The sequence below is a fragment of the Pongo abelii genome, chromosome 10 (assembly GCF_028885655.2).
Source record: "Pongo abelii isolate AG06213 chromosome 10, NHGRI_mPonAbe1-v2.0_pri, whole genome shotgun sequence".
NCBI lineage: Eukaryota > Metazoa > Chordata > Mammalia > Primates > Hominidae > Pongo > Pongo abelii.
This window is the reverse complement of record NC_071995.2, coordinates 13348166-13492344: the sequence shown is the minus strand read 5'-3', so window position 1 is coordinate 13492344 and position 144179 is coordinate 13348166. Positions and strand designations below refer to the sequence as shown.

The 144179-nt window shown below is 43.4% G+C and overlaps 3 protein-coding genes and 1 pseudogene across 4 annotated transcripts; 1 reads left to right on the top strand and 3 right to left on the bottom strand.

The window, feature by feature from the left end:
* The first annotated feature begins 2276 nt into the window (after positions 1-2276).
* LOC112135775 (large ribosomal subunit protein eL43-like) lies at positions 2277-2582 on the top strand (annotated as a pseudogene).
* A 10791-nt stretch (positions 2583-13373) lies between these two features.
* Positions 13374-30257, bottom strand: DDX47 (DEAD-box helicase 47). The gene is made up of 12 exons (XM_009247489.4): positions 29922-30257; positions 29154-29247; positions 21972-22160; positions 21642-21713; positions 21287-21405; positions 20637-20708; positions 20034-20150; positions 19338-19484; positions 18682-18819; positions 17302-17372; positions 15993-16122; positions 13374-13928 (listed from the first exon to the last, which is right to left on the bottom strand). Exons 1-12 carry the CDS (start codon positions 30006-30008, stop codon positions 13797-13799), a joined length of 1368 nt encoding a protein of 455 aa, XP_009245764.1. The 5' UTR covers positions 30009-30257; the 3' UTR covers positions 13374-13796.
* A 21306-nt stretch (positions 30258-51563) lies between these two features.
* On the bottom strand, positions 51564-116936 carry APOLD1 (apolipoprotein L domain containing 1). Of its 2 annotated transcripts, none has more exons than XM_009247487.4 (2): positions 116676-116936; positions 51564-56125 (listed from the first exon to the last, which is right to left on the bottom strand). In XM_009247487.4, the coding sequence occupies exons 1-2, from the start codon at positions 116769-116771 to the stop codon at positions 55382-55384; spliced, it is 840 nt and encodes a 279-aa protein (XP_009245762.2). In that variant the 5' UTR covers positions 116772-116936; the 3' UTR covers positions 51564-55381. The 2 variants fall into 2 exon arrangements, 1 of the variants encoding a protein (XP_009245762.2); XR_002916991.2 differs by lacking the exon at positions 51564-56125 and adding an exon at positions 102895-103546 and having other exon boundaries at positions 116676-116833.
* A 3474-nt stretch (positions 116937-120410) lies between these two features.
* CDKN1B (cyclin dependent kinase inhibitor 1B) lies at positions 120411-128349 on the bottom strand. Its single transcript, XM_002822952.5, has 3 exons — positions 124483-128349; positions 123843-123972; positions 120411-121742 (listed from the first exon to the last, which is right to left on the bottom strand). The coding sequence occupies exons 1-2, from the start codon at positions 124955-124957 to the stop codon at positions 123851-123853; spliced, it is 597 nt and encodes a 198-aa protein (XP_002822998.1). The 5' UTR covers positions 124958-128349; the 3' UTR covers positions 120411-121742; positions 123843-123850.
* Positions 128350-144179: the final 15830 nt, after the last annotated feature.

Here is a 144179-nt window from a genome sequence, read left to right as displayed (position 1 = left end):
ACTATTGAAACATACAATATGGATGAAACTCAAAATAATTATCCCAAGTGAAAGAGGTCAGATTTTAAAAAGAATACACTGTATTTAGCCGGGTGCTGTGGCATGCATCTGTAGTCCCAGCTGCTTGGGAGGCTGAGGCAGGAAAATCGCTTAAGCCTGGGAGGCAGAGGTTGCAGTGAGCCGAGATCACACCATTGCACCTCAGCCTGGGTGTCAGGAGTAAAACTCTGTCTTAAAAAACAAAAAAGAAATGATTCCATTTATACAAAACTCTAAAAATGCAAACTACTTTGTATATCGACAGAAAGCATATCAGTGGTTTCCTGGTGTCAGGCAGGGAGGAGGAAGCAAGGAAAGGCAGGAGGGTGGGATGACAAGGAGCACAAGGAAACTTTGGGGATGATGGATGTGTTCGTTATCTTCATCGTGGTCCCAGCTTCATGGAGGTATACATATGTCAAAACCTATCAAATCCAGTATATGTATGGGTTTTTTTTTTTTTGAGACAGGGTCTTGCTATGTTGGCCAGGCTAGTCTCGAACCCCTGGCCTCAAGTGATCCGCCTGCCTCAGCTTCCCAAAGTGCTGGGATTACAGGTATGAGCCACCACACCCAGCCATGTTTTTGATACCTCAGCAAATGTGTTGTGGGGAGGAGACAAGGAGAGAGAGAGAGAGAAAGAAAGAGAGAGAAGGTCAGCAAGAGAGAAGGAAAGAAAGAGACAGAGAAGGGTGAGAGAGAGAGAGAGAGATTTCCCATGGGAAAAAATGTCCACAGTGAAGAATAGCTAAAATCAAAAAGCCTGACAACACCAAATATTGGAAAGGCTGGAAGCAACTGAAACTGTCTTACCTGCTGGCCCTGGCATGTCCCAAGCACAGAAGGGAAAGCTGGAACATTTTGAGAAACACACTCCAAGGTGCAGGGACTCCTGAGGAGCAGGCCCGGGGAAGGGTCTCACTTGCCCAGGTCTAAAGTCGGTGCTGTTCAGGGGCTATGGGAGGTGGTGTTCCCCACTTTTCCTCCTTCAGAACTCCCTCACGATAGAAGGGGGTTGGGACCCAAGTCAGGCCCCAAAGCAGCACTTGCCCACTCCACACTCAGGCCGTAACCGCACATTCTGATCAGCATGAGAGGACCACTCCAAGTTCCTAACATTTCTAACGAATGCAAAACACTTGACCTTAAAGTTGGCCTGTGCAGGCTTATTTGGGGTAAATAGAAGGTTTCTATTAGGCTCTGGAAACAGTGAAAATAGCTCATACACCTATAAACTCTCAAGGAACTGGAGAATCATCCTGGTTTGAAACCAGAATTTGAAGGCCCCACTCAGTTCGAATGTGGGAGATGGACACTCAGTTCGAATGTGGGAGATGGAGGTTGCAGTGAGCCAAGATTGAACCACTGCACTCCAGCCTGGGCAACACAGTGAGACTTCACCTCAAAAAAAAAAAAAAGGCTGGGCTTGGTGGCTCACACCTGTAATCCCAGCGTTTTGGGGGGCCAAGGTGGATGGATCATGAGGTCAAGAGATTGAGACCATCCTGGCCAACATGGTGAAACCCCGTCTCTACTAAAACTACTAAAATTAGCTGGGCGTGGTGGTGCACACCTGTAATCCCAGCTACTCAGGAGGCTGAGGCAGGAGAATCGCTTGAACCCAGGAAGTGGAGGTTACAGTGAGCCAAGATCACGCCACTGCACACCAACCTGGTGACAGAGTGAGACTCTGTCTCAAAACAAACAAACAAAAAAAAAGTTGGGCTGGGCACAGTCACTCACGCCTGTAATCCTAGCACTTTGGGAGGCCAAGGCGGGCGGATCACGAGATCAGGAGATCGAGATCATCCTGGCCAACACGATAAAACCCCATCTCTACTAAAATACAAAAAATTAGCCGGGCGTGGTGGTGCATTCCTGTAATTCCAGCTACTCAGGAGTTTGAGGCAGGGGAATCGCTTGAACCGGGGAGGCAGAGATTGCAGTGAGCTGAGATCACACCACTACACTCCAGCCTAGGGATAGAGCAAGACTACATCTCAAAAAAAAAAAAAAAAAAAGTTAATTTCATAATGAAACATAAAATAATGCTTTTAAAGACTATTGCAGGCTCAAACCTTTGCGCTGACATGGCTAAATGTACCAATAAAGTTGGAATTGTCAGTAAATACAGGATCCGCTACGGTTAGTTAATTTCATACTGAAAAGTTAATTTCATAATGAAACATAAAATAATGCTTTTAAAGACTATTGCGGGCTCAAAACTTTGCACTGACATGGCTAAATGCACCAATAAAGTTGGAATTGTCGGTAAATACAGGATCCGCTATGGTGCCTCCTTCCGGAAAATGGTGAAGAAAATTGAAACCGGCTAGCACGCCAAGTACACTTGCTCTTTCTGTGACAAAACCAAGATGAAAAGACGAGATATGGGGGTCTGGCACTGTGGTTCCTGCATGAAGACAGTAGCTGGTGGTGGCTGAACCTACAATACCACTTCTGCTGTCACAGCAAAGTCTACAGTCAGAAGACTGAAGGAATTGAAAGACCAGATGTTTCTCCACCATTGGAGACATCACTAGCCTTTAATAAATGGGTTAACTTATGTAATAATAAAAAAGGACTATTATCAGGGTAATTCCCTAGGGCTATTGTCCTAAACTTACTTTCTTTTTTTTCTTTGAGACTGAGTCTTGCTCTATTGCCCAGCCTGGACTGCAGTGGTGCCATCTCGGCTCACTGCAACCTCCACCTCCTGGGTTAAAGTGATTCTCGAGCCTCAGCCTCCAGAGTAGCTGGGAATACAGGTGACCACCACCATGCCCGGCTAATTTTTGTATTTTTAGTAGAGATGAGGTTTCACCATGTTGGCCAGGCTGGCCAAACCTTCTTGATATGCATCCTATTCAACATAATATCTTTAACATACTTGCACATATGTTAAACAATTACATACATAATAAATATATACAAATACGCCATATCCATATGTATTTATTATGAATTGTTTACAGCAAAACTTTACACTATAAAACATAAAAAATAGAAATTAGAAATGGATGGGTTAAATACAGATAAAGGTTCTAGTGTCTTCCACACCCCAACAGACCGCCTTGTAATATGTTGTCCCTGGATGCCTGTGCCCCACTTTGGAAACAACTTCTTTAGGCCATAGGGAAGAGAAATGAGCCCTGGCTGCAGGCCACTGGCCAAAGAGTGACTCAGGGACTCTGGAGAACACAGTAGGAGAAGGGACAGGAAATGACTACACAGCTGAGTACCATAAAACCATGAAGTTTATGGACAGGCTGTAAATCTGAACATGACACCCTTCTCCCCTTTCCTCTCTCTCCCAGCAACCCGCCCAGGTGGGCTGCTCTTCTGTCATTCCCACATAACCCTCTCAGCCAGAGACTTGTCCTTGTAGGGCCCTTTAGTCCCCTTCAAGGCTGTCCTTCGTGATCACACATAATTCTGAGTTCACCCAGACATAGATGCTGAAGAGGTGAGGTACAAAGTGTGACTTACCCACACGCCGCACTGGCAATAGACCCTAGTGCCTGGTTAAGGGCATCACTGGCATTTACTAGGAAAATGAGTTAGGCTAGCCAGCCTTCTCTAAAGCATACTTCTGTCGCCCAACTACTCTCACTACTCTTCTCTTTTTTTTGAGATGGAGTCTCACTCTGTTGCCCAGCCTGGAGTGCAGTGGCGTGATCTCGGTTCACTGCAACCTCCACCTCCTGGGTTCAAGTGATTCTTCTGCCTCAGTCTCCCGAGTAGTGGGATTAGCAGGCACGAGCCACCACACCCAGCTAATTTTTGTATTTTTAGTAGAGACGGGGTTTCACCATGTTGGCCATGCAGGTCTCGAACTCCTGACCTCAAATGATCTGCCCACCTTGGCCTCCCAAAGTGCTGGGATTATAGGCGTGAGCCACTGCACCCAGCCCCCACTACTCTATTCAAAAAGGAGCCTTCAGTCTTCAAGACTGAAAAGCAGGGCCTGTTTTTTCTCAGGCAGATATTATGAACAAAATTCCACTAGAACTTTTTTTTGAATTGACGGAGTCTTTAGTGTCTGTCTTAAATGGCTAAGAGCTTGTGGGCACACTCTAAAACATATACAAACCTGTAAACATACACGTACTTCCCTTAAGTATCTTCAAAGGAAAAATGAACAGATTCTGGGGATCACCAACATCCTCTCTGTCTTCACATGCTGATTTTATGTGAGGTTTCACGTGAATCTTCTGGCAGTCCAAAGGTCACATTTATTTTCTGGAGATTTAGTAAAAACACAAAACTATGGTGCTCAATTTCATTTTGTCAGCATAGGCTCACCCTGCAAAATTCCTGAATACCCTTGGATGAATTTAAGAAATCACAGAAGACAGAATAAAGAATAACTAGGCTGTGCCGGGCGTGGTGGCTCACCCCTGTAATCCCAGCACTTTGGGAGGCCAAGGCAGATGGATCGCCTGAGGTCAGGAGTTTGAGACCAGCCTGACCAACATGGAGAAACCCTGTCTCTACTAAAAATACAAAATTAGCCGGGCATGGTGGTGCATGCCTGTAATTCCAGCTACTCGGGAGGCTGAGGCAGGAGAATTGCTTGATCCTGGGAGGCAGAGGTTGCGGTGAACCAAGATCGCGTCATTGCACTCCAGCCTGGGCAACAAGAGCAAAACTCCGTCTCAAAAAAAAAAAAAAAAAAAAAAAGAATGACTAGGCTGTAGTTTTAAAATATGACAAACAAGGTTTTCTGATCCACAGTTTCCCCGAGAAATGACTCATGACCTCCAGTAAAAGAAATAATATATGCCAGTCACCTGGCAAACTCCTAACACACAGGAGGCTCTCCTCAGCCCTATTGTAAAGAATCACTTATTTACTATTTACCTTTTAGAGACAGGGTCTTGCCCTGTCACCCAGGCTAGAACGTAGCAGCACAATCATAACTTACTACAATCTCATCCTCCAAGACTCAAATGATTGTCTTGTCTCAGCCTCCCAAGTAGCTAGGACCATAGGCGGGGTCCGCCATGCCCAACTAATTTTTTATTATTTTTGTAGAGATGGGGTTCTGCTGTGTTACCCAGGCTGGTCTCAAACTCCTGGCCTCAAGCAATCCTCCCACCTTGGCCTCCCAAAGTGCTGGGATTATAGGCATGAGCCACCATGCCCTGTCCAAGAATCACTTATTTAAAACCAAACCAACAACCATTACAAATGTACGAATAGACGTATGTCAAATAAGAAACCTTTGGATAGTCCCCACTCTTGAACCACCCAGAAATCGCGACAGGGATGTTGGTTTTAAGTTGGCAATGGATTTAATAGCTTGGGTAAGAGAGTTTCTAAGATATCAGGAGTTACCAGTGGACTCCTCCCCCAAAAGAATGTCTGAGGACAAGGGCCAGCATCACATCAGTGAGAGTTGGCCCAGTATAAATGACCACCATGCTTGATTGCTGCTACTACTCTTTTGGACCCAGAAGGACAACTCCCCATCACTTTGGGCTGAAGGACATGTCTCTAGGATAAAATGAACAAACAAGCAGCTCACAGGTTACCCAGTACCAAGCTTATTTGATACAGGAGTGCGGGCTGCGGACCAAGCCTACTGGATGGATACGCAGTTAGGAGAGAGGGAAGCAGTGAGGGGGGCCGGTGGCTCACAAACAACGTGTATTGGGATAGGCGGGGGAAATAGTATTCCTGGCTTACAGACTGGGGTAGGGGGTGGGGAAAGGAGCAAACAAGGCAAGTGGCTTCATCAACATCCCAGAGGGAAAGGCAGGCTTTGGAAAGAACCAAGTGTTTGGAAGTTGATGAGGAGGGCCCACAGCCGGGGACCATGCAGTAGAGACAACAGAGGAACGCAACCTTTTTTTCTAACTGCGTCTGAACTTGCCTTTACTTCGGGGCTCCCAGTCTCCATCCTCTGGGTCAACCTAGCAGATCTTCTTGAAGGCTGACACCCTTCACATACCTGTAGGTAGTTCTCCTCCCCACCCTGACCCCTGACCCCTAGTTCCAGTGGGGCTGTCCTCCACTGTAGTCATACAAGGAGAATGCCTCATCCGCCCCTGTGCCTCAGCCACAGCCCACTGTGAATCACTCAGCTCCGAATTAAAACTCTTTCCCTCTCCAGAGTGGTCTTTTCTTCCTTCTGCCATCTACTGGTGAAAACAAGAATGTCATATTTTCTTACCTGCCTGTTGCCAATTTGAAAATAGCATGGAACCTGAAAGCTCATCTGCATAATACTTACTTGTTGTGTGGAATATATTGAATAAGTAATATGGAATTACACATATATACATACACACACACATAACAAACAGTGTATTTAGTGTAAAGGGCAGAGGCTTGGAATCCAATTTGGCTTCAAATTTTTACTTAGCCCTTTACCAGCTGTATGATCTGGGTACGCTGCCAGTCTTCATCTATGCTAATAGCCACAATTAATGATCATTATAATGACTAACACTTACTGATTGTTACCATGAGCCACAGTATAGTTCATTTAAACTTCACAATGCTGTACTATAACTGTGTGTCTTCAGATAAGAAGGTTGAAACACAGGAAGGTTGAACAACTTGTCCAAAGTCTCAGTTAGTCAGGGGCCGATTTGGCAAACTGGCTCCATAGCTCATATTGGGAACAATAATATCGACTGTTCGGAATTGTTCAAAGAACTAGAAACAATACAGGTCAAGCCACCTGACACATCTTAGGTTTCAGAAAATGACAGATATTGAACATTTACTGCGTATGGGCCCTGTATGATATTAGTTATATCCACGAATTAGGCGTGGTCCCTGCCTAGTAGGAAGCACAATCACAATACAATACTAAGGCTAAGTTCAGCAAAAATAGCATCTGACTCTTTTTTCAGTATTGGTTTCCTAGTATCTGGCACAGTAGCTAGGATATGGTGGACACCGGAAGGGAAGGAGGAAAGAAACAGAATTTTTAAAACTAGGTTCGAGATTCTGTGAGGCAGGCCAGGTGTGGTGGCTCACACCTGTAATCCCAGAACTTTGGGAGGCCGAGGCAGATGGATCACCTGAGGTCGGGAGTTCGAGACCAGCCTGACCAACATGGCACCCTGCCTCTATTAAAAATACAAAAACTAGCCCGGCATGGTGGCACGTGCCTGTAATTCCAGCTACTTGGGAGGCTGAGGTGGAAGAATCACTTGAATCTGGGAGGCAGAGGTTGCAGTGAGCCGAGATTGCATCATTGCACTTCAGCCTGGATGACAGAGACTCCATCTCGAAAAAAAAAAAAAAAAAAGATTCTGTGACAGAGATAGGCTTGACGGTCTTCTTTCCATATTAACAAATGAGAAAACTCGAGGTTCAGAGAGGTTTAATAACTCCCACAAGGTCACACAGCAACAGTGAACAGTCCGATGACTTACACTTTCCCCACCTGTTCCTTTCCCAATCCCTCCTGCTCCTTCCAGCCTCTTTGACGGCACTGGCAGATGATTGAAGGGTGATAGTGACAGGAGACATCCTTTGTGTTTGGATGGTATCAGGGGATGGATGGCTATGAGCAGACAAAAGCTCCAAGACTCTGAGCAGACTTTGGGGCCCACCTCCTAGAGACTGCATGACTCCAGAGGAGCCCATTTTCTTCCTGTCTCCTTTGCATTTGGCACCAATCAGCTCTTCACTTCAGGTGAGACTGTTCAGTGCTATTTCCCAGACTTCAAGTTTCTGCAGTTATTTTTAGCGGTAGTTTTAGTGCATACCTGGAATAGGTGAGGCATGAAAAGGAATGCAGGTGTGGGTAACCCTTCAATCTCTAGAGTTATGGTCTGAGTCTCTTGTCATTCCAGCTAAAGAGGGGTGACTCACACCCTGATTTCTTATCTGCCCAGAGGCTAGATTTCACCCTAAGAACCATGCGGATTAGAATGTCTTGTATATTCTCTTAGTTTTAAGGACATAGTTTCTTGATGTTGCTTTGTTACCCGCTTTTGATAACTTGGATCCTTTCATTTTCTGTAACCAACACCACAGCCTGTGGTTCTTTCTGGTCCTATTTCCCAGGGTTTTGAGGCACCCGGGGTAGATAAAGTCTCCAATTTAGGTTTGTGGATGCCTCTGCAGGCAGGAAGACACTTGGAAAACACTCTGTCTGTAAGCAAGATGTCCTTAAAGAGCCAGCCAAGTTCTGGGATATTCATTGCATTTTTTGAGAGACTGAGAAAGAATAATCATGATCTAGTTGGGTCTAGGCCCCTCTTAGCAACTACAATCCCCTCAGAGTGCCCTTAGATGACTGCTTCATGGTTCCCTGGAATTCTGGGCCTGCTTTAAGCCCGAAATAGCCTATCCAACTGAAACCCTCTCACTAGGATCCTAGGACCCCTTCATAAGATAGGTGTTTTCCTCATTCTCACTCTCACTCAGCTCTGTACAGAGGAAGTAAAACTAGGCTAGCTAGTACCATGAAGCCATTGTTACTGCAAATGCATACAATGAATACTATATAAATCAGTTTTATAATTCAGTTGAGAAATAAGGAAGACATTTTCTCTGGGCTGATATCACATGACTATTCCAAGATACTCCCTTTATTAAGTCATAAAAGTTAGATGTATCTGTTCACAATTAGGGTGGGAGAAGATTGTTTTGAAGTTCACCTTTTTTTTTTTTTTTTTTTTTTGAGATGGAGTCTTGCTCTGTCGCCCAGGCTGGAGTGCAGTGGCGTGATCTTGACTTACTGCAAGCTCCGCCTTCCGGGTTCACGCCATTCTCCTGCCTCAGCCTCCCCGGCAGCTGGGACTACAGGCGCCCGCCACCACGCCCAGCTAATTTTTTTGTATTTTTAGTAGAGGCGGGGTTTCACCGTGTTAGCCAGGATGGTCTCAATCTCCTGACCTTGTGATCCGCCCACCTCAGCCTCCCAAAGTGCTAGGATCACAGGCGTGAGCCACCACGCCCGGCCGGCGAAGCTCACAGTTTCCTAAATCAGGAATGCAGAACTAAGGAGTTGTACCAAGAAGGGAATAGCAGAGGGGTCAGGGATCTCGTTCCCCACTCCTAATCTAGAGCTTTTGGTATCTTGACTGCAAAGGCAATTTACATGTCATTTAAGAGAATGACATTTTAACGTTCTTCTATACTTCTATTAATACCTATCCAAATACTTCTGAAGACCCATCTCCTGTCTTCTCCACACTTTGTAACTAGTTCTCCCCACCATTTTATTCCATAATTGCAACTTTAAACCCCGCAGAATGTAGCAGAGTCCACAAAGATGCCTTGTACTGGGCTGAATAGTATCCCAGAAAACGTCATGTCTACCCATGTATTAGTCTGTTTTCATGCTGCTGATAAAGATATACCTGAGACTGGGTAATTTATAAAGAAAAAGAGGTTTAATGGACTCACAGTTCCACGTGGCTGGGGAGGCCTCACAATCATGGTGTAAGGTGAAAGACACGTCTTACACGGTGGCAGGGAAGAGAGAATGAGAGCCAAGCAAAAGGGGAAACCCCTTATAAAACCATCAGATCTTGTGAGACTAATTCACTACCATGAGAACAGTATGGGGGAAACCACCTCCATGATTCAATTACCTCCCACCGGGTCCCTCCCACAACACGTGGGAATTCTGGGAGTACAATCAAGATGAGATTGGGGTGGGGACACAGCCAAACCATATCAACCCAGAACCTCAGGTGACCTTATTTGGAAATAGGATCCTTGCAGATATAATTAGTTAAGATGAGGCCAGGGTGGATTAGGGTACAGCCTAAATCCAGTAACTAGTATCCTCATAAGAAGGCCTTGTGAAGACACAAAGATATATGGGGCAGAAGACCATGTGTGGATGGAGACAGGGATCGGAGTCATGTTGCTACAGCCAAGAAACACCAAGGACTGCAGGCAACCAAGGGGCAATGCTGGCTAAGAAGTCAGGAAGGACTCTTCTCTAAAGGTGTCAGATGGAACATGGCCCTGCCCACACCTTAATTTTGGACATCTTAAACTCCAGGACCATGAGAGAATAAAGTTGTTATTTTAAGTCACCCAGTTCCTGGTACTTTGTTTCAGTAGTCCTAGGACATTAAAACATACTTCCATAAGAGTATCAGCAGCATGACCTATCTCACCTTAGAGGACAGGAGAGCACAGGAATGGCTGACTAACAGAGCAAACCTACGTGTCTTGTTTTTACTTACTGGTGGATCACATTCATTTCTGTGCCTCCTGCCTTTTGCAATGGCATCTGTGCATTTTCTGCTTGGGACTCCGTGCTCTGGACCTGTTAATATACCTGAAGACACACCTGTCCACATTTCTTTCACTAGTGTCCTTTCTTCCCATCCTAGCAAAGCATAATTATGCACATACATTAGAGATGGCAGTTAAGCTTTAGAGTAGTGGTTTTTAAACTTTTTAGTCTCCCCAAAAATATGCATATTCCTCAGTGGTCCACAAACCCCAGGCCAGAGACCACTGCCTATTTGGAAAGTTCAGACATCCTTGAGGATGAGTCCAATCTCTCCTTCTTACCCCTTACTGGTACACCAATTCCATTTCAGCTTGCTTCTGAAGTCCTCCACTGAGCTGAAACAGCATCCATGGGCTGACTCGAAGAGAGCTGCTATCCTAAGTCACCCTGGAGAGTCCCATCAGGAAAACACAATGTTAATGGAGAATTAGCCCCAAGTGGGAGGCACAACTCATAACAAATAGGAACAGGTATGGCCCCGCTCAACCATTTGCCTCCCTATTCTGGTACCCCTTTCTCCTTTCCTTTCCCTTATGTCTCCTACCTCCTCTAAATTATCCTTCACACAAAGGTACCATAACAAGCAGCAATGAAATTCAGAGCAAACAAAACAAGTAAGTTATGCGCTGTATTTCAATTCATTGCTAATGCCTTGCCCACAGGCACCCATTTTAAAATGCATCTGTGGTAGAAAACACTCCGCCCCGATATTTGCAAAGATCTTCCTGCAGTGAACAGTCCACCCCGGACTACCACAGAGAATTTTATTGCCTTGTACTCTCTTTTTCTTTTTGAGACGGAGTCTCACTCTGTCGCCCGGGCTGGAGTGCAGTGGCGCGATCTCAGCTCACTGCAAGCCCCGCCTACCGGGTTCACCCCATTCTCCTGCCTCAGCCTCCCAAGTAGCTGGGGCTACAGGCGCCTGCCCACCACGCCCGGCTAATTTTTTGTATTTTTAGTAGAGACGGGGTTTCACCATGTTAGCCAGGATGGTCTCAATCTCCTGACCTCGTGATCCGCCTGCCTCGGCCTCCCAAAGTGCTGGGATTACAGGCGTGAGCCACCGCGCCTGGCCTGCCTTGTACTCTTTACTCCTCACCAGATACTTTGACTTAGATGGATAAGGAAAGTTTCTTTTCAGCCAAACTTCATTCCAATCTTAATCCATCAAAGTGATTCTTTAGACCCTCTTTACCTTGGTTCTGCCACTCCAGACACACTCTTCTAATAAAACTGTTATAGACAACAAAAAGTATTAGGCATCTTCTATGTGTAAACATCCTCAGAACATGAGACTGTTTGTGATTGGGAATTTCAAAGTTGTTTCTGAATTTCAGCAACCCTCCCCCAACATCCAGCCCCTAGAGTGCCAATGCCTAACTCCTCCCCTGGAACTGAGGCCCCAACTCTACATCTCCTGCATCGCCTAATAGATGGGGACAAAAAAGAAGAGTGGCCAGCGGGCACCAATGACAAGTGGATGAAATTAGGTCTTAGAATTATACATTTCTGAGGCATATTGATTTTATTCTTGTCACCTGGGGATAAGAATCTACATAAGAGGCAGAGTGGCCGGGTGCAGCAGCATACGCCTGTAATCCCAGCACTTTGGGAGGCTGAGATAGGTGGATCACCTGAGGTTGGGAGTTCAAGACCATCCTAGCCAACATGATGAAACCCTGTCTCTACTGAAAATACAAAAATTAGCTGGGCATGGTGGTGCATGCCTGTAATCCCAGCTACTCGGGAGGTTGAGGCAGGAGAATCGTTTGAACCAGGGAGTTGGAGGTTGCAGCGAGCTGAGGTGGCACCACTGCACTCCAGCCTGGCAACAGAGTAAGACTCTGTCTCAAAAAAAAAAGAGGCCAGGTACAGTGGCTTACACCTGTAATCCCAACACTTTGGGAGGCCGAGGTGGATGGATCTCTTGAGCTCAGGAGTTCAAGGCCAGTCTGGGTAACATGCTAAAACCCCATCTCTACAAAAATACAAAAATCAGCTGGGTATGATGGTGAGTGCCTGTAATCCCAGCTACTCGGGAGGCTGAGGCAGGAGAATCGCTTGAACCAGGGAGTCGGAAGTTGCAGTGAGCCAAGACTGCGCCACTGCACTCCAGCCTGGCAACAGAGCAAGACTCTGTCTAAAAAAAAAAAAGAGGCCGGGTGCAGTGGCTCACACCTGTATTCCCAACACTTTGGGAGGCTGAGGCAGGTGGATCTCTTGAGCTCAGGAGTTCAAGGCCAGTCTGGGTAACAAGCCAAGATCCCATCTCTACAAAAAATATAAAAATTAGCCAGGCATGATGGCGTGTGCCTGTAGTCCCAGCTATTCAGGAGGCTGAGGTGGGAGATCACTTGAGCCTGGAAGGTCAAGGCTGCACTGAGCTGAGGTCATACCACTGCACTCCACCCTGGGTGACAGAGCAAGATTATCTAAAAAAAAAAAAAAAAAAAAAGAGTCTACGTGAGAAACCAGTCTTCCTAACCACCTGCTTAATTGAGGGAATGAAGGAAATAAATCTATTTAGGGATTTTAAAGACCTCTGCTGTCTTACTGATAGACTTTGCTCCATCTGCAAGAAAAACACAACCTCCTTTTTCAAGTAGAACTTCTCTTTTTTTTTGAGACAGAGTCTTGCTCTGTTGCCCAGGCTGGAGTGTGCAATGGCGCGATCTAGGTTCACTGCAAGCTCCGCCTCCCGGGTTCACACCATTCCCCTGCCTCAGCCTCCCGAGTAGCTGGGACTACAGGCACCCGCCACCACGCCCGGCTAATTCTTTTTGTGTGTGTGTGTATTTTTAGTAGAGACGGGGTTTCACAGTGTTAGCAAGGATGGTCTCAATCTCCTGACCTCGTGATCCGCCTACCTTCGCCTCCCAAAGTGCTGGGATTTCAGGCGTGAGCCACCAAGCCCGGCCGGGACTTCCCTTTCAAAGCCATCCATCATCTTGTTGCCTTGTTGATTTTTTTAAGTAATGAATATTTATCTTAACTAGGACAACCAATGAATTTGCCATGTAATCAACACTGTCAGGTTCTTACCTATTAACAAGATCTTACTTAAATCTATAAGGCCCTTTAACACCAAGGTCTTTAAGGAGTTTGAACCTTTTAAAAATAATATTTAAATTTATTGTTTCACATTAGTTTGAATAAAGCACAAGCCAAGATGGCTTAAATATCATCTGCAGATGTCCAAGCTTCTTTACAATTACAGGTCATGGGCATCATCAACCTAGTCCTTGACTTGCAGCTAAAAAAGGCAAAAGGTCTGTGTGAAGTGACAGAAGAGCACATCCTACTCATGTCATGAGCAAGGAATCAGCTGAAGAACAGTAACAGTCTTGACATCAGCACTGTAAGAATTATTCTGCAGTAAACTCCAACCCAGAATGGGGAAGAGTACTGAATTCGCTGAGCACATTCTGGACACAATTCTGATCGACTGCAGTCTCATGATCTCTGTTGGAGCAGGTTTCATTCTCCAATTCTCTTTTACAGAACAGCAGAACTCGAGCCTTCATAAAAGTGATTAACGGCCTTTCCGCTTCTTCATTTTTCCTCCAGTCACCTTGTTCCTGACACCAATAGCACCCTCTGTGTCATCATTATCTCCAGCATCCTCTCGCGAGCGTTTCTTCTTTTCTCCATGCTCCCTTAACTCCTGCAAGAAAAAAAGAGAGGATGGGATTGAAAATGAATTGCTGGCACTGAAGGTTACCCATTCTAGTCCCCTCTCCTTAAGATCAAGTATCAAGTAACTTGCTGATGCCTGACATTAGCAAAGGAACGAGAGCCAACTCCAAATATACAAAGATGTTAACCTTATTAGTAATCAAAATGTGAACACTAAAATAAGGTTTTATTTTCACATGGCAGATTGGCAAAGACTTAAGAGAAGGGTAATCTCCAGTATTGGCCAAGGTGTAGAAAAATTCACATATACTGTCATTTATAGTGCAATCTGCTATAGCTTTTCTTGGGGCGGGGGGCAATTTGGCATTCTGTATGAATTCAAATTTTAACTGTGTATATCCCTTGGCCCAACATGTCTACTTCTAGGAATTTATTCTAAGGAAGTAAATATGCAAAGCTGTACAAAGTAGGGTGTTTAACACTGTACCAAAGTAGAAAGAAACTGGAAAAAAGCATAAGCATCCATGAATGTAAGTATTTCATACACATGATGGAATTCTTTGTAGCCATTAAGAAACGATCACATGAATCTGTATTTGCTGAAACAGAAAAATGTTAATCCTATATAATTAGATAAAGTCTAATTATGGCTAAAGAAAGAAAAATAGCCAAATGTTATCAATGGTTTTCTGTGGGGAATGGTTTACCTTTTCACTTACTACTTTAATCCTTTCTGTATTTTTTGAATTTTTTTCCCAAGGCACATGTAATACTTTTACAAACAAAAAAATCCCATGTGGACAGAATAAAAACCAAATGTGCACCTCAGCTACTCCAAAAACAAACTGTGGGCAAAGTCGCTCCATCCCTCAGACCAGAACTCCAGAAAGCAGGCAGCACTTCCAACGGTTTTCCTCTAGAATCTTCTCATCACCACTATTACTGTTACTACTACTACAGGGTGAGCATCCCTTATCTGAAATGCTTGGGACCAGCAGTGTTTCGGATTTCAGATTTTTTCTAATTCTAGAATATTTGCAGATACATAATGAGCTATCTTGGGGATGGGACTCAACTCTAAACACAAAATTTACTTGTTTCATATATATCTTATATATGAAGGTAATTTTACACAATATTTTTAATTGTCTGAAGGTAATTTTACACAATATTTTTAATATTTTTGTGCATTAAAAACATTTTGACTGTGTCTTGATAGCAACCTGTCACATGAGGTCAGGCATGGAATTTTCCACTTGCGGCAATCCTTTTGGCACTCAAAAAGTTTTGGATCGCTGGGCACAGTGGCTCAAGCCTGTAATCCCAGCACTTTGGGAGGCCAAGGTGGGGGGATTACCTGAGGTCAGAAGTTCGAGACCAGCCTGACCAAAATGGAGAAACCCCATCTCTACTAAAAATACAAAATTAGCTGGGCATGGTGGCACATGCCTGTAATCAGGAGGCTGAGGCAGGAGAATCGCTTGAACCCGGGAGGCGGAGGTTGTGGTGAGCCGAGATTGCACCATTCGCTCCAGCCTGGGCAACAAGAGCAAAACTCCATCTCAAAAAAAAAAAAAAAAAAAGAAAAGAAAAAAAAGAAAAGTTTTGGATCTTGGTTTTGGATTTCAAATTTTTGGATTAGGTATGATCAACCCCTACTAGTAACTATGTAGTTTATATTGGCTTCTCTGGTGCTCATAAAACCCCGTAAGGTATTCAGGCAAGTGTTATTCCCAATTTACAGGTGAGAAACTGATTCTGATTCTGAGAAATTAGGCAAATTTCCCAAGCTCACACAGTTCACAGCTGGATCTTCTGACCTCAAGTGTGATGAACTATCTCACCACATGCGACACATGGAACAGTTGCTGTGAATGTGTGAATGTCAGAATGAGGCCAAACCTTGATTCAACCATTTGGTTGTATGGTCTAATGCAAATTACCTACCATGTCTGCACCTTAGTTTGCTCATCTTAAATTTGGAATAAAATAATACCCAGCTTCTGCAGTCTAGTATGAGGGTTAATATAATAAAGTGGCACACAGTTAACATTGTTTGCACAGACACTGGTGAGAAAAAAAAGATGCATACCATTCGGGCAAACCTTTGGGCTTCAGCGACGCGTTCTGTCAGCATCATAACCTCATCATCCTGTGTTGGAAAACCTGGTAGTTTCTTCCCAATTAAGTGTTCTATGCGCTGGAAGAGTTCCACATCATACCTGAGGAAGGAAAACTGCACAGCTCTGGTTGCCTGGTAACGCAAATGCCTGTCCATTCCCAAACTATTATTATATGATACAACGCAATAGGAACCATAGGTTTAAACAATATCGAACATATTATTTCTTTTCTAAATATGGGTTAAGTGCAATCTCTGTGCGTAGCCCATTAGAAAATCACTCAAGTGAGGCCAGACGTGGTGGCTTGCACCTGTAATCCCAACGCTCTGGGAGGTCAAAGCAGGAGAATCACTTGAGACCAGGAGTTCCAGACCAGCCTGGACAACACAGTGAGATGCCATCTCTATAAAAAATTAAAAATTAGCCAACCGTGGTGGCACGTGCCTGTAATCCCAGCCATTCAGGAGACTGAGGCATGAGGACTACTTGAGCCCAGGAGTTTGAAGCTGCAGTGAGCTATGATCAAGTCACTGCACTCCAGCCTGGGCAACAGAGTGAAACCTTGCTGCTTAAAAAAAGAAAAAGAAACAAAAATCGGCCGGGCAGGTGGCTCGCGCCTGTAATCCCAGCACTATGAAAGGCTAAGGCAGGGGGATCGCTTGAGCTCAGGAGTTCAAGGCCAGCCTGGCCAACATGACAAAACCCTGTCTCTACTAAAAATACTTTTTAAAAAGCCAGGTGTGCTGGCATGCACCTGTGGTCCCAGCTACTTGGGAAGCTATGGTGAGGTAGGAGGATTGCTTGAGCCCAGCAGGTGGAAGGTGCACTTAGCCAAGACTGCACCACTGCACTCCAGCCTAGGCAACAGAGCGAGACAAATAAAAAAAAAAAAAAAAGGAAAGGAGGGAGGGAGAAAATCCCTCAAGGTATTTATTCACAGAACAGCCCTGGGTACATACAAATTTGTTTCTTTAAAAAAAAAAATTGGAAATAGTTATTCTAATACTTTCTGAATTGACACAAAGGCAATTGCTCTCCAGCTCTAGGTACCAATCTACATGCCAAATACTATACTAGATCTTTTACATAAATAATCTCCAGTTTTCACCAAAACCCTGCTAGATAGGTCTTATTATTCCCATCTTTCAACTCCTTCATCCTGGTTTTCAGTATGAAAGTGATTAGTGTAGTAAATGGTAGTGTCAGGTTCTCAGCCAGTGGCTCCAAAGTTCTGCTCTTTTCTCTACATTGCTCTGCCCCTAAAGCTGATTTACTTACTGTGTGACAAAAGTAATAGCCTTTCCAGAGCGCCCAGCTCTAGCTGTTCGACCTACTCGATGGATGTAATCCTAAAACAAAAAGGGTAAATAAATTCAAGTTATATAGATTATAAGTTTAAAAAAAACTACGTATGCAAAGTCCTGCTGTAAAACCTTTGAAAGAAAATAGATTCATGTCGTAACATGGAGAAAATAAATGGCCTGGGCAATTTGTTGAGACAAATCTACTTCATCTTTTTTACTCTCCTTGCAGCACAAAATTGATCCAATGCTTTCCCTTCTTTCACAGACAGATAAATCTACAAAGCATATCTACATGGTCGCAGGCTGCACGGTATTTTAAAAAACAGCACTGGATCTTGAGGCAGAGCTGGGTTACAGCTCTGGTCCTTCCCATCTGCCAGTTACACAATTACCTGCAAATCACATAACCTCTCTGAACTTTGGTTTCTATCTAGTGAACAGGAATAGAAATACATGCCCAAATTACAGAGTTGTCATGAAAATCAAATGAGACAGCATCTTGTCTACAGCAGTTAAATACAAAGACAAGACACACACCAGTTCTCATCCAGGGGTGATTCTGTCATCCTTAAGGGACACTGGTAATGTCTGGAAATATTTCTGATTATCACAAGTGGAAGAGTGTGTGATGCTGTTATCTACTGGGTAAAGGCCAGGAATGCTACTAGGAATCCTTCAACTCAAAGAACAACCCCCACAACAAAGAATTCGAAAGCTTAACATGTTAATAGTGCCAAGGCTGAGAAACCTTGAGATACACTAAGCACTACAAGCTATGGGCCGGGCGTGGTGGCTCACGCCTGTAATCCCAGCACTTTGGGAGGCCGAGGCGGGCATATCACAAGGTCAGTAGATCAAGACCATCCTGACTAACATGGTGAAACCCCATCTCTACTAAAAATACAAAAAATTAGCCGGGCATGGTGGTGGGCGCCTGTAGTCCCAGCTACTCGGGAGGCTGATGCAGGAGAATGGCGTGAACCCAGGAGGCAGAGCATGCAGTGAGCCAAGACTGCACCACTGCACTCCAGACTGGGTGACAGAGCGAGACTCCGCCTCAAAAAAACTACAAGCTGTCATTCTCAAGAAATGACAGTGACAAGATCAGTATGTGGTGCACCAGCCCCTTCTATGAGCATCTAATAACTCTCCTTGGCTACCTCTTTCATATGTACTAATGTTACATACACAGGCCTGTGCAAGATGATGTGAATGAACTAATCAAGGGCTTTCTTGTTTTTTGATACTTAATTAACCAGGAACAAAAAAACTGCTACAACTAAGGAAAGACAGAAGACACTCCATTAAGAAATACACTTTAGGACTAGAAAGGCAAGTTAGCAATAGGGCTTACCTTGGAATGGGTAGGAATGTCAAAGTTGACAACTACATCTACATGAGGTATGTCCAAACCTCGGCTGGCAACGTCAGTTGCTAGAAGAATGGAACGGGCTTTAGCCTTAAACTTATTAAGGGATCCTAGGCGCTTACTCTGAGGTAATGAAAAAGAAATGTTGGAAAACTTAACATACGTTTTGGAATACAAAACACAAAATAGACAAACACGAGAACAAACAGACATAAATTTTTTAAAGTTTTTTTCCCCCTAAGTTTTGAATGGGGCTCCACAGGTCAAAACAGAAATACGGAAGCAACAAAAAATTTAAAAATATATATGATAGAAAATAAGGGTAGTTTGACATGATAGAAAGGTAACTGGGAAATAATTTATTAACATTTTTAGAGACCAGAGTCATTATTAACACTAGGGCTGAATAAATCAACAACTTGCAAACCAGACAGCTACATATGAAATATTCTAATAGGAGCCTCTCGCTACCCTGAAAGGAGAAAGTAAGTATCTAGTGCAACACTGCAAAGCCCATAAAATTACAACAATTATGGAAACAGGCATCGGTGCCCTATGTCCTTATTGTACAAACCTACTGTTAGGAGGTTTATCTCGCTCACGCCACCAGTGCATGGCTGATGATGATGATGAATCCTTACCTGACTCATTTGTCCATGGAGGGGGATGGCAGTGAAGCCAAGATTTCGCAGTAGCAAAGCTGTTCTCTGGGTATTATTACAGGTGCTGCAGAATATCATAAAGGAGTTTCCAGCCAATTCATTTAGAATATAAACCAGGTAGGTATCCTAAGTGACAAACCCAAAACAATATATGTCATTGAACCTGGGAGACAGGATTGGAGACCTGGCATATACATGAGGTAAAGACTAAGCCTACAGTCGCTTTTCAATTATCCAGACCTCCAGCTGCCAGCTTTGCATTCCTTAACCAGCATTATCATCTCTGTGAACCACGTATTCCCCACTTAGCCTAAAGGCAGGCAGGAGATCTGTACTCAGCAAACAGGAGAAGTCCTTATATCAAAGCACAAAACCAGGGCTTCATCCTAAGTAAAAGCCAAATAATAAGCAGACAAAGGAAAAATTACCTCAAGGATGGGGATGGGAAGGAATTATATGATTACATCATGACCTCATTATTGTGGTTTAATGTGTTGTGAATTCCTGGCATGTCTGGCTTATCGGTGATAATATAAGCACGATACGCACTCTAAAGCAAACAGACAGGATGCCAATCTGCATTACAGCTCTTACCTAATCAAGAGTTGACACATTTTCAGATGCTTTGGTGAAAAGAAGAGGGAGAGGCAGGAATGATCAAAGTAAACATTTTACCTTGAATTTAGAAGGAATAAAAATATAATATTGCTGTAATTTTTCAACTGTCTGGTATTTAGAGGAAACGGCACATTTCACAGGATTCTTTAGAGCTGCTCGCTGAAGTTTTTGCACCTGAAGAAAGAACATCCAGAATAGCACACTGACGCCTAAACACTCTTTATTTATGACATGGTTTGGCTCTGTGTCCCCACCCAAATCTCATGTCAAATTGTAATCCCCACATGTCACGGGAGGGACCTGGTGGGAGGTGATTGGATCATGGAGGTGGTTTTCCCCATTGCGGTTCTCATGATAGTGAGTTCTCACAATTTCTGACGGTTTTAAAGTGTGGCACTGCTCCCACCTCCTGCCGCCACGTAAGAGGTGCCTTGCTTCCCCTTCGCCTTCTGCCATAATTGTAAGTTTCCTGAGGCCTCCCCAGCCAGTGGAACTGTGAGTCAATTAAACCTCTTTTCTGTATAAATTACCGAGTCTTAGATAGTTCTTTATAGCAGTGTGAAAACGGACTAAAGCAATTTATTTTTACTTATTGTTATTACTATTTACTTTATGTATCAATTCTCATAAAGAAGAAACAAAAGTCCTAGCAAATTTCACCTTCTTGGTCATGGTGGCAGAGAAGAGGAATGTTTTCCGATCTCGAGGAATCACTTTGAGGATCTTGTCAACCTAAAGCACAAAGAGGAAAAGATGCCAATATGATATTCAAACTGGAAGAGCTGCAAATCCTCTAGGTAGTGAAGGAGGTAGACACTAACAAACTAAATATATCACTGTGAAGATTTGGGACTTGAAAATTCAATTCAGTTCAGCCAAAGTTTACTGAATATTTACTATCTGGATACCCTACCAAATACTATTAAAAAAAATACCTTTCTGAGAAAAGAACAGTTTAAATTAGTAGACCAGAGCTGATTTAAGAGAAAAGTCCAGAAAAAGTATTAATCAACTAAGTAAGCTGGGATTAGTGGGTCATCAAAGAAAATAAAGATATTTCAGGGTGTATGTCAAGGTCTAAATTAAATGAAATGGAAAAGAAAATCCAGTTTTGATATTTCCCATTTCTGGAGTCAGAGTCAGACTATATTCTAAAGATAAAAGGGTGATGAGAAACTGCAATTTGAAGAATATCAAGAATGAAACTGATACTGATGCAATGTTCTACATAAAACAAGTGGGCAATGAACCAAAGTTTGAAACAGGAACCTTGAGATGCTCTAAGAGGAGGAAAGAAATTGAGAGCTCACCTCTGTCTCAAAATCCATATTCAGTATTCGGTCGGCTTCATCCATGACCAAGTATTTGAGAGCTCTCAAGTTGAAACCTTTCGTATTTTCCAAGTGGTCAATCAGTCGACCAGGAGTTGCTACCAAGAAAGGTTGAGGAGAAACAGTGATATTTCAGAACAGGATGAAAAAAAAAAAAACAAAAAAACAAATAAAGTTATCTGCCCCACCCACAGCTCTCCACAAAATTTAACTTAAGAAATTAAAAAATTTAACAGGGTTACAAAATCTGTTTCTCAAAGTCTTTCTATGCAACACTGGTAGATTTTCTCCAATTCATCACTGCCAGTGTCTTTTACCTTTGTCAGTTACTCACCTATTATTATATGTGGTTTTTTTGCAAGGGCCAAAGATTGAGACATTGAATCAATTCCACCTACAATCACAGCTACAGAGAGAAAAAGAACATAGAGATGAGATCCTTAATTTTTCCCACAGTCCACTGAACATCTTTTAAAGCCAATGCCAGATTTCTACTTAGATTTGTTCTTCCCTTACAATTAATACTCTTCCCAAAGCTCAAACACAACACTAGCTCTTTAGGTCAATAAATTACGCTAGCAATACTTTCCTCCATTCTCCTTCCTCCACACTCATTCTTCACTTGTGATGGCAACCTAGGATCCCTTCCCTCTCAGACACTTACCACTCTGCACTCCAATAGAGGACCCCAGGGCTTCAAACTGCTCTGAGATCTGAAAGGCCAGCTCCCGAGTCGGGGTAAGAACTAGGGCAAACAAACGCTGTGGGGTCTCCAGCAGTGCATTTAGAATGGGCAAAGCAAAGGCGCCTGTCTTTCCAGAGCCAGTTTCTGCAAGCCCAATGATATCACGACCTAGAAGAAAAAGAAATTCAACAGCCAAGTAATCTCTTTGCACTATTTCTGTGTTTTCTACAATGACACAATGCTGGGCACAAAGTATACGCTTAATAAATATCTGATGAACTGGGGAGAGAGGAAAGTTGAATAAACAGAAAAGACATGGTCTCTCTCTTAGATAAGCTCAAAACCCAGTGGTGAGACAGACAAATATACAAATGCATTATAACGTGATAAGAGTTTTAATATACGCCCCTGCAAAATACAGCGAGAACACAAGGAAAAGTAACTACTGCCCCGAAGAGTCAGAAAAGGCTAACAGAGGTGATAAGTGAGTTAAACCTGGAAGTAAGCAAAGAAGGGAAGAAAGGATATTCCTGTAAGAGGAAAGAGAATTAAGGCTTTAGAGAACATAGCATGCTGGCTGGGCATGGTAGCTCACGCCTGTAACCCCAGTATTTTGGGAGGCCAAGCCAGGCAGATCACCTGAGGTTAGGAGTTCGAGACCAGTCTGACCAACAAGGAAAAACCCTGTCTCTACTAAAAATACAAAATTAGCCAGGCATGGTGGTTCATGCCTGTAATCCCAGCTACTCGGAAGGCTGAGGCAGGAGAATTGCTTGAACCCGGGAGGCGGAGGTTGCGGCGGCGGTGAGTGGAGATCGCGCCACTGCACTCCAGCCTAGGCAACAAGAGCGAAACTCCGTCTCAAAAAATAAAAAGAACATAGCATGCATAGTTAGGCTGAGAAGTACAATGTGGCTGGAACACAGAAGTGTTAAGGGAGAAAGAGAGAAGAATGAGGCTAGAGTTTTGATGTTTTCCTATAAGAGAGAATTGAAGGATTTTAAACAGGGAATATCATGATCAATATTACTGTTTAGGAAGATAAACTCTAGACCTGATGGCATAAGGAGGAGCCAAGGAACTTAACAGTGCATGCCAGTTACTGCTACTTCTGAGGGAAGAATGCTCTAAGTAATTCTTTAAGAACAGGTCACCACTGTTTGTTATCACCACTCAAGCCACAACTCATAAGACTTGGAAATTAACTCCTGAGTCGAGATCACTACCTCCGAGCTGGCTGTAGCCCGTGAGGTAGCTATGCACTACAACAGTGGCCAGTGAGAATGCTCCCTATTAAATCATGACCCCTACAGTTGCTGCCCCTGTTCTGACTGTGTAACTGCTGAGAAGTTTTCTTTACCTAGAAGATAATCCTACAATAAACAAATCCCTTTTCCCTGAAATAACCTGAACATGACTTACAATCGGAAATGACTTAAATGACCAGAACAGGGAAAAGAACGGCTTAACTGGGACACTGGATGGAATTCAGGGGAGATATGATGGTGGCCTGAACTGAGGCCAGGGATGAGCACAGGAACAAGATTCAGAAACTACCAAAAGGAAATGTGGGTGACTCACACATTTTTAGTACGGGACACTCAAAAGCCAAAAACTGCGATATAGGCAAGAGAAAAATTAGTCCTGGTGAGGAAAATAAGGACTTTGGTCTCCACACAGGGAACTTGGAACTTAAGATTCCTGTAGTAAACTCAAAAGAGATATGTCTAAAAACCAGTTGGACATACTTGTTTAGAGATATGTCTAAAAACCAGTTGGACATACTTGTTTGGAGATATGTCTAAAAACCAGTTGAACATATTTGTTTGGAGCTCAGGAAAAAAGTGGGGGTTAGAACAGACACGGGAGCCATGAGTATCCTACCATTGGTACTTCCTCAGGGGCAGATGCTTCAGAATAATCTATGAGACTGACTTATATATATATGCCCGGTCCCATGCCTGGAAATTCTGATTCAGTAGGTCTTGGCTGGGACCTAGAAATCTCCATTTAAAAAAAAAAAAAAAAAAAAGCTCCACAGATGATTCTGATGAACACAGACTCACTGATGCAGACAGGGTTTAAGCTTGAGGACTGAATGAGAAATGTTATGTAGTATTTCAGAGTAAGAAAAAAGGGTAAAGACAGAATCACTATTGTAAGGCAAAGGGAAAAGAACCAGAAGAAGAGACTGAGAAAGAACAGCTAGAAAGACAGAAGAAAATGCTGTCTTGAAATTAAGAAGGAAGGCAGCTTCAAGAAAGAAGAGTGATCGGTGGTGTTCAATGTCACTGATCAAGTAGAACAGACCTGTAAGATCCACCTCTTAAACATTAATCAGTTAAACCAGGATCTGCCATGCCAGATCACACAACAGTGTGTGATAAGGTTTGGCTGTGTCCCCACCCAATCTCATCTTGAATCGTACTCCCATAATTTCCACATGTTGTAGGAGGGACCCAGTGGGAGATAATTTGAATCATGGAGGTGGTTTCCCCAATACTGTTCTCATGGTAGTGAATAAATCTCATGAGATCTGATGGTTTTATCAGGGGTTTCTGCTTTTGCATGTCCCTCATTTTCTCTTGCTGCCACCATGTAATAAGTGCCTTTCGCCTCCTGCCATGATTCTGGGGCCTCCCCAGCCACACATAGAACTGTAAGTCCAATTAAACCTCTTTTTCTTCCCAGTCTCGGGTGTGTCTATATCAGCAATGTGAAAAAGGACTAATACACAGTGTATCCTAGTGAATTCTATTCTTTAGCCTTCTTTTCATTAACATCAGTGTTTTCCATTCAAAAGCATATGCACAGATGTGAAATACAAGTCAAACCAGACAATGGACTGATTTTTTTTTTTTTTTTTTTTTTAAGACAGAGTCTTGCTCTGTCACCCAGGCTGGAGTGTAGTGGCGCGATCTCGGCTCACTGCAAGCTCCGCCTCCCGGGTTCATGCCATTCTCCTGCCTTAGCCTCCCAAGTAGCTGGGACTACAGGCGCCCGTCACCACGCCCGGCTAATTTTTTGTATTTTTAGTAGAGACGGGGTTTCACCGTGTTAGCTGGGATGGTCTCGATCTCCTGATCTCGTGATCCACCCGCCTCGGCCTCCCAAAGTGCTAAGATTACAGGCGTGAGCCACCGCGCCCAGCCAATGGACTGATTTTTTAAAGATTACAGACAAATGACAATCCAGAGATAAAATGTCTCACTCATCTACTTATTTTAATGTTCCCAGTGGCAGGGTAGGTAACAATGAATTGCAACAGCATCTACCTATCTGAGAAATAAAGGTCAGTGCAAGCAAATGATTCCCAAAGCTTTTTATTCCTCAACTCCTTGGGGATACTGCCGTCCCAGCCTGTGTAACACAATACACCTTCGGGAACAGCAGGTAGGGGAACTAGGACTTGTCCTTTTTTTGTCAATGGAAATCTTAACATTTCAGAAGAAAGGAGTACATAAGAAAGATTTAGGGAAGTAAAGGAGCTGAAGTCGCTTAGTTCATGAAGCAATAAGCACTTCTCGCTGCCTGCAGCCGAGGCCTGCACTGCTTTCAGTTTTTTGGTAAGTCCCTCACAGCAACCTTCAGTTTGTGAAACTGGTATATTTTTCTATGTCATCTCCTTTCTTCATCTCTGAAGAAATCTCTAAGCCTTTTCTGTGTTTATACCTGTAGAGAATATACCAGAATGTATAAACTCCATAAGAGCAGAATAAATTTTGTCATACAGACCTGCCATGTTGCTAGCACTGAACATAAGTGCTTGCTATACGGCAGCCACTAATAAATTGTTTGAAATTCCTTGAGGACAACTCTAAGTGATCTCTGAAACAGACATAAATAGATGGTGTCTCAATGTGTTACCCACGCAGGTCTCAAACTCCTGGTCTCAAGCAATCCCCCACCTCAGCCTCCCAAAGTCCTGGGATTACAAGCATGAACCACCATGCCCATCAAACAACTTTTGATCTCTTGATAGTAACAAACTTTGATGCAGGTCCATTAACAGAGGTTTTTTGAGCTATAAGATTCTATGTTCAAATTCCAGCTCTAGCAATAATTAATTAGGTGACTCTAGCCAAAGGACTTAACTCCCTGAGTCTCAATTTCCTCACTAATAAAATAATTATCCCTAACTACCATTCAGCGTTGTTATAAGGTTTAAGAACAGCGGACAATCTGGGCTCAGTAACTTTGCAGAAACTGAAAATGTCATTTGTCCCAAATTCAAATTTAGAATTTATTTTAATCGAATAACAACAGCAACAAAAACAAACATTAAATTATTTGAATCATTTCTATAGATTCAAATGAAGCATTTATAAACTATTCATTAGAATGAGACAAACCCAAGAATAAGGATAAAGACATCATCCGTGGTGATCATTTCTGTCAGTTCCTAGTAATCTTCCACTGACCCCTCCCTATTCTTTTCTGCATCAAATTTAAACTTACGGCTGAAAACATCAGAATAATTTTAGGATTACTGCCAGCTATTTTGACTCCTTCTCACCTACGCTGTAGGGCAAGCTGGGAAAGTTAAAACGCATGAACGCTTCTTGCTATTTGAAAGTAACACTGGGCCGCTGATAGTTCTTTCCCACCACTGGCCTTTATACAGTCCTTATCCTCCAAACTTCTCTGCACAAGTTTGAAGTGTTTACTAATCCCTCCTTGAAACACTTTCCCTTCCCTAATTTGTGTGAAACTATACTCTCATGATTTTCAACGCTCTATTGAATCTTCCAATTTTCCTCTGTCATCTTTGCCAATCTAATCCATTTCCAATCTCAGCTATAACCGCTCTTTGGATACAGTGTCTATATCCGGCTCTGGCCTCTCAATCAAGTTCCAATCCCAGGATTCCAACTGGGTATTTTTTTCCTTTTTTATTGTCCCCCAGTTTTGTTAACTGACAAAAAATTATACTTATGGTATACAATGCAAAGTTTAGATATATGTATACTTTGTGAAGTGATTAAATCAAGCTCATTAACATATCTGTCACCTCACATACTTGTCATTTTTGTGGGGAGAACATTTAAGATCCACTCTCCTAGCAATTTTCAAATACACAAAACATTCACTGTAGTCACCATGCTATTCAATAGATCTTCAGAACTTATCCATCCTGGCTAACTGAAACTGTACCCTGAGCAACATTTCCCCATTCCCCTCCCACAAGGTCAACTCTATCTCATTGATATCCAAAATCAATTACTTCCAACTGAACTCATCTTTCCTGAATTTTTCCCCCTGTTCCCTTTTTGTATCAGTGGTACACCAATAATATGCCCTAAACATACAGCCTAGAAACTTAGATTTTCCCCACCCCTTCCTTGCCTTCCACTTGCTTAACTGGTTGTAAAATCATAATGATTCTTTTCCCAACATTTTCTTTTTCATTCTACCATCACCCTACCCATTATTGATTGCAAAAATCATTACAAAGACCTACTAATTGGTTCCCCAGACTCAGTCTCTTGTTTCTAATGATCTTTCACAGCTATGAGATTAATCTTCCAAGAGTACAACTCTAAATCCTTAATCTCCAAAAATGCCCCACTGCCTATGAAACGAAGACCAAATTCCTTGACCCAGCACTCAAATCCTTCATAATCTGGCCCCAATCACTTTACTAAACTTTTTCACCACTCTGCTAAGTACTTGCAAATCTCCATACATGCCCATGTTTTCCAGATGGCTTTTTTTCATGCTATTCCCTATGCCTAGAAAGTCCTCCCCTCCCATCATATCTGAATGTCTAAATCCTTCTAAATTCAGTCTTCAAGGTTCAGCTCACATGTCTTCCCAACCTCCCCAGCCAAAAACAAAATGAAATAAATCTTCTCTAATCCATCCTAATTAGAAGTAATCTCTTCTCCCTCAGTGCACTCTGAATGTAACTTTCTTAGGTCCCTGTTCAACTTGTAATAAATTCATAATTATCTCTTTAATAGATTATAGACTCTTGGAGAGGACAGACTGTTAACTTCCAGTGCCTTACATTTACAACAAATAGTAACTATTTATGGAAAGAGCAAATGGAATTTTGTAGAGTAAGTCTAACCCCTTTTCCACATGACAGCTCTTCAAATCATTAAATCGTTCAATTATTATCAATAATAATTGCTACATTAATTACTAATGAGTAATAATTATAGCTTACATTAATCACTAATAATATAATAATACAGTAATAGCTACATTAATACTAACAATAATTAGCCACATTACTCCTCTTATAATAATCGCTATGATTACATTCACTTTCTCTGAGGATCTTAATAGATTTCAGTTAACTAAGACCTCTGGGCCTCTTTTATCACCCACCCTAATCCTGTAAAGTTGGTACTTTAGGAATCTAAGAGCAGGACTTTACTTCTACTACTATTAAAGTTCATCCTGTTACAGCTAGATGTGGTGGCTCACACCTGTAATCCCAGCAGTTTGGGAGGCCAAGGCAGGTAGATCACTTGAGGTCAGGAGTTCAAGACCAGCCTGGCCAACATGCTGAAACCCCGTCTCTACTAAAAATACAAAATTAGCTGGGCATGGTGGTGCGCCTGTAATCCATTACTTGGGAGGCTGAGGCGGAAGAGTTGCTTGAACCTGGGAGGCAGATGTTGCAGTGAGCCAAGACCGCACCACTGCACTCCAGCCTGGGTGACAGAGCGAAACTCTATCTCAAAAAACACTCCATCTTAAAAAAAAGATCTCAAAAAGAAAAAAGTTCATCCCATTAGTTTCAGTTCCAGTAGCCATCAATCTGCTTTAACCACTCTTTTACAAATCTGATAAACATGCCTCACAGCAAGAATTCTCAACTCCTCAAGACACACATATGTGTTCCAAGCATCCTTCCTTAAGTGTGCGCCCATTGATGCATAAAGTCTACCAAGATTGTCGTTAATATACTTTAACCTAGGGCTTCCTTAAAGTCAGCATCTGTGGCAGAGAACAAACCCTTTCAGCTATTAAGACAGAAAGTAAGCTCAGTAAAACTGGAGAATGACATTTTCAAATACCATTACCCAAACTTTGTACCTTTAGTGACCATATCCTTATTTCACTTGAAGTATGCAAGCAACAGCTTTCAAAAGGGGTATCTAATTGAGATAACTTTATATTAAATCTGTACGAGGTCATACAACCTACCTTGTAAGGCCAAAGGAATAGCTTCAATCTGGATCTTGGTGGGTTTTGTCCATCCCAACTGGTCACAAGCTTCACACAACACATCTGTCACACCCTTAGAATTCAGAAAAATATACCTTAGCCAAGAACAGCACACCCCTACCTCCCTCCTACTTAACTGACTTTGTCAGAACCATCATGTACAACCATTGTACTTGATTTAAAAGGTATTTACTGTGCATCTCAGGGCCTACTCTTTATACCATGAGACAGTAGCTCAAGACTTAACGAACACTTTCTGCTCACCAAGGCCAAGGCCAAGTGCTTTACATGTATCATCTCATTTAATCGTCACAACAATTTTGCGAGGTAAGTACTTATTACTATCCCCAATTTACAGATGTGGAAAGAGAAACACAGAGAGGTAACAACTTGTCCTCAGTAAGAGACTGGGTCAAAATTCAAATCTGGTTGGTTCATCTGACTCCAAAGCTCCAGTTATAAAGAGACCAATTCCCCATATGTATAACCTCCTGGACACATACAAACGTTGCCACACTAAAGTGGCGAATAGGGCAAATTTGGGGGGGGAGGTCTCAGGGCCCAGCAGCCCTCCCACCACCCAAACTCAGAGCACGTCCGAAACCCAGCCCTCTGAAATTCCGGGGAAAACCGAAGCTAGGCCCCAAGATGCTTTTGTACACTATCAGAGCGGGATCTAAGGTAACTGGGGTCTCCCTGAGCCTAGCACCAGAGTACATAAAAGAAGCCAGAGTCATCTATTCTCACCAGGTCTTTAAATGTTTTAGTTTCCTCCTCTTCCACAATCGGCTGGGACGCTTCGGTCGGAGAATCGTGTTCCTCGGGTGCCGCCATCTTGTCTGAGGTCTCCGGAAGTGGGTCTGCGGCGCGCGGGATGCTGGGAAATGTAGTTTTAGTTCTCCCCGGACGACGCGCTCTGGGCGCCCCCTGCGGGCTTGCCGGGGATTGCACCCGTCCGCTAGGCGGGTGGGGCCCAGTGAATATGGACGCGTAGGCTTGCGGAATAGATCCGAGTGCAGAAGGGGCTGATCACCAGAGACTCCAGTTGACCTTTAGGTCCCTTTTAAAGAGCCTTCCCTACGTGTGTCGCCAGTTATGTTCCCCGCTTTTCTAACCATAGAGTTTGGAACGGATTGATATCACAATACTATTTTTTATTATGTCATTACTTTATTCAATGTTGAGAGCCTACCATTTGCTAAGGCTATCCTGGATGCCTAGTGAATAGGACAGCGACCCCTGCCCTCGTGAAGAAAAAGAAGACAGACCATAAATAAGCTATCACAGATCATTTCAAATTGTGAAAAGTAGCTGGGTGTGCTCACGCCTGTAACCCCAGCACTGTGGGAGGCCGAGGCGGGCGGATCACTTGAGCCCAGGAGTTCGAGACCAGCCTGGGCAACATGGCGAAACCTCGTGTCTGCAAAAAATACAAAAATCAGTCAGGCATGCATGGTGGCATGCGCCTGTAATCCCAGCTACTCAGGGGGCTGAGGTTGAGGGATCAGTTGACCCTGGAGGTTGAGGCTGCAGTGAGTGGAGATGGTGCTACTGTACTCCAGCCTGGGCAACAGAGTGAAACCCTGTTCACGTAAAAATTACAGAGTAACCTGGGGAGGGTGGGTTGTGGGGTAACTGTGAGATTGGGAAGGCCTCTCTGAGACAGTGATATTTGAGTTAAGACCTCACTGTTGAGCAGGAGAAAACGCTTTAAGATCGCAGGAGATAATTATTCCAGAGTGAGAGAATTCCAAGTACCAACACCGTGAAGCTACTAAGCCTATTCTGGAAAGCAGCAAATTCAGAGCTGTATGTTGCATGCCCCATGGCCAGCGAGTGCCCTCCTGTGTCCTGTCACTTGGGTCTCACACTGTGCAGGGTACTCATTGCAGTCTTATTCCTGAGGATGGGAAGTTGGGGGCAATCTGGTGTCCGTCATTGGGAAAATGCATAGTTAAAATGTGAACATGGTGTCTGTAAACATGCCCTTAACAATATGATCCGATCTCAAAAACCTAGTGCTGAGTGAGAAAAGCATAAAATATATCAAGTATATTAAAATATAGGCCCACAGATATTACATTCTGCTAAAACACATCCAACAGAAGATACACTTGAAATATTTTAGAATGGTTACCTGCAGAGGGAGAAGAATTAGAATAAAATTGGGAATTGGGAATAAAAGAATTAAGTGTATAAGATAATAGGCCAGCCGCAGTGGCTCACACTTGTATCTTAGCACTTTGGGAGGCCAAGGCAGATGGATCACTTGAAGTCAAGAGTTCGAGACCAGCCTGGCCAACATAGTGAAATCCAGTCTCTACTAAAAATACAAAAATTAGCCAGGCATGGTGGCGTGTGCCTGTAATCCCAGCTACCCAGGGGGCTGGGGCAGGAGAATTGCTTGAACCTGGGAGGCAGAGATTGCAGTGAGCCGAGATCATGCCATTACACTCCAGCCTGGGTGACAGCGCAAGACTCCGTCTCAAAAAAAAAGATAATAAATACACAAAGCAAGAGAGGGGACTTGTGATGCCAGTGTGCTTGACCTGAGAATTGTGACGAACTCAACTCAATGTGCCTGCCGACCTCCCCACCACCACAACTAAAAAAGGGCCCTGATTTAGGCATCACAGCGGTGTCTCAACAACAAAAAGGGTAGGATGCGGTTAGATAAGTGGGCTCAGCTCAGACTCTGCAGGGCCTTGTTGTAAAAGGTCTGGTGTTTTGGATGTTATCCTAAATGCAGAAGGAAGCCATTCGGGGTTTACAGCAGGGAAGAGACATGATCTACACATTTAAAATATTACTCTAACTCTATATGGAGATACATTGTAGAAAGAGTGGGAAAAGGAGACCATCTAAGACAGTGGTCCCCAACCTTTTTGGCACCAAGGACTGGTTTCGTGGAAGACATTTTTTGCACAGAATTGGGGCGGGGATGGTTTCAGGATGATTCAAGCACATTACATTTATTGTGCAGTTTATTTCTGTTATTATTACATTGTAATATATAATGAAATAATTATACAACTTGCCATAATGTGGAATCAGTGATAGCCCTGAGCTTGTTCTCCTGCAACTAGATGGTTCCATCTGGGGGTAATGGGAGACAGTGGCAGATCACCAGGCATTAGATTCTCATAAGAAACATGCAACCTAGATCCCTTGCAATAGGGTTTGTACTCCTAAACGAATCTAATGCCGCAGCTGATTTAACAGGAGGCGGAGCTCAGGTAGTAATGCTTGCTCACCTGCTACTCACCTCCTGCTGTGCAACTCGGTTCCTAACGGGCCACGGACCGGCACCAGTCCATGGCCCAGGGGTGGGGACCCCTGATCTATGTTGGGAAGAGGGCTTGTGGGGTGCCTGCATAAACTGGCCATAAAAATATGGGACAATAAGTTGTGGAAAGTCACAAAAGGCCTCTGAGGAGGAAAGCCTTCTTATCGCCATTATGTTCCCACGCTCTGAGCGCAACCTGCTCTCTTATCTATAAACACTGTGTTCAAGGAGAAAGACACTCCTTTGAAGCATTGAAATGTGGACAGATGTTCAGGCTCCTAGTTAAGCCCACTCCCACTAGCTACTCTTCAATAAGTTAAAGATACGCTGTTGGAGCACAAAGGAGATTCATTTAAACTGCTATTGCTATAGATTACGCCTATGACATACTGCCTCCCTTTCACTGTTTCGCCCTAAACATCTGCTTCTTAGATCTAAGTGATTGTACTCAATAAATAGTGTGGAGACCAGAACTCTGGGCCTTTTGCAGCCTCCATTTTGCAATTGGCCCCCTGACCCCCACTCTTTATGCACTCTTAACCTGTCTCTTCTCATTCCTTCATCGCCACCAGACTTTGGGTACCCTACGGGTAGTGTTGAGGCTGGTCCCCAACAATCTAAGAGACAAGGGATGATCTTCATACCCCTGGCTCTAAGCACAAGGCCTGGCAAAAAGTGGGTGCTCTGGAAATGCTGCCTGGCTGAAGTAAAACAGCAAAGCGTTGGGATCAGGAACCATAGCAGACCAGAGAGAACTTCACTGTTTGTTTTTTAGGGAGTGAGGTTTTTCCATATTTAAGATTACATTCCTGGCTGGGCACAGTGGCTCACACCTATAATCCCAGCACTTTGGGATGCCAAGGCAGGTGGATCATTTGAGGTCAGGAGTTGAAGACCAGCCTAGCCAACATGGTGAAATCCTGTCCCTACTAAAAATACAAAAATTAGCCGGGCATAATTATGGACGCCTGTAATCCCAGCTACCTTGGAGGCTGAGGTAGGAGAATAGCTTGAACCTGGGAGGCAGAGGTTGCAGTGAGCCGAGGTCATGCCACTGCACACCAGCCTGGGCAACAGAGCGAGACTCTGTCTAAATAAATATATATATATAAAATAAAAAAAGATTACACTTCTGCAGAATAGGCTGGGGCCCTTGGTCTTTTTACATTAGTTTACTCCAAGTTAAAGGAAAGGAGAGAAAATACACATTGCATAAGACAACAGGTCACCCTGAAATTGGTTCTATCGGGCAGTCACAGGCATACAATTATGCTAGCCCGGTCTAAGGCATTCCATCTCTCTATTTAGCCCTCCTCATGGCTACCGTCTCATTCTCCTATGACTTGGAATTGGGCCACTCTAGATGGTCTCCAAAGTGAATACATATGCTTTGGGATAAGGGGAAGTCAACTTTTCCCAAAGAGAGTCTACCCAGCTAAATTGGGCTCTTCCTCTTCCTCTTCTCTGTTACATAGACCAGCTGGGGAGTTTGTATTCCTCTTTTGACAGATGATGAACTCTAGTCCCAGAGAGTAAAGAGACACAAGAGTAAAGAAAGAGTAAAGATCACAAGAGACAAGACTAGAAGCCAAGCCTCTTAGACTGGGGGCAGTGGTTCACGCCTGTAATGCCAGCAATCTGGGAGGCTGAGGCGGGTGGATCACCTGAGGCCAGGAGTTCAAGACCAGCCTGGCCATCATGGTGAAACCCCGTCTTTACTAAAAATACAAAAATTAGCTGGGTGTCATAGTGTGCGCCTGTAATCCCAGCTACTCGGGAGGCTGAAGCAGGAGAATTGCTTGAACCTGGGAGGTGGAGTTTGCAGCAAGCTGAGATCATGCCACTGCACTCCAGTCTGGGCAACAGAGCAAAACTCCGTCTCAGAAAGAAAAAAAAAAAAAGCCAAGTCTCTTGAGACCAGACCAAAACTTTTACCAAAGAGAGCATCGTCTTACATAATCGAAAGCAGCTTTCTTCTTCAAAAACAGCCACACAGACTTTTCTGTAAAAACAAAGAGAGAAAGCAGCTGCAGTATTTATTTTGCTTCCCCTTGACTCATCCTCTGATTGCATTTAGGAGAATGGAATAGGAAAGAAGAGCTGAGAGGAGAGGATCCTGATTGGGGAGCGAGGGGAAGCAGAGATAAAAAGCCTGAAATGGGGACTCAGATGGAAACAACTGGAAGGTCTATACATTTGCATATCATATACCTTCTAAAGTTACCTGAGTTTTGTTCAAATGTGTTACAGAAAAGAAAAAGGAATCACCCATAAGATGTCTGGGGGTGCCTGCTGCTTTAAAGGGAACTGATTTAAGCCTTTCAACTGCAGTTATAACATAAAACCCTCTTGATTTTAGCCAAGCAAGTCTTATCTGTTTGTTCTTGGACAATTCAGACACAGGCTGTTTTTAAAACTTCCTCTGGTGTCAGTGTCCCCAGGGTATCGAGGGCCATGAAGAGGATGTGGCAGGCAGTGACAGCAGTGTCAGCACTGCTCAGTTCTTTGGTCCGTTCCTGCCGGCAAAGTTTGGGCCTTGGAACAGCACCCACCCCAGTGAGCAGATTCATGTCAGACTGACAGGATGACCATAGGTGGGTTCCAAAGAGGAAAGCCTGCAGTAGCTGAGACGATTGTCTGCTTTTGACTATTCCTATCAGGTTGAAGCAGTTTGGATATTTATATTCTGGGAATGGAAATAATAGAGGTCCATTCTAGTCACTGAGCCATGTCATATCCTGTACTTTCAGAACAATGAGAAAGGTTAAAGAGGAAATCTAAATAAACACTCTAAATGATGAGGGAGGAAAAGCAAGCCTGAAACAATATATGGGCTCCAGAAGGAGAGGTCGAAGGGCCTGACCCCATCTTACTCAAAGGTTTTCATGAACCCCAGGCTCCTTTGCCTTCACGCACCTCTTCTTCCACAAAAAAGTATTAAAAATTATATTTTACAACTGCATTAGTATACAGACAAATATATTAATGTTATGTATTAAAACTTGTTCTCTGAGTTAACAAATTTTTTTTTTCTTTTTTTTTTTTTTAGTTTTTAGAAACAGGCTCTCTCTGTTGCCCAGGCTGGAGTACAGTGAGTTCTGATCATGCCACTGCAACCTTGAACTCCTGGACTGATCATGCCACTGCCACCTTGAACTCCTGGACTCAAGTGATCCTCCCACCTCGGCCTCCCAAAGCACTGGGATTACAGGTGTGAGCCACCTGGCCCCAACCCTTTTTTTTTTTGAGATGAGGTCTCTGTTGCCCAGGCTGGAGGGCAGTGGCATGATCTCGGCTCATTGCAACCTTTGCCTCCCAAGTAGGTGGGACTACAAGCATGTGCCACCACGCCCAGCTAATTTTTGTACTTTTAGTAGAGGTGAGATTTCACCATGTTGGCCAGGGTATTCTCAAGCTCCTGATCTCAAGTGATCCACCTGCTTCAGTCTCCCAAAGTGCTGGGATTACAGGCATGAGCCACCGCGCCCTGCCCTGGTCTTCTTTTGATTTTAAATGAAATGAAAACCTGTTTTTGGAGATCTGTAAAAGCATTGTGGCTCTAGGCATTCTGTCTACTGCACCCCACAGATAAGGGAAGAATGTGAGGAACGTGGAGGAAGCCTGCCCAGGCCAGGAACCCAGGACCACTGTGGAGGTGAGCAGGCTGGGATGTTGGTGGTTCCTGGTGCAAAAGTAAAGTGAGCCCCCAACTTAGGGACGAGAGTTCTGTGGAGGACTCAAACAAAAATTGGTTATCAGTTTCCGCACGAAATGGCCGAGAAGTTGCATACCCGGAAGTCTATTTTGGAGGAAGCTCACTTATGACAAAGTGCCCTTTATTCAAGAAGGAGCCCATACAAAATGTAATCAGTCAGGAAATTATCTTTAGACTTGTGAGTGGTAACTTGTTATGAATATGTATGTTCAGATGAAGAAAGGATATACACAGATGATGTAATAATGCAGGCAGAGCGAGAAGACAACAGTCTACATAAAATCTAGAAAAGAGACAGTTCAAGTACGATTTACTTAGTTATCTAACCAATTCTTGTCTAGAGAGAAAAAATAACTAGTCCTTGTTATTTGTTGATTTCTTTTTCTTTTGGCTTTTAATTTGAAACTTTTTCTTTTTTTAATGTTTGTTTGTTCATTTGTTTGTTTGTGTTTTCGAGACGGAGTTTCGCTCTTGTTGCCCAGGCTGGAGTGCAGTAGCGAGATCTCGGCTAACTGCAACCTCAGCCTCCCAGATTCGAGCGATTCTCCTGCCTCAGCCTCCTGAGTAGCTGGGATTACAGGCGCATGCCACCACGCCTGACTAATTTTTGTATTTTTAGTACAGACGGGGTTTCACCATGTTGGCTGGGCTGGTCTCAAACTCCTGACCTCAGGTGATCTGCCCACCTCGGCCTCCCAAAGTGCTGGGATTACAGGCATAAGCCACCAAGCCCGGTCTTTCCTGTGACTTTTAAACTGAGACTTGAAAGTTGGGCAGCACTTACTGGCTGCATGGGATGTAGGGAGTGGTCTACAGATAGAAAGAATCTTCCAAGTTAAGCCCCTACAGTGGAAAAAATCAAATGACAGTTACAGAAATTATAAGGCAGCGATTTCTGATAAAGCTGGAAGTACAGTTAGGGACCTGACTAGGACCTTATAGAGCAGGTTAAGGATCTGGGGATGTGGGACTTTATTCTAAGGACAATGAATAGCCATGGAAGAAATTTCAGCATAGAAGCATTTGAAAAGATTCCTCACTCAGCTGCAGTGGAGAGTGGTTTGGATAGTGGAGTGGGATGCAGGAAGATCAGCTAGCAGCTGTTTGAGCAAAAGATGATGGCGTTTTGGAGTAGAGAGGAGACGGTGGGGTTGGAGAACCAAGGACACTTAAAGGGTGTATACAGGTTAGATAAATCCTCATGACTGATTTAACATGGAGGGTGAAAGCCAGGAATGTGTCGGGGATTCCCAGATTTCTGGCTTGAGCAGGTAGCAAAGTGGCAGAACCACTAACACAGCTAGGAAACACTGGAGGAGGGGCAAATATGTGGAAGGTAAGCGGTCATGTTCAGAAGGTAGTGGCTGTAGTAGGAACCAGGACCTAGACTCAGGAGTCCGGTCCAGATCTCACTCTTATCACCCTCCCATGCCATCCCTAGTGTGGGTTTTGGGGGATCCTGTTTTGTTGTTTGTTTGTTTGTTTTGAGATGGAGTCTAGCTCTGTCGCACAGCTGGAGTGCAGTGGCGTGATCTCGGCTCACTGCAACCTTGGTCTCTCAGGTTCAAGCAATTCTCCTGCCTCAGCCTCCCAAGTAGCTGGGATTACAGGCAGTTGCCACCACGCCCAGCTAATTTTTGTATCTTTAGTAGAGACAGGGTTTCACTGTGTTGGCCAGGCTGGTCTTGATCTCCTGACCTCGTGATCCGCCCACCTCAGCCTCCCAAAGTGCTGGGCCAAGTGTGAGCCACCGTGCCCGGCCCTGTTTTGTTATTGTTTTTGTTTTTATCAAGACGAGGTCTCACCATGTTGCCCAGGTTGGTCTCGAATCTATGAGCTCAAGTGATTCTCCCGCTTCAGCCTCCCAAAGTGCTAGGATTACAAGTGTGAGCCACCACGCCCGGCCCCAAATCTGTTGATACTACATTGTCACTATGCTATCCCCAGTATGATAAATGGAAATATTGGTGATATGCTCGTAACATTTTCAATTAGCTTAAGCCAATTTGTTTTGTCTCCTGCATAGTCTATGCACTTCAAGGGGTGTCTCTTCTGTGGGTAGTTTGTTTTGAGCCTCAACTTAGCCATATCTCCCAATCAACATGAAAACTTTAGTATGTGGATTTCTCCCCAACACTTGCTTTTCTCTCCATCTTCTTCATCTCACCTGTTTCTTTCCTGCAGGCTCCACATCAGCAAGTCTTATAGACTCCGCTGCCAAAATTCATCTGGAGTCCCACCACTTCTCCTCCTTTTCCATCACTACCATCATAGTTCAAAATGAATTTTGTTGTTGTTTGATTTCCCACCCAACAGCAAGGGTTACCAGAACAGTGACTAGAGCACGTCTGTGCTGTGCACTAATGCACTTCCCATTGCCTAGCATAGAATAATAGGAATTCAGAAAATACTTGCCCAATGGGTGAATGAGACTGGTTTGTAGATTAGTCACCTGTGAGTGTGCTTAGCGTGAATAAATCCCCAGAGCCTATTTATTTACTAATCATAGGGGTCACAGGGAGTTTCTGAATCTGGAAAAAAAAAAAAAAGAGAGAGAGAGAGAAACCGACCTAGGAGTGTGGTAATTTAATAAAGCTGTGGCCACTTCCATGGTGGACACCAGCCCATAGGCAGTGGTTAGGAGCAGCACAGAGGGGCTGGGGTGGGAGTGTAGCAGAAAAGCCAACTTTCCTACCAAACCTGCTGTTTGGCCCCTTGAGCCCCTAGATCTGCTAGGAATAACAGATTTTTATGTCTAGTGCTCCCAAAAAAATCTGGTGTCTCAGACTGAGAACTAAACTGAAGAGGGCAAATGATGTTCTATAATGCAAATAAAATTTACAAGGAATGGGTTTAACCTACAGTCAACAATAAGCAGGAAATTCAAATGCTATGTTACAATCTTACGTAGAAAGCCACGGAGGCTAGGGTTTCAAGGTCAGTTCATGCTATGGGCCAGGTAGTAAAGGAAAGGGGAGCTTTGAGTCATTTCCTGGTTTCCTTGTATTCCCTTCATACAAGTGAGGTTTTTTTTAATGTATACACAATTTTTTTTTTTTTGGAGACAGAGTCTCACTTTGTCACCCAGGCTGGAGTGCAGTGGTGCAGTCTCAGCTTACTGCAACCTCCACATCCCAGACTCAAGAGATTCTCCTGCCTCAGCCTCCCAAGTAGCTGGAATTACAGGCGCGCACTAATTTTTTTGTATTTTTAGTAGAGACAGGGTTTCTCCACGTTGGCCAGGCTGGTCTCAAACTCCTGGCCTCAAGTGATTCGCCTGCCTCAGCCTCCCAAAGTGCTAGGATTACAGGCATGAGCCATCGCACCCAGCCTTAAATGTATACACAATTTTAAAAAAATTACTAGAAATGGAGGTGTTTATAAAGTTCCTTGGCAATCCTGATACCATGGCCACAATGAAATAATGAGTATAATATACAGCAGCTTCCAGCTACACTCAAAATAGAAGCATGTGAATTTCATACAGAAAGTTTGATATCTAAATGTTTAAAATAAATAAAACATTAACTGCTATCCTGGACATTTCTCATGCTTGATGATAACCCAACATCTTTTAATTATCTTTTCCAATGATTGGCAAATTTCTCCCATTCTAAGTTCACCTCCTCGAAGGAGGAGCCAGAAACTCACTCTCCACCCTCCCTTGCACCTGGGTCCCAGACACGTGAGTTGGCCTCTGCCAAACAGACACACCCACACCAGAGCTTAGTTCAGACATGAGTCATGCAAGGAAGTAGACACAGGCATTGGCAGAGGTGTCCTGCTTCAGGGGCAACAGGACAAAGGCTATGATGTCCAGTGCCCGTGCCAGGCGTGCGGTATAAGGTGCCCTAGCCTAGCAATAGCAGCAGTGGGGTTTCTGCTGGAGTGGTGATCCCACAACAGGCTGTGGGTGTTGTTCCTGGCTGCATTGCCCTTGAGCCTGACTTTTGCTTTCTTGGAGATTCTGTGAGCTTCCTAATAGGCTTTAATAAAGTCCTTCTCTGCTTAACTAGAAGAGGTTCTGGTGTTTGCATCTAAGAACCCTAACAGCTTCTAAAGGAAAAAAAAACTATACTTCTCTGATCTTTTTTTTTTTTTTTTTTTTTGTGATGGAGCCTCACTCTGTGGCCCAGGCTGGAGTGCAGTGGCACAATCTCAGCTCACTGCAACCTCCGCCTCCTGGGTTCAAGCAATTCTCCTTTCTCAGCCTCCTGAGTAGCTGGAATTACAGGTGTGCACCACCACACCCAGCTAATCTTTGTATTTTTAGTAGAGACGGGGTTTCCCCATGTTGGCCAAGCTGGTCTCAAACTCCTGACCTCAGGTGATTCACCTGTCTCGGCCTCCCAAAGTGCTGGAATTATAGGCATGAGCCACCACAGCCCAGCCTGATCTTTTTTTTTTTTTTTTTTTTTGAGATGAGGTCTCACTGTGTTGCCCAGGTTGATCTCAAACTCCTGGGCTTAATCGATCTTCCCGCCTCAGCCTCCCGATCACATGTTATGAAAACCTGCTCACCAAACTGTCCCTCTGTGGTGGCCCTTCCTTCGTGCTGCCTGGTAAGCCTGTGCGTTTCCTTACTGCATCTTTCTCCCACTTTCCCAAACAACTCTGCTCAGCCTTCCAGTGCACCCTCTCCCGTTGTCACTCTCAGCCTATGGCTTTGCTTCCTATTTCAGTGAAAAAATAAAAAAAACTTCCACAAGTTTCCACTGCCCGTCTTATCACCTATCTGCCTTCCCTCTTGTTCTTGAAGATGTCCTGTCAATGCCTCTGCCAAATGCAGCCAACCCTCCACTTGAGCACCTGGGCTAAATCTCACCCATTCTTACTTTATCAAGGACATTCCTCTAAAGTCTCTATGTTCTCTCCTGCCCCATAAATGTTTCTGTCTCCACTGGATGATTCCCACAGCATCTATACATGCTATTATTTCTTCCTATCTTAAAAAATATTTCTGATGGGGCCAGGCATGGTGGCTCATGCCTGTAATCCCAGCACTTTGGGAGGCTGAGACGGGCGGATCACAAGGTCAAGAGATCGAGACCATCCTGGACAACATGGTGAAACCCCGTCTCTACTAAAAATACAAAAATTAGCTGGGCATGGTGTCGTGAGCCTGTAGTCCCAGCTACTCAGGAGGCTGAGGCAGGGGAATTGCTTGACCTGGGAGGCAGAGGTTGCAGTGAGCCGAGATCACGCCATTGCACTCCAGCCTGGCGACAGAGGGAGACTCCTTCTCAAAAAAAAAAAAAAAAAAAAAAATTTCTGATGACCCCACATCTCCCTGGAGATACTGCCCACTTCTCTGTTTCCTTGACAGCCAACTCTTCGTATGAGTTGTCTATGTAGGCTGCCTCCAATTCCTGTCTCTTGAATCCACTTGAGTAAGGCTTTTGCCCGTACTATTTCCATGGAAACTTTCCTTTAAGACCCCCATGTGCTAAATCCAATGGTCAATTCTCATTCTTCATCTTACTTGATTCCTTAGCAGCATCCAACTGCCCCTTCCTTGAAAAATCCTTTTGACTTGGGTTTCTTTCTTTCTTTCTTTTTTTGAGACAGAGTCTCACTCTGTCACTAGGCTGGAGTGCAGTGGCACAATCTTGGCTCACTGCAACCTCCGCCTCCTGGGTTCAAGCGATTCTCCTGCCTCAGCCTCTCGAGTAGCTGGGACTACAGGCATGCACCATCATGCCCCAATAACTTTTGCATTTTTAGTAGAGATGGGGTTTCACCATCCAGGCTGGTCTCGATCTCTCTCTCTTTCTCTTTTTTTTTTTTTGAGACGGAGTCTCCCTCTGTCGCCCAGGCTAGAGTGCAGTGGTGCAATCTTGGCTCACTGCAACCTCCGTCTCCTGGGTTCAAGCAATTCTCTGCCTTGGCCTCCCGAATAGCTGGGATTACAGGCACACACCACCACTCCCGGCTAATTTTTTTATTTTTAGTAGAGATGGGGTTTCACTATCTTGGCCGGTCTGGTCTTGAACTCCTGACCTTGTGATCCGCCTGCCTCAGCTTCCCAAGGTCTCGATCTCTTGACCTAGTGATCCACCCGCCTCGGCCTCCCAAAGTGCTAGAATTACAGGCATGAGCCACCGTGCCCGGCTGACTTGGGTTTCAATACACCGGAGACTCCTGGTTTTTCTCCTGTCTCGCTGGCAGCTCCTTCTCAGTGTTCCTAGCTAGTACCTCCTCATTCCCACCCACTCCCCACCCTAAATGTCAGAGTACCCAGGGCTGAATCCTTGGACCTATTCTCTATATTCCCTACTTCCACTCATCTCTTAGTGGCCACATCCAGTCTCATGATTTTTAAAACCACCTACTTGCTCAGGATTCTCCAATTGATATCTCCCTTCTAAGTCCTTCCTTGGGTTCCAGACTCATATATTCAGCTGCCTATAGGGATATGTCAGGAATCTCAAACTTAATACCTCTAAAACTCAACTCCTGACTCCACTCCTCCCCAGCGTGTTTCTCCCACAGTCTTCCCCACATCAGGAAATAGCCATGTCATCCTTCTAAATTACTCAAGCCAGGATTCCTCTCTTACACCTTCCACACCCAATCTGTCAACAAGTCCTGCAGGTCTACTTTCATCATATATCTGGAATCTGACTACTTTTCTCCACTCTCAGCTACCAACATTTCTGACCTGGGTCATGGCAGCAGCCTCCTAACTGGTCTTCTTGCCTCAATTCTTACCTCTCAACAGTCAATTCTCAACGTAGCAGAAAGGGGTCCTTTGAAAACATAAGTCAGCTGGGCACGGTGGCTCAAGCCTATAATCCTAGCACTTTGGGAGGCTGAGGCAAGTGGATCACTTGAGGCCAGGAGTTGAGGCCAAGAGTTGGGGCCAGGAGTTCAAGACCAGCCTGGCCAACATGGCAAAACTCCATCTCTACTAAAAATACAAAAAATGGCCGGGCACAGTGGCTCATGGCTATAATCCCACAACTTTTGGAGGCCGGTGGATCACCTGAGGTCAGGAGCTTGAGACCAGCCTGGCTAACATGGTGAAACCCCATTTCTACTAAAAATACAAAAAATTAGCCAGGCGTGGTGGCGTGGACCTATAATCATAGCTACTTGGAAGGCTGAGGCAGGAGAATCGCTTGAACCCAGGAGCTGGAGGTTGCAGTGAGCCAAGATGGTGCCACTGCACTCCAGCCTGGGCAAAAGAGTGAGACTCTATCTAAAAAACAAACAAACAAAAAAAAACAAAAAACAAAAAACAAAACAAAACAAAATAAAAAACACCAAAAAAACATAGCGGGCATACTTCTGCCTCAGAGCCTTTGCACTCTCTGTTTCCTCTGCCTGGAACACTCAGATACCCTTGTGGCTGTCTCCAACACCAGCTTCAGCTCTTCACTCAAACATCCCTTGTCATTGAGGACTTCTAGCCCCTCTTCCCCCCAGCACTCCCTCTTCCTTGTCCCTGCTTTGTTTTTCTCCATGGCACTTATCAACATGTGGGAAACAGAATAACAATGGCCCCCAAGGATGCACACATCCTAATCCCTGGAATCCATGAACATGTTATCTTACATGGCAATGGGGAATTAGGTTGCAGATAGAATTAAGGTTGCTAATCATCTGACCTTAAAATAAGATTATTTTGGATTGTCTGGATGGGCCCAATGTAGTCAAAACGGTCTTGAAAAGTGGAAGAAAAGGCAAACGAGGATGTCAGAGCAATGTAATGTGACAAGACTCAACCCATCATTGCAGGCTTTGAAGATGGAGGAAGGGGCCACAAGCCAGGGAACGCAGAAGCCTCTAGAAGGTGGAAAAGGCAAGAAAACAGGCTCTCCCCTATCGCCTCTAGGAAGAAGGATAGCCCTGTCAACAGCTGGATTTTAGCTCATTGAGCTACAATTGCATCAGACTTCTGACTGTGAGATAATAAATTATTTGTGTTGTTTTAAGCCACTAAAATTTTGGTAATTTGTTACAGAAGTTATAGGAAAAATACATATACCATCTCACAAACTAGATATCTACTTTTTCTTCTGCTGCTTCTCTTTTTTTTTTTTTTTTTTTTTTAGAGATGTGGTCTCACTATGTTGCCCAGGCTGGTCTTGAACTCCTGGCCTCAAGCAATCCTTCCACCTCTGCCTCCCAAAGTGCTGGGATTACAGATATGAGCCATCATGATTGGCTGATATTTACTTCTCCATTTTTTTTTTGTCTGCATTCTCTACCATCTATAGATACGAACTCCCTCATGGCAGAGATATTTGACTGTTTTGTTTGCTACTCTATGCTAGGTGCCTAGAAAAATACCTAGCATATAGTGAGTGCTCAATAAATCTTTTGTTGAATAAGTGAATATCTGTGTGTCTGTGGGTGTGTATTGGGAAGGGATGAAGAAAAGGAGAGATGAGGCCACAGTTGTGATGTGGAAAGATCACATGTTTGTGTATAAAAGAAGAAGGACACTAACTTGACCTTCTAGAGACAGGTTATTACCTTGGGCCAAGATTGCTCATTCTTGGGAAAGAGAAGAGACCCAACAACTTTCTATGTATGAAGCAGGGATGTGAGGACAAGGTCCAACTTGACCTAACTGTAAATCACCAAACAAAAAATGTCTCCCTTAATAGCTCCTTCACACCACAGGAAATGGTGTCTTCCAGTCCAATCCTCTTCTTTTTATTTATTTATTTTTGAGACAGGGTCTCCCTCTGTTGCCAAGGCTGGAGTGCAGTGGCACAATCACAGCTCACTGCAGCCAAGACATCCTGGGCTGAAGCAATCCTCTCACCTCAGCCTCCCAAGTATCTGGAACCACGGGTGCACACCACCACACCTGGCTAACTTTTTGTCTATTTTTCTGTAGAGTCTTGTAGAGTCTATTTTTGTCTTGCTATGTTTCCCAGGCTGGTCTCAAACTCCTAGGCTCAAGTGATCCTCCCCACTGGCCTCCCAAAGTGTTGGGATTACAGGTGTGAGCCACTGTTTCCAGCCCGTCGTCTTCTGAGAGGTCAATGTGAATTACCAACTTGATTAGAAAGCTTATAGAACTGGCCATGCTGGGGAGATGGAATATGGTGCCCCAGATAACTCTGAAGTCGTCCCCTCTTAAGATAACATCATAAAGGAGGTCAGTCTGGTGAGGAAAGCTCTTCTAAGGTAGGAAGTTCATTGTCACTACCATACACTTTTGATTCAGTTACAAACCCTACAGCATTAGCAAGGGAGTTAGGGCCAGCCTAGGGCCGGGCTTGGGTTTCTATGACAACTGCACATGTTGAAGAGTGTTTGGAGGCAAGACATCAGGTTCAACATACAACTGCCTTTTCTCTGCTCTTGTTTCCCATCATTAAAGGTCGTACAGCCAGTTTGCTTTGGTGGTGTGTGGTGGTCCGAGTCCTCTCTCCAAGTCAATCAGAAGCACTAGGCCTTCAATTTCATGGAGGAAATTCACCTAGTGATGACGTGACCTGCCGACTCCTGCTTCTCTCTCTCTGCTTTCCCTCTTCCTCCCCTCTCAAGGCTTCCCTGCACCACCACCCTGGGACCTTTTCTTCCTGACTGAGCCTGTTTTGAAAGTCATTAGACTACAACATCGTTTTCTCATTAAAACCACAGAATTAGACCGGGTGCAGTAGCTCACGACAGTAATCCCAGCACTTTGGGAGGCCAAGGCAGGTGGATCACTTGAGGTCAGGTGCTCAAGACCAGCCTGGCCAACATGGTGAAACCCTGTCTCTACTAAAAATATGAAAATTAGCTGGGCATTGTGGCAAGTGCCTATAATCCCAGTTACTCGGGAGGCTGAGGTAGGAAAATTGCTTGAACCTGGGAGGCAAAGGTTACAGTGAGCTGAAATCATGCCACTGCACTCCAGCCTGGGAGAATGAGACTCCATCTCAAAAATAAAAAATAAATAAATATAAAAATAAATAACTATAATAAATATAAATAAAAATAAATAAATGAATAAATAACCACAGAATTGAGTTCCTGTTAGCCCTTCATGGTATCAGCCATTATAGCAACCACAGGAACTCAGCAGTTCTCTGGGGTGTGTACTCAAATTCAGAGTCAAGGTTTAGATAAGGTTATGTTCCATTTGATTGGAATATAAAGAAATCTGGGAGTTATGTAAATGAATCAAGGATTGAAGTATAGGGTGAATCTGAGCAGAAAGAAGTTGGAATCAGGAAGAAACAGCTTGAAGGTAATTGTAGGTGTTAGGAGGTAAAGCCTAGATGGGTGTGACAGCAGTGGAATGGGTCAAAATGGATAGGAGAGACATTTAATGTGAAGGAAATACTTTGGCAAAAATATATTAGAGTGGCCAGGAGTGGTAGTTCATGTCTATAATCCCAGCACTTTGGGAGGCCAAGGCAGGTGAATCACTTGAGTTCAGGAGATCGAGACCAGCTGGGCAACATGGCGAAACCCTGTCTCTACTAAAAAATACAAAAATTACCCAGGCATGGTGGCGAGCACTTATGCTCCCAGTTACTCTGGAGGCTGAGGTGGGAGGATCACGGTGGGAGGTTGAGACTATAGTGAGCCATGGTCGCACCACTGAACTCCAGCCCACGTGAGAGAGGGAGACCCTGTCTCAAAAAAAAAAAAAAGAAAAGAAAAGTGTATCAGAGAAGTAAGAAAGGGGAAGATTTGGAGATGATGATATTTCCAGGTAGGCAACTGGGAGACTGATGTCGCCTTTGGTAGAAGTAGAAGAGTCGTGAAACTGGGCCAGTTTTACAGATAAATTTAGCGTCAGATGTTCTGAGAAGCAATGCCAGCATATCCATGAGGATAAACTGTGCTTGTTCAGTCAATAAATGCTATCAGGCATCTCCTGTGGTGGGAGCTGAAGAGACACTGGGAGATTTAACAATATCTGTGATGTGGTTTCTGTCCTTAAGAGCCTTGGGGTAGGCACATATATATTTAATAAAATGTATCAAGTGATACATCTGCATAAGAGACACACAGATTGCTCATAGACATTCAGATTAGAGCAAGACTGTATCTGGCTGGAGTCAGGTACAGCAGCACTTCAATGAGAGGAATGACATAGTAGGAACGCAGCTAGGGCTTTTGTTTTGGTGCACTCTTTCTGCAACCTTTTTCATTCAGACAATGATTTCATTGGTTTTCATTTTACATAATACCCACCAAATTCAACTTGACCCCAAAGAATCCTTTAGAGCTGGTTTCATCCATACCAACATCCAACCCAGGACGGGTGAGACCCTGGAAATGAACATGCTCAGTGAAGGGCTGTGTGACAAGGTCAGGGGAATGGCAGCCTGGCCTGGGTCTGAGGCTCAGGGGATCTTGAACCTTAAGACTGGAGGAGAAAAAAAAGCTGTCAAGGAAACTAAATAAGAAAGGCTGGTGTCACAGAATTCAAGAAAAAGGGTGCTTTAAGAATTGGGTATTTGGCTAGGCACGGTGGCTCATGCCTGTAATCCCAGCACTTTGGGAGGCCGGGGCAGGCGGATCACGAGGTCAAGAGATTGAGACCATCCTGAACAACATGGTGAAACCCCATCTCTACCGAAAATACAAAATTAGCCGGGCGTGGTGGCACAAGCCTGTAGTCCCGGCTACTTGGGAGGCTGAGGCAGGAGAATCACTTGAACCCGGGAGGTGGGGGTTGCAGTGAGCCGAGATCACACCACTGCACTCCAGTCTGGTGACAGAGCGAGACTCTGTCTCAAAAAAGGAAAGAAAAAGAATTGGGTATTCAGCAAAGTCAAATGCTACAGAGAAGTTAGAAAGAATTAAAATTAAATAACTAATAGTGTTTGCTATGCAAAACCTCAGGGGACAATGTTAAAATCAAATCAACCACAAAGCATTATGATTTTGAATAGTTTATGATACCCAACATCTTATTCCTACTCATACCTATCTACTCACCCACATACCTCCAACACTTTTAGTCCATAAGCTACTAGACTGCAATTGAGTACACACCCCTAACAGGAAGAAATTTGACAAGCAGGGTCAGTAGTAGTTTCAACGGAATGACCCCAAGAAGTTTCATTTTTTGAAGTTTTAAAATCAGATCTGGATAGGCCTGTTCAACCAGTAATTCCTTCATTTGTGTCTGTGTCATCTCTACTGATATCTTCAGTTCCAGCACATCTACAGTTAGCAAAAAGTTCTTATAAATCGTGTCCTTCTTCTTCAGGTGTTTTGTTTACCAGAATTTTGCCATGTTTGGGAGATTTGGGGGAGCATCACAAAATATTGTTCTGTAAATAGGCTTTGTTTTGTTTTGTTTGAGACAGAGTTTCGCTCTGTCGCCTAGGCTGGAGTGCAGTGGCGTGATCTCAGCTCACTGCAACCTCTGTCTCCTGATTTCAAGTGATTCTCCTGCCTCAGTCTCCTGAGTAGCTGAGATTACAGGTGCCTGCCACCATGCCCAGCTAATTTTTGTATTTTTAGTAGAGACAGGGTTTCACCATGTTGGCCAGGCTAGACTTGAACTCCTGACCTCAGTTGATCCTCCCACCTCAACCTCCCAAAGTGCTGGGATTACAGGTGTGAGCCACTGTGCCCAGCCGCCATAAAAACCCATACATAGGTTTTTATGATCAGAGCAAAAGTTTTATAACTTTCAAATCACACCCACACTGTTTATTATAAATACTAGCGACTTGCAAAGCTATATTTTATTTTTTTCTTATTGACTAGCCTACTGGCATAAGATTACTCATCCTAGATGAGATTGTTACTGCCAGGAGATTTTTTTTTTTTTTTGAGACAGGTTCTCGCTCTGTTGCCCAGGCTGGTTGGAGTGCAGTGGCACAATCACGGTTCACTGCAACATCGACCTCCTGGGCTTAAGTGATCCTCCCACCTCAACCTCCCGAGTAGCTGGGACTATAGGTGTGCAACACCACGCTCAGCTCATTTAAAAATTTTTTGTACAGATGAGGTCTCACCATGTTGCTCAGGCTGGTCTGTAACTCCTGGACTCAAGCAACCCACCTGCCTCAGCCTCCCAAGGTGCTGGGATTGGCCAGGCGCAGTGGCTCACGCCTGTAATCCCAGAACTTTGGGAGGCTGAGGCCGGCAGATCACCTGAGGCCAGGAGTTCAAAACCACCCTGGCCAACATGGCAAAACCCCGTCTCTACTAAAAATACAAAAAATTAGCCAGGCATGGTGGTGGGCGCCTGTAATCCCAGCTACTTGGGAGGCTGAGGTGGGAGAATCGCCTGAACCTGAGAGGCAGAGGTTGCAGTGAGCTGAGGTCATGCCACTATACTCCAGCCTGGGCGAAAAGAGCAAAACTCTGTCTAAAAAAAAAAAAAAAAAAAAAAAAAATCAGAAAAGCCAAGAGCATTAGATGGGCGCAGTGGCTCATGCCTGCAATCCCAGCACTTTGGGAGGCCAAGGTGTGTGGATCACTTGAGGTCAGGAGTTCAAGACCAGCCTGGCCAACATGGTGAAACCCCATCTCTACTAAAAATACAAAAAAAAAATTAGCCGGGCATGGTGGTGGGCACCTGTAATCCCAGCTACTCAGGAGGCTGAAGCAGGAGAATCGCTTGAACCCAGGAGGCGGAGGTTGGGGTGAGCTGAGATCGTGCCACTGCACTCCAGCCTGGGTGACAGAGCAAGACTCCAAAAAAAAAAAAAAAAAGGAAAAGAAAAGCTAAGAGCATAACTCTGGAGTCAGGCTGCCAGAATTCAAATTCTGGGGCACCTCATGCTGGCAATGCAACCTCTCAAATTCCTTACTTTATCTAATAATATAGGGTAATTATAGTGTGCACACCATAAGATTTCTGTAAGGTAAATGAAATGATACAGGACAAATTGTACTTAGAAGAGTATCTAGTGAGTTCTCAATAAATGTTAGCTATTATTATTGTTAAATATCCCACATGTATGTTCAATAGTATTGAAATGTCATTTTATTTAAGCACTGAAAAAAATATTGTTTTTAAATGATATTTTGAGTGCAGTTTTAATAAAAAGTGAGGGCAGAAAGAAATGTCTGCTTATCAACCAAGGAGTGTAGAAAAAGAAGTTTCGCCTAAAAGAAAGACTTTAGACATCACCCCTACCCTTTTTGTGTAGCTTCTCCCAGTTACAATTATTTTGGTGAATTTGGCAACCGTATTCACACAAATGCTGGAGGAGGCCAGGATCTGGCTGCTCCTGTGTGTAAGGGAGGCAGAAGCCTTGGCTGTGACCCATGGCTAAAGCTCAGGGGGAATCAGGTCACAGGCCTGCCTGTCCTCCTACCTCTGGGGTTATAGTGTAAATACAAAATTGGATTAAACATCATTTTCTGCAGATGTAGCTTCATATAGATAATCTCCATGTGTGCAGGCAAAGACCACATTGGAGGGCCTTCTCTCCACAACCCAGTGCTAATGCTAGTCAGGTTTGGGGGTGCTGAGGACCCCTAACGTGCATTCCTGGACCCTTGATGGGTCTCGCTTCATCAGCACGATTTCCCCTCTCCTAACAGCTCTCTGGTTGCTAAGAGATTGTTTTCAGATCTAAGGGCTCACTCTTTGTCCTATTCCAGACCACAGCAGGGTTTACTTTCCCTCTCATGAGTTTGCCAGGAGCAAAAAGTAACATCCCAACCTCCTGTCAACTCAACAAGAGATTTATTGCAATTAACTAAAAGGACACTTGTTACTACAGGAATACCATATGCTTCAGCAAAGATAGGATCCCAGCTTGCGGCTGGCCTCTGCAAACAGTCAGGGGCCTGCCAGCACAGCCTTTTTTGGTTGTACAGTTATTAACAGTGCAGCCTCCAGACCCAGGAATGTTTCCAAGGTGCAGCTGGCACTGAGATAGTGAGGTTGTCTCCAGAGCAGTCGTCCCCAACTGGCTGCTGCAACCACAATAGGCTTTTTGTTTAAATTGCTGGACCCCCTACTCAATGATCACCCTCCTTTTCTTTCTTACCAACAGAATCTTAGGTATATTAGGGGAAGCATTGTTCTCAGCTAAAAATACTACATTTCTCAGCCTGCCTTGCATGGTCAAGATCGGTGGCTTGTAAGGTGAAGTCCCCCAGAGATTTACTGGAAAGTTTTCTTTCTTGATATACATGCTGCCCTTCACCCTCCCTGCCCACCTCTCTTTAGTGTTTGGATTTTGTGAAGGCTAATTTGGCTGATTCTAGGTTTCCTTTCAATACTTTCCCAGGTTGTAATTATGTTCAAAGGTTTTGAGACCGCTGGAAGTCTGATTTCTAGGCAATAAGGGAATTCCTGTGTATGCGTTGATTACTTTAAAAAAATTGATTCATATAGTTTGATCTGAATATTCTAAGTGAAAATGATTAAACATCTGCCCTTTTTCAAAGTTACTAATTCATACACAAGGAAACATAGAACTAGGAAATTAATTACAGAAAGATAAAAAAATTTGAGGAATGAGCAATTTATTTCAACAAAGAGAAAGCATTAATTTTGCTACAGTGGGAAAAAATGAACTCAAGAGTTGCTACATTTAACTGTATCCCCATTTTTCTCTGCACAATGTCTTTATCTCAGTGTCTCAATTCACACTGAAATATTGAATGAGAAATATACCACGCTGGCTGATTGCTTGACATATCTGATTTAGGGAGACTTCTACAACCACTCTTCTCTTTTTTCTCCCAGTAAATACTTTTGACTTTGACACTTACCATATTGGAAATGACAGGTGCCCAAGGGCAAGTGCATCAAAGCAGTCAGGATTCGAATGCTTGCTAAGGATTATTATTTTAATGGAGCAGTTTTATTGAATCCTTAATATGCAGAACCCAATGAATCTCCTTTATTGTGAAACAAAACAATTCAAATGATTGCAAACCCCAGAACCTAACAGGGAAGCACTTAAACATTTAGAACAAACATGCTTATTTCTCAAACTCTGGCATTTTTGTGAAGTACACTTATCATCTAAATACCTCTCTCCCTTCTTCTCTTTTACAACATACCATTTCAACCTGTTTGTTTATAGAATGAAGGCCTTAAGGAAAAGCCTTATTCACATCCCAGTAAAAGAAATAAATAAATATTTGTTTCTAGAATCAATCTAACTGAACTTGACTAAATCTTGATAGAGGCTCCAATCTTACTCACACATAAGGCGATGGATGATCTTTTGTTGTCAACAAATTCTCATTAAGATAGCTAAACAGTTAATTAAATTATTCAAATGCATTTCTTGAGTTCCTACTATGTGCAAAGTATCGTTCCAAAGTAGACGCTCTTCCTTAGAAATAAAGTGGGCCACTGAAATCATAACTTCAAAAGTATAGAACTTTTGATACACCCAAAATATGATAGGAAAAGTTTGCTGCTGCTGTTACTGTTGCTGCTTCCAGAAGTGCCCAGTTTAATTCTAGGGAATAGCTTAGGCATTGAAAGAATATAATTTAAACTTAAGCATTAATAAAAGATCGAGTTAGGGAATGGTTGTACCTTTATGCGATAACACAACTAATAATGTGAAGTACATCCTAAAATGATTTAAAATGATTCTGAAACAAAACAATTCATCTAAAATGAATTGTTTGATCTAAAATGCTAGCATCTGGCCAGGCAAGGTGGCTCATGCCTGTAATCCCAGCACTTTGGGAGGCCAAGGTGGGCGGATCACATAAGGACAGAAGTTCAAGACCAGCCTGGCCAACATGGTGAAACCCTGTCTCTACTAAAAATACCAAAAATTAGCCGAGATGTGCTGGTGCACATCTGTAATCCCAGCTACTCAGGAGGCTGAGGCAGGAGAATTGCTTGAACGCAGGAGTCGGAGGTTGCAGTGAGCCGAGATCAAACCACTGCACTCCAGCCTAGGTGACAGAGTGAGACTCTGTCTCAAAAAAAAAAAAAAAAAAAAATGCTAGCATCTGGGTGAAACAGTCTACGAGATGACACCAGCTTGAAAATAAACCAATATAAATTTCGAAATAAACCAGCATACAGACCAATTGCAATTTATAGAAAAAAATAAAAATATAGAAACATCACCTCCTCTCCCCGACCCCAGTACTGAAATTATACTTCCTCAGACATACTGCCATCATTGGGAAGGGTGGGGGCAGATTGGGTACATTTACAGAATATTAAATAATTAAATAACAGAGGCACCGTTTTTGCATGTATGGTCCCAAAGACTTTTCAACTTAGTTTTCAACATTACAGTTGTTAAGAATGGAAATTGAAGGAATTGTACATATTTTCGCTGACAGTTTCTTACAGACCTCAAAGTGAAAATGCAACACATCACCACCATAAGACAAGCTATTTTGTCTGTCACCCATAAGACATAACTTGATAGGACATCAGGCTTGCAAGGTCTAAGTGCTTCCTTCACATACCTCTAAACTTTTTATCTTTCCTGAACTAAATAGATTCCGTTTCCAGATCAAGTGTTACCTTCTGGCAAAATGCCTTCAGGATAAATATGTTTCCTCAGTTATATATCCCACAATGCAAGCTTCCATTACAAGCTTAAACTCAGCTCCTGGTCTTGCTATTCAAGACTCTCCACACTTACTTCAAAGGATCACTTAAAACACTAGAGAAAAAGAATCTCCCTGAAGGAGAGAGACATTCAAGGAAAGCAATGCTATTTCCAGCTCATGCCCTGCCTTAGAAACTCAAACTTAATCTCATCTCTTGCAAAGAGCCTCAGCAGTCTCCCATTTAGAAACTTGCTCTTATTATTTTCTAAATGTGGTGATTAAATAAAATTAAATGCAAACAATAAACAATAATTAAATTACAAACTTAAAATAAATAAAAAATACATGGACTGGCACTTTTCAGAGAAGGTAATAATAGACAAGTTCAGTTTCAGGAACTTCATATTCCTTTCTGTACCAGTTTCTACAATAGGCGGGAAACACTGCCCTCTAATGGGCTTATAGTGTTACATCCCTTAGTTCATACGGTGAGACACTGCCCCAGGATGCACGTATGCGTGCTCTCTCTCTCTCTCTCTCATTTTGGCTTCTGGGACACAGTCTGTCCTTGGTCATCTGTGAACGACTCTGAAGACCATGGAGTCCCTAGAGAAGCCATGAGACTTCGTGAAAGCTCATCAAGGGGATTAGAAGTTAGCATTTGTTGCAGTGGTTTTTAAACCTTAGTGTGCCGCAGAACATCCAGAGAAATTGTTTAAACTCAGGTTGCTGGGCCCCATAGTCAGAGTTTCTGATTCCATAAATCAGGAGGGTTGTGTCCAAGAATTTGCCTTTCTAACAAGTTCCTGGGTGATGTTAATTTGCCATTCCAGGGACTACACTATATGAGCCAGCACCATCATGCTAGGCACTTTGGCTCATTTAATATCTCACAACAGGGTGAGATTTTATCATCTTTGTTTTACACAGTCTCAGAGAGATTAGGTGGCTACATTCACACAGTAGTGATAAAGCCTGTCTCAAGCCCAGGACTGTCTAACTCAAAACCCATCACTCTCTTCTGAACACAATGAAGTCAGGAAATGAAGTTGGCAGTTGCTCCATCTATCTGGCCCTCAGCTTCTTGTGAGGGAGCAGGACTTAAATGACTTAAATGATGGCTTAACGGGCTTCCCCTCTGAGTACTTGGAGGACTGGATTGGGAGCCACTCAGATAAGGCCTACTCCATACCCAGGCTGCATCTGGGAGCAGATAAGCTGAGGGGAAAGGGAAGAGGAGGACATGTCAGCACCAGGGCCCTCTCTGGGTTCTGAACCATCCTACAACGTTCAGAGAAGGGCTGATCTGCTCTGGATTCTGGAGTTCTTTGTATCAGAAATTCTGGAAGAGAGGCCAATGCCTTCCTCACGGGCATTTTGAGGACTTCAAAGACTAGTAGGACTTGGAGAGGACCCAGATGATGGCACTCTCTCCAGTCTCAGGCCAAGCCACCAGGGCAGGGTCAGGGACCCCGAAATAACTTTAAAACAGGAGTGCCTGCCCAGCTGTGTTTAGATAGAAAGGTTTTGATAAGGGAAAAACAGTTTTTGGGTCACATTATTCCACTAGGAAGACTGAAAAGTCCGTAGCACTCAAGCCCAGACAGCTGTCACAGTGATGGGAAAAGAAGGGCTTTGGGGACCTGCCCACTTCAAAAACAGTTTTTCTCATCCTTTGCCTTCGGCTCCTAACCCAGCTTGGTGTTTTCCTAAGGGAGCTACAAAATCTGGAGCATCCCATGGGGATGATTTGCTGGCCTCGGTCATTAGGGGGAAAGGATGTTCTCAGAAAAACAGCCCTGCACGCTGGTCAGCAGAGATCTTGAGGTCGTGGCCACGGCTGGACTTGGTGCAGAGCTGAACCCGGGACTCCAGCTGCTCGCTGAGTTCGTCCAGAGCCCCGGTGCAGGACTCCAGGCTCTCGGCCAGTTTCTGAATCTTGGCCTTCAGCACGGCCTGGCTAACCTTGGTGTCCCCCTCCGCCCTCCTGGGGATAAGGAAGCCACGTGAGCCAAAGAAGACGATGAAGTAGACAGAATTGTACAGGGCGATGGAGGCGTTCGTCCCGCACTGCAGCAGCTGGCGGTCCCCGCAGCCCTGCCAGCGGCAGAAAAACTCGAGGCAGCTCAGGATCTCCCGCATCTGGTCCTGGCAGGTGGCCGCAATCTCCTGCACCCTCCGCAGCTCCCGGGAGTTGCAGAAGATCAGCGAGAGATCAGACGTGATGGTGACGGCCCCTCCGGCTGTGGCCACCCCCAGCCCCACGGCCGACACCAGCAGCGAGGTCCCCAGAGTGACGGGGCTGAGCGAGAGCCCCACGATGGCGGCGAGGGCGCCCGTTGCGCTCAGCGAGCTGCCGGCCACGTTGGCTACGAGGGAGCGCCTGCGCAGGCGCTCCAGGCGCCGGGCCACCTCGCGCAGGCGCAGTACCTGGCCGTGCAGCCGGCCTCGGCGGTCCAGCAGCAGCCCCTGGAAGCGCCGCAGCGCGTCGGGCCCCTGCGGCTCCCGGGCCGCCGGCCTCTCCATTCCCTGCGGGGACATAGACACGCGGTCAGCCTGGAGTCTCCCTGCCAGCCGCCACTCCCGCCCTGCTGCCCGGACGCCAGCGGGAAGTTGGCACGAGTTCAGCGGAGCAGCCACTGCCACGCTAGGGGAACGGGTCTGTTTCCAGTGGATCATGAGTCAAGTTCTCAAAGACCTGTTCTGGAATCCGGGGGGAACCACACAAGTTCTCAGGACCTTATCTCTGCATATGGAAATAGGAATAATGCTATCTTCTGCTTCTCTCCGAGGGAACGCTAACGATGGGTTTCATCAGCTATGTGTTAAATAAGATTTAAACTGGGAGGGGCGTGGTATTAGAAGGCTTCTCCAATACTGAGGCCTTTGCTCTACTTAAGATAACACTTTGTAAGTGGCGGGTTGTACAGTTTACAAAGCCCTTTCATCATGTGAAAATTGGATCCTAGGAGTTTTGCAACACACTTTTCTCTCTCTTTCTCTAATGAATGAAAAAGACGTCACCAAAACCTCGAAAATCATATTTTCTACCAAGCAGAAGAAACTAATCTAAGTTAGATGCTTGCCTGAAGCAACTCTTCTGCTTGTGATTCTTCCAGGCTCTTTTCTTAGAATCAAGCCTAAAATGAGGTTTGCACTGTTTATTCTAACTAGGGCTCCTTGGATCTTCAGAAACATCAATCTTTGCTGGGTGCTTAATTTAAACTAAGTCACATTAAATTAATACCATTATGTCTCTTTGTTATGAAAGTTTTCTTTTAAAAATGAGTAATGGTTGAATAAAATAAAGTGGCCAAAATTTTTGTTCAACAACTTGTACCACGTTGAAGCCAACTGAAGATGACTGACAAAGATATGAACAAGTTTTACATCTTGGGGGAAAAGTACATTCATCCTAGTTGCAGATTCTCACCTTCATGTCCACTGTACTCTTCATTATTAGGAACTTCTTAAAAGTGGCAAATGAGCCATAGAAATAGAGCATTTCAAAACTGAGCTATCAGGGTAGAAATCATTCTCATCTGGAAGAACTGCCTGCATCAGACATCAGATTCTAGAAGCAGCTGATTCTTCACAGAGGCCAGTCTAGAATCCTCATCTCCTTATTCATAGGACTTAATTTTAATTCCATGCTTCCATAATCCAACCCACCAGGGATAATTTTCCAGGTGAAAAGAGAAAATGAGAAAAAGTCATCCCGAATATATGCCTCAGGGTTCCCCACTTACCATTCACTTCTGTCTGCCTCCAGGAAAGTAAAATCTGAGGCTGTTTCTGGATGAGTGTGCTTTATAGTTCCAGAGAACCAATGGCTGCCCTGGGAAAGCCTTGTCTCATTCTGAGAATTTGCCATTTCCTGTCATGACCCCTGCTGCCTTCATCCAGAAGGACGTGACATGGTGGAAAATAACCTGCCAGCACAGCACATCCCGTATTTAGGAAACGAACATTGTGTGTTCGCTTTCCCCTGAACGCAGGAAGAGAACCACAGGCTCTTCCCTAACTTGAAACAAGTGTGTTGTCATTCTCCCAGGGGGATACCCTGCGTTTCCTGAGAATAGCTAATGACGCGATAGGGAAGGCCTTCAAACGCACCCCAGGCTGACCAATTATAGTGTTTCTTGAGGCCACCATTACAAAATCATATTTTAAAAGAAAAGGGAGGGGGTGGAAAACCCTCATATCTGATAGAGCCACTCATACTCCACTGCTGTATTTTTAAAAGCATTGTGAATCTGTGAGTGGCTGGAGCCTGGGATCATTTGGCGTGCAGTGGGTACCCTGCAGTCCTAAGAATGCAAGGCCTCACCCACAGGAAGTGCTGCATGCAGTTTTGGGCATCTCCAGCTGTGGAGAAGACATTGGCGGTCTCAGAAAGGGCACACTCCAGGTCACATGCATCAGAAAAATCAGTGGGGTCAGGCTGCACGAGGAGCTGACTGTACACTGTCAACCACAGCAAGGCATTGGCTTCCCAAGTTTTCATTTGAAGTAGCAATTGTAGCCCATGTGATAGGGAAATGAGTGGATTCTGTCTACAGGGTTGTGAGGCATGGGCTGAAGGGCAATTATTTTGAGAATTCAGCAGGGAAAAGTGAATGTAGCTTCTGTGGACTTGCTGCAGACCAGATCAGATGGAACATAGATGTCTCTGGGACATTCAGAGGTGGTTGGAGCTCAGCCTAGGAATTCAGTCCTACCACATGGCCCCAAATCCATCCATCGTCCTTCTAACCCTCTCCTCCAGATAAGGAGGGCCAAATTCGTTTCTCACTTGAATAAGGATTATCTCAACTGTCTGGTTTACCTGGAAAGCCTTAACAGCCATACCATTCTGGAACATGATTAAATCCCCCACCTTTATGACCATACTTTGTATTTATCAACACAGTATAGCAACAGTAGCAGCAGTAGCAACAGTACTATTTGCTACTACTCACAACCATAGTCCTTTCAAACTTGATTATTCTAGATTTGGTCCACTTCCAAATATGCTTGTTACAGCTCCTCAAAGGATAACTGTAACCTCAATCTAGATGCCTCCAGTGTGTCCTTTTGAGGTTAGAAGCGGAAGAATATCCTCCTCTATCTCCATAGACATGGTCACTCCAAATGGGATGTGGGCCAGCATGAATTGGGGAGGTAGACAAGAGGGAATATACCGCTGATTCTTCAGCTGACACATGTTCCTCTAACTTCCCTGGACATCATCCTGTGTGTTTTGGGTTTAGAGGAACACAATTAAATCTTTATTTTATAGATGAGGAATATTGCTGGGATACAGGTTCTTCTTCAGAGCATCAATATCATAGTACAGAGGTAGGATGAAGAACCAGAAGTTAGAGGAGAACAGACAGCATGTATACTGACCTCAGCCCATATCTTGGAATTTGTTTTTCTCTGTGTTGAAATCCCATTTTCTTTGTATTTGCCTCTTTATGGAGGCAAAAAAAATTGAGTTAATTGACAGTTTGGGCTAAAGTTTTACTGCCCATAAAAACCTGGTACTTTGGCCAGTCATGGTGGCCCATACCTATAATCCCAGCACTTTGGGAGGCAGAGGAGGGAGGGTCGCTTGAAGTCAGGAGTTCCAGACCAGCCTGGTTGACATAATGAGACCCCATCTTTACAAACAATTTAAAAATTGGCCAGGCATAGTGACTCACACCTGTAGTCCTAGCTATTCAGGAGGCTGAGGCGGGAGTATCACTTGCACCCAGGAGGTCAAGGCTGCAGTGAGCTATAATGGTACCACTGCAACACAGCTGGATGATAGAGACCTTGTCTCAAAAAAAAAGTAAAAAAAAAAAAAAAAAAAAAACCAACTGGGGCCAGGTGCAGTGGCTCATCCCTGTAATCCCAGCAGTTTGGGAGGCTAAGGCTGGTGGATCACCTGAGGTCAAGAGTTCGAGACCAGCCTGACCCACATGGTAAAACCCCGTCTCTACTAAAAATACAAAAAAGTTAGCTGTGTGTGGTGGCGTGCTCCTGTAGTCCCAGCTACTCAGGAGGCTGAGGCAGGAGGATCACTTGAACCTGGGAGGCAGCAGTTGCAGTGAGCCAAGATCACACCGCTGCACCCCAGCCTGGGTAACAGAGTAAGACTCTGTCTCCAAAAACAAACAAACAAACAAACAAAAAACCCAACTGGTACTTCACCTTGTTTATAAGAACTGGCACTTGAACTTAACAATTTCAATTCAGCATTTGTTTACTTATATTTATTTATTTATTTTTGAGACAGAGTCTCAGTCTGTTGCCCAGGCTAGAGTGCAGTGGCATGATCTCAGCTCACTGCAATCTCTGCCTCCCGGATTCAAGCAATTCTCCTGCCTCAGCCTCCTGAGAAGCTGGGATTACAGGTGCGCACCACTACACCTGGCTAATTTTTGTATTTTTAGTAGAGATGGGGTTTCGCCATGTTGGACAGGCTGATCTCGAACTCCTGACCTCAGGTGATCCGCCTGCCCCAGCCTTCCAAAATGCTGGGATTACAGGCATAAGCCACCATGCCCAGCCAGCATTTGTTTAATTTCATATAGTAAAGACATAATAACAAATTTTAGGAACAAATGAAGGCATTTTGATCAAAAGTTCTGTGTGGTCAGTTTCCCCAAAAAAATCTGTGGACCACATTCTCAAACTTCTTTTTTAAATTGTTTTTTGGGCGCTTCCAACACATCACCCTAGAGAGACTACATTGAAAATGGTGGTTGGCCCTCAAACTAGCCTTCAGATCTGTTCAACTCTTTTTTTTTTTTTTTTTTTTTTTTTTTGAGACAGGGTCTCACTCTGCTGCTCAAGTGGGAGTGCAATGGCACCATCATGCCTCACTGCAGCCTTGACCTCCTGAGATCGAGCAATCCTCCTGCCTCATTTTTTGACTTTGTAGAGACAAGTTGTCACTGTGTTAAACTCTTGATGCAGCTGAACCGCGGCATTAGCTGTACTAGTTTGAATTCTGAGTCCTCGAACCATGAGGAAATTCAGTGTAGGAAGGACGAGAGAGAGCTTTTTAAGCATAGGAATCTTCAGGCCCCAGCCCTGGTGAGTCTAATTCAAGAGGTCTGGAGTGGGATCTGGGAAAATACACGTGATTCCTACCTGCAGCCGGGTTTGTGAACCACTGCTCTAGGAACTGGTAGTGTTTGTTTGTTTGTTTGTTTGTTTGAGACGGAGTCTTGCTCTGTTGCCCAGGCTGGAGTGCAGTGGTGCGATCTCAGCTCACTGCAGCCTCTGCCTCCCAGGTTCAAACGATTCTCCTGCCTCAGCCTCCCAAGTAGCTGGGATTACAGGCACACACCACCATGCCCAGCTAATTTTTGTATCTTTAGTATAGATGGGGTTTCACATTGTTGGCCAAGCTGGTCTCAAACTCCTGACCTCAGGTGATCTGCCCACCTTGGCCTCCCAAAGTGCTAGGATTACAGGCATGAGCCACCATGGCCAGCCAGAACTGGTAGTTTTCTGACCACCGGTTACATGACAGCAGAAACAGTAAGTCTAGTGGAAAGGACTATGTTAGCTAGGTGTTTATACACTTATCAACAACCCATTTGCTTTAGGCCCCTACTTAAAACTATTACATTTTAAAGATAAAGTGATGCTGGGCGCGGTGGCTCACGCCTGTAATCCCAGCACTTTGGGAGGCCGAGGCAGGCAGATCATGAGGTCAGGAGGTCGAGACCATCCTGGCTAACACGGTGAAACCCCGTCTCTACTAAAAATACAAAAAATTAGCTGGGCATGGTGGCAGGCGCCTGTAGTCCCAACTACTCAGGAGGCTGAGGCAGGAGAATGGCGTGAACCCGGGAGGTGGAGCTTGCAGTGAGCCAAGATCATGCCACTGCACTCCAGCCTGGGTGACAGAGCGAGACTCCGTCTCAAAAAAAAAAGATAAAGTGATAATTACGCTCAAGGCCTTTCAGAGGAGTGGGCCACCTCCATTTTTTGAGACTCTCAGTTATTTTATTTTTTATTTTTTTGAGACGGAGTTTCGCTCTTGTTGCCTAGGCAATGACGCGATCTCAGCTCACTGCAACCTCCACCTCCCAGGTTCAAGCAATTCTCCTGTCTCAGCCTCCCAAGTAGCTGGGATTACAAGTGCCCGCCACCACCCCTGGCTAATTTTTTGTATTTTTAGTAGAGACGGGGTTTCATCATGTTGGCCAGGCTGGTCTTGAACTCCTGACCTCAGGTGATCCACCCGCCTCGGCCTCCCAAAGTGCTGGAATTATAAGTGTGAGCCACAGTGCATAGCCTCTCAGCTGATTTTTTAAAATGAAGAAATTCCATAATGGAATATAAGAAACTGTGGCTTATTTCTTTTAATTGCAATGTAATATATCTTATGTCAATATTTTGCTATTCACAATATAGTCACAGGATTTATAAAATATTAATTCATAGTGCACCAAGTGGAAAAGTGGCACAAGTTTAAAGTTATGTGATGATGACTTTTTCCTTTTAATCCTTAACTGTATATCTCAGTGACTAAATATAGGACCTCTTTTGGAGATATCAAAAATATAAAATTCAGGCCGGGCACGGTGGTTCACCCTGCAATCCCAGCACTTTGGGAGGTGGAGATGGAAGAATCACTTGAGCCCAGGAGTACAATACCAGCCTGGGCAACATGGCAAAACCCCATCTCTACAAAAAATACAAAAATTAGCTGGGCGTGGTGGCCTGTGCCTGCAGTCCCAGCTACTGGGAAGGTTGAGGTGGGAGGATCGCTTGAGCCCTGGAGGCAGAGGTTGCAGTGAGCCAAGATTGCTCCACTGTACTCCAGCCTGGGTGTCAGAGCCAGACTCTGTCTCAAAATAAATAAATAAATAAAATTAAAATAAAAAATAAAATTGAGACAACTTGTAAGTGTGAGGTTTAGTCCAAAGGTCTTGCAGACTTTCCTTTGCCATCTGTTCTAATATGTACATTCACCAAAATAAAAATAAATTCGGCCAGGCACAGTGGCTTATGCCTGTAATCCCAGCACTTTGGGAGGCTGAGGCAGGCACCTCGGTGGTGTGTGCCTGTAGTCCCAGCTACTTGGTACTTGGGAGGCTAAAGTGGGAGGATGATTTGAGCCTGGGAGGTGAGGCTGCAGTGAGCCGAGATCACACCACTGCACTCCAGCCTGGGCAATAGAGCCAGACCTTGTCTCAAAAAAAAAAAAAAAAAAAAGGCAAATTAAAATAATAACACATATTCACCTGAGGATTTTTGCCCATGATTTCTTTGAATTTCCCCAGAATGTAAGTGTTCTAGAACATAGTCAAGCTCTCATAGTTGCTTGTTGAATTTAACTAAAGAAAAATGCTTTGTTCACTTAAAGAAATATTATTTTATAACAATTTTATGAGAATTTAACATAAAATTTTCTCTTGGACTATACAGCTTGGTATAACTTAGAATAGTTCTTCTGCAGAAGACTTCTAGGATATCTATATTGCATGGAATCTCAAGTATTATTGTCAAAAATTCGTGGAACTGCACAGGAAAATAAAGACTCAACAAGTACTGCACTCCAGCCATTTTCATTTCTCCAAATTGGCCTCCAATCTTTGTTAATGTACACACACATCCTTAATCACTAGTGTTTAAACACTAGCCTGTGTTCTTTTTTCTACTTAACGTTCCTGCAGATAGATACACACTTGTCTATGTTGACATAGTCCTCACCTCTGTCATTTTTTAATAGCTACGTAATAATCCCACTGTTTGCTTAGTCATTTCCCTGTTAGACACTTGGATTGCTTCCAGGTTTTTCACTGTTATAACTAGAGTTGCCAGGACATCTGTGTACATTTTTTTTCCTTTGGATTATTTCTTTGAGGAGTATTCACAAATGGGAAAATACCAAGTCAATGAGAATGACCATCTTCATCGTTTTTGTTATATAGTGCTATATTCCTTTCCAGAAGAACCCATTTATAATGCCACCAGCTTTTGTAAGAATAGAGGCAGAAGGCTTTCAGAATTTTCTTATATTAATGTTTAATTTGTTCAATTTCAGCTCCACTAATGTGTATTGAACACCTACTGTGTGCCAGACATCAGGCTAGAGTCTGGGGACCAAAAGCTGAATAAGATATAGTCTCTGCCCTCCAGGAGATGGCAAATCTATTGGAAGAGAAAAAGACAGAATATATCATTTAAATTTAATGTGGGGAAGTGCCGGTGTATGTGCTGGTACGAAGAAAGCACAGGGCAAATACATGCCCAGGAAGTACTAGGGAAGACTTTCTGGGAGCACTGATATTGAGCTGAATCTTGAGAGTTAAACAGAAGTTATTTGGACAAAAATTAGAAGAGAGAGGAGGCAGTCTGGACAAAGGAACAGAATGGACAAAGGAATGGAGGAGTGTCCGGGGTGTTTAATGTTGCTGAACATAAAGTGGGAAGCAGGGAAGGCCAAAGGATGAGGCTTAAGGGGTAGGTAGAAGCCAAGTCATGACAGCTTTCCAGTGCTATGTGGGAAAGAGGGAGCCATTGAAGGCTTTCATCTGTGGCCTTACAGGGTTAATTTGACATTGTTGTGTGACGGTTGTGTGAAGGATGGTTCTCGGAGGTACACAACTAAAGCCAGGAGACAGTTAGAAGGTTATTGAAGTAGTTGACAGAGATTATCTCAGATTTGGCTAGTGTTGGTAAGATGCAATGGAGTGGATAAAGTACGCAATATGTTTTGGAAGCAAAATTGACTAACCATTCCTAAGGCTGCTCAGACAGGGTAGCTATCACATCCGCTCACATTCTATTGGCCAATCAAGTTGTGGCCAACCCAACATTAAAGGGGTAGGAGCTAGGCACAGTGGCTGGCTCCTGTAATCCCAGCACTTTGAGGGGCCGAGGCAGGAGGATTGCTTGAGCCCAGGAGTTTGAGACCAGCCTGGGCAACACAGTGAGAACCCATCTCTATAAAAAAAAAAAAATTAAAAATTAGCCACACGAGGTGTGCACCTGTAGTTTCAGCTACTTGGGAGGCTGAGGTGGGAGGAGTGCTTGAGCCTGGGAGGGCAAGGCTGCAGTGAGCCATGGTCGCACCACTGCGCTCCAGCCTGGGCAACAGAGTGAGACCCTGTCTCAAAAATGTAAAATAAAATAAACAAAAAGATAGAGAGGTATACGCCTCCCACAGGGAGAAGCAAGCAGAAGAAATATAAACCATCAGATCGTTGTCAGGATGCTTTCCTGGCCAAGCACAGTGGCTCACGCCTGTAATCCCAGCACTTTGGGAGGCCAAGGCTGGCGGATTGCTTGAGCTCAGGAGTTTAAGACCAGCCTAGGGAACATGGCAAAACCTTGTCTCCACAAAATAATACAAAAAAAAAAAAAAAAAAAAACAGCCAGGTGTGGTGGTGCACCCCTGTGGTCCCAGCTATTCAGGAGGCTGAGGTGGGAGGATCGCTGAGCCCCAGGAGGCAGAGGTTGCAGTGAGCCGAGACTGCACCACCGCATTCCACCCTGGGTGATAGAGTGAGACCCTGTCTCAAAAAAAACAAAACAAAACAAAACACCTTTCCTTGTAGAGAAGATATTTCCAGGTGAACTGTGACACCATCATCCACCTCCTATACCCTCTTCCTCTTCAGTTTGTTCTTTGGAATTGCAGTCTCCATCTGGATATACAGGTTGAGAGGTTGAATTTCCCTAATGCAAAAATCTGAAATCTGAAATGCTGCAGTGAGCATTTCCTTTGAGCGTCACACTGGTGCTCAGTAAGTTTTGGATTTTAGAGTGATGCTCAAAGGAAATGCTCACTGAAACATTTCGGATTTCAGATTTTTTAATTAGGGGTGCTCAGTTGGTAAGCGTATAATGCAAATATTCTAAAATCCCGCCAAAATTGAAATCCAAATCATTTCTAGTCCCAAACCTTTTGGATAAGGAATACTCAACTTGTAGTAAAAATCTCGCTCTGGCTAATATAAGTGAATTATTGCTATGAGACTGAGGGAACATACTTGAGCGTGGGAAAGGACCATGGAGTTCTAAAGAATCAAGAAACTGAAAGGACATCGCCATTTTGTAATTGGAACAGCCTGTGTGATGAAACTGACCAACCACTGTTTCCTTTTGTCCTTGTATCAGTTTAAGAATCAAAGTTCCAGGAGTGACCACTGGGTTGGCTGAGCTTAGGTCAAGTGCCCATCTACTGTCTGCACTGGGCAGGGAGAAGAGGGGTGAATTGCCTTCAGCTTTCAAGTGGGAGATGGTAAAAGAACTTGACCTTCCCACCAACATTACATATATACTCAGGGAGAAGTTTCACACTAGGAAATTACAATGGGATCGCTATGTCAGGGAAAGGGAAACTGATGGTTAAAGTAAAAAGAAAATATCCACAATAAACATTTTAGCCTAATTTGACCCACCTGGAGTTTATTATATATAGTGCATAGCGGGTGCTAATTCTTCTTCAGATGAATATAATTTTGATCATTTTTTATTTAAAAAATACGCTTTTCTATAGATGTGTTATTGCTGGCTAGTCTTATATTGATTTGTTACCATTGTTAACATCTACTTCTAGGAAATCTATTCCACTAAACACTTTACCTGTTTTTAATTCAATATAATATGATTTTGAATGTTACTGCTTCATAATCTGATTTTTATTTTTAAAGGGAGATTCAACCTTCATTGCTTTTTGCTGAGGGAAAAAAGCATGTATCTTTGCTAATCTTACTTGCTTTTTCTTTTGGACATATCTGATGCTGGGAAATCTTTAACCATCCCAGGCTTCCTAATGTGTGCACTTTAAAGTTTGCTCTGCTTCCTCCTCCACAGGTGTGCACACCTGCACAGAACACCTGGGATCCTGTGGGTGAAACCTACACTCTATCATTAATATAGAATCGTTTGCCCCACGGGCCCTATTACAGAATATCTAGTTTACCACATGCCTTTTCTTCTGGTGCCAGAAAGACTGCAGCTGAGTCCACATCCCTCCAGTAGCCATAAAGATTCTCTTATCTTCCAGGATACTGGGAAACAATTACCTTTGTCTGGCCCTTTCTCAGGCTTAGTCATTATCTTCCGAGTTCTCAGACATCTACAACAGTATTGCAGCCTGAATTATAACACCTGCTTGTTTTGTATCTACAGAGACATCATAAATCTTAAGCTTTCCCTTAGCTTTTAGACTATTTGAATGGTTTAATTTGTAATATGCCTGTTATAAGTGAGAGAATGTTGGTTACTGGTTTTCTTTTCTAACTTTGTTTAAAGTCTATTTTTAGTAGAATTCAGTCAGTTCACATTAAGCAATATGATGAAGCAAGGGATGTATCCTCTAACACCCTGAAAGTTGGTCATTATTATTCTCGTTATTTGCTTTTATTAATTTAGTTTTGTTTGTTTGTTGTGGTTTTTTTTTTTTTTTTTTGAGACTGGGTCTCACCCTGTCACCCAAGCTGGAGTGCAGTGGCATGATCATAGCTCACTGTAACTTTGAACTCCTGGGCTCAAGCAATCCTCTCACCTCAGCCTCCTGGGTAGCTGGGACTGCAGGTGCACACCACCACACCCAGCTAATTAAAGAAAGAAAATTTTGTAGTAATGAAGTCTCACTATGTTGCCTAAGCTGGTCATGAACTCCTGGCCTCAAGCAATCCTCTCACCTTGGTCTCCAAAAGTGCTGGGATTACAGGCATAAGCCATTGTACGCAACCGTTTTTTAAAAAATGTAGTTTCTATGGTGAGTTTTCAACTCTATTTACTTTTGCATTAGGTAAGAAAATGATTTTATGTAATCTATTTTCCTCTCCAAACTTGCTTTGTTAGACTATTTTTTAGAGCAGTTTTAGATTTGCAACAAAATTGAGTGGAACATACAGAGACATGCTGTGCTCCCTGCCCTCACACATGCCTAACTTCACCCATTATTGCCAGTGCCCACAGAGCAGTACCTATGTTACAATTCATGAACCTACATTGGCCCAAAGTCTGCAGTTTACATTAGGGTTCCTTATTGGTGTTGTACACTCTGTGGGTTTGAAAAATGTTTAATGACATGTATCCACCATTATCGTCTCATACAGAGTAGTTTACCTGCCCTGGAAATCCTCTGCACTTCGCCTGTTCATCCCTCCCTCCCTCCTAACCCCTGGCAACCACTGATCTTTGATCACTGTCTTCATAGTTTCATCTTTTCCAGAATATCATTAGTTGGAATCACAACATGTAGACTTTTCAGATTGGCTTCTTTCATTTACAGACATGCACTTAAATTTCCTACACATCTTTTCGTGACTTGATAGCTCATCTCTCTTTGGCACTGAATAATGTCCCATTGTCTGGATGTGCCACCATTTATTCACTCAGCTACTGAAGAACATCTTGGTTGCTTCTGATTTTTGGCAATCACAAATAAAGCTGTGGTAAGCATCTGTGTGCAGCTTTTTGTGAGGACATAAGTTTTCAATTCCTTTGGGTAAATACCAAGGAGCATGACTGCTGGATCTTATGACAAGAGTATGTTTAGTTTTGTAAGAAACGGCCAAACTGTCCTCCAAACTCATCGTACCATTTTGAATTCCCACCAGAAATGAAGGAGAGTTTCTGCTGCTTCACATCCTCATCAGGGAATTTAGTATTGTCAGTTCTAGATTTTGGCCATTCTAATCAATATGTAATGGTACTTCATTGCTGTTGTGATTTGCATTCCCTGATGACATATGATTTGGGACATCTTTTCATATACTTATTTACCACCAATATCTTCTTTGGTGAGGTGCCTGTTAAGGTCATTGGCCCATTTTTTGTTCAGGTTCCTTGTTTTCTTTCTTTTCTTTTCTTTTCTTTCTTTTTTTTTTTTTTTGGAGTCAGAGTCTCGCTGTGTCACCCAGGCCAGAGTGCAGTGGTGTGATCTTAGCTCACTGCAACCTCTGCCTTCTGGGTTCAAGCCATTCTCCTGCCTCGGCCTCCCGAGTAGCTGGGATTACAAGCTCACACCACCATACCCGGCTAATTTTTGTAGTCTTTGGTAGAGACGGGCTTTCACCATGTTGGCCAGGCTGGTCTCAAACTCCTGACCCAAAGTGATTCACCCACTTCGGCCTCCCAAAGTGCTAGGATTGCAGGTGTGAGCCACCACATCCGGCCAGGTTCTTTTTCTTCTTATTGTTGAGTTTTAAGAGTTCTTTGTATATTTTGGGTAACAGTCCTTTATCAAATATGTCTTTTGCAAATATTTTCTCCCAGTCTGTGGCTTGCCTTTTCATTCAATTCAGTGTCTTTTGCAGAGTAACTTTTTTAATTTTAATAAAGTCCAGTTTACCAATTCTTTCTTTCATGGATTGTGCCTTTGATGTTGTATCTGAAAAGTAATCACCAAGTCCAGGGTCATCTAGATGTTTTCCTGTTATCTTCTAGGAATTTTATAGTTTTATGTTTTACTCTTAGGTGTGTGACCCATTTTAGGTTAATTTTTGTGAAGAGTGTAAGATCTGTGTCTAGATTCATTTTTTTCTGCATGTGGATGTCAGGTTTCCAGCACCATTTGTTGAAAGACTATCTTTGCACCATTGTCTTGCTTTTGCTCCTTTGTCAAAGGTCAATTGACTATATTTATGTGGTTTCACTTTGGGGCTCTCCATTCTATTCTATTGGTCTGTTTTTCTAGTCTTTCACCAATACCACACTGTCTTGATTATTGTAGCTTTATAGGAAGTATTAAGTCGGGAAGAGGTTCATTGATTTTATTAATCTTTTCAAAGAACCAGATTTTGATTTCCTATTTTTAATTTCATTGATTTCTCCTCTGATTTTTATAATCTTTTCTTCTACTTTTCATTTATTTATTTAACAGACAGGGTCTGTCACCTAGGCTGGAGTACAGTGATGCAATCATAGCTCACTGTAACCTCAAACTCTTGGGTTCAAGTGATTCTCCCACTTCAGCCTCCTAGGTAGCTGGACTACAGGCACACACCATCACACCTGGCTAATTTTTTAATTTATTTGTAGAGACTAAGTCTCACTATGTTGCCCACCCTGGTTCTTGAACTCCTGGCCTCAAGCAATCCTCCCACTTCACCCTCCCAAAGTGCTGGGATTACAGGTGTGAGACACCGTAACTGGCCACTTCTACTTAGTTTAGACTTAATTTGTTCTTTTTCTAGTTTCCTAAGGTGGAAGTTTAGATTATTGATTTTTAGATCTTTCTTCTTTTCAAATATATGCATTCAATGCTATAAAAATTTCCCACTAAGCACTGCTTTTACTGCATCCCACAAATTTGGTAAGTTGTGTTTTTCATATAATTTTTTTTTCTTTTTTAGAGACAGGATATCACTCTGATGCCCAGGCTGGAGTGCAGTGGTGTGATCATAGCTTACTGTAACCTTGAACTCCTGGGCTCAAGTGATCCTCCCACCTCAGCCTCTCAAGTAGCACTACAGGAGTGCACCACCATGCCTGGCTTTCATTTTCATTTAGTTTAAAATATTTTAACTTTCTCTTGAGAAGAATAAATGAATAAAAGTGTATTGTTCAATCTCCAAGTATATTGGGATTTTTACAACTACCTTTCTGTTATTAATATCTAGTTTAATTTCATTGTGGTCTGAGAGCAGACATTACATTATTTTCATTCTTTTAAATTTTGTTAAGGTATATTTTATGGCCCAGAATGTGGTCTATCTGGGTAAATGTTTTATGTGACTTTGAGAAGAATATGTAACCTGCTACTGTTTAATAAAGTCATCTATAGATGTCAATTACATCCAGTTGATTGATGGTGGTGCTGAGTTCACCTATGCCCTACTGATTTTCTGCCTACTGGATCTGTCCGTTCCTGAGAGAGGGGTGTTAAAGTCTCCAGTTGTAATAGTGGATTCATTTATTTATCCTTCCAGTCTGTCAGTTTTTGCTTCACATATTTTGACACTCCATTGTTAGGTGCATACATTGGGTAAAGGACTGTTATGTCTTCTTGGAGAATTGACCCCTTTATCATTATGTAATGTCCCTCTTTCTTCCCACTTTCCTTGCTCTGAAGTCTGTTCTGTCTGACATAAGCATAACTAATTTTGCTTTCTTTTGATTAGTGTTGTCAGGGTGTATCTTTCTCTACCCATTTATATGTGTCTTTATATTTAAAGTGGGTTTCTTGTATACAACATATAATTGGGTCTTGTTTTTTGATCCATTCTGACAATCTCTTTCTTTTAACTGGTGAATTTAGACCATTGACATTCAAAGTGATTATTAATACAGTTTGGTTAACATCTACTATATTTTTTATTGTTTTCTATTTGTTGTCCTTGTTCTTTGTTCTTATTTTTATCTTTCACTCTTTTTTTTCTTTTGCCTTTTGTCATTACAATTGAGCATTTCATATAAATTAATTTTTCTCATTTTTTAGCATATCACTTATACTTCTTTTTTTCTAACCTTTTTACAATCATTTAAAAATGATTGCCCTAGAGTTTGCAATATACATTTACAACTAATCTGAGTCACTTTTGAAAATGCCATACCACTTCACAGGTAGTGTAAGTACCTTATAATAACAAAATAATCCTAATTTCTCTCTCACATCTCTTGTATCATTGCTGTCATTTGTTTCACTTATACATAAACGTACATATATATATATGCAATATGTCATCATGAACATTATTGCTATTGTCATTTTGAACAAACTGTTATCTGTTAGGAAGTGCCCAACCCTTGGCTCTTTGAGGAGCCAGAGGAGACAAGAGGCTTGGGTTTTAATGAACTCTGACAATAGCAAGCAGAAAATTATCAAAGAACAGGACACAGGCTTTGATGCCATTTCCTCCATCATAAGTTGCCAAAAACAAATGGGGCAGGAAATTGGGAATGAATTGGATGGACAAAATGAGATAATTAACAGCTTTGCCAATTTGCTGGAGAACACAGATGAAAAACTTTGCACTGAAACCAGGCATTTGAACATGGTGGATAGAAAGTCAACCTCTTGTCGGATAATAATGGTGATTTCGTTGCTGCTCATGGCTATTGTAGCCATTGCAGTCTGGCCAACCAACTGATGGCCATAAAGGGGCCACCAGGCATGACACCTGCCCAGCACCTTTTTCCATACACAAAATCTGCCCTAATAAACTCTCCCAAAGCTCTGAAAAAAATGTTATCTGTTAGAGCAATTAAAAATAAGAAAAATAAAGTTTTTTGAATTTTACCTTTACTTACTCGGATGTTCTTTCCTTCTTAATGTATATCTGAGGTTCTGACCTATATACTCTTTCTTTTTTCTAAGGAAGTTCTTTTACTATTTCTTGCAAGGCAGGTCTACTGGCAACAAATTCCCCCAATTTTTGTTTGTCTGAGAAGACTTTATTTCTCTTCCACTTTTAAAGGATGATTTCACAGTGTACAGAATTCTAGGTTGGTGGGATTTTTTTCTCTCAACACATTAAATATTTTATTAAATATTCTACTCCATTCTCTTCTTGCTTGCATACTGAGGAGAAGTTGGATGTAATTCTTTTCTTCTCTATAAGTTTTTTTTTTTTTACCTCTGGTTTCTATAGGGATTGTTTCTTTATCTTAAATTTTCTGTAGTTTAATATGATATACCTAGGGGTAGGTTTTTTTTTTTTTTTTTTAACATGTATTCTTATTGGTGTTCTCTGAGCTTTCTGGATCTGTGATTTGGTGTTTGACACTGGCTTGGGGAAATTCTCAATCATTATTGTTTCAAATATTTCTTCTGTATTCTCTTTCTTCTCCTTCTGGTATTCTCATGACATATTTACACCTTTTGTAGTTGTCTTACAGTTCCTGGATATTCTTTTCTGTTGTTTTTTTCAGTCTTTTTTTCTCTGTTTTTCATTTTGGGAGGTTTCTCTTGAGATATCCTCAAACAGATTTTTTCCTTAGCATGTTTAGTATACTAATAAGCATATCAAAGACATTTTTCATTTCTATTGCAGTGTTTTTGATCTCTAACATTACTTTTTTTGTTGTTTTTTTTGAGATGGATTCTTGCTGTGTTGCCCAGGCTGGAATGCAATGGCACGATCTCGGCTCACTGCAACCTCTGCCTCCCGGGTTCAAGCGATTCTCTTGCCTCAGCCACCTGAGTAGCTGGGGTTACAGGCATGTGCCACCATGCCTGGCTAATTTCTGTATTTTTAGTAGAGAGGAGGTTTCACCATGCTTGTCAGGCTGGTCTTGAACTGACCTCGTGATCTGCCCGCCTCGGCCTACCAAAGTGCTGGGATTACAGACGTGAGCCACCGTCCCCGGCCTCTCTAACATTTCTTTTGGTTCTTTTTATAATTTCCATTTCTCTGCTTACATTGCCTACCTGTTCTTGCATGCTGTCTACTTTATCCAGAGCATCTGGTTCTGATGCTTGCTTTGTCTCTTCAAACTATGTTTTTTGCCTTTTAGTATACCTTGTAATTTTTTCTTGATAGCCAGGCATGATGTATTGGGCTAAAGAAACTAGTGTAAATAGGACTTTAGTAATGTGGTGGTAAGGTGTGGAGGGAAAGGAAGCATTCTACAGTCCAATAATTAGGTCTCAGTCTTTTAGTGAGCCTATGTCTCTGGACTGTGAACTTCACAGGTGCTTCTCAGTCTCCCCCTCTCCTTAGGTGGGACAATATAGCTAGACTAGGCTGGAGTTGGGTATTACCCTCCCCCCAAATCAGTTAGGCTGTTACAAAACCCCGGTTAGGCTCCAGTTAAGTAATTTCTCCAGAGGGAAGACCTTGTTCGTAAGAACAGAATGCTCTAGGGCATTTCAAGATGGTTCCTTTTCCTCTCCCTTTGATGGAACAATGAAAGGATCTTTCTCCAAAATTCACTGTGAGAACCTAGTAGAGCCCCTGGAGGTAAAACTACAAAAGTGTGGGAGCCTCCTAATGAAGTTTTTATCTCGCAGACTTGTTCACACCAAGCCTCCAGCAATTTATCAATTACAGTTCAGGTTTTCCCACTCCAGCACTGATTCCCATGAAGGTTTCTGCTCCAGTAAGTAAGTTGTGATTATCTGCATTCACCTGTGTTTCCAATTTGGGGTTTGCTCTATGACCTCCCATCTCTTATGGATCTACGAAGAGCTGTTGATTTTTCAGTTTACTCAGCTTTTTTTTTGTTAAGATAGAGTGGTGACTTTTTTTTTTTTTTGAGCTGGAGTTCTTGCTCTGTTGCCCAGGCTGTAGTGCAGTGGTATAATCATGGCCCACTGCAGCCTTAACTGCCTAGGCTCAAGTGATCCTTCCACCTCAGCCTCCCAAGTAGCTGGGACTACAGGCATGTGCCACCACGACTGGCTAATTTTTGTATATTTGGTAAAGATGGGGTTTTGCCATGTTGCTCCAGCTGGTCTTGAACTCCTGGGCTCAAGTAATCCTTTTGCCTCAGCCTCCCAAAGTGCTGGGATTGCAGGCATGAGCTGCGGTGCCCAGCCAGGAGTGGTGACTTCTAAGATCCTTACATGCCAGAATGGAAACTAATGTTCCTAATCCACTTTTTTTCCCAGAAAATGTAGCACTTTAAAAGTCATTTCTGCCTTTACTTTCAATGCTAAAAAAAAAAAAAAAGTAAACTACCTTTGAAAAACGTGGGAGGCATTTTCTACAAGTTAAGCGTCTGCACATAAAGTGAAAACAAGGAGTTTTGAGTCCTAAGTCTGTGGTTTGTGTGTGACTTTGAGCAAGTGACTTGACTTATTGAGACTCAATTGCTTTTTTTTTTTTTTAAGAGATGAGGTCTTGCTGTGTTGCCCAGGCTGGAGTGCCGTGGCGTGATTCGCTTACTGCCACCTTGAATTCCTGGTCTCGAGCAGTCTTTCCGACTCAACCTCCTGAGTAGCTGGGACTACAGGTGCATGACACCTGGTTGTTTTTTTTGTTTTGTTTTGTTTTGTTTTTAATTTTCTGTAGAGATGGGGACTCCCTAGGTTTCCCAGGCTGGTCTCGAACTCCTGGACTCAAATGATCTTCCTGCCTCAGTCTCCCAAAGTGCTAGGATTACAGGTGTGAGCCACTGCACTCAGCCTCATTTGCATTTATAAGGTTTTATTTATTATATTGGAAAGGGAATGTGGAAACCCTGTGAGACCTACAAAATGTGGTGCAATGATAAGGTATTCTCACCTTTTTTCAAGCCAGTAACTATTTTTCACTTCTAGTTATCTGTGACCTTTTCAATTGTTCAATATTTGTACAGTTGTCCCTCAGCATCCATGGGAGATTGGTTTGAGAACTCCCCACAGATATCAAAATCCACAGATGTTCAAGATCCTTGTATAAAATGGCATAGTTGGCCGGGCACGGTGGCTCACACCTGTAATCCCAGCACTTTGGGAGGCCAAGGCAGGTGGATCCCAAGGTCAGGAGTTCAAGACCAGCCTGACCAATATGGTGAAACCCTGTCTCTACTAAAAATACAAAAATTAGCCGAGCATGATGGCACGTGCCTGCAGTCCCAGCTACTCGGGAGGCTGAGGCAGAAGAATCACTTGAACCCAGGAGGCAGAGGTTGCAGTGAGCCGAGATCACACCACTGCACTCCAGCCTGAGTGACAGATTGAGACTCCGTCTCGGAAAAAAAAAAAAAAAAAAAAAAGGCATAGTATTTGCGTATAACCTACCCACCTCCTTTCATATACTTTAAATCATCTATAAATTACATATAATGCCTAATACAATGAAGTGCTATGTAAATAGTTGTTATACTACTTTTGTTTTGTTTTGAGACATAGTCTCCCTCTGTAGCCCAGGCTGGAGTGCAGTGGCGTGGTCTTGGCACACTGCACCTCCACCTCCCGAATTCAAGCAATTCTCCTGCCTCGGCCTCCTGAGTAGCTGGCACTATAGTCATGCGCCACCATGCCCGGCTAATTTTTGTATTTTTAGTAGAGATGGGGTTTCACCATATTGGTTAGGCTGGTCTCGAACTCCTGACCTCAGGTGATCCACTTACCTTGGCCTCCCAAACTGCTGAGATTACAGGCATGAGCCACTGCACCCAGCCTAGGGGGCCAACTCTTATTTATTATTCTGATAGTATATGCTAGCTGATTTACCAGCTAATTCTTTTTTTCTGTTTCCGTTTGTTTTGTTGTTTTTGTTTGTTTGTTTTGTTTTGTTGTTTTTGAGACATAGTTTCACTCTGTCACCCAGGCTAGAGTGTGATCTTGGCTCATTGCAACCTCCACCTCCCAGGTTCAAGCGATTCTCCTGCCTCAGTCTCCTGAGTAACTGGGATTACAGGCGTGTGCCACCACACCCAGCTAATTTTTGCATTTTTAGTAGAGACGGGGTTTCGCCATGTTGGCCAGGCTGGTCTCGAACTCCTGACCTTAGGTGATCCGGGCAGATAACCTCAGCGTCTCAAAGTGCTGAGATTACAGGCGTGAGTCACCATGTCTGGCCCCAGTTGATTTTATATCAGTGTTTTACTATTGCCTTTTTATGGCTCTCTCAGAAATCTCTTTTTAGATTTTTTAGCTGTGGGGCAACGCAAAAGTGATTTTTAGCTCATCAATCTATAATATTCTCTGTCCTTTGTGCAACTGTAGTAGGCAGCTTAGGAACTTATGGCCCCCACCTTAACCTGACAACATCTCTTTATCTCCATTTAAAATATTCCAGTATCTTGGTACTACATTACATGGTCCTGCACACTGACGATAGCTAATTGGACTAAAGGTGGACATCCAAACCAAATTTGGCCAAATTCTTTCAAGATTTTGGAATTCTGACCTAAAGAGAGTTGAGGCAGTCTTCTCAATGACTGGAACTGAAATATGGAACTCAAGATCTGTGGGGCAGCCATATTTTTCCCATTATGTTCCCCTAAGAGCAGAGAAAGTTTGTTTTGTTTACTGGAGAAAATGAAGAGATAAGGACCTGAGAGGCAAACAGAGAGTCTTAACTTTTATGTCTTGCCATCCTTCCGTTTTATGAGCCATTCATATATTCCTGTTTTTTCAACTCCCCTTTTATTCCTTGAGTGATTTGATTTCTGATGTTTGCAACAGAGGACCCTAACCAACACTAGAGCACAGAAGATCTACTCTTTGACTTTGACATTTTGTTGTTGTTGTTGTTTGGGTGTTTTTGAGACAGCATCTCACTCTGTTGCTGAGACTGGACGACAGTGGTGCAATCACAGCTCACTGCAGCCTCAACCTACCAGGCTCAAGAGATCCTAATACCTCAGACTCCTGAGAAGCTGGGACTATAGGTTTGTGCCACCACACCCAGCTAATTTTTGATTTTTTGTAGAGATGGGGTTTCACCATGTTGCCCAGGCTGGTCTTGAATTCCTGGGCTCAAGCAATCCTCCCATCTGGGCCTCCCAAAGTGCTGGGATTACAGGCATGAGCCACCATGCCCAGCCTACACTTTGGCTTTAATGTTAACAGAATTAACATAGATTTCTAAAAGTGTTTCCTCTTTGCAGTGCCCTTAAGTGAATTAAATGTTTAATAACCATTTAGGGGTTTTCTTACCTTTGTCTTCACCTTAAGTGTTACAGTGCTTTCTTTTTATGCAAACTATAGTTTATCTTTAGTCATGTAATCACAAAAAAATGCATAATTCTTATAACAAATTTCTATAATATAAAAATATATTGAGCCGGGTGTGGTGATATGAGACTGTAGTTCCAGCTACTCAGGAGGCGGGGGTGAGAGGATCACTTGACCCTACGAGTTCGAGTCCAGCCTGGGCAACATAGCAAGACCTCATCTCTAATTTTTAAAATGAAACTTTCATTCCTTCCTCTCTGGTTCCTCTTCACCTTCCATCATGATTGGAGGCTTCCTGAGCCCTTCATCAGAAGCAGATGCTGGTCTGTGCCTCTTATACAGCCTGCAGAACCAGAAAGACTACATTTCCCAGCACTCCCTTGCATAAAACTCCTCTCCCAGTTTCTCAGGCTCCTTCTCTCTTCCTCTGCATGGCTGGAAATGAAGGTTCCAAGATGGCAGATGCACGGGATGGGAGAAGCCCTGATCCCTGAATTTGCCGCTTAGAGAAGAGCTGCTCTGGTGAACTCTCAGGCCAGGAACATCAGCACGAATAAGAAACAAATCTTTATTGCATTAAGCCATTGAGAGTTCAGGGTTTATTTGTTAGCCCAGCAGAGTTTATTCTATCCCCATAGCATGCCGTGGTCTTCCTTACTGGAAGAGCACGTCCACCTGGGGAAGAACACCGGGTGAGATACACATAAAGCTGTATAAGTGGCGAAGAAGGAACATCCCTACTGTATTGTATATAAGACACTACAGGAAGGGTCCCTTCACACTTGGAAATGCACTCACCGAGAAATCAACCAATAAAGCCCACACTTAGTAGAAATAAAAAATACACTATAAAAATTAAAATATAGAAAGTTAGAAGTAAATCCTTCTCCATCTGTTTTCACCCTCTGGAGGTAATACTGAGGTTTATAGTTTGCTATGTGTTCTTAAAATAATGCTGATGTTTATACAACCATGTGCATTTCAAATATGTGGTTGTGGTTTTCTTTTACAAAAATAGAATATTATATATTGCTATGCAACTTTTTTTTTCCACTTAAAAAACATAACATAAATATTATTGGGGAGAATTGAGGAGATATTGGTCAAAGCATATAAAATTTCAGCTAGGGGGAATAAATTTAACAGATCTTTTGTACAACATGGTGACTATAGTTAATAATGTACTGTAGCCAGGCGCAGTGGCTCATGCCTGTAATCCCAGCACTTTGGGAGGCCGAGATGGGTGGATCACCTGAGGCCAGGAGTTCAAGACCACCCTGGCCAACATGGCAAAACCCTGTCACAACTAAAAATACAAAACTTAGCCGGGCATGGTGGCAGGCACCTGTAATCCCAGCTACTTGGGAAGCTGAGGCATGAGAATTGTTTTAACCCGAGAGGCAGAGGTTGCAGTGAGCCGAGATCATACCACTGCACTCCAGCCTGGGTGACAGAGTGAAACTCCATCTCAATAAATAAATAAATAAATAAATAAATAAATAAATAAAAATAATGTGCTATATATAGTCAGTCCTCTGGATCCTCAGGTTTTCCATCCATGATTCTACCAATCTCAGATCAAAAATATTTGGGAAAAAATACTTAAAAATAATACAAACTTAAAAAGACAATATAACAACCATTTATATAACACATATTATATAAGGTATTATAAGTAATCTAGAGATGATTTAAAGTATAGACATCCCCCTCATATAAGTGGGGGATTGGTTCCAGGACCCCCTGTAATACAGAAATCCGAGGATGCTAAAGTCCCATATAAAATGGTATAGTGTTTGCATATAACCTATATACATCCTCCCTATCCTTTAAATCATCTCCAGATTACTTATAATACCTGAGAGAATGTAAATGCTATATAGTTGTTATACTTTATTGCTTTTTATTTGTATTATTTTTTATTGTTGTATTGTTTTCCCCACACACACAGTATTTTCAATTTCTGGTTGGTTGAATCCACAGATGCAGAACCCACAGATAACAAAAGCCAACTATATATTGGAAGATATGCATAGGTTATACACAAATACTACACTTTTTTTTATAAGGTACTTGAACATTCCCCAAATTCTGGAATTCACAGGGTGTCCCGGAACCAATTTTTCTTGGATATGGAGGGATAATTGTACTTAGGAATTGTTAAGAGGGTAGTTTTTAAATGTTCTCGCCATATACAAAAAAAAAAAAAGTGAGGAAATGAATATGTTAATTAGCTTGATTTAGCCATCTCACAATTCACACATACATCTAAACATCATGCTGTGCACAATGAGTATATACAACTTTTATTGTCAATTAAAAATAATTTTTTTTCTTGAGACAGGATCTTGCTCTGTCACCCAGACTAGAGTGCAATCACGACTCACTGCAGCCTCTGCTTCTCAGGCTCAAGCAATCCTCGCATCTCAGCCTCTGGAGTAGCTGGGACTACTACACCCGGCTTTTTAAAATTTTCTTTTAGAGACAGGGTCTTACTATGTTGCCCAGGCTGGTCTTGAACTCCTGAGATCAAGAAATCCTCTTGCCTCAGCCTCCCAAAGTGCTGGGGTTACAGCTGTGAGCTACGGCGCCCAGGCTAATTGATTTTAAAACCAAAAATACCCTCAAAACATCGTGCTAGTCATTTCCTATCTTCATGGGCCATATTTGTCCTTTCTCCTGGCCGGTGGATCACTTTACTCAGGCTCCCATGCCAAATGTTTCCGACTGGGTTCAGCCAATCAGAGGTCACTGCAGAGGTCTCTGCAGCAAAATATCAGAGAATAAAAGGAAAAAAGTCAGGGTAAGGCTGGGCGCGGTGGCTCACGCCTGTAATCCCAGTACTTTGGTAGGCTGAGGTGGATGGATCACGAGGTCAGGAGTTCAAGAACAGCCTAGCTAACACGGTGAAACCCCATGTCTACTAAAAATACAAAAATTAGCTGGGCGTGGTGGTGCGCGTCTATAATCCCAGCTCCTCGAGAGGCTGAGGCAGGAGAATTGCTTGAACCTGGGAGGCAGAGGTTGCAGTGAGCCGAGATCGTGCCATTGCATTCCAGCTCTGGGTGGCAGAGCAAGACTCCATCTCGGAAAAAATAAAAAATTAATTAATTAATTTTAAAAAGTCAGGGTATTCCTTCCTTGTTTCCTACCTGCATCAGCTCTGTCTTTTGCAGTAGCTGTCTCCATCTTTGGCTATAACTCCACTGGGTGGCCTTGCCTCCATGGTTCCAAATTTCACTGGGCTCCTACTGTGCTATGCCCTCTCCTTTGTACCTGAGGCCCTAGGAATGGGAATCACTTTCCACCATTGCTAGTCTCTAGGCACTTCACCATCCCTTGTTTGTTTGCTTGGCACCTAACCTCTGTAAGTAAACTCTTCCTTAAAAATGTCTTCATTTGCAGCCTGGGCAACATAGCAAGATCCCACCTCTACAAAAAGAAATTCAAAAAATTAGCCAGGCATGGTGGTGGTGCACACCTGTAGTCCCAGCTACTTGGGAGGCTGGGGCAATAGGGTTGCTTAAACTCAGGAGTTGGAGATTGCAGTGAGCTATGATCACATTGCTGCACTTAGGCCTGGGTGACAAAGTAAGACTCTCTCTCTCTCTCTCTCTGTGTGTGTGTATATATATATATATATATGTTTATTCGAACATATATATATGTTTATTCGAACATATATATATGTTTATTCGAACATATATATATGTTTATTCGAACATATATATATGTTTATTCGAACATATATATATGTTTATTCGAACATATATATATATGTTTATTCGAACATATATATATATGTTTATTCGAACTTGGGGGTGAATTCTATTCCCTTCCAGCACCCTCTCATATATAGACATTTTTCCAAGGTCATACATGTGGCTGTCACTCATTTTAGTGACAGGTCATGATTTACTAATTCATTCCTTTCTTGATAGACATTTATCATATTTTCAACTGAATTATATATTAGAAACAATGGTGCAGTGAACATCCTTGTGTGTGAGTATGTGTGTGTGTATATGCTTATGAGTATTTCTGTAGGGAAGACTCCTCAAATTGAAATTGCTTGAACAAAAGGCATACATATTTTGAATTTGATAAATATTTTCTTTCCCTACTGAGTAGAGATTAAACAATTTCCTCTCCCTGGAACACACTTACAACTAATGAACAACAAACAAGCTATAGCCATGATAAATAAAAAAGTAAGGCTTTAGTCAAATATGCATGTTTAGACCATTAATCCAAAAGAAATCATGGATATTTTTAAACCTAAAAATAAAGTAAGTCTTTATAAAGGAGTTTCTGAATCCTACAGCTATTCAGACAACATAATCCTTCAATCAGCTTTATTTCAAGGAAAGAGAACAATTTCTAACTGTTTGAACTAATCTGACCAGCAAAAGTTCCAGTAGTTCCCAAGTGTATTAGATTAAGCACATGATTAAAAATACAATTCAAAGAACATTCTAATGCTAAATTTTAGTGTATGTTCACATAATATATAACTTCTATTTGGGACGCAGACACCAAGATGTTTGCTATCACATTCTAGGTTTAGGTTATAAGGTTTAACATCTCAAAAGCACGAATATGTTCCAAAGAGGCAAGACACATCTTCAATGAGCATTGCATGTAATAATAAGTTTTAAATGATCTAACTTTCCACCAGTAGGGGAATGGTTAAACTTTGGTCTATCCTACTATGTACCAAGTTTTAAAATGTGCTTTACTGACTATTAGAGAGGTAGAGTAACTTTCATATGTTGGGGGAGGGGGTTGCCCTTTCAGATCCTCCTATGTAAATGATCTATTCATATATTTTACACATATTTCTATTAATTTGCCTTTTTTCTTATCCACATATAGAAGGTTTACTGTGGTATGGACATAAGGGTTTTGTTTGTCTGGTTGTTTGTTTTTTTTTCTTGAGACAGGGTTTCGCTTTTGTCACCCAGGCTGGAGTGCAATGGCACTATCTTGGCTCACTACAACCTCTGCCTCCCAGTTTCAAGCGATTCTCCTGCCTCAGCCTCCCGAGTAGCTGGGATTATAGGCGCCCACCACCACGCCCAGCTAATTTTTTGTATTTTTAGTAAAGACGGGGTTTTGCCATGTTGGGCAGGCTGGTCTCGAACTCCTGCCCTCAGGTGATCTGCCCGCCTCGGCCTCCCAAAGTGCTGGGATTACAGGCGTGAGCCACTGCACCTGGCCAAGGTTTTTGTTTGTTTGTTGTGAGACCGGGTCTCACTGTGTCACCCAGGCTGGAGTACAGTGGCACAATCATGGCTCACTGCAGCCTCTGCCTCCCAGGCTCAAGTGATCCTCCCATCTCAGCCTCCTGAGTAACTGGGATTGTGGGTGTCGTGGTTAATTTTTGTATCATTTGTAAAGAGGGGGTTTCATCATGTTGCCCAGGCTGGTCTCGAACTCCTAGGCTCAAGTGATCTGCCTGCCTTGGCCTCCAAAAGTGCTGGGATTACAGGCGTGAGCTGGACACAAGTTTTTTGTTACGTATATAACATGTCTACTTCTATTCAGTTGCTTGTCTTAATTTTTTTCTTGGTGTTGTATAGTTCCGACATCATGTAATCAAATTATCAATCTATCAATATGGCTTTTTGCCTTTCTGCATCTTCAAATAATCATAGACTCTTCTAGGTTTTTAATTTCACTTCTATTAATATTTGCAAATGATATGAAGTAGAAATTTAGCATCTTCCTCCAAATGGAAGGCCAATTATCCTAATGTCTCTCCTAGAAGTCCCAGTGAGTGTCTTCTCATCTCCCACTGACTCTGGCCATGCCCATTTGTAAACTAGTCACTCCCAACAGGGTAACTGGATATACTGACATCAAGGCAGCCTGAGCTGCAGATGGGGTCAGTCCCTTCAACACACTTCAATAAGGCTAAATGAATGAAGAGTAATATCCCAAATAAATTTTGTGAAACTGTCCTTGTAGAAAGTGCAATAAATGCCGGCAGCAGCAACAACAACAACAACAAAAACAGATATCTATTGTATAACCTTATGAATTATCCCATTCCTTACTTCCATTAACATATTTGTCTATTCCTAAGTCAATATCACAACCTACCAAAAGTCAGTGATATACTTTATAGCATCTTGTCATACAAGATAGCAAGGAAGCTAACAAAGACAACTACAGTTCTGCCAAGGGGACACAAGAGGCAATTTTGGCCAAGATGGGAAACTTGAGCTTCATTAAGGATAATAATTACAATAGAATGAAACCCTTCAAAGATATTTAAATCCATGTGTTCATAATGGTTTAAAAACAAACAACTATAGCAGCTCCCCCTTCTCTATGGCTTCCCTCTTCATGGTTTCAGTTACATTCGGTCAACTACGGTCTGAAAATATTAAATGGACAATTCTAGAAATAAACAATTCATAGTTTTAAATTGCATGCCATTCTGAGTAGCGTGATGAAATCTCATGCCATCCTGCTCCCTCCCGCACAGGATGTGAATCCTCCCTTTGTCCAGCGGAACCACACTGTAGGCGCTCCCTGCCCATTAGTCACTTAGTAACCTTCTTGGTTATCAGATTGGCTGTGACAATATCGCAGTGCTTGTGTTCAAGTCACCCTATTTTACTTCCTAATGGCCCCAAAGTGCAAGAATAGTGATGCTGGCAATTCATATATGCCAAAGAGAAGCTGTAAAGTGCTCCCTTTAAATGAAAAGGTGAAGGTTCTCAACTTAATAAGGAAAGAAAAGAAATCATATGCTGCGATTGCTAAGATCTGTGGTTAAGAATGACTCTATCGGTGACACTATGAAGAAGGAAAAAGAAATCATGCAGTTTTGCTGTTGCATCTCAAACTGCAAAAGTTAAGGCCTCAATACATAAGTGCTTAGTTGAAGTGGAAAAGGCATCACATTTATGGATGGATAAATTGAATGTTTCTGTTCATCCCATAGGAAAGGCAGGAAAAATGCTGGCTCTGTCCCTTTGTTTACCAAGTTTTTGTTTTGTTTTGTTTTGTTTTGCTTCTGAGACAGAGTCTTGCTCTGTTGCCGAGGCTGGAGTGCAGCGGTGCAGTCTCGGCTCACTGCAACCTCCGCCCCCCGGGTTCAAGCAGTTCTCTTGCCTGACTCCTTAATAGCCGGGATTACAGGCATGCACCACCAGGCCCAGGTAATTTTTGTATTTTTAGTACAGACAAGGTTTCACCATGTTGACCAGGCTGGTCTCGAACTCCTGACCTCGTGATCCACCCGCCTCAGGCTCCCAAAGTGCTGGGATTATAGGCGTGAGCCACTGCACCTGGCACTTTACCAGTTTTAAGATAATTGAATTAGTTCGGGTGTAGTGATTCACGCCTGTAATCCCAGCACTTTGGGAGGCCAAGGTGGGCAGATCACGAGGTCAGGAGATGGAGAACATCCTGGCTAACACAGTGAAACCCTGTCTCTACTAAAATTAAAAAAAAAAAAAAAAAAAAAAAAAAGTAGCCAGGAATCACGGTGGCAGGCACCTGTAGTCCCAGCTACTCGGGAGGCTGAGGCAGGAGAATCACTTGAACCCGGGAGGCAGAGGTTGCAGTGAGCCAAGATCGCGCCTGGCGACAGAGCAAGACCCTGTCTCAAAAAAAAAACAAAAAAAAACCCAAACATTGAATTAGTTGCTTTAGTTGCTTTCCATCCTTCAAACTGACCAGTTACAGCAGTTCCCCTTATCTATGAGGCATATGTTCCAAGACCTTCAGTGGGTGCCTGAAACTACAGATACCAGTGGATACAAGGAAATGCTATAAAACTCAGGAGGGTGTTGCACAACTCCGTAAATAAGCCAAAAGCCATTGAATTGTACCCCTTAAATAAGTGAATTGTATGTTACTTGAATTACCTCTCAATAAAATGATTTTTTTTAAAAGAAAAAAAAGGCAAGAAAGCGGTTACTTTTGGGAGATGGAAGAGGGTTGAGATTGGATGGGACACATAGAGGGGCTTTGGGGGGTGGCTGACAACGTTCTAGTTCTTGATCTGATTGGTAGTTACAAAGATGTTCTCTTTACAATAATTTATCTCATAGTTTCATGAATCTGTGTTTTATGTTTCAGTTTAAAAAGTTAAGTAAAATGAGTTATTACTTTTTAAAGCATAGGTGAGAAGGGGCTGCCCTGGACTGGTTCTTCAATGTGCCTCTCTGAGCCCTGAGCCTGCTGTCCCAGCTGTCATGCGGGGTTGGCTGAACATTGTGGAATGATATGGGTGGTCTGTTGTGGTTCAGTGGGCCGATACCCCCAGAGGCAGGTCTGTGGTGAACTTGGGCTCACCAAAAGCATTGTGACTGCCTCAGAACTGAGCTTCAGGCTTCTCCTGGAGACACTTGCAAGATCATGGCCGTGTTGCCTGAAAACATGAGCCTGCGTCCAATCTCTTCAAATCTCTTTGGAGATGATGGTACGGGCAAGAGTTATTGGATATTTTTTATAGTTCTTGTTTTGGAGAAGTTTTTCTTCGGTTAAAAAGCAGCTGTAGGCCAGGCACGGTGGCTCACACCTGTAATCTTAGCACTTTGGGAGGCCGAGGCGGGTGGATCACCTGAGGTCAGGAGTTTGAGACTAGCCTGGCCAAAATGGCAAAACCTTGTCTCTACTAAAAACACAAAAATTAGCCGGGCGTGGTGGTGGGCGCCTGTAATCCCAGCTACTCTGGAGACTGAGGCAGGAGAATCACTTGAACCCGGTAGGTGGAGGTTGCAGTGAGCCGAGATCGTGCCATTGCACTCCAGCCTGAGCAATAGACCGAGACTCTATCTCAAGAAAAAAAAAAAGGCAGCTGTAGAAAGGAAAAATATTATATGATTCCACTTATATGAGGTACCTAGACTAGACAACTTCATAGAGACAGAAAGTAGAACAGAGGTTTCCAGGGGACAGGGGAGAAGAGAATAGGAACTTAGTGTTTAATGGGTACAAGCTTCTGTTTGGGATGATTTTTTTAAAGTTCTAGAAATGGATAGTGGTGATGGTTGCACAACAATGAGAAATTGCTTAAAAGTGGTTAAAATAGTAAAATAATAAATTTATGTTATGTTTACCACAATTTTTTAAAATACAAAAAATCCAGAGAGGAAGGAAAGGGAATTCACTATACAATTTACCAAACTAATTGAAGGAAAATGCAAAAATTCTTGAAAAGATTAACCAAATTAAAAGAGATTAAGATGGCCTAGAATTATCCTTAAAAGGTGCCAGCCTTCATAAAGAGGCATGGGGAGCAGCAGATCTGAAGGCTGCTGATGAAAACCCGAACGGGTCTAATTCTGTATTCTACAGTAAAGTAGCTATTCTAGAAAAAGAACTCAAAGAGAAATCTGGAAAAATTGATTGCTGGCATTAACAGAAGGTTAAAAACACAACAACATAAACCAAAATCCATGCAGTCACGTGGGCTTTTTCATCTAACAGAGGATTCTTCAATATGATTCTTCACCCAAGGGTCCGCCTTCATCTGACAGTGGATCTTTTCACTTCTCTCCACTCAGAGTCTCCCAGTTGCTCCCAGACTTCATTCTTCTGACTTGGGTCGGTCAGGGTTCTCCAGAGAAACAGAATCAATAGGATATAGATGTATATATAGAGAGAAAGGTTTAGTTTAAGGAATTGGCTGACACAATTGTGCCAGGAGCCAAGTCTGAAATGTCTAGAGCAGGCTGGCAGGCTAGAAACTCAGGGAAGGATTGATGTTGCAGTTTTTTAGGTTTTATTTTTTTTGTTTGTTTATTTTGAGACAGAGTCTCACTCTTTTGCCCTGGCTGGAGTGCAGTGGTGCAATCTCGGCTCACTGCAACCTCCACCTCTTGGCCTCAAGTGATCCTCCCATCTCAGCCTCTGGAGTAGCTGAGACACAGGCATGTGTCACCACGTCCAGCTAATTTTTTGTATTTTTGGTAGAGATGAGGTTTCTCCATGTTGTCCAGGCTGGTCCTGAACTCCTGAGCTTAAGCAATCCACCTGCCTTGGCCTGGGAAAGTGCTGGGATTACAGGGGTGAGCGACCACGCCCAGCTGATGTTGCAGTTTTGAGTTGTTCATATAATCTGGATACTAATTATTGTGGGTTATATTTGTTACCAATATCTTCTTTCAGACTGTAACTTCTCACTTTTTATGATGACTTTTAATAAGCAGACATTTTTTCATCTTAATATAACTGAAATTATCAATCTTTTCCTTTACAGTTTGGGTATAGGGCTTCCTTTTGCCCTACACAAGACCATAAAAATATTATTTTTTTTTCTAAAAATTGCTGTTCATTTTGAATCCTTCTATGAAATTTGTTTTTGGCATATGAAGTGAGCTAGGGATCTCATTATATATAACAAATTGTCCCAGCACTACTGATAGACTAATGTATCTTTTTCCTACAGGTATGGAGTGTTGATTTTATACAAATAAAGTTTTCATATATGAGTGAGTCTGTTTCTGAGCTCCCTATTCTGTTCCAAATGTCTAATTATCTATTCTTGCACTCATATCACACTGTTTTAATAACAATAACTTCATTTTTTGTTTTTTTGAGAGAGGGCCTCACTCTGTCGCCCAGGCTGGAGTGCAGTGGCTGATCATGGCTCACTGCAGCCTTGAACTCCTGGGCTCAAACGATCCTCCCACCTCAGCCTCCCAAGTAGCTGGGAACACAGGTGTGTGTTTCACCATGCTTGGCTAATTTTTTGTTTGTTTGTTTTGAGAGACAAAGGTCTCACTATGTTTCCCAGGCTGGTCTCAAACTGCTGGCCTCAAGCGATGTTCCCTCCTCAGCCTCTCAAAGTCCTGGGATTACAGGTGTGAGCCACCATGTCCAGCCAATAACTTCATATTAAAGATAGATTTCGGCCAGGCACGGTGACTCACGCCTGTAATCCCAGCACTTTGGGGTGCTCAGGTGGGCGGATCACTGGAGGTCAAGAGTTCAAGACCAGCCTGGCCAACGTCACAAAACCCTGTCCCTACTAAAAATACAAAAATTAGCCAGGTAGTCACAGCTACTTGGAGGCTGTGTCAGGAGAATCACTTGAGCCCAGGAGGCAGAGGTTGGAGTGAGCCAAGATTGTGCCACTGCACTCCAGCCTGGGTGACAGAGCAAGACTCCGTCTCTAAATAAAAAAATAAAAATAAAGGTAGATGTCTGGTAGGAAAGGCTCTTCTCTTTTTATTATATTTGATTGGGTCTAACAGAATCCTAAATTAAAAGTTACTGTCAGCCAAGCGTGGTGCTTCATGTTTGTAATCCCAGCACTTTGGGAGGCTGGGACAATCCCAGCACTTTGGGAGGCTGAGTTGTTGTCTCTCAAAACTACAAACATTTCATTGCGCTGATTTTTTTTCTTTTCTTCTTTTTTTTTTTTTTTTTTTTTGAGACAGTCTCACTCTGTCGCCAAGGCTGGAGTGCAGTGGCACAATCTCGGCTCACTGCAGCCTCCACCTCCTGGGTTCAAGTGATCCTCCTGCCTCAGCCTCCCAAGTAGCTGGGATTACAGGCACCCGGCTAATTTTCGTATTTTTAGTAGAGACAAAGTTTCACCATGTTGACCAGGCTGGTCTCAAACTCCTGACCTCAGGTGATCCGCCCACCTCAGCCTTCCAAAGCGCTGGGATTACAGGCATGAGCCACCACACCCGACTCACACTGATATTTTTTAATACAATATCACTGATAAGAAGTCTGATTCCAATTTTATTCTCCTTCCTTCTGGTTTTTTCCTCTGGAAGATTTTAAGGCTTTTCTCTTTATCTTTTCTATTCACAAATTTCATGCTATTTGTAGGGACTTTGTAGGTTCTGTCCATCTCAGAAGCTAAGCCTGAGATTAAATAATTCTTCGAATTATTTAAATGCACTGCCTCTCTTCCCTACTCATATTTCTTTCTTTCTGGAACTTTTTTGAGACAGGGTTTCACTCTGTAGCCCCAGCTGGAGCGCAGTGGTGTGATCCACAGCTCACTGCAACCACCTCGACCTCCTGGGCTCAAACGATCCTCCCACCTCAGCCTCTGGAGTAGCTGGGATTACAGGCACACACCACCATGCCTGGCTAAATTTTTTTTATTATTTTTTTGTAGTGACGTAGTCTCACCATGTTGCCCAGGCTGGTCTCAAACTCCTAGCCTCAAGCTCTCCTTCCTTGGCCTCCCAAAGTGTTGGGATTACGGGCATGAGCCATCACACCCAACCCCCTTCTATTAAATTATTTCAACAATCAATCAAATTTCCACAACATCTAATTTATTCTTATATATATGTATATTACCCTTTCACATTTCTTTAATGATACAAGTCATACTTATTGAAAAGGCCTAATCTTCTTGCTGTGTTAATTCTATTTTCTCAGATGGAAGTTTTATCATCTGTTGAGTTTCTTGTCTCTCTTTCATGTTAGCCTTCTTTAAAGTTTGTCCATTCTTGATTTGTCACTCATCTTTACAGAGGCAATGTCCTTTTAGATGTATGTCATATCATTTTTTTAGCCTATTGTGAGGGAGGATGGGATGTAGCACTGGTCATACCTTGGTGGCTAGTGTTCCAAAGTGAGTGCACCCCCTCCTCCCAGGTATTGCCAGACACTGGGGGTTGGGCACTGCCTTATCTTACCATCACCCTCCTACCCATTTTTCTTGAGTGGAGATAGATACCATTCATCACTATTACCTGGCTAAACAGATAGAGAAGGGATAGCAAGCAGCAATCGAACCATCTAGATAGTCCTACTGTGGTACCTGAATTAGTCAATCTGTTAGTTACCTTTGAACTTCCTGTCACTGCTATCCACCACTTTGGGGCAAGGAGTATTCTTAGTGTCCTGCTATATTTTGCAGCAATAGTCTACGGTTCTAGTTTTAACTGTGGCTTACCTGCTTCACCTGATCCTATGTCATTTAGGGATTTGTCATAGTTTCTGGTTCCTGGAAATTTCTTGTTTCCAATGCAGTTGTGATTTTTTTTTTTTTTAATTTTCTCCACTACTTATAGAAACTGGGAGCTACAAGAGATTGTATCATTTTTGTTCAATCCATTATCCTCATATTCACCCTTTTGCCATGCCTGAGTGATGAGCAAAGAGATAAGTCCAAGAAGTGGTCTGTGGAGGTCAAAATATCACTGTATTCTGATTAAAACTACGGGAGAATATAGCTTAACATGAAAGCCAAATGCTAATACTGAGCCACAGAGTTACATGAACTTAGTTAGCCACCCAGGTCCAGCAGCACTGAGTGGGGCACATCTCATCACGCGGGTAGCATCCTACCCTGCAAGAAGTAGAACTTGTGCTTTCTTGGGCTTGACCGGCTCCCAAACAACAGAGAGAAGGAAACTAAGCCAATCATGCTCAGTTTATTATTCTAGAATTTACCAGTCAGATTAAGTTACCCTGTCCAAAAACACAGGAGATAAACAAAATCAAGTTCCTTCTTATAGAAGGTCTCTTCTTGCCACTGTAACAAATTACCACAAATATAGATGCTTAGAAAACAAATTTATTCTCAATAGTTCTTGAGGTCAGAAGTCCAAAATCTATTTCATTAGGGGTAAAGTCAAGGTGTCAGAGGGACTGGTTCCTTCTGAAGCCTCTGAGGGGAGAAGGTTTTCTTGCCTTTTTCAGTTTCTAGTGGCCTGTATTCCTTGACTTGTGGCTTCTTCCTCCATCTCCAAAGCTCATCACTCCAATCTGCTTCTGCTGTCACATCACTTTATTTTACTGACTCTTCCTCTGTCCTTCTTATAGAGATCATTGGATTATGTTGGACATACAAGGTAACCTCCCTATCTCAAGATCCTGAACTTAATCACATCTGCAAAGTGCCATATAACATACTCACATATTCTGAGAATTAGGATGTGAACATACTTGGGGGCCCATTATTCAGCCAATCACAGAAGGTAATATCAAGATTGCTTAAGAGTCACTCCTGGGTGGGCGTGGTGGCTCACGCCTATAGTCCCAGCACTTTGGTAGTCCAAGGTGGGTGGATCATTTGAGGCCAGGAGTTTCAGACCAGCCTGGGTAACATAGCAAGGCCTTGTCTCTTCTGAAAATTTAAAAATTAGTGGGGCGTGGTTGAGCGCCCCTGTAGTCCCAGCTATTTGGGAGGCTAAGGCAAGAGGATCCCTTGAGCTCGGGAGGTAGAAGTTGTAGTAAGCCACATTTACACCACTGCACTCTAGCCTGGGTAACAGAGCAAGACTCTGTCTCAAAACAAAAAAGAATCATTTCCCACTAATATTCTCTCGATGTTTGTTCTCTTAAGACATTGGTTTAACCATTCAGCCTATGCCAGCCAGAGGTGTGGCTGACATCCTCCAGACAGCATCTTGACAGCCTGTGAGGACCATCCTTGCCCCACCTTCATGATGTTACCCTTCCATCTCATACCATCCTACTATGTACCTTTCCAGGAATCTTGGTAGGCAATGGTGATTTTGCTCACGTAAGGTTCCAAAATAGTTCACTATAACACATTAATATTTCAGGGGCCAGGCGTGGTGGCTCACACCTGTAATCCTGACAATTTGGGAGGCTAAGTCAAGTGTATTGCTTGAGCCCAGGAGTTCAAGAACAGCCAGGGCAACATGGTGAAATCCTGTCTCTACCAAAAGACAACAACAACAACAACAAAAAAAATAGCCAGGTGCAGTGACACATGCCTATAGTCCCAGCTACTTGCGAGGCTGAGGTGGGAGGATCACTCGAGCCCAGGAGGTCAAGGCTGCAGTGAGCCGTGATCACGCCATTGCACTCTAGCCTGGGTGACAGAGTAAGACCCTGTCTCAAAAAGAAAAGTTCAGTGACATTCTGTATCCAAGGCTTAACTCCATTCATTTTTCTATTACTAATTTTTATTATGTTTATCCATATTGTCCACATATTAGAGGATCAACAATGAGATTAAATGACAAAAGTATACTACACTCCAATAATATGCACAAAAAAACTCAACAAGAAAATGCCAGTAATATTGAGAAAAAATGCATTTTAACATAAATCTCCTCCCTTTATCAAGTTTCTAGGCAGAAATTCATGTCCAAGAAATGAAATCCATCTCTTATAAGTCAAAATCAGGAGACATTAAAGATAAAAGAAAGTGAAGTTCAAAATAAAATTATCTTGCATGTATGGGTTAAAATTCAAAGAAATCCAAAATGTATCTTCCCCTATTTCTTTTCTTTTTTTTCTTTTTTTTTTTTGAGGCAGAGTCTCGCTCTTGTTGCCCAGACTAGAATGCAATGGTGCTATCTCGGTCACTGCAACCTCTGCCTCCTGGGTTCAAGCGATTCTCCCGCCTCAGCCTCCCGAGTAGCTGGGATTACAGGCATGCGCCACCACATCCAGCTAATTTTGTATTTTTAGTAGAGACAGGGTTTCTCCATGTTGGTAAGGCCGATCTTGAACTCCCAGCCTCTGGTGATCCACCAGCCTCGGCCTTCCAAAGTGCTGGGATTACAGGCGGGAGCCACCGTGCCCGGCCATCTTCCCCAATTTCTTATTATGCTCTGTCTCTACTGGAAGGGATTTCAATGTTGGAGTAGAGTCAGGGATCTTTTGGCAAGTACAGCTTAAGCTGTATTTCATTGGAATGGAGGCTTTTCCTTCAGGGCCTCCAAGTCAAAAAATAATGATAATATTGTTACTGGTATAGGGTCTTGACCACAAGTTGTCCGAGTTCTTGGCGTTTTGAACAAATAATTGGACAAAATACCCAGCAAAACGAAAAAAGAATGAAGCAACAAAAGAATGAAAGCAGGGATTTATTGAAAACGAAAGTACACTCCACAGTGTGGGAGCCGCCCGAGCAGCGGCTCAAAAACCTGGGTTACAGAATTTTGTTGGGTCCAAATACCCCCTACAGGTTTCCCATGGGCTACTTGGTGGTCACCTCATGTAAATGAAGTGGTGGTCCGCAGTTGGTCTGATTGGTGGCGGAAAGCCACCAATTAGAGGCTGAAGTGAAGTTACAAACGTCAAACTCCTATGCAAACGTCTAATTGGCTGCAAAAAGCAACCAGAGGCTAAAGTGAAGTTACAAAGTTGCACTTGTATGGAAACTAAGACTCTGCCTGCAATCAGTCTGATTGGTTGCTGACAGCCAATTGCCCATCTGCTGGGCAGAAAATGTGGGGGTTTGCAAAGAGAGTAGCCTCTGGTCCTTTTGTTACTTAGGCGTGGAATGTTAGGGTTTTCCTTTCAATTTAGTTCTAGGAAGCTAGCGTGAAATGACCTTAGGTTCCCTGTTTCCAGACCCTATTCTCCTGCCTCAATATCAGCCTAGTCAGGGATGTACTTTTTTCCAAAGAGTCTATAGATTTAAGAGAACATGTAAAATGATCATAGCACTGGCTCTATCCCAACCATCTTCATAAAACAAGCCAATTCCTAGCAGGTAGCTTAAGCAGAATTGCATACACAGAATCAGTGCTTTGGGTGCCCAAAGACTGTTGCAGAGACTGCAGCCTCACCAAAATGCCAGTTGATCAATGCCAAGATTACAGACTCTATGGCCTGTGAATTTAAACCCAGTTAGTAGAAATCTCCTGGTCACAGGTTAATTTCAGCACTGTGCACCTCACACTTACCACATCTGGGAAGATCCCCCTCTGAGTACTTTCTCCTGTCTCAGAGTATTTGAGAGGATGCTGCCTTCTTGTAAAGTTTAGAAATATGAAATGGTAATATCTTCAGTCATCACATCTTATTTGAGAGGAGCTGTTCTTTCTCACCCAGATATTCAAAGCCTTTATATTTCCATGTCCCCTTTGATCTTTAGGTGCCTGCACTGCAGTGCTGCAATGGAAGTGAACTTCTGCCTGGTAAGAGGGCTCCCACAATACCAAGTAAACATTTTTTTCCTATGCCACGGTGGCTTTTCCCATTATCTTTTTCTGTGGAATTCCTTAGGCCTAAAAAAACCCCCATAATTATATATTTCAAAATAGCTAGAAAAAAGATTTGGAATGTTCTCAAAAAAATGATAAGTGTTTGAGGTGGTGCTGATCATCACACATTGTATGCATGTATCAAAATATCACACGCATCCCAGAAATATCCACAAGCATTATGTATCGGTTTTAAAAATTCACAAAAAAAGATTGCTTGATACTTTATCATGCTAAGAAAGAAAGTCTAAGCAACCATTTTCTAGCAACCTTGAGAACAAGTAGAAGGACTGATTCTTGAGCCACATGAAGTCAAACTTAGCCCCTCCACCTTACCCTCTCTTGCCCTTAAGGATAGTGCAAAACAACATAAAAGAGGAATTAAAACTCGGACTGTTTACATTACCTCGTGCTAACACATTGGAAGCCAATCTCTCACTAATGCTCCGTGGTCCACAGAGAACCCAGCTTCTCCATGGTCTAAAAACAGCAAATATTTTTTTTCACTCTCTTAATATCTAAAAGGATAGTACGTGAAAAGATCGTTTCTTTCTTCCTATAATTGAATCCTTGTATCAGCTGTGACTGCTTATTAACGCTCTTCAGCCTGCCAGTCCTCGCTTAGGCCCTCTGATAGCCCCATGCCCTTGTCAAGACCCTGTTACAGCCTCTGAACGACTTTTCCAAAGTTTTCCCCAGGCCATGGCTGTTAAGCGCTAATTACACAACCATAAAAACCTACCTAGCCCAATATAAGCCTATACAAACTGCCAAGATCAACATGTCCAGCACACATACTAAGAACAAGACCCAGGGCCAAGGCCAATCCCTCACCACTCCAGAAGCCTCGATCACTCCATGTGTGTTCACTTGCTTCTCCCTAATTGTGCTCCTTCCTTTTTTCTTACATTTCAGTTTTTTAGCCAATGAACCAAATGTTGGAAGAAGAGCCCAATAAAAAGCACCCCTCCTCCTTTTTAAATTTTACAGCCAACTAAGAAATAAGATAAAGGAATGGGGGGAGAAGACCAGATTATTAGTTTATTCCTAATAGGACTGGGTTGCAGGATGCGGTTTAATCTGAGAGTCAGAAAAGCTTCCCAATAGCAAGCTGCGGAATGAGATCTAGCAGCTCTGGTCCAAAGTAGACTTACCTCACTGACGACCAGAGTGTCAGCTTGCCCCTACAACAGGCCTCATGCTGGCTGGATTCCAAAGGGGAAAGTGGACAGGATAAGCTGAGCATGCTCACTTTATTTTCCCCAAATTTGCCCATTAAATCACAGCTCAGGAGCAGAGTTAGGAAAGGGCAGAGAAAAGCCAGGTGTTACACTAAAGCAACTCCCTTCACCTGGAATGACAGGTTTTGTTTTTCGTTTTTTAACTAGTAAGAGACGTGGGCTAGACACAGTAGCTCACACAGTAATCCCAGTGCTTTAGGAGGCCGATGTGGGAGGATTGCTCGAGTCCAGGAATTCGAAGCTGCAGTGAGCTATAATGGCACCACTGCACTCCAGCCTGGGTGACAAAGCGAGACTGTCTCTAGAAAAATATATATATGTATTATTACATGGGTAATTAAATAACTTAAAAAGCAAAATGGAAGTTGCTACCTGGTTCCATGATTATAATCTAGAAGTCTAAAGATAAAATTTATCTGGCATTATCAATTAACATTAGAGAATATGCAGCCATAAAAAAGAATGAAATCATGTCATTTGCAGCAACATTGGTGTAGCTGGGGGCCGTTAACCTAAGCAAATTAATGCAGGAACAGAAAACCAAATGCCGTATATTCTCACTTATAAGCGAGTGCTAAACATTGGGTACACACAGACATAAAAATAAGAATAGACACTGGGGACTCCAAAAGAAGAGGAGGGGGAAGAAGAAGAGAGAAGGGCTGAAAAGCTACCTATCAGGTACTATGTTCACTACTTGGGCAACAGGATCATCCAGAAACCCAAGCCTCAGCATCATGCAATATACCCATGTACGAACCTGTGCATGTACCCCCCGAATCTGAAATTTAAAAAAAATTAGAGGATGTTTTCCCATGTTTTCCAATAGTTTTTAAAAATATCTTTATGAAGACATCAGAGTTCATACACTTAGTCATGCACATGTTCACCATTTGGAGCAATATTTATGTATGTATGTATGTATGTATGTATGTATGTATTTATTTATTTGAGATGGAGTTTCACTCTTGTTGTCCAGGCTGGAGTGCAGTGGTGCGATCTCGGCTCACTGCAACCTCCATCTCCCGGGTTCAAGCGATTCTCCTGCCTCAGCCTCCTGAGTAGCTGGGATTACAGGCATCTGCCACTACACGCAGTTAATTTTTGTATTTTTTGTAGAGACGGGGTTTCACCATGTTGGCCAGGTTGGTCTTGAACTCCTGACCTCAGGTGACCCACCCGCCTTGGCTTCCCAAAGTGCTGGGATTACAGGCGTGAGCCACTGCACCCGGCCTGGAACAGGATTTAAATAAAACCTTTTCTCAACTACAGAGACATACGTTTTAAGCCTTCTTGGATTCCCACCACCGTTCCTTTTGTTCTCTCTTGGTCACTCCTCACTTCCAGACTCGGATGAAATAGCCACACTGCAAGGCGTAAAATTAATTTCCTGAGTGATCACGGAGCTGCCAGATGACACCACATGGCATTCAGAGGATTTAGCTCTGCTAAGTAGTATGAACCTCAGCCACAAAAAGTGGAGACAGGAGGGAGCTGGCAGATAAATGCTCTCTTCTTGATTCCTTTCTCAGACTACTCTGGAGTGCAGCTTCTTCTTGCAACCTTTCTAGAGAATTCCAAGTACAGAGCAAGCATGAGGGCTGAAAGACCTGCTGTAGGCAAGACCATTTGGCATTTTCCTTGCCTTTTGCTTCCCTTTTTCCTCCCCCTTCCCACCTGAAACTATCTGTGCTATTCTGAGTCATCCTGCCCTTGCCTTGAGGCCAATCTCAGCACTTAATACACTTAATCTACCACAAATTCAACGTGTACTGGATGCTTAGAGAGGCAAAGAGAATGTTACACTGCACGCAATATAGGAAGCTTTCCATTAAAATATTCTTTGGGTTTCTTTCTTTGCTCAAAAATTGTACAGCTCACTCATCTCTCCTTCCTCTTCTCTTCAGTCTTTTTTTTTCTTTTTGAGACAGTCTCGCTCTATTGCCTAGGCTGGAGCACAGTGGCACAATCTTGGCCCACCACAACTTCCACCTCCCTGATTCAACCAATTCTTCTGCCTCAGCCTCCAGAGTAGCTGGGATTACAAGCGCCTGCCACCAGGCCCAGCTAGTTTTTGTATTTTTGGTAGAGTTTAGTGGCCAGGCTGGTCACGAACTCCTGACCTCAGGTGATCCACCCGCCTCAACTTCCCAAAGTATTGGGATTACAGGCGTGTGCCACCTCGCCCAGCCCTCTTCAGTCTTCTCCTTGTAAAATTCTCTTTCAAATATCTCTCATTTTGTGTTGGGTAGAGCAATTTGGTCTTCTCTCTGCCTTTTAATTCTCCTCACAGCCAATCACCCTGCTTAATTCAACAAAGGCCCTCTAGGGAGATGAGTACACAAAGCATTCACTTTTTTTAAACAGGAAGGGAGGTATTGCCAGTACATCATTTTAATACATTTTTCCCTCTGACACACAGGCATAAAACAATAAATTCAAAGCAGGCCAGAAGTAGAGAGAAGAAAAAGCTTTGTCAGGGTGAAGCAAGTATGGGGTCCAGGTACGCACAAGTTCATAGTGATATTTGGTGAAGGGAAAGCAGATCGCGGCACATGGATCTTGTTCTGTGATCTGCCCCATGAAGTCAGGCAGACAGACGCTCTACATAAAACAGGTTCAGAACGAGGCCAAATCACCCGGCAAGAGGAGGCCAGGAGCTAGACAGACACTGAGCACTGAGCACAGGCAACAGGAAAGCAGCTTAATAGGCAATAAACCAAGTTCTAAGGCAGAGCACCCCGGAAATTTATAGCCAGGATCAGAACTGATCCCAGTGGCAGTGTTCAATTCCCATCTCTTAAGTGGACAAATAAATCGCCTGCCTCGAGTTGAGAGCTGAGAAATCAGGAACCAAGCAGTTCTTTGTTTGTTTGTTTTCTGAGATGGAGTTTCATTCTGTCACCGAGGCTGGAATGCAGTGGTGCGATCTCTGCTCACTGCAACCTCCACCTCCCAGGTTCAAGCGATTCTCCTGCCTCAGCCTCCTGAGTAGCTGGGATTACAAGTGTACACCACCATGCCCAGTTAATTTTTGTAATTTTAGTAGAGACGGGGTTTCACCATGTTAGCCAGGCTGGTCTCGAACTCCTGACCTCAGGCGATCTGCCCACCTCGGCCTCCCACAGTGCTGGGATTACAGACCTGAGCCACCACACCCAGCCAATTTTTTTTTTTTTTTTTGAAACAGGGTCTGGCTCTATTGTCCAGGCTGGAGTACAGTGGTGCCATCATAGCTCACTGAAGCCTTGACCTCCTAGGCTCAAGTGATCCTCCTGCCTCAGCCTCCCGAGTAGCTGGGAGTACAGGTGCACACCGTTCCTTGCTAATTTTTTATTAGCAGAAACGCGGTCTTGCTATGTTCCCCAGGCTGGTCTCAAACTCCTGACCTCAAGTGATCCACCAGCCTCAGCCTCCCACTGGGATTACAGGCGTAAACTACCACGCCCAGCCATCATCAATTTAATATCTTGCAGTACTGTGTGCTAGAAGTCTAACATGGGTCTCACTGGGCTAAAAGCAAGGTGTCAGCAAGGCTGCATATTTCTGGAGGCTCTGGGGGAGAATCCTTTTCCTTGCCTCTTCCAACTTCTGGAGGCTGCTGCTTTCCTGGGCTCCTAGCCCCTTTCCTCCATCCTCAAAGCCAGCAATGGCAGGCTGAGCCCTCACGTCACATCACTCTGAAGCCCTCTTCTGCTTTCCTCTTCCAAGATTCAGGACCCTTGTGATTACATTGGGTCCACCTGGATAATCTAAGCTACTCTTCCAATCTTAGAGTCAGCAAATCAGCAAACAATTCCATTCGCAACCTTAATCCCCCTTTGCCATATAACATACCATATTAATAGGCTCTGGGAATTAGGATGTGTATCTCTTTGGAGGGAGGCATTCTTGTGCCTCCCACAGAGTGAGAAGTGCTGTGGAGAAAACAAAGCAGGGACAAGGAAAAGGGAGCGACCATGCTTCCATAGTCACCTATTCCTCTGACCACAGATGGAAAGGCTCTCTGCTTTTGCTTTTAAGGATTTATTTTGTTAGACTGGGCTCACCTGGATTATCCAAGCCACTCTCCTCATCTCAAGGTGCTTAACATTAACACACTTGTTTTGTTTTGTTTTGTTTTGTTTAAGATAGGGTCTCACTATGTTGCCCAGGCTGGCATCAGTGATTGACTGGGCTCAAGAAATTCTCCATCTCAGCCTTGTTAGTAGCTAGGAATACAAGTGTGTGACACCATACTGGGCTCCAAAGGAGTTCTTTGATTGCACAAGGAAAATGACCTTTTAATGAGATCCCTCACTCAATAAATTAGCAAACGACACTTGGCTCTTATCTACCTACACCTACCTCCAAAGTAAGCTGGGTCTCCCCTTTCAGGCAAATGATATAGGAAGTGGGAAACCAGCTCAACCAAGATTAACAAAGATAAAGCTTTTGACCATGGCGGGGCGCGGTGGCTCACGCCTGTAATCCCAACACTTTGGGAGGCCAAGGTGGGAAGATCACTTGAACCCAAGAGTTTGAGACCAGGGCAACATGCCAAAACCTTATCTCTACAAAAAATTAGCAGGTGTGGTGTCACATGCCTGTAGTTCCAGCTACTCAGAAGGCTGATGTGAGAGGATCATTTGAGCCCTGGATGTCAAGGCTGCAGTAAGCCGAGATCATGCCACTGCACTCCAGCCTGGGTGACAGAGTGAGACCCTGACCAGGGCCTTTTTTTTTTTTGAGATGGAGTCTCGCTCTGTCGCCCAGGCTGGAGTGCAGTGGCGCGATCTCAGCTCACTGAAACCTCCGCCTCCCAGGTTCAAGCAATTCTCTGCCTCAGCCTCCTGAGTAGCTGGGATCACAGGCACCTGCCACCATACCCGGCTAATTTTTGTATTTTTAGTAGAGATAGGGTTTCACCATGTTGGCCAGGCTGGTCTTGAACTCCTGACCTTGTGATCCACCCACCTTGGCCTCCCAAAGTGTTGGGATTACAGGCGTGAGCCACCATGCCCAGCCGACCAGGCCTTTGAGAAATGCCTGAATCGATATGGAGGTGAGCGTCAAAGGAGGCTTAAAGGCAAAGCTCATTTTAAAACTTCTTCCTTGGGCCTTCCGTGCTTTTCTTACCATGAACATCCTTTGTCCTTTGCAAGGGGGCTTCCCGACCCTAAAATGTCCTTTGATAGTTGCAATCTGCCATAAAAAGTGGCTCCTAGTCCTAATAAAGTAATATCCGTTGTTCCTTTTTTTTGCCAAAGCAACCTCATAATTTTGTTCTTTCCATCTTGCCTCAGGAGAGACTAAGGTGCAGAGAAGTAGAAAGATGTTCTTAGAGCCATTCCGGACATAGCTGGGGCTTTGTTCTTGTTTTTAATGAAACAATTATTAGAGATATTGTGGTATTATAATTCAATAAATGGCAAGACATTGCTGGCCAGAAATATTTAATTACCATATGGTCTTTTAATCGGGCAGAAAGTGAAAGGGAATAATTTAGGATCGAGTGTCACACTGAGCCTGCTGGCCTTCTTCCTGTTGAGATTATTTATAAGAATGACAGAACAGCCCCAATACCTGAATTTGAGCCCAGACTCAGCTGCCTTGTGTGACGTTGAGCTACAGCTCCAAGGCTCAGTTTCCTTATCATTATAGCTACTTCTCAGAATTTGCTTAATCTCAGGATTAAAGGAAATAATGTAGATGAGTGGCTTAGCACACACTGAGTGCTCCATAAATGTTAGCTATTGTTATTATTTAACTGTACAGAGAGAACATCTCTCTGCTTATCAGACTGTGTGTCTTGTTTTGTTTGTTTTTCTTGTGTGCAGACTGTAGCGAAATGCGACCCAGGAACTTCAGGGAGCTATAACTCAAAACCTAAAATTGGGAATCATTTTTTATACTTTTTCCCACTATAAACTGTAGACAATCCACATGTTACAAAAAAACTGGGTTGAGGCCAGGCACAGTGGCTCATGCCTGTAATTCAGCACTCTGGGAGGCTGAGGCAGGAGTACTGCTTGAGGTCAGAGTTCTAGACCAGCCTGGACAACATAACAATACCTTGTCTCTACAAAAAAAGAAAAATGTTCTAAATTAGCTGGGTGTGGTGGCACATGCCTCTAGCCTCAGCTACTCAGGAGGCTGAAATGGGAGGATCTCTTGAGCCCAGGAGTTTGAGACTGTAGTGACCTATGATGGTGCCACTGCCCTTCAGCCAGGGCGACAGAGCAAGACTCTGTCTCTAAAATGTTTCTTTTTTTAAGCTAAATTAGTAGCAAAAGTATGAGAGTTTGCAACAGATAGTCCAGGTTACAACCTGATGTTCAGTCTCTTGCATTCTAGGGTACTTTTTCCAAATGGGGAGGGAAAGGTAGGGAGATACAATTTTTTTCTCTTGGTAAGAGGTACAAAAAAGTTACAAAAAGGTACAAGGACTTTGAGAGACACAATTAATGGGTTTGTTTTTTTCCCAGGTAACCTCTGCTAAGTTCCTGTTTCATCGTGGCTATTTAAATATGTGGTTATTGAGTAATCTGCATTCTGCTATTGTCAAGTGGCCTGAACTTCCGGGTAATACTGAATAGCCTCCTGCCTCAGCCTCCCAAAATGCTGGGATTACAGGCGTGAGCCACCGCGCCCAGCCCTAACTCAATTTTAATAGTAATATATGGATTGTCTCCAGTTTGTAGTGGGAAAATTATTAAAAAATGATTCCAAATATTATGTTTTGAGGCAAAACCTAGTAAGAATTTTCAGGTAATACTGGGCACATCCCTTTCCATGTGTAGAGGGAAGGCTGAAAGTCACTGCCTGGAGGGACGTTGAAATTTGTCATTGCATTAAGGCTTATAATTATCTGTCCAACCAGGTTTGAAAGGGACTTTAGAATTGCCCACCCATTTTTAGGGAAACAGACAGATTGGGATATTAGGTTCACCTAGTTCAGAGGACAGTTAACTACTGGGGTTCAGATTTCCTAAAGGCTAGGACAATGCAGAAAAGAAAGGTAAAAATGTTGAATGGGGCAGCTAGGACCTCAGGACTGAAGCAAAGTAGGGTGTCCATAGAAAGTAAGATCTGAGGGCCGGGTGCAGTGGCTCATGCCTGTAATCCCAGCACCTTGGGAGGCTAAGGCCGGCAGATCACCTGAGGTCAGGAGTTCAAGACCAGCCTGGCCAACATGGTGAAACCCCTGTCTCTGCTAAAAATACAAAAATTAGGCCAGGCGCAGTGGCTCACACCCTGTAATCCCAGCACTTTGGGAGGCTGAGGCAGGCAGATCACGAGGTCAGGAGATCAAGACCATCCTGGCTAACAAGGTGAAACCCCATCTCTACTAAAAATACAAAAAATTAGCTGGGCGTGGTGGCACGTGCCTGTAGTCCCAGCTACTCAGGAGGCTGAGATAGGAGAATCGTTTGAACCCAGGAGGCAGAGGTTGCAGTGACCTGAGATCATGCCACCGCACTCCAGCCTGGGCAACAGAGCGAGAATTTGTCTCCAAAAAAAAAAAAAAAAAATTAGCCAGACGTGGCGGCGCACACCTGTAGTCCCAGCTACACGGGAGGCTGAGGCTGGAGAACTGCTTGAACCTGGGAGGTGGAGGTTACAGTAAGCCAAGATAGCACCACTGCACTCCAGCCTGGGTGACAGAGTGAGACTCTGTCTCAAAAAAAAAAAAAAAAAAAAAGTAGGATCTGGTAGGATCTGAGAAATATACTCCTTAATGAAAGATGAAACATAAAATACCCAAGCTTATAATATTCAGTTATGGCTATAGGATCATATTTTTTAAACCCATGTAATTAAAGATATAAAATTTTCTGCCCAAACTAAAATGAAAAGTTCACTAAGAAAAAAATAGCCATTACTCAATGTGATTATATGAACATTAAAGTTAGTTAATAAAAAAGGTTTTTCTCCTTTTAGAAATGTTAGCATATGAAATTATCGTTACTCTGCAAGTCACTCTGAGATATATTTTTTAAATATTGTTTACTACAGTTGCTATCCAGTAAAGGATACATTTCAAATGTATCTTGATTAGACAATCACCTGTAACAAAAGTTCCTTTCCTTGAAAATGGTTGCAGGAGTTCAGAAAACATAGTAACTTCACTTTACTGTAACACTGATACTCTTTTCCCGTTCCAGCTTTTGCCTGCTTCTTTTTAAGGCACAAAGAACACTCATCTTCTCGATCTCCCTGGCTTTCAGGCCACTTGACGATAGCAGAATACAAATTCCTCAATAATCACATATTTAAATAACCACAGTAAAAATAGGAGTTTAGCAGAGGGGTCCTGGGAAAAAAAAACAAAATTCAGTGACCTGTGCAAGATGTGTATTCTCCCCATTCAGTCTCCCCCTACTATCTGTCCCCACCTACCAAGCCAACTTTATCTCTTAGTATTCTCCAGAACACCCCCCTCCCCAAATCTGTCCCTTGCAGAGCCACCAATTTTACAGTCAGTTCCTTGCTCAAAAATCCTCAAGGACTTCTGTATCTGCTAAGATTTGCATTTGGCAGCTAGTAACAGAGCCCAGAAATCACAGTGGCTTAAACAAGATAAAAGTGTACTTTTCTTTTCTGTACAGGAATTCTGGAGATAAGTGGCACAGAGTTGGTGTGGCATCGCCTATAGTTCCTGTATCTTTCTACACCACAATGCACCTTCTATCCTCAGGAACAAAGGATGCCTCCTCAAATTGCAGCCATCTTACGCACCTCATAGGCAGCCAAAAGGGGACAGACAGGCAGATGTCAAACTTCTTTTCAAATGCCATCAGAACCTAACTCAGTCCAGCATACTTCAGAAGCACTTATTAAATTTCAGATACAAAAATCAATTAATTCTGTGGCACTACTGAAGTAGGGAAATTTATCACTCACGAAACTTTATAGTAAATATCAACAGTATACCCAGGGCACCATATTAGAAACTATAAAGTATCATTTGAAATTCTTAAAAGGACACCCTTTTAAGATATGTAGATATGTAAATATCTACATAATTAACCAGGCACAGCGGTTCATGCTTGTCATCCCAACGATTTGGGAGGCTAAGTTGGGAGGACTGCTTGAGCAAAGGAGTTCAAGACCAGCCAGGGCAACATAGTGAGACCCCATCTCTAAAAAAATTTAAAATTAGCCAGGTGTGGTGGCATGCACCTGCAGTCCCAGCTACTCAGGAGGCTGAGGCAGGAGGATTGCCTGAGCCCAAGAGGTCGAGGCTGCAGTGAGCCATGATCATGCCACTGCACTCCAGCCTGGGCAATAAAGCGAGACTCCGTGTGTCTTAAAAAAAAAAAAAAAGGACTTGCTTGCTCTGGTGAGTATGGGGAGAGCCTCTCCTCATGTGTAGGAGTGGCAGCATATTCCAGAGTAAAAACATATTAATAAAATAGTGAACACATGCATAGCTACTACTTTATGCAGGCCTTGTTGTAAGTTCTTTACATATATTCAATGTTTTTCTCATAGAAAGACATTCTTAAGACTGTGAAGAGAGAAGAAAAGCAGGAAACAGAATTAAGGTATTTAAGCTACTTAGTCCAGGGCCTGGCACATAGTAGGCACTCATTATTGTTGTTGCCAACAAAAGGCCTCAAGAGAACATTCAGTCCCCTTCCTCCCCCTAGATAACGACCCTCCATATTCTCAAGCATTCACTGAATCTTGCTCCACTATCGTGCAGCCACATTCCCACGGTTGAACAAATCCCACGGAAGACATCAATAGGAACTACAGCTCTACTCAGGTAGTTAACACCAACCCTGGGCCCCCCGGCTTGGATCCTCAGCTGAGGATATGCCAAAGATAAGAACCCAGCTCCCTCCTTCTCACTTTCTATCAGTACTCTCACTTGAGTGTAGATTTGTTTTATTTTGTTTTACTGGAGAAGGGGAGGAGGAGAGGTGGAGGCAAAAAAGGGGAAAGGAAACAGAGAAGATAAGATGCAGGAATTATTTCAGGTCTCGGTTTGGCAGGGGCTCATATGTAAAGCTATTATGTTTGAGAAATATAAAAGACTAATACTTTTCCTAAATATTGAAACAGAAACAGTTGTGATTGGACTGGGAATTATGCCTCACTTCAGTGAACTCCAAAAGAACTTGAGTTGATTGCTGAAGAAGTGAACAAATAGTGATCAATTTGCTGACAACTGTAAAAGCATATGGGGCGGGTCACAGCCATTATAGCTTTCTGTGGAGTCAGTGGCCAACTCTAGGTTGTTACACCACTGTAGCCAGCAGAGGTCTCTCTTTTATTAATCTTCAATTTAAAAAAAAAAAAAAACCCTCTGGGTTGTTTATTTCTATTATCCTTTTGAAGTCTCTTTCTAAAGCCAAATAAATAATGAATCATTTGGCCAAAGCATCTTCGAATACTGAATCCAGTCACTTAGTAAAAATGAAAGACAAAAATTCTCAGCTACTTGAAGCAAAAGATTCAGTATTCACCTCTAAGCTATTCACTTGCTTAGAAGATTCACACCAATCTCACAGCCAAAGAGCAAAACATGGGCCAGACTCTAAAACAGCAATGAGCAACTGGCTGAGTATGACAATGAAAAGGGAGCTCCAGCTAAGACTGGTAGCTGGGTAGAGCAGGAGGCTGGCGAGGTCCACTTCTTCGGATCTCTGGTTCAGTAGCTGACACTAGGCAGGGCTCTTCCTTGAATGCACTCCTTCAAAAGCCTCAGATATACCACTTGTGACCACATCCCCTCTAACGGCCCAAGCACTACACATTACACCCTCCTTGCTTAATGAAATCAAGAGTTTTGGTTTTTGAAAATTCGATTGTTTATGTTAAGCAGCATCATGGAGAACTATCAAGGCGAAAGCTTGAACTTTCTTTCCCATGTCCTATTGGGATAACCCCAACATAAGACTAAGGATTTCAACTAATATTAGGTAAAGTGAGGAAACAATAAAATTTAATTGAAGCTGCTCAAGTCACTCTCTTATTTTATTTTATTTATTCTTTTGAGACAGAGTCTCAGTCTGTCACCCAGGCTGGAGTGCAGTGGCGTGATCATGGCTCACTATAGCCTTGACCTCCCAGGCTCAGGTGATTCTCCCACCTCAGCCTCCCAAGTAGCTGGGACTACAAGTGCACACCACCATGACCAGCTAGTTTGTTTTTTTTTTTTTTTTGAGACAGAATCTCACTCTTATTGCCCTGGCTGGAGTGCAGTGGTGCGATCTTGGCTCACCACAACCTCCTCCTCCTGGGTTCAAGCAGTTCTCCTGCCTCAGCCTCCCGAGTAGCTGGGATTACAGGCACACACCACTATGCTCAGCTAATTTTTTTGTATTTTTAGTAGAGACGGGGTTTCACCAGGCTGGCCAGGCTAGTCTTGAACTCCTGAGTGATCCGCTCTCCTCAGCCTCCCAAAGTGCTGGGATTATAGGCGTGAGCCACTGCTCCCGGCCTAGTTTTTTGTATTTTTAGTAGAGATGGGGTTTTGCCATGGTACCCAGGCTGGGTTCAAGTGCTCCACCTGCCTCAGCTTCTCAAAGTGCTGAGATTACAGGTGTGAGCTTATTTTATTTTAGTTTAGAGACAAGATCTCACTCTGTCACCCAGGCCTGAGTGGCAGTGGTGGATTATAGCTCACTAAAACTGCGAATTCCTGGGCCCAAGTGATCCTCCTGCTACAGCTTCCCAAGTAGGTATGACTACAGGTGTTCGCCACCATGCCTGGCTTATTTATTTATTTATTATTTATTTATTTATTTATTTATTTATTTATTTATTTATTGTACAAATGAGGTCTCACATTGCCCAGGCAGGTCTTGAAGGTCTAACCTCGAATGATCCTCTTTGGCCTCCCAGGCAATCCACTTTGGCCTCCCAAAGCACTGAGATTGCAGGCATCAGCCACTGTGCCTGCCAAGTCACCTTTAAATTATCCAGTGGCTTCCCATTGCACTTAAAGTCCAAAATTCCTAATGTGGCTTAAAAAGCCCATCACTCCAGCCACAGCACTCATTCCTTCTGCCATTGGCTCACTGCCCCCCAGCCACAAGCACTTTCTTTCAAAGCTCTTCTCTGACTTGCGGCCTTGGACTGTGTTCTGCTTGGTTCACTCTCCTTCCTTTCCTCCTTTCAACTGGTTAACTCATGCTCAGCTTCCAGGTCTCAGCTTGAAAGTCATTTCTTTAGGAGGGATTCTCTAGCCCCTGCTCTAGGTCAGGGCCCCTGTTTCAAACTCTTACAGCATCCTACAGGCAGCCACTGGAACACAGGGGAAGACACTGCAGGTGAGGGGGATGGAATGGCATTTTTTATTTTGTTTGTTTGTTTTAGAGATGGGGTCTTCTTCTGTTGCTCAGGTGGACTCGAACTCCTGGGCTCAAGGGATCCTTCCACCTCAAACTCCCGAGTAGCTGGGACTATAAGTGGCTGCTCAGCTAAAGGGAGTGTTGGTGGATTTTAAAGGCCCTTTTCTTTTCAGTAAACACAGGCTGGCTTGGGGAAAGAGTTTCGATTTTAGCCCCTGCTTGCTTCCTCAGTTAGTCACCTTGTCTGGGATCCAAACTGCTACAGCATGAGGCAGAAGCTCTGAGGTCCCTTCATGGCACTCATCCTTCACAACATTCACCTAAATTCCATGGAATAATTACAGCTGTGACGCCTTGTGGAGCTCCAGGAGGCCAGCGCTCCCGTTTGTGACCTTGAAGCCCACAGAGCCTGGCCTTAGTAAGGGCTCCCTGAGACTGCACGTGACAATGCAGCAATATCTGACACTACTAAGCAACCATTAGGTTACACATTCATGTGCTTTTTTTCTAGTGAGATTATAAACGTTCATTGTTCAGCCTACGCTATTATAAGATCATCTTCTTTTGATTCTGAATATGTGGTTTGTGGCCAAAAATCAGGACTCTAGCTTCCCTGAAAAATAACCTGATCCACAGGGATGGAATGTGTGATCTTGACTAGGAAACAGGAATCACAGAGCTGTAAGCCAGAAGGAATCTATAAATCATCTTCGTTTAACTTCCCCACTTTACAGGAAATCAAGATTTAGAATATTCTCATCTGTAAAATGGAAAGACTCGATACAGTGATCTCCCATACCCAATATTCTGAGATTCTAAGATTTGCCCCAGGTCAGTCACATGGAGAGGGACAGCCAAAGATTAGCCGGCTAACTTGAAATGTAAAACTATTTTCCCAGCACTATGTCCTAAGTAACTAATCTAAGGCAGGGAGTTGATCTGTTGAATTCCCAGGCGGATTCCCTGAGTGTGCCAAGTGCCAAAGATCAAGGAATGTGAGTTTTGGGATCATGTTACCAGTAAAATCCCATATGGCAAAAAGATGGAATAACCTAAATTTTCCATGGTTTGTTAAGATATCCTTGAGTTAATGGAGATAATATTTATACCTCATTTATGTGCCCCAGAAGCCAAACCATGTACACAAACATGCATACACTCCTCATAACTCATGTACAGATTTAATGGCAACTGAAGTTAGATAGAAAAATGGAGGAAAAATTATTATAAAAATGCCTTGTGCTCTGCTAATGTCTGAAAAGAACGAGACCGTATGTGAGACATAAAGAGAAACTCTGATTCCACACTCAAGAAATTGTAAAGATAATTCTTTCAAATTTGAAACACCGGCTGGGTGCGGTGGCTCACGCCTGTAATCCCAACACTTTGTGAGACAGAGGAGGGCAGATCACTTGAGATCAGGAGTTTGAGTCCAGCCTGGCCAACATGGAGAAACCCTGTCTCTACTAAAAATACGAAAAATTAGCTGGGTGCGGTTGCACGCATCTGTAATCCCAGCTACTCAGGAGGCTGAGGCAGGAGAATTGCTTGAACCCAGGAGGCGGAGGTTGCAGTGAGCCGAGATCGTGCCACTGCACTCTAGGCTGGGCAACAGGGAGAGACTCTGTTACAAAAAAAAAAAAAAAAAAAAAAAAAAGAAATACCTTCATGGTTTTTTCCTTGTTAAAATCTACTGTTAAAAATGCAAACAGTACATAAATGTTTAAGGGAAAGTCTCTTCATAATCCTGCCCTCAGAAATAGGAACTACAGATGTTAATGTGGTGGGTAACCTTCAATTGTATGCCTATATACATGTGAATTTTTAAATTTTTCACAAAAATACATTCATACCATAGATACTGTTCTGTGCCTGCTTTTGGTCTTAATGTGCTAGGGAAACTTTAACATTAAGCCGTATAACTTTTATTTTTTTTTGAGACACTGTCTTGTTCTGCCACCCAGGCTGGAGTGCAGTGGCGTGATCACGGCTCACTGCAGCCTAGACCTCCTATCTTAGGTGATCCTCCTACCTCAACCTTCTGAGTAACTGTGACTACAGGCCTGTGCCACCACATCCAGCTAATTTTTTTTTTTTTTTTTTTTGGTGTGTTTTGTAGAGATGGAGTTTCACCATGTTGCCCAGGCTGGTCTCAAACTCCTGGGCTTAATCCATCCGCCTCTCTCGGTCTCCCAAAGTGATGGGATTACAGCCATGAGCTACCCTGCCCAGCCAAGACATATAACTATTAATACATATAAAGCTACCCAGGGTGTTGTTTTAATGGCTATAATTTGTACCCTTCTTGCATATACTATAGTTGGTTCAATCAAATCATCAATTCTGTAACCTTACATCTAAAGGGTTTTTATTTAGTTGTTTACTCTTTTGTTCTTTTTAAAATCTAATATTTAACATTATAGTGATTACTTAGTAAATATATCTTTAGTCATACGTCTGATTATTTCTCTAAATTAAATTCATAGAAAAGTACATACTTTTTCTTTTTCTTTTCTTTTCTTTTTTTTTTTTTGAGACAGCGTCTCCCTCTGTTGCCTAGGCTGGAGTGGAGTACAGTAGTATAATCTCTGCTCACTTCAACCTCCGCCTCCCAGGTTTAAGCGATTCTCCTGCCTCAGCCTCCCAAGTAGATGGGATCACAGGCATGCACCACCACACCCAGCTAATTTTTGTACTTTTAGTAGAGACGGGGTTTCGCCATGTTGGCCAGGGTGGTCTCAAACTCCTGACCTCAAGTGATCCTCTCGCCTCAGCTTCCCAAAGTGCTGGGATTACAGGTGTAAAGTTTCCATAACACATTAAGACCAAACCATTTTAACTGTTTTTGCATATCTGATTCTCTTTATTAAATGCCAATTTAAAATATTTGTTTTTCTTAATGGTAATAACAGCAGTAATTAACAATCACAGCTCCCAGCTGAAAAGTACATGCATTTTAAATGCACAGTATATAAAATGTGTGTGTATGTAAGGGGGATTTAATATTTTTCTCCAAACGGATAGCTGTAACCTAACACCATTTATTGCATAGCATAGTTTCTCTCTACTAATTAGACAATTTATGTTCATCATGTAATCAACTCTTCATGAGGCTTTTAAAAGAGAATAGAGAGTTTGAAGGAAAAGCCAGAATAAGGTGATGGTTTTGGAGAGACTGGTATCACCAGCAACATACAGGCATTAAACTTAAAAGCAGGAATGGATGGGGATGTGTTGAGAGAATCAGCCTCTTACATACTTATAGTTGTGCTGGCTTTAAGAGGCTGATTCGGGGGATTTCTATGTAGAAAGTAAGGAGATGCCCCTAAGCTAAAGGTAAGATTATTTGGATGGGAGGGATTTTACACTGAACCTGAAAGATGGTCATGGCTTCCACGCATGCAAACTCTTTGCTTCTTTGGTCACCAATGAAGCTGGAAAAATATCACTCACTCTTAGATAGAAAGGAGGGAAACAAAGATTAAACTGTCAAGAAAGAATAATGGCAGTCTTTGTATCTGAGTGCTTCAATTTACCTATATTTATATATTCTGTATATGGTTTATATCCCAATAATCTACAATTGAGCATGTTCTCATTTATTAAAAGCCTTTCATATTTCCTTTTCCGATAACTGTGTTCATATCCTTTGCTTATTTTTCTACTGGTTTGTGTTTTCTTCATGGATTTGTAGAAACTCTTTATTTATTGGGGAAATTAACCCTGTGATATATGGGTTGCAAACATTTTTCCCAATTTGTCATTGCATATGTATGTGGGTGTATGTGCTACTGATTTATTACCGCAAATAAATCTATACCAAGTCCTTTCAGAAATCATTAGAAGTGACACTAAATTCAACAAGTGCCTTAAAAAATTTTTATTGTGGTAAAAATACATAAAATTTACCATTTTAACTGTTTTTGCATATCTAATTCTCTTTATTAAATGCCAATTTAAAATACTTGTTTTTCTTAACGGTAGTATCAGCAGTAATTAAAAATAATAAGACATATTGACAAGGTTAACATAGTACTGGCTGTGGTTACTGGGAGAAGACAAAATAAAAACTGGATATCCCCATTAATTTGATTTTTTTTTGTTTGTTTTTTTGTTTTTTTGAGATGGAGTCTTGCTCTGTCTCCCAGCCTGGAGTGCAGTGGCGCGATCTCGGCTCACTGCAAGCTCCGCCTCCCGGGTTCACGCCATTCTCCTGCCTCAGCCTCCCGAGTAGCTGGGACTACAGGTGCCCGCCACCACGCCGGGCTAATTTTTTGTATTTTTAGTAGAGACAGGGTTTCACCATGTTAGCCAGGATGGTCTCGATCTCCTGACCTTGTGATCCGCCTGCCTTGGCCTCCCAAAGTGCTGGGATTACAGGCGTGATCCACCGCGCCCGGCCAATTTGATTGTTTGCAAATATGTAATGGTCATTATTATATACCATGTATTGGGCTAAATACAACACATACATTATTCCATCGAATACTTTTAATAACCCTATGAGAGTTATAAGCATCCTCATTATATAGACAAAAAAAAAAACTTTTTTCTTTCTTTTTTTTTTTTTTTAGCGGAAGTCTCAATCTCGTCCCCCAGGCTGGAGCACAATGGCGCGATCTCAGCTCACTGCAACCTCTGCCTCCCAGGTTCAAGCGATTCTCCTGCCTCAGCCTCCCGAGTAGCTGGGATTACAGGTGCCTGCCACCATGCCCGGCTAATTTTTGTATTTTTAGTAGAGATGGGGTTTCACCATGTTGTCCAGACTGGTCTCCAACTCCTGACCTCAAGTGATCTGCCTGCCTCGGCCTCCCAAAGTGCTGGCATGACAGGTGTGAGCCACCGTGCCCGGCCGAAATAAAAACTTTAAAAGGTGAAGTAACTTGCAAATGGCAGTTCACTAACTGGACTCAAACCCAGGCAGTAGGATGCCAGAGCCTGAAATTGAACCACTACAGCATCTCACAAATAATATGACCCAGTACACTGTGTGAGATTCTTTTAGACATAACATGGATGAACTTTAAATTTTTCCAGTGGGCTAGGCATGATGGCTCATGCCTGTAATTTCAGCACTTTGGGAGGCTAAGGCAGGAAGATCACTTGAGGCTAGGAGTTCAATACTAGCCTGGACAACATAGCAAGAACCTGTCTCTCTCTCTCTCTTTCTCTCTCACACACACACACACACACACACACACACACACAAAGTTAGCTGGGCATGGTGGTGTGCACCTACAGCCCTAGCTACGTGGGAGGCTAAGGCAGGGGGATCACTTGAGCCCAGGAGGTCGAGGCTGCAATTAGTCATTGCACTCCAGCCTAGGTAACAGAGTGAGACATGGTCTCAAAAAAAAAATGTCCCAGTAGTTGTATATTATTTTTTATTGTGGTTAAATACAAGTAAGATACAACTTACCATTTAAACCATTGCTTTTTAAATTATTTTTATATTATTTTTATTTATTTTTATTTTTATTTTTTTAGAGCTGCCAGGCTGGAGTGCAGTAGTAAAATCACAGCTCATTGTAGCCTGAGCTGCAGCCCTGAACTCCTGGGATAGAGCAATCCCCTTGCTTCAGCCTCCAGAATAGCTTAACTATTTATTTTTATTTTTTAGAAACAGGTCTTGCTATGTTGTCCAAGCTGGTCTTAAAATCCTGGCCTCAAGAGATCCTCCCAGCTGAGCACAGTGGCTCACAACTGTAATCTCAACACTTTTGGAGACCAAGGCAGGAGTATCACTTGAGGCCAGGCATTCAAGACCAGCCTAGGCAACGTAGAGAGATCCTGTCTCTACCAAAAAGAAAAAAAAATTACATCTTATAAATCTATGTTTATTGTCGTACTTAGAAAGACTTTCCCCAACTCTGAGATTTTATTTTTTAAAATCCTTTGAGGTTTCTCCTTGCATGTCTGTGGTTTCATTTCTTTCTACTTCATCCTCTTTAATTCTTCAGGAATTTATCCTGATGTGTGAGATAAGAATCCCACTTTATTTTTTTTTTAATGCCGACAGAATTATATTTAAAACTAGACAAATTCATTTTAAATCCACATGGGGAAATGGCAAGCAAAAGAAAACAGGAAAATTCTGGGGGAAAAAAAAGGAGTAAAGGGACCCATCGAAATGTGGAGCACTTGTCCCACCAGCAATTCAAACATATTCCAAATTTACAGTAATTATAATATGGTCCTGAGTGGACAGACTGCTACAACAAAGGAACGAAACAGGATGATCAGAACCTATTATCAGAATTTAGTGTAAAGAGGTGCAGATGAATTAGGGAGGACTGCCATCTTTGTCATGTTGGGTGTTCCCATCCAAGAATATGGTATACTTTTTCATTGTGCAGGCTTCTGCTAGAGACCCAGTCTTAGAATGAGCATACTGCTCTGTCTCCCCACTTTCTTCCTGTCTCCTGAAGAGTAGCAGTGAGGCTCTGCCTGTGCAGGTTTTGTGTGGGGTCTAAATAGTTTTTTTTTGCAAAGTCACAACTAACATATTGGAGTTTCCAATCTTTCTCTTTCTTTCTTTCTTTTCTCTCTCTCTTTTTTTTTTTTTTTTTTTGAGACAGGGTCTCACTGTTGCCCAGGCTGGCATGCAGTGGCGTGATCTCGGCTCACTGCAACCTCAGCCTTCCAGGCTCAAGCAATCCTCCCACCTCAGCCTCCTGAGTAGCTGGGACTACAGGCAGCACCACCACACCTGGTTAAATTTTTTTTTTGTTTTTTGTAGAAACAGGGTTTCACCATGTTGCCAGGCTGGTCCAGAACTCCTGAGTTCAAGCGATCTGCCTGCCTCAGTCTCCCAAAGTGTGCGGATTACAGGTATAAGCCAATGTGTCTGGCCTCTGGTCTTCCTATTGCCATAATGTGAAAAGCTGTGGTGACCAAGTCTGAGTTCATCAGACATATCTATACTATATTCCCATGATCTGGGCTTGAACCCTACATTAAGTATTAAACAGGCTGGGCTCAGTGGCTCACACCTGTAATCCCACCACTTTGGGAGGCCAAGGTGTGAGGATCGCTTGAAGTCAGGCATTCAATACCAGCCTGGTCAACATAGCAAGACCCCATCTCTACAAAAGTAAAAAAAACTGCTGGACGTGGTGGCACACATCTGTAGTCCCAGCTACACAGGAGGCTGAAGTAGGAGATCTCCTGAGCCCAGGAGCTTGAGGCTGCAGTGAGCCATGCTCACGTCCACGGCACTCCAGCCTGTGTGACAGAGTGAGACCCGTCTTTAAAACAAAAATTAATTAATTAATTAATTAATTAATTAAAGATTAAACAGTAGGTGTTAGATGTTGGCAGAATTCTGTTTAAAAAGGTTTCAGAGATGCTAGGTATGATGGCTCATGCCTGTCATCTCAGCACTTTGGGAGGCCAAGGCAGGAGAATCATTTGAGGCCAGAAGCTCAAGACCAGCCTGGGCAACACAGCAAGACTCTTTCTACAAAGTCAAAAAAAAAAAAAAAAAAAAGGTTTCAGAGCACACATGTAATTGCAGTGATTCTGGAGGCCGAGTTGGGAGGATTGCATGAGCCCAGGAGTTGGAGGTTGCAGTGAGACATGACCATACCACTGCACTCCAGCCTGGATGACAGGGAGACTCCATCTTTTAAAAAAAAATAAGAAGAATAAACAAATAAATAATAAAACTTTCAGAGGCTGAGTTTGGGTCTCACTTTAATTTGAGAAGTTAGGATGGCAGATGGAAGTTACCACCTACTCCTCAGTATTAATAGTCACCACTCTTAAAGATGGGGCCTCAAGTTACCACAGGTGATAGTCTTGAACAGTAATGTCCAATAGAAATATAATTTGAGACACATCTGTAAATTGTCTAGTAACTCCACTAAAAAAGTAAAATGGAATAGATGAAATTCATTTTAATAATATATTTTATTTAGCCCAATATGACAAAATATTATTTCAATAGGTAATCAATATTAAAATTATTAATGAAATATTTAACATTTTCTCTTCATACTAATTCTTGGAAACGTGGTGTTTATCTCATATAGCACATCTCAATTTGGACTAGCCACATTCAAGCACTCAAATAGCCACGCAGCTCTACAAGATGCTAATGAGCAAGGAAAGTGGCTTAATTTAGTGGAAATCCAGAAACGCCAAGGTTGGAAATACAGTTTCTCAGGGGTCTGGAATAGACTTTGAAATCACTAGTCCAAATACTATTTGATATTTGAATCTTGTCTACAACGTTCCTATCAAGGGGTCATCCAAGACTAGTGCTTGACTCACACTCCAGGGATGGTGAGCTCACTGCTTCCTGAGGCTAGCGTGTCTTCAACTCAAAAAAGTTCTCATTCCATTAAAGCACATATGTTTTCTTATAGTGACCACCCTGGTTAGGTGGGTTCCTGGAGGTCAGGAGTGACTAGCAGACCTTTACGATATGGGATTAGAGATTAAGTGAACACAGCCTTGCTAAAGGCATAATCAGGTAGGTTTATGGTCTTTCATGGACCTTAATTAAGAGGTTCGTTAAGCTAAGAAGGATTGGGGGAGTTAAGAACTAAAAAATGTCACCACTGAGTTAGCAACTGTTAGAAGGCTAGTGCTGGATATCTGGTTAAAATCGTCCGATACACTGTAGCAAGACTAAAAGACAAAAAGAAAAAGGTGTGTATCTATGCAAATTTCGCTAATATGGAGATAAAATTTCACTAATATGGACATAGTGACTGAGAGAATCATTTTACTTATTATAAACTTTAAAACATAATTGGGTTCTAATTCATAAAGAATGTCATTTCCATTAGACCTGTATTACAAAAAAAAAAGTCATCCTAAATCTTAACGTACACATGCTTTATCAAAAGAATTTCCGGACCCAGAAATCAAAGGCACTTCAAAAGTCTCATTTCGTATCTTGAGTTTGTTTCAACATATTCCTCCCGCAAAAACGCTCTGGAAATCAAAGAAAATTTTTTTTTAAATTTAATTCAATAAAAATGACACCGACTGGCTGAATTATGATGGGTTCTGAGTGGCGGTTGAAATAACACATTTTTCCTCTATTTCCTCTTTTTTTTTTTTTTTTTTGGTTGCGAAGAGGTGTTCTTTTCCGGGCCACCTTCACCCTCCCGCACTCCCCAGTTCTACCTTTCCAAGGCAGGGGAAGGTGCATCCTCGCCAGGCTCCTGCCCGCGCCTTCCGAGTACCCCTGGCCCGCAGCCGGTGACACGGCGCGCGGAACATCCGTGAACGAGTTGGGTTACATCTCTGTCCCCGCGAAGCTGCAGATCGCTGACCGCCCCGCGCACCCCCGCCTGCCTGCACACTGTCAATCGCACTTAGGGGAAATTTTTGGAACAGAAGCTCCGCCCATCCTGCTCCCACTGCCTCCACTAACCGACTCAAAACCCCCACCTCGGGCCGCCGAAGCAGGTTTCGTCACACGATCTGGGGGACTGTATTTTTTACAAGAAAACAAGCATCAAAAAAAAAAAAAAAAAATTCAAACTGCACGCGCCGGCCAATGGGGAAGAAGTGGGAGGTGGGCGGAGGCCGCGCGCGCGGCGCGCGGCGCGCGAGGCGGGGAGGGGGCCCCGGGCGGGCGCGGGGGCTGGGACCGCGGGGGATTCGGCGAACGCGGCGGGCGCCCGGTTCGGGGCTTTTTTTTTTTTTTTTTTTTTTCCCTTCTCCCAAAACCAACTAGAGCGCGAGGCTCCGCCTGAAGCTGCAGCCTCTCGGATCCACCTTAAATCTTCAGCGGACTCAGCGTCGGGGTCAGTGGGCGCAGCCAATGCCAATCAAGTTTACAACCAGCAGCACGGGAGGGAAAAAAAAATCATCTGCAAGTTCTCCCTACACACAAATACGCGCGCGCACACACGCACACACGTACGCACACACACACAGAAAGAAGGAGGGGGTGGGGGCAGGCGCTCGGGAGAGGGCGAGAATGTTTGTGAAATGCGCGTCCGAGGCTCCCGGGCCGCGGCCGGAGCGCGGGGCAGGCGCGCGAGGAGCGCAGCCCGGCGCGAGCGCCATGATGGTCGCCGCGGTTCGGAGCCGGTTTTCTGGAGGGGGAGCCGCAATGATGCAATCCCCCGGCCGCGCGCCCTGCTCCCTGCCTTTTCTCAACGTTCCTTTAGAGGCGCGTCGAGGTTTCGCGCCTAACGCCTTGATTTCTTTTTGTACTGCTCGCTCCGATGCCTGCCGCTCAGTGTCCCCACGCGTGACAGGCCGGGCGCGCGGGCGGCCGCAGAGGGGCTGGGGCTTACGTGTCAATTCTGCACTTTCGGTTCTGCGGGGTCGGCCTTCGTCGGACCCCACCCCACCCCAGCCGCCAGGCCAGCCCGGATCCGGGAGGTGGCCGCTGAGGTTTTCCAGCGGGACTGTGGGCCCCTTCCCCACCCCCAGGCTGGGCACGCAGGATTTTTTACCTCCCTTTTGGCGGGGCGGGGGTGGGTGGGCGTAGGGTGTGGCCCAGGTGAAAGACACAGCAAGTTTTAAAAAGAAATTCATACTCTGAACACCAGACAGGAGATCCTGGAGGAAATTTAGAATCACTTTTTCTGTGCAAAGAGCTTGAGAGAAGAGCAAGTGTGGGCGCTGTGATGATGAAGATGAAATGGCGAAGGCAGCGTCCCCCGGCCTCCGGGAAAGTCGCTCCCTGAGGCCGGGGGTGGGCGCACCCCGGCCTGAGAGGCCTCTCGTCCCGTTCCCCGCCTGTGAAGCCCACGCTCCCGGAGTCCCCCAAACACGCCCCCAAACCCATATTTCCCCAGTTCTTCCCCGTCCCAGGCCCCCGCGCCGGGCGGCCAGGGTTGCGATGAGGGGACGTTGCCGAGCGGGGCTGAGGGCGGAGGGGACCCACGCGGGCGGCCGTGGCGCGGGGCCCGGGCTGCGCGCCGCCGTGGCCCTCCCCGGGCGCCGGCGAGCCGGGCGGGCTTTCGAAATGCGCGGGGCGGCGGATCATTGGAGCCCAGGGTAGGGGTGGGAGCGGGCTGCAGCGCCGGAGGGTCCGCGAACTCGGGAAGGCTCTCCCCTTAGCTCCGATATCCCCACGGCCGGGGAGGCGGCCGGTTACTCAGGTGGAGAGTCCGTTTGCGGAGAGGAGTGGGAGCTTTCGCTGCTTTCTCAGCGCAGAGGAGAAGATGAGGGAGGAAAGTTTCTGAGAAACCGCCCAGCCCGGCTGCGCGGCGGAGGCGCGGCCGCCCGGGCGCGGGAACCGCGCGCCGCGACGGGGACAGTGCGGGGGGCTGCACGTTACAGATGAGGGAGCAACACTTGATGGCCTTTTCGTCCCGAGGCACCAGCCAGCCCGACCCCGCAACTGCCGCGGCGGGCGGGCGCGGAAGTGCGGGGCAGTTTGGGGAGACGACGGCGCAGTGGCTTGGGTAGCGGGGCAAGGGGTGGCGGGCGACGGCGGCCGCATCCCCGCAAAGGGACGTTCACGGCGAAGGACGAGCTGAACTGCGGGTCATTTTGGGAGGCTTGACACAGGCGGGTAAAGGACGAAGGACACGGTGACTCGGGGCTGCGTTCCTGTGGACGTGCCTGGCGCGGCGAGCATCCACTTCTCCCTGGCCCGCATAACTAAAACGCAGTCTCTCAAAATTCTGTTTAAAGAGACCTCTTTAGGAAGGGAGACTGGGGTGCCTGCAACAATCCAGGCGATATTTTTTTCTCTGTTAGAGACACTTTCTGAATTATCTTTTTTTACTCAGAGGAACTTTAATTTCATTATTTTCTGACCCTCCTCTCATTCCTCCCTATTTCGAATTGTTTTTCTTGCTCCTTCAGTCTGTTTTCGAAAAACACTCTTGGATGCGAGTTTTAAACAAAATCACAAAACACCTCTAGTCTTTCATTAAAATAATACCTACTTGAAAGATGTAGCCCAGCCACTAAAGGACCTATTTTTCCCTTCCAGGAAGCCAAAGAGTCCAACCTGCTCAAAAAAAAAAAAAAAAAAAAAAAAAATCTTCGGGTCAAAAACTGTTCAAACTACTCTTTGAGAGCTCCTTTTTGGGGTACGATAATGGAAATGTAGGTATTTGAGCGAAAAAATTTAACCCAAATTTAGATTTTTACGATGTACCCTACTTACTGGAATAAGTCCTGTAAGAATTTACTATTACACCTTAAACATTTGAGAATGTGGAATTACAGGAATCATTTTAGTAATCTGACTTTAAAATGTCTTGTCTTATAGTTTTTTCCTTAGATAAAAACTATATATCTGCTGTATGGCTATGGAGACTCAAAATCCTCAGATTTGGTTACTTACATTAGCCAGTTTTTGGTTGTGTAGATTATAACAAGGAAATATCCTTGCTTCTAAATATAGAAATTGAAAGAATTTTTCTATGACCAGTTAAATTTCAAAAATAGCTACCTAGAGTGCACACCAATTTCTTAAGGGCCCATATGTTTGAATATTTTAAATGAGATTTATACGTTAGATGGTCCAAACAATTGCTTTAATTCCTCACACTTCTAATGTGTGAATACAGAATTTAGAGAAGTCACCATGTTACTTTCATTTTCAATCCTGCAAATGTGTCAGTGTACTTATGTAAGGATTTTTTGGTTTTGACACATTCATATCCTAGAAGACATATATTTACTAATGCAGACTTTGACAATCTTATTCATATGAAAATGTAGCTTTTCCATTTTCACCTTCTAAAGTTTTGTCCTCCCACACAGAGCTAAGTGGAAAATAGTAACTGCTAACTACATTCGGACTACATAAAACATCATCTGAGTTGTGGGCCTGAATTACCTAGATATTTGCCACTTCACATTTACATTAGTGTAAATATGACTAGAATGTCAGGTCAAATACCTTGTTTGGTAAAGCACATTACAATTTGACTCAATGAATAGCTATGGAAGTTTTCTTTATTGATTACTTAATGTGTAACAATAATTGGCATCTTTTTCACACATTACAAAAAATTATACTTGGCTCAGTATGCAACCTTTTAAGCATAGCCATATTATTTAACAAAAGAGGGGAAAAACCTATTCTACCCAATACAGCATTTACAAATGCACAAAACATGCCACTTTGGCTTGTATATTGTCTAGATTAAAAAAAATCTTTTAACATAAATAAGTTAGTATAATTTTTCAGTGTTTTTACAGAGTTATGTACACAGGTACACTTCAAATGGTTTTTCCATACACAGGCAATGAAATACTGTTTAAAGATGTAGTATCCATTTCACTTATCCTACAAGTGTGCTTTTCTCTACATGAACCTTCCTTTAAAAATAACACTTTCCTTTGGATAAACGGACAGAGTAAGCTTTAAATTAAAAAATATTTCATTTTTTAATGTGAAGTTACTTACAGATCTTTAAAAATATCGAGGGATTTAGAATTATTTTGACTGTGTTTACACAGCCCGAAGTGAAAAGAAAATGAGGAAATTTTGTCAACAAATTTAATAAAAGCAGATGGTCAATTCTTAACATTCAAAACTCCCAAGCACCTCGGATTTTTGCCCCAAACTACCTGGAGTGATTACCATTCTGCTGAGTAATTAACTGGTAAATTCCAACTTTAAGAGAGACTGGGGAGGGCAGTGAGGATAGGTTTCTGTTGCTTTTTTAAAAAAGCCATATGCAGCTATCTAACAAACTTTAGACAGCTTGGGAGATCACCAGATCTCCCAAATGAGAATAAACTTCTTGTAAAAATAAATAGCAATTATCTTTAGCCAGTGTTCAAATTTTTGTGATTTTTTTAAATGAAGTATCAGCTGTCTCTGAAAGGGACATTACATCTTTAAAGAAAATAATTCAAACCCTTCCCCAAAATTGCTTCTCTTCATGCAAGTCAAATATTTATCTACTTGCTGTAAATCAAAGCAAGCTCTTCATACCCCGCTCACGTCAGTTCCTCAGCCCCACCCTGCCCTCCCTTCCCCAGTTTATGTGCTACATGAAAGGTACAAACTATATACACAGGTAGTACAATGAAGCAAATAAGGAAAGACCTAATTGCATAATGCTACATCCAACGCTTTTAGAGGCAGATCATTTAAGAGTGCCTACAATTTTAGTGTTATTGTATTGTTGTTTTTCAGTGCTTATACAGGATGTCCATTCCATGAAGTCAGCGATATGTATTTTTAAATTTTTCATGTATATCTTCCTTGCTTCATCAAGCAGTGATGTATCTGATAAACAAGGAAACATATTCTTAATTCTGCAAAAGAAAACAAAACAGAAGAATTAAAGGAAGAGCACTAGATTAACGTCACCACTAGAGTACAGGAATTATTTTGTCACTATGTTAGCTTGGAAATACTTGATGGGGAAAAAAGTTTGATGACTACAGTCATCTCCACCTAACATTCTCTTAACTGGATTTTTTTTCCTTTCCTCTGTGCTGTGTTCTTTTGTCTAGAGCAGTAGTTCTTAACAGTGGGCAATGTTGCCCCCGCCCCACAGGGAACATTTGGCAACGTCTGGAGACATTTTAGGTTGTCACACTGGGGGAGGAGGATGCTGCTGGCATCTAGTGTGAGAAGCCAGGGATAATTCCAAACAATCTAAAACACACAGGACAGCCTCCTACAACAAAGAATTATTCGGCCCAAAATGTCATTAGTGCAGAGGTTGAGAAACCCTACTCTAAAGAATCTAGGTCAAAGACAAGTGAGAAATAAATACGATAATTAGGAAACTGTAATACTTACGGGTAAAAATTTTCTAAATTTAAAAAAATTTTTAATTTTTTTCTCTACTCCTGTGACAGATTAAATTTTCTAAATTTGAAAAATGATTGGGAATAAAAATTATAAAGGCTTTCCAGAAGAAAATTTTATTAACATCATGTTCAAAATATTCTAATTCCTTATTCATATGCAGAAAATACTCATGAATACTTTTGAATAGGTTCTTACTAATATTTCTAGTATTCTTATTTTCTAAAGCAATATTACTAAATGCTACAAATGCCTCATTGCATGTCAGAACCAGGCCAGATCAAAATCCAGGTCTGATTCTCGTGGCTCATCTGATGAGCTAGGACACAAGTCACAAACCAACAAGGGCTGCGCGTGTTAAGGTTGCTTCAGGAAAATTTTCACCTCATTTTCCCACTTCATATGGTGCTATAAAATAGAGGCTCTATAGTGCCGTTTTGTATAAGCGCTGAAAAAGATAAGATATGTGAAGTCACATATACAATTTAAAGAAACAACAAACCTGAATCTCACCTTAATCCCTGTTACTTTAAAATTTTTATAACTGAGGATTTAAAAAGTTAACATCAATATTTATTAAGATCGCCTCATATGCTAAACTACGTGTGTGCTTTAGAAAATAAAGAGGTCACAGTCTTGGTCTAAAAGAACCTAATAAACTATTAATATATGTAGTTTATTATGAATAACCAACCCATGTACATTTGGGGACTGAATTATTCAAATTAGCTATTTACAGTGATCAGATTCTTGTGCATGGAAAAATCTCCACTTCCTATGTGCTGGGCTGACCTACGGTCACCAGTCTTGATATTTACTACCCATTTCCCCTACAAATATCCAAATCACCCTGTTACGGCACAATTAGCATACATACACTGGCTGACGTGTTCCTGGATTGCTTACTGACAAGAGTTAATTTAACTTCTGCTTTGCAACTTCAGTGTTACCAGAAATTCTGTAGAAACTTTAGTAACTTTTTTATCTTTCCATTTGGTTTTTGCAAATACTGGTTCCTTCTCTCTCCAAACTTAAGAGACAACAGGGAAAGTGACAGTTTATTAAAATGTCAAAGAACACAACATACCACCCTATTCACATCTCTAATCCCTTGCATAACCAAAGGTGAGCAATTTCTACCAAACATTCCCTCTCAGAATTGAAACTTAATCATGTATTTGCCATTTTCACATGTATGGCTCAAAATCTGTTACCGACTCAAGCTGAACCTCTAGGAAATTAATTCTCATTAAGTCGGACTGAGGGAGTACCCTAGTTCTTGTTCGGATGGGCAAAGAACCTATTGTTCCCAACACGTTTTAGTGGGACTCACAGGGAAAGGACCTTCCTACCCGATGGGGCCTGGGTTACAAGTAGCTGCTCTGGTCTACTGTTTGAAGAGAAAGTATCTCTGGGCATAGAAACTCTGAGGAATTACCGTATCCCCAGCCTTCCCCATTGCTACTTTTTTGACCTCACGAAGTATAAACAAAACAAAACCCCACAAGCTTTTAATTTGCCAGCAACCAGTAAGATCAGGTATCGTGAGGTCTGAAGGCCCCGGGTTCCATTGCGTGCTCCTTTAGTGATCAACCCACCGAGCTGTTTACGTTTGACGTCTTCTGAGGCCAGGCTTCTTGGGCGTCTGCTCCACAGAACCGGCATTTGGGGAACCGTCTGAAACATTTTCTTCTGTTCTGTTGGCTCTTTTGTTTTGAGTAGAAGAATCTAAGAGTAGGGGAAATTTTTAAAAAGAACACACAATCTTTATTAGAAAAAACAATGGCTGGCAGAAGTTGGCCCCATAGTCAGGGGATGAAAAACCCACTACCTCCACCCACAATCCTGGATCCGTCATCCCCAGTGGCCTTTAAGGGCACAAAATGAGGTTGTTTTCAAAAAACAGAAAGTGCATTCTCCACCCCAGAGCTCTCTCCCTAGCCAGGAGGCGGACCGTTGATAAACATCCCAACTTTGTCACATATCTAGGGGTTGCTAGTGAGAGGGACCGCGATGTCTTAAGTTAGGGAAATTATCGGATCTTACCATCTCCAGTTTCTGACTTAAAAGTCACAAACAGACAAGCAGTGGGCCAGGTAGCACTGAACACCTAAGACCAATAAAGTTCGCTCTCCCAAAGCTAAATCAGAATACGCCGAAAAGCAAGCTAAGGTTAACACTCTCCAGCAGGCAAAGCGGGGCCCCAGACACATTCTGTGGTTGGGAAGGGGTCATTACCGTCGGTTGCAGGTCGCTTCCTTATTCCTGCGCACTGCTCCGCTAACCCCGTCTGGCTGTCCGACGGATCAGTCTTTGGGTCCACCAAATGCGTGTCCTCAGAGTTAGCCGGAGCCCCAATTAAAGGCGCCGCCGGGCGGCTCCCGCTGACATCCTGGCTCTCCTGCGCCGGCACCTTGCAGGCGCCTTTGGGGGGCCGCGGAGGTCTGTAGTAGAACTCGGGCAAGCTGCCCTTCTCCACCTCTTGCCACTCGTACTTGCCCTCTAAGGGTTTGTGATTCTGAAAATCGAAATTCCACTTGCGCTGGCTCGCCTCTTCCATGTCTCTGCAGTGCTTCTCCAAGTCCCGGGTTAACTCTTCGTGGTCCACCGGGCCGAAGAGGTTCCTGCAGGCCGAGGGCTTGGGGTGCTCCGCCTGCCTGGCGTCCATCCGCTCCAGGCTAGGGCTCCCGTTAGACACTCGCACGTTTGACATCTTTCTCCCGGGTCTGCACGACCGCCTCTCTCGCACTCTCAAAACAAACAAACAAACAAAACCGAACAAAACAAAACGCCCCTACGCAGCCCGAACCCCTCTCGGAAGCCCAGCGACTGCCCCGGAGCCAAAAGACACACACCCCGACGAGCCACGGCCCGAGCTCTAGGAGCGCGCAGGGGCTGCGGGGAAGCCCCGGCCCGGCCGCCGAGAGTCTCCGCTGATCAAATGGACTGGCGAGCGGGAGGGCGGGGAGGGGAGGGGACCAGGCAAGCGGTGAGGGTGGCAAAGCCCGTCCGAGTCCAGGCGGGTGCAAGCCCGCGGGTCCCGCGAACCCAGCCGCTCTCCAAACCTTGCCGGCGTCGGAGTCGCAGAGCCGTGAGCAAGCGGGGACAGGGGAGGGGGAGAAAAACACCCCGAAAAGACGAGCCCCCTTTTTTTAGTGGCCCAATATGGCGGTGGAAAGGAGGCTGACGAAGAAGAAAATGATTGACACGGCGAGTCTATTTAAACAGAGGAGGAGATCTATTGGTTGCGGCGCCGGGAGCCGCCCCGCCGAGGCTGGCGAGCGCGGCCTTAAGGTGGCCCCGGCGCGGTTCCGCCGCCTCCCCGCGTTCCCGAGCGCGCCGCGGGAGATTGGCTGGTCGCGTGACTGCTGGAGGGGTACTGCTGCCAACAAACCTGCTCAGGCTGGCCTCAGAGAAATTAAAATTAAGACAAACAAACTAGCCAAACGGCCGGGAACCTGGGGCGGGGCCTGGGGTTCGGGGCCCGGCGCTGCTCTGGCGGGTTCGCAGCGGCGCCTAAGCCCCGACCTCCCTCCCGCTCCTCGCCTGGGAAGCCGGGGCCTGGACCAGAGACCGCGAAGGTCGCCGGCAGCTCGCTGGGAGCCGGGGTGGCGAGCTGCCCCCAGCTCGGCCCTCCCCAGTGGCCCCCACCTCGTGGTCTGCCGGGGAGGCCGCGGAGCGTTTGCTGGAGGGCTAGGCGCCCCCCCCCCCCCCCGCCGGCGTGCCTTTGCTGGGGGCTGGTGGAGGCGGTGGGCAATGGTTCGCTCAGCCTTAACCCAGAAGTTTCTGCCATCCCTGGGGAGGCTGGGGACCTAGGGAAGAAGCCAAGGCGAACGTCTTTCTTTTAGAAATTAGCCAGGAGTAGACGCGGCACTTAATCATGAACTCAAGCTCTCCCTCAATGAAAATAAGAAAGGAACTCAAGATAAAAAAAAAAAAAAAGTCGAGTAGTCTCTCAAGTCCCTTAATAAACTTTGTAGCTGTCTCAGACACGTTTAGTTTTGAAAAACGAGGGTACACCTCTGGCCCAGGATCTTCCTTCCCAAGCACAGTTAAGGCCATGGACATTGGCTGCATGTGGGAACTCGTCTCTTTCTACTTTTCTGTTCTTTCCCGGGATTGTAGCAGTTTCCTCTACCTGAGTCCAGCCGCCAAATACAACAGCTCCTTCCTTCCTCCACCCTTCTCTCTCACCAGATTTCACTGCTCCAACAAACTCAGAACAATATTCAGATGCTAGTGAATGCTTTCAGAGGGCTGAAGGGTGAAAATACTCCCCTCGGGGTCAAACTCTAGATGATGAAATGATTTTTAAAACCACCACAACCATGTCCTAACGTCCGATATTAGTATTCCGGCGTTTCTCTTCTCCCTTTTGCAACTGGAAATTTCTCTCAGTGTGGGCTTGAGCACCGTGGTGGAAGGTAAAATAGGACGATGAGCAGGGCTGCCCTGAGACAAAGCTCAGTGGATCTTCAACTGCTCCCCACCCCCATGCCCAGTACCCATCATCTTGGTTTGAGCCAAAGTTAATGCATTTTACTGGAAACCAACCTTCCGTTCTAATATTACACAGCAGCAAAGTTTTCTTAAGCACCTATGCTACAGATGAGCTTGATGTGTAGCTTGTTTTCTTAGCCACATCTTGTTTGTCCACTTTGTGTGCCTACCTCATCTCATACGCTCCAGAATGTGACAACTGGAAGGGACCCTCGGGACCCTGTGGTTTAACCCTCTCCTTTTTACCACGGAGGAAATTGAGACTCAGAGAGGTTTCCTGTCCAGGGACATGCATTCGGTTGGTACCGGAGTCAGGACTAGATGCAGGTCTCCTAACACTCAGGTTGGTTCATTTTCTGTTCCTTTCCTTCCTAATGGTTCTCACTGGTTCAGGGTTTTGTCTGAGTTTGATTGTGCTGTAGTCTGCAGGTCCTGCTGTCTTACAAGTGACTGAAAATGGCTCCTTCCCAGGCCCTGGGTTGCCTGCAGATGTTTCCTTGATGTGGCCTGTGGTCACTGATATTTAAATGCAGCTGTCTTGAGCCTGTGGTATCACAATCCACTAGTTCAACTAAAATATAGACTCTGGAAGGACAGGGGTTGATACCCAGAGAACAGTAAAGGGGGCAGTGCCCAGACCTAGTTTTCAAGTCAGGACTTCCTACCTAACTGACAGAAAAGAATTCACCTAGGATCAAGCAAGAGGTCTCATCCTCTTTAGTTTTTCTAGTTTTAAGGCTGTCAATTTATTGGACTGCAGACTGGGGAAGAAGGGACAGGAAAATTAGGGTAGGCCTCCCTACCATAATTTATACCTTACCCTAGAAATTAGATAATTGTCCAAATTTTAAAACAATTGCTAGACAACACAGGAACTCTATATATGTGCATCTATCCATATGCATAAACACCCAAACTACCACACGTATGTAAATGGAGACATTCTAGAGTATTTCACCTTGCCACAGAAGTTTGATTTTACTCATGGAATTCATGTCTTATATGGAAGTAGAAAATAAACACTTCGATCCCCTTCACATGCTGAATCTTTCAACTAATATGTAGGAGCACCATTTTGTCGCTTTGTTGTTGTTGTTGTTGTTGTTAATCTCGAAAAGTAAGCAAGTCACAGTCATGCCACCTTAAGAAGTCTGGCTGCCAGCAGAAAGGCTGTGCTTACATCGACCTCACAATGATCTAAAGTGTTTTGTTTACAGTCAAGGCACCGGAGATCTGTACAGCAAATAATGAGAACGCAGGCGTCTGCTGTAGTAGCGACGAAGCGTGAAAAAAAATACTATGGAGTCCCTGAAGGAACAGGGAGCGTAGAGATCAGAGCGCCATCCTCCTGCAAAGTGGGCAGCTGCAAGCGAGTAAGCCAGGGGGAAATTTTTCAGATAAACAGTGTTAAAGGTGGACCCTGGTAGAAGACGGAAAGCTCTGCACTGCACTGCTCTAAAGTGAGCTGTTTCCCCAAGACCCCCAGTCCTGCGTGATGTTTTGGTTGCCATTTTCACTACTGTTTTCCTACTTAGGGCTGAGAAGCGTCCCATAAGCCATCCCAGATTTCTGTAATCTTCACCAGCTGAGGAGAGAGGCAAAGACCAAAATAACTTAAGAGAAAACACCTGTGTCATAGACAAGTGTTCAGATGGGGTGAATGAGCAAGCCGCCGGCATCGCCAGCTCCCAGATGCAGCGCTCTCACCGGAGAGTTCTGCAGCCCCAAATGTTTCTGCGAAGGTTCACGGTTCTTTGCCCAGCTGCCCCTCCCACCGCAAGCACACAGTTTCAGTCCTTCCTCGAGGATGTTTATAATGAGGCAGCACTCAACTCCACCATTCTTCTAAGCTCACATATTTTTAGACTTTGGGAATTTCACAGTCATCTCCTTCTGACACTTTTAATTCAATTTCACAAATATTTACGGAGCACCTTCTATTAATTTGCTTATTCCTTCTTTCTTTCAACAAATATTTATTGAGTGCCTCCTCTATGCCAGACATTATCCTTAGGCTCTGGGAACACAGAAGTAAACAAACAGATTTAAACTAGAATGATGCTGACATTCCAAAAAGGGGAGGGGAGACAGAAAATGAACACAGCACATGAAAGAAGTATATACTATGTAAGGAGGTGAAAAATGCTATGGAGAAACAATAAGCAGCGGAGAGGGAAAGGGGGTGTTTCGAGGATCACAATGTGAATAAGTGGTTAGGGAAGGCCTCATGGAGAAAGTGGCCTTTGAGGCCAGGCGCGGTGGCTCACACCTGTAATCCCAGCACTTTGGGAGGCAGAGGCAGGCGGATCACTTGATATCAGGAGTTCAAGACCAGCCTGGCCAACATGATGAAACTCATCTCTACTACAAATACAAACATTAGCTGGGCATGGTAGTGCAGACCTGTAATCCCAGCTACTCAGGAGGCTGAGGCAGGATAATGACTTGAACACGGGAGGCGGAGGTTGCAGTGAGCCAAGATCTTGCCACTGCACACCAGCCTGGACGACAGAGTGAGACTCCATCTCACACACACAAAAAAGGTGGCCTTTGAGAGAAACCCTGAAGACATGAGAGAGCAGCCATACAGCTATCTGGGGAAAGAGCAAATGAAGTGTCTGAGGTGGGATCTTGCCTAATGTGTTCAAGGAACAGCAGAGGGGCCCATGGTGGATAGGGCAGAGCAAGTGGGGAGTGGTAACAGGAGCATCAGGGCTGGGCACGGTGCTCACGCCTATAATCCCAGCACTTTGGGAGGCCAAGGTGGGTGGATCACTTGAGGTCAGGAGTTCAAGACCAGCCTGGCCAACATGGTGAAACCCTGTCGCTACTAATAATACAAAAATTAGCTGGACATGGTGGCACATGCCTGTAATCCCAGCTAGTTGGGAGGCTGAGGCAGGAGAATTGCTTGAACCTCGGAGGCGGAGGTTATAGTGAGCCGAGATCGTGCCACTGCACTCCAGCCTGGGAGAGACAGAGTGAGATTCTGTCTTTAAAAAAAAAAAAGCGCATCAGATCAGATAGGACCAGGTAGGCATAGGTAGGGCTTTTATTATTGACCTGGCGATATGGAAAGCCATTGGGGCATTAGGAGGTTTTAAGCAGTGATCAATACCATGTGTAAGGTATTATCCAAGGCATTATTCTCAGCAATGTGGGAAGTGAAGAAATATTTGTCACAGTCCTTGCCTGTGGGGAGTATATACCATGTGCACAAAAACTAGAGGTTGGAACCAGGCGTGGTGGCCTGCACCTGTAGCCCCAGCAACTCAGAAAGCAGAGGTGGGAGGATCACTTGAGCCCAGGTCGAGGCTGCAGTGAGCAATGATCATGCCATTGCACTCCAGCCTGGGTGATAGAGCAAGACATTGTCTCAAATAAATAAACTAGAGGTAGAAAGCAATACATAGAAAAACATGATGCTATGAAGCACAAAGCAAGGAGAAAGAGGAAGGCCTCATGGAAGAAGTGATATATGAGTCAGATCTTGAAGAATAAGAAAATGTCAAGATGATTATAAGGATGAATTGGTAGGGGTGGTAAGTGGGGATGGGATCAGACAGTGGTTGGCCATGGATGGCATGCTAAAAAATCTGTTGCTCAGTCAGTACTGTGAACTGATGGAGCTTTTAGTGAAGAGAATGACCAGTGTCCAAACTTGTCTCCTGAACAAAAGCAAGCCTGGGTCCTGGACCTGGGTTGGAGCTCTGGAGTTTGGATTTGTGAGATGGGGTGATCTGCCGAAGAAGGGGCTGAGGGTGCTATGACAGACAGTGTCTAGGGACAGGGCTAAATGAAAAGCTGGGCAGACAGTCCCACTGTGGTGTTCATCCAGAGGGATGTGGGGAGATGGGCAGAGTTCAAGTGTGAGACAGAGAACCCTGAGCCCAGGAGGACAGGGCTTGGCAGAGAAAGCAGGAGGCAGTCTGCCATAATCTCCTGAGCCGCAAAGGTGTAGCTGCCGATGCTTTTTATATGGTGCTTCCAGCCTTGACTGTGAGTGGGGAGGTGCCTGTTAAGGGGCCCAGGCTGTCTTGGACAAGCAGATCTTTGTGTTTGGAAGTCGTGTCTGATGGCAGAGTAAAGGATGGGTGTGATGAGCCTGGAGAGACTGACACAGGGAGGTAATTTTGGAGGATGATGAGTTATTCAATCAACAGATACAATGGATTTAAGTCATGCTATAGAGGAAATGGAAAGCAAGGAACAAATGCAGGGTGGTTACTTAGGTAGTTGGAACACATAAGAGGATTGAGAGAGATGGAGAAAGGGAGGACGAATTTAAGGACTCAAGCTTGGGTATTTGAGAGAATAATGCCATTAACTAAGAGAGGTAACAGAAAAGGAGAATGTAGGAGAGACTATAACCTTGAACTCTTGGGCTCAAGTTATCCTCCTGCTTCAGTCTCTCAAGGGACTGATGGATCCAGTCCATCAAAATCCATTGTTGCCGTCTTTCCCAGTAGCAGAATTATAACTGAGCATACAACTGCCCAGCAACATGAAATTCCCCAGTCTCCTTTGCAATTAGGTGTGGCTTTATGATGAAGTATTTTCCAATAGAATGTAAGCAAAGGTGGTATGTGTCTTCCAGGCCTAGTGCATAAAACCTGTCATGTGACCCCCTGAGAATCCGCCATTCTCTTTCCCCTTTCTCATGGGCTGGAAAGGTGAATACTAGAGCAAACTTGGAAGCCACATGTTGAAGATGACAGAGCCACCTTCAACTTGGGTCCCTGACCTGATTTGGGAGAAAAAATAAGTTTTTATTTTGGGGTCTTTTTTTTTTTTTTTTTAAGATGGAGTCTCATTCTGTTGCCAGGCTGGAGTGCAATGGTGTGATCTCAGCTCACTGCAACCTCCACCTCCCAGGTTCAAGTAATTCTCCTGCCTCAGCCTCCCGAGTAGCTGGGATTGCAGGCATGTGCCACCACACCCAGCTAATGTTTGTATTTTCAGTAGAGACGAGGTTTCACCATGTTGGCCAGGATGGTGTCAATCTCCTGATCTGCCTGCCTCAGCCTCCCAAAGTGCTGGGATTACAGGCATGAGCTACCACACCGGCCCATTTTTTATAGCATTTTACAGTCACTCCTAACTAATGCATACGGAACAGTTTGGGAGTTACGGAATAGGGAAGGTGAAGAATTTGGTTTATCACTCAATGGTCAGTATGAGCATTGAAATTAACTTAATCCCCAGGGAAAAGAAAGAATGAAAAGGTATGTCCCTTAAGAGGGCAACAGAAGGCCAGGCACAGTGGCTCATGTCTGTAATCCTAGCACTTTGGTAGGTTGAGGCAGGAGGATTACTTGAGGCCAGGAATTCAAGACCAGCCTGGTCTACATAGCAAGACCCTGTCTCTACAAAAATTTTTTTAAAAAACAGCTGGGCACAGTGTTGCGCACTTGTAGTCCCAGCTACTTGAGAGGCTGAGACAGAAGGACCATTTGAGCCCAGGAGTTCAATGTTACAGTGTACCACTGCACTCCAGCCTGGGCAACAGAGGGAGACTCTGTCTGTAACGAAAATAAAAAGAGGGCAAAAGAGACAATACTGGAGACAAGCATCTGACACAAAATGTGAAGAGATGTTATGATTGGTGGGGCTCTCTGACACCTATCCATATTTACAAATGTGCCATTAATCATATGGCCAGGTTGGATCCTGAGTAGATTAACAATTACACGGGTACAGGAATAAGGATGCATGTGGTATTTTTTTTTTTTCGGAGATGGAGTTCCACTCTTGTTGCCCAAGCTGGAGTGTAATGGCATGATCTTGGCTCACTGCAACCTCCACCTCCCAGGTTCAAACGATTCTCCTGCCTTAGCCTCCCAAGTAGCTGGGATTAGAGGTACGCGCCACCAGGCCCAGCTAATTTTTTGTATTTTTAGTAGAAACGAGGTTTCACCATGTTAGCCAGGCTGGTCTTGAACTCCTGACCTCAGGTGATCCACCCGCCTTGGCCTCCCCAAGTGCTGGGATTACAGGTGTGAGCCACCGCACCTGGCTGCATGTGGTATTCTTAAATCTTTCACATCACACTTGAGGTGTGCAACACTCATTGTTTCTCTGTTGTCCTCTACTCCCTTCTCAGACTCTGTTCCCATAACCTCTGCTGGGGGACAGCAGATTATGAAACCCTGTTCCCATTCCCTTACCGAAGTTGATCAGACAAGGGGAGAGGAGGTGGTTATTTGACCTAAACTTGGCTAGCCAAATTTTTTCTCCTGAAAATTTGGAATCAAGTCTGAGAAACTTCAATTAGTAAATTGTAAGGCAGAGACTAATGAGGTAATGTAGACTTGAGATTGAAAGTACCCTTTTAAGAACACTGTCTTCAGTGGGGTATGGTGGCTCATGCCCATAATCCCAACACTTTGGGAGGTTGAGGTGGGAAGACTGCTTGATCCCAGAGTTCAAGACCAGCCTGGGCAACAAAGTAAGATCCGTCTCTACAAAAAATTTAAAAAGTTAACCAGGTGTGGTGGCATGTGCCTGTGATCCCAGCTACATGACAGGTGGAGGTGGAGGATCCCTTGGGCCCAGGAGATCGAAGCTGCAGTGAGCCCTGTTCATGCTACTGCACTCCAGCTTGGGCAACAGAGTGAGAACTTGTCTCAAAAACAAAAGGATACTATCTTCAGCCTATGTGTGATGAAGATGCAGATAATGTCTGTCTGCAGAGTGTCAGAAGAAAGAAAAAAATGTGCAAAGGGGGCAGAGAAGAGAGACCATGTAGTTTTAGGAAGACAGATAGCCCTGAGCAACCAAAGACTCTTCAGTTTCCAGATCTTGAAGCTCATGAGGTACTACTCCCTATATTTTCGTTCTATTAGCTCATGAGGTGCTACTCCCTACATTTACGTTCTATTAGTTCATGAGGTACTACTCCCTACATTTACGTTCTATAGCACTGTGTTTATAAAGTAATTTCCCCCCTTTTGCTCCAAGCTAGCTTGTTATGAGTTTCTGTTGGTTGAACCCAAGTCATCCCTAATTAACACAATACTTTAATTTTTTTTTTTTAGACAGAGTCTTGCTCTGTCACCCAGTCTGGAGTGCAGTGGCGTGATCTCGGCTCACTGCAACTTCTGCCTTTCCTGGGTTCAAGCAGTTCTCTGCCTCAGTCTCCCGAGTAGCTGGGATTACAGGTGTGTGCCACCACGCCCAGCTAATTTTTGTATTCTTAGTAGAGATGGGATTTCACCATCTTGGCCAGGCTGGTCTTGAACTCCTAACCTCGTGATCCACCCGCCTTGGCTTCCCAAAGTGCTGGGATTACAGGCGTGAGCCACCGTGCCCAGCCACTTTAAATACTTTAAAGCAGGTTCCCTGGTGTCATCACATTTGATCCTCATAAGACCACAATTGTGAGGCAAATGCTATTATCCTCTCTTGCAGATGAAGCTCTGAAATAGAGAACTGAGTGTTCCAAAGCCACAAAAGAGAGCAGAGAAGGCACTAGGACTAGTGTACGTATTAGTCCTACTTAAGCTGAGTCCAGAATCCATTGTGACTTGCAGTGACTTGATAGGTTTGCAATCATATCACTAAGGCTTCATTGGTTTAATTTACTTAGAATGCACTATTCACAAAACAAAGGCTCTGGGGAAAATGGGATTCAAATGCCTGGAAAAATGGCATCTTTGAAAAAATTAGATTCAAGAAGGGTTTAAAACTAATCTAGTGGGGTCAGAATTTAAAGAAAAAAATGCCTCAGGCATTTTACTTAGATGAAAATTTTCATTTCCAAGTAAAATATAATGAACTAATGCAAGTTTACCAGCATTGCCAGGACCATAAGGATAGGAAATAGGCCGAGGTGGGAGGATGGTTTGAGCCCAGAAGTTTGAGACCAGCCTGGGCAAATAGCGAGACCCCATCTCTACAAAAAATTTAAAAATTAGCTGGGCATGGTGGCACATGCTTGGAGTCTCAGCTACTCAGGAGGCTGAGGTGGGAGTATCGCTTGAGCCAGGGAGGTCGAGGCTGTAGTGAGCTGTGATCATGCCACTGCATTCCAGCCTGGGCGATAGAGCAAGGCCATATCTCAAAAAAAAAAAAAAAGAATAGGAAATAAATAGCAAAACTTGGATTCATGATCCCACACATAATTTAATTTCCATGGCTAAAACATAAGTGGACGACTTCTACAACTCAAATACGGAATTTGGGCTCGGTGCAGTGACTCATGCCTGTAATACCAGCACTTCGAGAGGCCAAGGTGGGAGGATCGCTTGAGGCCAGGAGTTTGACCCTGCAGTGAGCTATGATGGCACCACTGCACTCCAGCCTGGGCGACAGAGTGAGACCCTGTCCCTAAAAAAATAAATAAATAAAATACGGAATTTGGAACAATAAACATATTTATTACCAATCCACCACATTCAACTACGTTCTATTTTTTACATTGAGAAGACATAAAGGAGAACATTTTCCCTGATTCTGATCTTAGTCTTCAGTTTATACAAACTTCCATGTAAAACAAAACTGGAAACTACCCACTTGCTGTTCTTGACCAACTCTCTGAATAATTATCCACATTAATATTTGTTCATTTCTTCATTCATTAAATTTTTAATGAGCCCTCACCAGATGCCAGACTCTCTGAGGACACAGCAGAGAACAAAGATAGCCAAAGTCCCTGCTGTCATGAAACAGAACTTACACTCAAGTGTGGAAGACAGACAATGCACAAATAAATAAGCATAATATGTCATGTTGCTATAAGTGCTAACATGACAAATCAGCTAGTTAAGAGTACAGAGGGTAATGAAGGCAGATGCTGTATGAACAAGGAAGGACTTTTCAATAAAGTGATATTTGAGTAGAATCCTGAATGGAATGAGAGCATGGACCATGTAATTTTGTGTTGCAGGCACAGGAAATAGCGAATCCAGAGGCTCTGAGGTAGGAATGTGCCTGGGATAGTTGAGGGACAATAAGGGAACTAGTAAGCTGGAAACATGGTGAGTGGGGGCTGGGGAGTAAGAGATGAAGTCAGAGAGGAAGGAAGTAGAGACCCCAATCATGTAAACTTTATAAGCCATGGTAAAGACTGGATTTTATGCCAATTGAAGTGCGTCATCCTTGAGCTTAAAGTTTTTTTACCTGACTTCGGGTAACTTTTGTCACTTTGCTGAGTAAGAAGTATTTCAAAGAGGCAAGAGAGAAGTAGGGAGACCATGTATTATAGTAGACTATACAGTAATCCAGATAAGAGGTCATGGGCCTCAGACCAGGGTGGTAGCAGTGTACATGAAAAGAAGGGTAGAGAGTTGATAGCGTGTTTTTTGAAGATACAGCCAATGGGATTTGCTGAAGATTTGGAAATGGGCTGTGTGTGTGAGAAAGAGTTCATGATGACTCCAAGCAACTGAAGAAAGGTATGACCAGTTGCTGAGATAGGGTTGATTGAGAGATGAACAGATTTTGTTTGGGTCATGTTAAGTTTGAGATGTCCATAGACATCCAAATGGAGATGTCAAGTAAGCAGATGGATGTATGAGCTTGGAATTCAGGGGCAGAAGGGTCTGTGCTGGAGATACACATTTGGAAATGTTTGGCATTTAGATGATATTAAAGCTATGAGACTAGATAAGAACACCAAGGGAGTGGGTTTAGACATAGAAAAGACCTAGGCAGTTAGCCTTAGGGTACTACAACTTTTAGAAATCAAGATGAGAAGTATCTAGATAAAGGAGATAGGGAAAAAGCCCCTAGTAGAGTGGAGGAGAGCCAAGAGAGAGGTGACCCAGGGACCCAGGGATCAAGTAAAGAGAGTGTTCCAAGGAGGAAAGCATGATCAAATGATTCCAATGCCGCTGATAGGTCAAGTAAGATAAACACTGAAAACTGACCATTGCATTTGGCCATCAAGTTCATTGATGACTTGATAAGAGGAGTCTTGGTAAAGATGTGAAAGCCTGACTGGGGTGAGTTAAAAAGAGAAAGTCATGTGTATGCATGCTGTATACCCACATGAATAAATTATGCACACAAACTCCTAGTCTAAGCAGAGGGTAGATGGGTTCTGATCAGGAAACCAGTCTGGCAACAGGCCAGGCTGTGGCCAGGGTGAGGGCTGGCTGATGGGGAAGCAAGCATATTAAAATGGTGCCACATATTGACTGCCTTTCTCCACTCTTTCATTGCCTGCTTTTACACTGTTTCCTTCAGTATCTTTTCTTAACTGTCATCAAAAAATTATCATACTGGCCAGGCTTGGTGGCTCATGTTTCTAATCCCAGCAATTTGGGAGGTGGAGGCTGAAGAATCACTTGAGCCCAGGAGTTCAAGACCAGCCTGGGCAACATGGTGAAACCCCGTGTCTACAAAAAACACAAAAATTAGCTGGGTGTGTGGTGGTGTGTGCCTGTAGTCCCAGCTACTGGGGAGGCTGAGGTGAGAGGATCTCTTGAACCCAGGAGTTCAAGGCTGCAGTGAGCTGTAAACATGCCACTGCACTTTTCAGCCTGGGCAACAGAGCGAGATGCTGTCTCAAAAAAAAAAAAATTGCCATGCTGACAAATGACCTTATCTTTGAAAGTAACCATTTTTGCAGGGTATGCTAAGAGAATTAGCAAATAATTAGCTTTGCTTGTGAGTCTCGCATTTCAACTGGCAAATGTTCTGCTTAGAAGATCACTGTAGAACAGCATCTTCTGTTCCCACCATAATAGACTATCTTATTAACCAAATAAACAGTGTAAGGCTTTATTATAAATTCTCAGCAATTTTTTTTTTTTGAGATGGAGTTTTGCTCTTGTTGCCCAGGCTGGAGTGCAATGGCATGATCTCAGCTCACTGTAACCTCCGCTTCCCAAGTTCAAGTGATTCTCCTCCCTCAACCTCCCGAGTAGCTGGGATTACAGGCATGGGCCAAGATCGCACCACTGCACTCCAGCCTGGGTGAGACAGCAAGACTCCGTCTCAAAAAAAAAAAAAAAAAAAAAAGATGCATTATTTATTCTTGACAAAAAGCCTTTCCCAATGCTGTAATGATGGTGTTTTTCTCCAAACCTCGATAATCTGCTCAGGATCTTCTATACTGGTGTATCAATTATATCTCCAATGTCAAATGCAATTTGCAATTAGTTGCCTTTTTCCTTAACTCAGGATTAGACTGTCTGACCTAGAATGTTTCCAAGTAGTTTTCCTTCCCTTCCTTTACTGAAGAAACAGAAACATCCAAAATAGTTAGGCGCTCTGTGGCCACAGGAGGACAGAAGAGGGTTAGTAATGAGATAGCCTACCCTCCCCCAATTCGGAACATTCATGAAGCAGGAATGTAATTGACCTGCTATGCTGTTTAAACAGCACAGGAGGGCAGCACAGGCCAGAACTGTCAGCCCTAATCCTGCAACTATTCCAAACCACAACTGTATTTATAATCTGCTTTTCTAAATGCATACACAAGAGTTTTAATCCCCACCAAATTTAATTGAACTCTAAATTTGTATAGATTCTACCTATTCAACATTTTTATATCATTTTCATACACTACTCACACAATATTCTGAATTTAACAATTATTTTATGATAGTATTTTTTGTTTTTGTTTTTGTTTTTCTGAGACGGAGTCTCGCTCTGTTGCCCAGGCTGGAGTGCAGTGGCACGATCTCGGCTCACTGTAACCTCTGCCTCTTGGGTTCAAGCGATTCTACTGCCTCAGCCTCCTGAGTAGCTGGGATTACAGACCTGTACTACCACACCCAGCTAGCTTTTGTATTTTTAGTAGAGGCAGGGTTTCACAATGTTGGCCAGGCTGGCCTCAAACTCTTGACCACAAGTGATCCGCCCATCTCAGCCTCCCAAAGTGCTGGGATTACAGGCGTGCGCCACCGCGCCTGGTCTTATGATAGTGTTTTAACAGTTGTCTATACAGTCAAGTTAAGTATTACAACCCTTAACAAGTGAAGTAGAACAAAAGATCAAAGGTGACTTCTCTATAATCACACACGATTGGTTGCAAAGTCAAGATAACAACCTAAACTTGATCCTTTTCCACTAAACATAGCTCTTTCAGAAAGTGCTTCCCCTGCCACATACACACCAACACATACACTGTCTCTATGACTTACTCACTTTGACTTCAGATATAAATCTATTTAGTCTTTAATCTTTTTTGTATCCTCCAATGAAGCTAATTCTAATGCTCTAAACAAAATAACCGCAAAGTAGGTAATTAGCACCCAGTAGATATGATTGGCAAGTACACCTGGTTCTAGTGAAGATCCCAGAGATGGCTCCCAGTGCACGGTATTAGGAATCCTAGACATGGCAGTCATGGAACTTATACAGTCTATAGCCCCTTCCAAGAGAAAGTACTCCACCTCCAAGCCACTGGCTTGGGCTCCTAACTCAGCACTATGGTTTATGATGGGGCCTGGTACAGACTGCTCTACCCAAAAGGAAGAAAATGGTTATTAGCTAAGCCAAGAACTAGAACTAGGAAGTACAGTAAGAAGAAAACAGACAGGTGCATTGAGAAGACATGTAGGGACCAGCAGAATCACTATGTGCTACAGCAAGGGGCCATAGGCTTCTATGGCAAAGATGCCTAGAATTCAAAGACCTTGGGAATCTTTGATTACCATTTACCTGCGAACCTTTCAAGGTCCCATAGTTTGGCTTTTCATGTCCTATGGCTAAGATTCCTGTTACACACATGAACATGCACTCACACATACTCCATATATTACTTGCGGTAAAAAGTGAGACTGTGCCTCACAACCAATAGACCTTACCCAACCACCAATGCCACAGACATAGAGGCAAGTTGAAATCAGGTAATAGATCCTTTCCATGTCCAATATAAGTGTAATCTAACCTCAGCCAAGCTCATTTGAAACATGTGAAAACATGTGATACTTGACCCCAGGTGTATTTCATTCACTCAATATGTATCCTTTATTACTTACAATGTGTCAGGCATTGTGCTGAGTGCTAGAGTTACAGAGACAAACAAGCACCAGAAACAAATAAGACAAAGTCTCTATTTTTGTGGGGCTCCTAGCTCTGTGGGAAAGCATAAGAACATCATACAAAAAAAGGAAATAAATTATAGAAAATTTAAGGAAACTGTATACTGATTGCCTAAACGGTAGAGTCTCTTTTGCACCTAAGTCATCCTAACAGCTCTTCTATCCAAGTTCAGTTTATCAGACATGATGAGATTCATGTCAGTATACAGTACATCCAAGTGAAAAGACCAGAACAAAATTAAATCATCATTTTTTAACACCTTTATCACTGGGGTGTAGAATAGTGTAATTAGACGGCCAGGATTAATAAGTTCATTATGACCATTATTTAACAGGAATGCTGCGTTCTCAGGACTTTAAATGTGACTATGATGTTTTAGATTTAAGTTGAATATCCCTTACTGGTTTGTTTTGAGTGATTATCAAAGCAGAGAAATAATGAAAACATGGTTTAAAATAGAGGGAAAAAAGGAGAAGGCACTGAGTAAAAGGAGAAGGGAGATCCAGAAAACCAGGGTCTTTTAAAATGAGTCATCACTGTAAGGATCTAGATCTATCACAGGTCTATATTTACCATGGATTTAATCATAACTACTGAAACTAATTTTTTAAAAAACCCACCAGTACATACTGTAACATGTTTAGCCTGACTTTATAACACTATTTTATAGAGTATTCTGTTGCACTTTTTTAAAGCACTAGAGATGTGAGTCAAATACCAACTTGTATTTATAACTTTAGAAATATTCTATCTAGTCTGTTATTCTATTCCTAATAGAATAAGATTCTATTAATATTTTAGAAATATTATTTATTCTATTCTATTCTATTAGTATTCTATTATTTTAGGATACAGCACAATTAAATTCAACAAATATTTAGGTGTGCCTAATTTGTACAAACCATAAGGCTAGTCATCAGAGGAATTTTGAAAAGTGAATAAAATACAATCACTGTCTTCAGTGGGAGGAGCTTTATTCTACATATGCAAATTAAAATATTATTCTACATATAAAAATCAAGACAATAACATAAACATAAGGCCAAATATGTGTTCTATAAAAAGATGATGCAAGCAAAATGCTTATAGGAGAGAGCAGGAAAAGATTTACTGAAGAGACACCCTTTGTCCTTTTTTTTTTTTTTTTTGAGACAGGGTCTTACTCTGTCACCAGGCTGGAGTGCAGTGCCATGATTATGCCATGACCTCTTCAGGCTCAAGCAATCCTGCCACCTCAGGCTCCTAAGCAGCTAGGACTACAGGCACGCACCACCACACCCAGCTAAAGTTTTCATATTTTGTAGAGCCAGGTTTTCGCCATGTTGCTCAGGCTGCTCTCCAACTCGTGGAGTCAAGCGATCCTCCTGCCTTGGCCTCCCACAGTGCTGGAATTACAGGCATGAGCCACCTGGCCTGGCCTTTGAAATAGTTCTTTAGAACTCAATGGATTTTAGCTGGGAGAAAGGGGTAATTGAGTAAATCAAATGGGGCGATTAACTAAATGTTAACTTGGTGAATAGAAAGGACACTGTCCAAAATATCCCATAATTGGGTACCAACTCTTTGAAATTATAGGATTAGGATTTTCTCTCCCTTTTGTCTACTGGCAGTCCTATCTCCCACAATAAAAGCTTTATATGCCAGATATAGTCATTATTAGCTAATGGGCAAGCAACAAATGGGGAGATAATGTTAATATAATTCAGAAATTACATTGCTTCATTCATTATTTTTCCCAGCACAATAACATTTTGGGGCAAGCAGGGACAAGCTTCTCACAATTAAAGAGAAAATCTTAGCAACATATAAAGATGTTAAGAAAAAAAGCAGAAAATTCTGCAAGAATGCCTTCCTTTGGTGCAAATAGAGGCTTGTTTGGTGGCTTCAAGAGTTTTTTACAACATTAAGTTCTGTGGTAAACTGCAAAGTGTAAATGAAGGTGCAAAACCATTTTCCCCCATTGGGGGAAAACTGATTGATAAAAAAGACAAAATCCTCGATCAGATTTTTAATTTTGATGAAACTGCTCTTAATTGGAATTAATACCCTCAAGGGCATATACATCCAAGGAAGAATCATGTGCCCCAGGATTCAAGAAACTAAAGCAGCACTTTCCAACAGAAACATTAGACAATTTAGGTTTTCTGGTAGCCACATTTTTAAAAAGTAAAAGTAAAAAGAAATGTTGAAGTGACATTTCAACATGTAATCAATATAAAATTTATTGAGATTTATACATTATTTTTTATACTAAATTCTTAAAATCTTATGTGTATGTTTTATACTTACAGCACATCTCAATTTGGATTATCACATCTAAGTGTTCAATAAACACAGATGGCTAGTTACTACTGTATTGGACAGCATGGCCCTAAAGGATGACTGTGATATTGAGTACAAGTGTCAGAGGGAATTTAATTGTGTATTTTTTATTAGCATAGTAATTTTTATAGCCCTTAACTAACAAAGTTGCAAAGGTTTTGAGTGACCTGCTTCTAACCCTATATTTCCCACAAGTCCTGTTATTTTTAGTGCACCATTAAAAAAACATGCTTGTTTTCTCTGTACATACTTCCCTAAGCCTCCCTTGAAGCTAAAGGTAGTCATATGACATAGTTCTGGGCAATAAGAAATAAAGGGAAGTCTGTAACATCGTATGGGAAACATTTTTTGCCCTTATGAGAGAGTCTAACAAAACAACAACAACAACAAATAGCCAGGTGTGGTGGCGCGTGCCTGTGGTTCCAGCTTCTTGGGAGGCTGAGGTGGAAGAATCACTTGGGCCCAAGAAGTCAAGGCTGCATTGAGCCATAATCATGCCATTGCACTCCAACCTGGGTAACAGAGTGAGACTCTGTCTCAAAAAAAAAGAGAGAGACAGAGAGAGAGAGAGAGAGAAAAGAAGAGAGAGGCCTCAAGTAGAAAGCTTTTGGCCAGGTGCAGTGGCTCATACCTGTAATCTCAGCACTTTGGAAAGCCGATGTGGGAGGATTGCTTGAGGCCAGGAGTTCAAGACCAGCAGGAGCAACATGAGGAGACCCCATCTTTACCAAAAAAAAAAGAAAGAAAGCTTTTTTTGGCTCATACTCTCTTTTCTATTCGAAACATTTCATATGAGAACATGATGTTTGGAACTGCGGCAGCTATCTTGTAACTATGATAATAGACTCTTTAATACATTGAAGATAACAGACCAATAAAGGTATCTTTCCTTATCAGAGATGTAAATGGAATGAAGTCAGCCATGCAAACATGCCAGTAGATGGAGGCAAGGGCAGAGTTCCCTAGCAGGAAGTAGAGTGCATCTGCTTCCTGTCCCCAGTGGGCATTATTTGACTAGTCACAAAACAAATTTGCCCTTCTTTCTCCCTTTTCCCCTCTCGTGCTGAAGATTCTCTTCCCTCTGATTGAAACACTGTTTTAGTGATGGGATCTTGCTATATTGTCCAGGCTGGACTTGAACTCTTGGGCTCAAGGGATATTCCTGCCTCAGCCTCCTGGGTAGCTGGGACTATAGGCATGGGCCTGTGCCAGCAGAAACATCCTTTCTTTATGTATGACAAGAATACTGAATTACCCCCAATACTTAAGACCTGAGTGCAGAGCTAAAAGTAAGCAAAATTTATTTGGCTTATCATTAGGGATTCATGCACAAACCCTGCAATTTGGCCCTAATATGTATGTTTTCAATTTTTTTTTCTTGAGATGGAGTCTTGCTCTGTTGCCCAGGCTGGAGTGCTGTGGCACGATCTCGGCTCACTGCAACCTCCACCTCCTGGGTTCAAGCGATTCTCCTGCCTCAGCCTCCCGAGTAGCTGGGATTACAGGTGTGCACCACCATGCCCGGCTAATTTTTTGTATTTTTAGTAGAGACGGGGTTTCACCATGTTGGCCAGGCTGGTCTCGAACTCCTGACCTCATGATCCGCCCACCACAGCCTCCCAAAGTGCTGAGATTACAGGCGTGAGCCACTGTGCCTGGCCAAGTTCATTCTTTCTTTTCCCTGGAGATTAAGCTAATTTCAGTGCTCATACTGACTGTGATAAACCAAATTCTTCACCTTCCCTATTCCCTATCTCCCAAACTGTTCCCTATGCATTAGTTAGGAGTGACTGTAGAATGTTATACAAAATGGGCTGGGCACAGTGGCTCATGCCTGTAATCTCAGCACTCTGGGAGGCCAAAGTGGGCGGATCACGAGGTCAGGAATTCGAGACTAGCCTGGCCAACATGGTGAAACCCCGTCTGTACTAAAAATACAAAAATTAGCCGGGCGTGGTGGCACACGCCTGTAATCCCAGCTACTCGGGAGGCTGAGGCAAGAGAATCACTCGAACCCGGGAGGCGGAGGTCACAGTGAGCTGAGACCGAGCCATGACACTCTAGACTGGGTGACAGAGCAAGGCTGTCTTGAGAAAAAAAAAAAATGCTTTAAGTTA

Coding starts and splice junctions, on each gene's coding strand:
- APOLD1 (XM_009247487.4), bottom strand. CDS start 116,771: ATGTTCCGCGCGCCGTGTCACCGGCTGCGGGCCAGGGGTACTCGGAAG. Junction 56,126..116,675: donor CCTTCCCCTGCCTTGGAAAG/GTAGAACTGGGG, acceptor ATGTCCCCGCAG/GGAATGGAGAGGCCGGCGGC.
- DDX47 (XM_009247489.4), bottom strand. CDS start 30,008: ATGGCGGCACCCGAGGAACACGATTCTCCGACCGAAGCGTCCCAGCCG. Junction 19,485..20,033: donor TTATTCCTTCTAAATTCAAG/GTAAAATGTTTA, acceptor TTTGTCACTTAG/GATACCTACCTGGTTTATAT. Junction 18,820..19,337: donor TCCATGGACAAATGAGTCAG/GTAAGGATTCAT, acceptor TCATTACCTCAG/AGTAAGCGCCTAGGATCCCT.
- CDKN1B (XM_002822952.5), bottom strand. CDS start 124,957: ATGTCAAACGTGCGAGTGTCTAACGGGAGCCCTAGCCTGGAGCGGATG. Junction 123,973..124,482: donor GAAGCGACCTGCAACCGACG/GTAATGACCCCT, acceptor CCCTACTCTTAG/ATTCTTCTACTCAAAACAAA.